We start from the raw sequence: 137931 nt of genomic DNA, 5'->3' as shown, positions 1-137931 counted from the left end.
GGGGCGGGGTGGGGGCGCCCTGCCTCCTGGGGGACTGAGAGCTGCCTGCACCATCCACATTCCCCACCCTCCACTAGGGGGCTCCAGGTGCACATCCTAGATGGGCCGGGACAGGGCCAGCTGGCCTGTGTGTCTGTCACAGCAGGGACCGAGGCCAGGCCGCGCTCCCACCCCTCCACCCTCCTTGTGCAGGGACAGACCTGCCCAGCCCTGAGCCCCTTGAGGCCTGCACTGGCAGGGCTCCAGGTCTGGCCCGGCCTGCGGCTGGCTCAGGGCCTGGGGGACGTGGGCATGCAGCTCCCACGTGAGGGCTTAACGTCGCTTGCTCAATAATTCACAGCAGACAGCCCATGTCTCCCATCCACGAGCGTTGCTTTCTCGGACTTTGGTTTGGAAGAATCAAAGTCAAAGGTAGAGCTTTTGGCCTTTATCCCCCTCAATCAGCAGCATCCAGGGGCTTGAAGGGAACTGCTTGGGGTCTGTCACTTGCAGAAACAGTGAACAGCAAAGCAAGCTGAACCTCCTGGGATGCCAGCAGCCCAGTGTACCGGCGGCTCCACTTCCCTTCCAGCTCCCTGCCTGTGGCCTGTGAAAGCAGCAGAGGACGGCCAAAGCCTTGGGACCCTGCACCTGCGTGGGTGACCTGGAGGCTTTGCCCTGGTGCCCACTGGGGACTGCAGCAGCAGAGGCAGCATCTCCCCCTTTGTGTAACCTGCCTACAATGAAACCTTTGTGCTAACATGGGTCTGAGTCAGACCTAGCACACAGCACCTACAGTGAAGCCCCCTTGTGACGAGCCCCTGCGGCAGCAGCGCCTCCGCCCCGAGGCTTCCCCCTGTTCGCCGGTCCGCTGCTTCCTACCAGCGTCCACTGCGGTGGTGAGGAGAGTCCACTCGGCTTCCCAGGCGCAGCTCTGCTCCCAGAGGCCATCTGGGCTGGGACAGGCTGGTTCCAGGTCATCACAATGTTAGGCTTAGTCCTTGAGCTGTCGCCCACCCTCCAGCTCCTGCTTTGGGGCTAGATCCCTCCTCTGCCCAGCACCATGTGGCCCTTACGTCCTTCACAGTGACGCACAAGGACCTTCAACAGCGCTGCTGCAGACGCACTGGATCTGCAACCCCCCCTGCAGCTGCAGCTGTGGAATTGGTGGGCTTCCCATGCCTGTGGGCTGACGTGGCCCACCCCACCGAGCACAGTTCCTCTGCTATCCACCATCACACGGTCCAAAGCTTTTTCACTGGCCGTGGCAACACAGGCACCACCATGATCTCATGTGGGACAGAGCCTGAGCTGGTCGTGGTCAGCCTGTCCTGCCTGGCCCACTGCCACTGACCCTGGCCTGGACGGGGCTCTGGGCAAAGTTTGTAACTGATCCTGTGGTCTCTACGTGCTGTGGTCACTATGTGCTGTGGTCACTACGTGCTGTGGTCACTGCCGTGTCCCCGCCAGGCTCCTTAGAGATCTCGGCCTTAGGGCTCTGGCTGTTGCAGTCCACCAGCTCTGAGGGAACCTGTGCAGTGGACATTCTCACCCCCACTTCCTGCTTCCCTGTGCCTGTGGGGTGCCACCTCCCCACCCCAGCTCCCCAAGGTGTTTCTGAGAGGAGCTTTGGGTGGGGCAGTCCCTCTTTCCTGTCCGCTGCCACACCGCCCACGCAGGATTCCGGGTTCACCTGCAGGTTTCCAGACAAGCATGTCTGTAGGAAGCCCAGCTCTCCTCCTCTCCTCCTTCCCCTCTTGCCCACGAGCTGGCAGGTGTTAGGTCAGCTGCGGGTCCCTGAGAAGCAGCAGCCGAGGCCGTGGGAACCATCCTTGTCAGGGCCTGACCTCACTCCGCCATGGGCCGCCGGGACGGCTTCCCGGAGCCAGCGCACACGGGGCTGGTCACGAGCCGGGCCATGAAGATTTAATGAGTTTCCATCTATTATTTAAACCGAGAGGATGGCTTGTCAGGCAGATATTTATAGGCCCGGTTTGGATATTTGATCTCTACCTCTTTTGGCTTGAAGCTAAACAGGTGTACCTGGTGCTGTCATGAGAGCAGCAAGGCGGCTGCCAGCCACCCTGCAGCGTGTGGCCTTCGTGTTGACTGGAACTCTCCAGCTAACCCTAACCTGGGTCTATTTCCTGTGTGCTCATGGGAGCTGCTCAACCCTACCTTATACCATGCTGTATTTATCACAGAAGTGAGCTTCCTGAGAGCTTGAATGGAACCTTCAATGTTCAGATACTCGCCTATGGGACCTGCTGTTTTTATTACACCTGCCTGGATTCGAGGCCTGTCTCATTGATGAGATGCGGGAGGCGGAAGGTGCATGGTCCTCGCCACAGGTGGTCGCCACCCTCTGTCCCTGCCACTTGTCTCCTCACCTATGACCATGGCTCCCCCAACCTGTGGCCGTGGCTCTCCCACCTGTGGCTGTGGCTCACCCACCCGTGGCCGTGGCCTCCCTCATCTGTGACTCTGCCCCCCACCTGTGGCCGTGGCTCTCCCACCTGTGGCTGCGGCTCACCCACCCGTGGCCGTGGCCTCCCTCATCTGTGACTCTGCCCCCCCCACCTGTGGCCGTGGCTCTCCCACCTGTGGCCACATGCCCCATTTTGTGCTCTGTGGGTTGGTGGGTGGGCGTGGCACTTAGAGCTCAGCTGCAGCTGGGGAGGAAGAGAGGACAGAACAGTGCTGCGGCCTCAGGGCAGAGGAAGATGAATGGCACACGTGCCAGGGGCAGCCCAGCACCCAGGGCTTCTCCCTTGTCCCTGCAAGAGCCCTAAAGCCCCAGCGAGCACAGCTGGTGTCTCCTCAGCCACCACAGCCATCTCACACATACACTGGGAACCCTGATGACCACACAGGAGCCCCCGTGAGCACACAGGGAGCCCCGATGACCACACAGGAGCCGCCGTGAACACACAGGAGCCCCCGTGAACACACAGGAGCCCCCGTGAGCACACAGGAGCCCCCGTGAGCACACAGGGAGCCCCGATGACCACACAGGAGCCGCCGTGAACACACAGGAGCCCCCGTGAACACACAGGAGCCCCCGTGAGCACACAGGGAGCCCCCATGAGCACACAGGGAGCCCTGATGACCACACAGAAGCCCCATGAGCACGTGGGGAGCCCTCATGGGCACACAGGGAGCCCCGATGACCACACAGGAGCCCCGATGAGCACATATAGAGGAAGCCGTGGGTGATTCCTGACAGCTGCCAGGCTGCAGCATCAGCACACAGGAGCCCCCAGCCCAGCCCCAGTTAGGAGCACAAGGAAGGGGTCTTTCTGTCTCCAGCCCTGAGGGAAGCCTCAGGTTGGGCTGGACAGCCCCAAACTACACACGCCCTGTAGCGGGCTGAGGGCTGGGCATCTGCTGAGGCCAAGACCCCACATGAGCAGTGGGATTCAGTGACCTGTGTCTAAGCCGCACTGTGCGCAAAGGCCTCAGAGTTCAGGACAAAAACAATAAATACGATCTTAAAGAAACTTGAACTAAATTGCATTTAGAGACTGGCAGAACTGGATGACTCTTCTTCCTTTGGACCTCCTGTGAGTCCATCATGCCCCTTATGTACAAGGCTTCACTCTGTATGACATCACACTCAGGAGGCCATTGTCCTTAGTCCCCAAGCAGGGGGCTGAGAAGTTGACTGAGTTAAATAAGGATTCCCCCTTAAAGGCGACACCTCCAGGGTCAATGAGGATAGCGTCTGACTCCAGTTCCTGCGAACTCCAGAACGGGAGCTTGGGGTGGATGAAGAAACATCGGCCTGTCACCTGCAGGCCACACTGGACCAGACCTCTGCCTGTAATTCTCACCATTCCAACTGCAGTAAAAGTTTCAGAAAAACGTTACCGGATCCATCACATAGACTCAATGCTGGAAAAATGGCCTGTAAAGGCCACGGAGGACCTACTGAAGAGAAGGCTTTCCTGGGAGACCTTGTAACCCTTGTGATTCTGTTAACCCTAACTGCTGGGTAAACAGGGTGGGCTCTGCCTGCACCAGGCACTCAGTCACCCTGGGAGACTAAGACTTTCTGCCTTGGGTGGAACCCCTAGATGAAATTTACTCAGTACATCTGGGGGCTCAAAATTCCTCCTCAGAGCCCAACACAGTATGATTAAGGGAAAACAACAAAAACAAAATTGGTATTAAAGTCTATTCTGGTGCCTTGGCCGGCCCTCTCATCCTAGCACTTGTAGAATGACTTCTAGGTCCGTGCGTTAGAAACTGTTTAGCAAATATATAACTGCCGTGTCCAGGCAGTAAAGCTCCAGGTGCCAGGACCCACAATCAGTATCAGTAATTGGAACAGAGTCCCTGACCTGACTCTACACCCCTCCCCTCAAAAAGGAAAGCCAGGGGCAATGTGAAAGGGTGAGAACTCCTACAGTGAGTGTACCCACGGTCAGCAGTCGGGGTAGACCAACCCTCCTCCCCAGGAAGGAACCAGGTGCTAAGAACAGAGTCCCGCGAAAAGTGGGGGACCGGGTCCTGAACCCCATGAAAAATGGAGCCGAAGTTTCCAAACATCAAGTTAGTAATTAGATCTGGACCTCTCCAATTTGGAAATTTCAGTGTGCCGGGGGCCGTGTGATGGATGTAGGGAAACAGGAAGGTGTGAGAAACATTGCTTCCATTGCAGGCAAGGCCGCGAAGGAACTCCCCGTCGAGCAGGGCTCCGGCGGGACGTTGTTTTGATCACCTGAATGCAGCCCGCTTTCCATTGCGGACACCGGACTTCCCCACTGAGTTTTCAGTGATCTGCCTAGGCACTGTCTGCCCCTGCGGAGTTAACACTTGACGTATGGTATCTGTGCGAGCTTGGAAGTTGATGTTACTGAAATTCGCCTTTAGCATAAAGGTTTTTATCTACTGCTGCTACAGCTGCCACCATTGCTATGTTAATCAAAGGTGTTCTGTCCTCAGGTGGTGGGGACTTGTTCACAGCCTTTCCTCTCCCATTGACGATATGTTAATCAAGGGTGCTAACTTCCCAGGTATAGGGGAAACCCATTCTTTCTCTCTCTCTTTGATCTTTTGGGTCCTGCCTCCGGACACATTCCTCCCTTAGCTGATTCAAGAGGTATGTGTTACTGGTTGAGCTTTCCTTAGGTGAGACAAACGGCAGAATTATCTTTAGCAACACCCATTTGATCATGACGTAAAAAGTCTGAGCCAGAGTTTGACTGACTGTATAAATAAAGCGGACGGCTTTATTGCATAGTCCACCATCATCATGGAATCCTAGTGGTCCGTCTCTTTCTTTCTGCGCCTTGTCCACGCACCCTTCCCGAGTTCCGAAACCCAGGCTGGAGCAGGGCTCCGGCATCAGTGTCCAACTTGGAGTCCTCCCTAAGCTCCTTGGCCAAGGTGGTCCTCCACACAACGGTGGCTAGACCTATTGTTTTCAAAACAAGGAGGCCTTATATGGGAGAAGCCTGCTGCTTCTACACAAATCATGGAATGATTAAAAATAGTCACCGGGCTCACCTCTGGGATTACAGCCACCTCTGACCTCCTTCTGCTTTGGCACTTACGACTGTTAACGGGTCCTTGTTTCACTGATTGCTTGATTAACTACGTAAAACAAAAAATGAATACTGTTAGACTATGGTCCTCAGGTCTCACCTAACCCCACATCCACCAAGGGCTTGACTTTAGTTACCAGAAAAGAGGGGCATGTGAAACAAAATGGAGTCACTCTGGTTCAAGCCTGCATACTCTTTATCCTGTGCAAAATGCTTTGCCAGTTTCCTGCTTTTGGCGCCAGCTCACTAGGCTAACATGCCCTGCCAGCAACCCTCCGTTCCAGGAATCAATGTTGTAAGGTTTACTCACCCATTGTCCCCAAGACAGCCTCCTGTGGCTGCCCAACTCACCTGGTTTCCACAGCTGTATAACTCACCCATTCTATAAAAACCCTTGTAACTACGCTCATCCTGAGGCCACTGTGAAGGACAGGAGAGCTGACCTCCGCCGGTTGGGCTGCTTACCTGCCTCCTCAACAAACGTCGCTGCTTTGCAGAGTTGTCTGGGCTGTACTTGTTGGACAGAGGCTTGGGTGAGATACAACATGTCGCTGCCGCCAGCTGGGCACTGTGCTCAGTCACTGAAGGTCCTGGCTGTCCCTGCTGGCAGCCGACCCCAGGCTCTCCTGTCCCCAGGGGCATGTCTCCCCCGTCTTCCTCCAGGCCCACCCTTGACCAACAGCTACTGAGGGCCTTGGGTCCCAGCTGTCCTGCACAGCCCCTCACCTTGGCAAGGAAGGGACATAGAGTCACAGGAGGGCTTCTCCCACTGCTACTGTCACAGGCTCCAGCCTCGCTCAGGGCGGAGGGTCTCGTGGGCATGCCAGGCCCTGGGTTCTACCTGGCACCCAGGGTTGAAGGGAAGGACAGCAATTTCAGGCTGGCCAGGCCAGGGACGAAGCAGCAGAAGGCAGGCTGTGTTTCCTGCTAGCAGTCACCTCTAACTGGGGTCGGAGGATCGGGACTTTCAGAGTAAAATCCACAAAGACAGAAATTTTCCGTGACTGCAAACAACGGGGTTTAAAAATAGGTTTCAAAGTGGGTATTAAAAATACCCGTCCACTTAGCGCCAGGAAGCAAAGCCACAGTGCAGGGCACATTGATTCTGTTGGGGGCCGACCTCCGGACCGAAGCCCGGGGGCCCCTCCTCCCGACCAGCTTCCAGCAGTGGCCCAGGACTGCTGAGTCCTCTTCCTGTGGCCTTGGCAGCATGCATCTCCCCTGTCCCCAGCATCCTGTCCTGAAACAGCAAAGCACTGTGAGGGAGCTGTCCTGGGCCAGCGTGGGTCAGTGCAGCCTCCAGACCTAAGCCAGGAATGGACCCTGCTAGTGGAAGCCCAGGCTCCCCACGCAGCCTGGCAGAGTGGACATTCGGGCTCCAACCTATGGGCCCGACTGCGACCACCATGACCCCAAGGCAACCCAGGGGCCCAGGAGAAGGAGACGATGCCTGTGACCCTGCCAGCTATCTGTAATAAGCTCTTTAAACTGCTGGCATCCCTAAATGAGAAGCAGTTTAAGAAGTTCCACAACGTGGTTGCTTTTATTTTTTTAATCAGTCATGACATCTACCCTGGTTGTCACCATCTTCAGTTTGGAACTTGGCAGGGACACCTGTGCTTTGGACTTGGGAGGACCCTGACATCTGATTTGATCATAAATGGGCACATGGGTTTGTGTTTTGCTTTCTGGTTTCTGTTTCAATATTGGAATCTAAAGAGATGAACAACTTGCCACCCCAAACATGGCAGTCCTGCCTGTCCCAAGCCAGGTGGAGGCCTACCCACCAAGGTCACCCAGACACCTTCACCTTACTCTCCCAGAGACTTCAGGGAAAATGGAGGAGACACTCAGGAGTATGTTGGAGGTTATCATCCCATATGCAGAAGGTGAAGAAGGAGGAGGAGGAGGAGGAGCAGGAGGAGGAGCAGCAGGAGGAGCAGGAGGAGGAGGAGGAGGAGCAGGAGGAGGAGCAGGAGGAGCAGGAGGAGGAGGAGGAGGAGGAGGAGCAGGAGGAGGAGCAGCAGGAGGAGCAGGAGGAGGAGGAGGAGGAGCAGCAGGAGGAGCAGGAGGAGGAGCAGGAGGAGGAGGAGCAGGAGGAGCAGGAGGAGGAGCAGGAGGAGGAGCAGGAGGAGGAGCAGGAGGAGGAGCAGGAGGAGGAGGAGCAGGAGGAGCAGGAGGAGGAGGAGCAGGAGGAGCAGGAGGAGGAGCAGGAGGAGGAGGAGGAGGAGCAGGAGGAGGAGGAGCAGGAGGAGGAGCAGGGGGAGGAGGAGGATGAGGAGGAGGAGGAGGATGAGGAGGAGGAGCAGGACGAGGAGGAGCAGGAGGAGCAGCAGGAGCAGCAGCCTTGGTGCAGGTACACAGCAGGTGTGGGGGCACTGCAGCAGCCGGGTCGCAGGGAGGAAGGGTGTGGAGGTGAAGGCTGTTGCTCTTCCTCTGTCAGGAGACTGTAGAGCAGTGGGTGCTGATCCTGACCACAGTTTGATCTTCACAGGGAAACAGAAAATCATCGGGGTGTGGGGTGGGACTGGGGTAGGTGGCAGTGAGGGTGTCAGTGTGGTGACACTCAGAGAGGACTGGCGACAGGCCAGCTCAGGGTGCCTTCCTGCTCAAGTCAACCACAGATGCTTGTACAATGTTGGGTGGTGTGCATGTGGTCAGATACTTTGCTCTGAACCTCCCTGGCCGTGACGGGTCTCCATTTTAAAAAGACCAGCCGTACCACAAGCACATTTCTTAGACATGGGGAGGGGGTGTTATGGGAGGGAGTGGGCTCACACGGGCTGTGGTGCAGTAGGTCACACTGCCGCCTGTGAGACTACATTCCATATGGGCACTGGTTCCAGTCCCAGCCGCTCCACCTGCCATCCAGCTTCCTACTTGTGGTCTGTGAGAGCAGCAGAGGACCTGCTTGGGAGGAGACCTGGAGAAGCTCCTGGCCCAGCCCTGGCCAGTGAGGCCATTTGGGACTGCCCTACCCCCTAGGTAAATGAGTAAACCTATAAAATCCCTCATGCATTAGAAGGAACAGGGCTCCCTCAGGGCTGGAGCCAGGCGGGGCAGGGTGGGGCAGGGTCAGTGGCCACTGTTAGAGCTGCGAAGCTCTGTTTCCTTTTAAAGTGACTTCTTTAAATTGGGTTCTTGGCTGAGGCCGAACATTTTCCTGGGTAAGCACGGCCCTGTGCCCTGAGCAGTTAGGGGTGGGCAGGGCTGTGCCTGGTAGGGAGGAGGCCCAAAGGTCTGAGTGAGATTGCCACCTCAGGAGTCAGAGCCCAGCCACCCTGCACGGAGGGACTCTGCCTGGCTGTGCCACTGCCCAAAGGGTCACCGGAGGGCTGGTGAGGGGAGCCCTCATCCCACAGGGAGGGCAGTGTACAGTGGCCACCGTAGAGCCTCCTGGGGGCCGGGCCAGGCAGCAAACAGGTGCTCAGCATCCGAGGAGGGTTCTGGGGAGGGAAGCAGACCCTTGCTGAGCCCCATCATGTGCCTGGTGCCCACTGGGCCATGCAGCCACGTGGGACCACTGGCCTCTGGCCTCTGTGTTACCAGACACTGAATTGCTGGGCTGGAGGCTGGATGCCCTGCAGGGCCGTTCCCTGCCAGTCACTGTCACAACCTTTCACTTTTCAAAGTCCTGGTATCGAAAGCACACACTGAGCCCTGGCTTCCTCCCTCCTCCTCGTGTGAACCCAGAGAGTGGGCAGCTGGGGTCCTACAGCAAACCCCCCTCCCCCGCCCCTCACCACCTCCTCTCACCACCACCAGAGGGGCAGTGCTAGGCTGGGGCTGCCTGTGGTCAGCAGGGGCAGGAGGCCCTAGCCTGCCGTGGCCTTGGCTGCACACATCCAACGTCCACTCCTGCTGGCGGGGGCTTTTGCGTGGTTCCCAGGAAGGACACTGGGCAGAGAAGGGGTGCATGCTGGTCCCCCAGTTGAAGTGGGTGACATCTTTGGGGAGCAAACACTCACATTGCTTTCTGGGGTTCTGAAGCACCGCGCACTCGTGGGTAGCTGTAGGCCCTTACAGACATGGAGAACGGCAACTGGGGTGGGGGACCAGCATGGGAACTCCCGGGGGCACCCGTCCACATGCTTGCACACAGAGAATGGGGCACCGAGGAGCAGCTGGTTCTGCTGCACCCCAACACACCGCACACGGTCAGATGCAAGACATAGGCCTGTTACCTGACCTGTCACTCAGTCACTAGGCCTGTCACCTGGCCTGGCCTGCACCTGCTGGCAGGTCTGAGAGGAGACTCGGTGTCCTAGGTCACACACATGGAGCAGCACCCAGGGCAAGGCTGGCCTGGCACTCCAGGATTGGCAGAGCTGTGGTCACAGTGGCTGTAGGGCTTACACTGACCCAGGGCACAAACTCAGCCACAGAGCCATGGCTTGCTCCAACTCGGGGCCTGCCTGCATCAGCTGTCTGCATGGCTGGGTGGTGGCTGGGCAGGGTGGCAACCCCTTTCCGTCTACACTGCTATGCCTGGCAGGCTTCAGGCTTCTAGCCCCACCCCTGCTGCCTCTGTGGGTCTGTTGGACAAGTCTGCCATGCATGCCACAGGGGCCGGCTCTGTTGCCAGGGAGGGAACAAGGTGGGTGAGGGGGACAAATGAGGACATGGGGTGTCGCAGGGTCTGGGAGGGGAGGAAATGCAGATTCCAGGGCCAGTGTGAGGCAGGGGCCCCCTAAACAGGGTGTACGCAGAATGTTCCGGAAGCTTGGACTGGCTGTTGTCTCCTCTGGCAGATGAGACAAGCTCCCCGTCAGGGCTGACTGTGGGAGCCCTGTTTCAGCAGCCAGGGGGTACCCATCTTTGGGCCTCCCTCATCTCCCAGTTTCCAGTTCATGGGGCCTGGCTGCCATCCCCAGTTCTACCTGAGCCCCCACTGGCAGGTGCATGCCCACACTGCAGGGGCTGGCCCTCCTGTTCCTCTACAGGACACAGTCCCAGCTCAGCTGGGCCAACAAAGGCGTCCATTGTCGCCCCTGAGTCCAGGCAGCACGCGGCTGGCTCCTGGGGCCACTGCAGCCACGGCAGCTGGAGCGGAGCCTGGCCTCTGGGCTCCTTTCCTGAGGGCCGCTGGCCCCTGCAGGCTGCCTGTCCCTGGGAGGAGACAGTATGACTGCGGGCAGCAGCCAGCAGTGGACGCCATGGGGCAGGAGGGCTCTAGCCAGGAGGTGAGGGCATGTGGCTGCAGTGCGGCATCTACTACAGCAGGGGAAGAGTCACAACACTCGTGGGGTTGAGCCTGACACCCGCCACCCCCACCCAGGTCCTCACGTGGGCAGCTGAGGTCTCTCTTACAGGGCCGGGGCTGTGGCACACACGGTGGAAGCACACGACACTCGTGGGGTCGAGCCTGACACCCGCCACTCCCACCCAGGTCCTCACGGGGGCAGCTGAGGTCTCTCTTACAGGGCCGGGGCTGTGGCACACACGGTGGAAGCACAAGCTGCAACACCAGCATTCCGTATGGACACTGGTTCAAGTCCCAGCTGGTGCACTTCCCACCCAGTTCCCTGCTTGTGGCCTGGGAAACCAGCCAGGGATGGCCCAAAGCCTTGGGACCCTGCACCTGCGTGGGAGACCAGAAGAGACTCCAGGCTCCTGATGGACTCAGCTCTGGCAGTTGAGACCATTTGGAGAGTGAACCAGCAGATCAAAGATCTTTCTCTGTTTCTCCTTTGCTTGCTCTCTGTAACTGTGACTCTGAAACAATCTTTCGTTGTTCAACCAGTGTTGTGACCTAGCGACCAGCAACCCTTGCTGGCCTCAGGAGGACGGGGAAGGCTCTGTCTGCTGGGAGTCCAGCACAACTGTGGCCTGGGGCAGGAGCCTGGCAGCCACGGAGCAGGGTGCCCAGTCCCAGCCAAGGGCAGGGCGGCAGACGGCGCAAAAAGCAGAGGCTGCACCAGGGCGGCGCCCCTGCCCTCTCTGCCCCTGTCCACAGCGTCCAATCCCGAAAGTGGCTTATTGCATTCCCCTGGGGGGACCAGAGGCCCCCAGCACAGGAAAGAGTCTAGGCCCTGGGGTGGGAGGTCTGGGGGGTGCGGCCCGGCCGCACCTGGCAAGGCGGCGAGCGGCCTCAGGTGTGTCCCACCTGCGCGGGGCGGATCCCCGGACCCCGCCCCTGGGCAGTGCCGGCCTTTGGGGAACGGCTGGGGCCCCGGGGTGCCCTCCCCGTGCCGCGCCGGCAGCCGAAGCAACAGGGAGTCGCGCCGGGCCCGCGCGCCGCGCTCCAGGTCGGGCCAGCCGGCCAGGGCGCGCGGACGGCCAGCGCGGCCGCGGGGGCGCCGGGCGGGGGCGGCGGGGCGCATGCTCACGGCGGCCGTGACGCGCGGCCGGCGCAGGAGGGGCCGGGCTCCGGAGGGGCGGCGGGCGCGGAGGAGGAGACAGGCGCGGCGCGGAGCGCAGGCCGACGGGGCGCGGGCGCCGGAGCGCGGGGCCGGCCGGGCATGAGCGCCGAGGGGCCGCGGCCACCGCCAGCAGCGCCCGGCGCGCCCGGGCCGTGAGCGGAGCCATGGACTGCAGCCTGCTGCGGACGCTCGTGCGGAGATACGTGAGTGCCGCGGCCCGGGACCCTGTTGCCGGCCGCGCTCGGAGTGGGGGGCCCAGTGACGCTGCCCGCTGCCCGGGAGGCGGCGGCCGGCCTGCCGGGGGGCGGCTCGGAGCTCGCACCCGGGGGCTTGCTACGGGGTCCCGGGTGCCCAGCTCGCCGCGTCCCCGCGCAGGGTCGGGGCAGCGGCCGGGGGCAGGGGCTGGGCGGCTGGCTGCGCTCCCAGGAAGCCGGCGCTTCTGTTTGCGTCTCAAACTCCGTCGTGGGATTCGGAGTGAAGTTGTGAGTCAGCTCCCGGCTCCCTTCGGAGCCCGCCGCCCGCCCGGGGTGAGCGAGGGACGCGGACTCCAGGGGAACCTGTCGGGGCGCGCCCTGGCCAAGGAGAGGGAAGCCCTGGGTGCTTGCTGAGAGGTGTAGGTGCGCCCAGCGCTGGGAGTGTCCTCGCGGCCGGCGCTCAGTGGGCAGGTGCAGGTGCGCTCCCAGGAGGGCGCCTTTAGGGGACCTTGGGTCTTCCCGGACAGTGCAGGTGGCCGAGGCTGCCTTTGTGTTTCTGTTCTGTTTTCGTTGTCGAGATTCCTGGGAGCACCTGGGGGTGGTCAGTCGGGCTGTGAGAGTACAGGTGAGGTCCGCCTAGTTCTGCACTGACCAGCTGACCCCTGGTGTGGCCGAGAGGGCCGGGCCTGCGGGAGAGACGGGGACGCCTCTGTCCCAGTCCGTCAGAGTGGCTTGTCGGGCCAGAGACCCCGCTGTTCTGCCCCCACGCGGACCGGTCAGCAGGCTGGGGTCCTGCACACCACGAAGGGCAGGTGCGGTGAGCAGAGGGGTGAACGGGCAGGAAGCAGTGTCAGTGGTGGACAGGTCACTGCCTTCCCCACCTGCCCAGCCTGCTCCTGGTCCTTCCTGCCGCCCCCACCAGGCAGGCACTCGGCCCCTGGGTGCCATCTTGGGCGACCTGCTGGGCCCTGGCTGTGGTATGTCCATTTACTGCCCTAACACTTAGGCAGCCCGTGGGTTTAGTGTTCCTGTGGGAACTTTTCCAGTATGTGTGGTTGGGTGGGACCCAGGGTGGCATTATTTCCTCCGTTTTCCTCCCGTGTTTGTGCAGGGTACTTGCTGGGTTGATTGGCCAATTCACGTCTGCCAGCCCTTCCACCCTGCCGTTTCAGACCGTGTCTGTGGGTTTCCACTTGCTCAAGTGGTCCCAGCTGTAGTTGGGGCCTGTTTCCTGTGATGGGGTTATCGCCTGATGCCTGGGCTGGGGCCGCTTTCCCTGTTGCCAGCCCCTGGGTGCTCATGTTTCCTTTGTCAAATGAATAAGCGTATTCCTATTCTGCTCCGTTCTGGCGTCTGCCCAGAGAGCCCAGCTTGAGCAGAGGGGGCTGTCAAGTCGTGTCTGGTCCTGTCTGGCCTGGGCAGGTTATAGGTCCTGGTAGGGTGTGTCCAGGGGTCTCAGTAGGGTTTGTCCGTGGGGTCGAGGGAAGGCATGGCTGTGAGTCTGGGAAGGCATTTCCAGGGGTTCTGGGAGGGTATGGCTGTGGGTCCCAGGAGGGTGTGGCCATGGGTCCAGAAAGGGTGTGTCTGGGGTGGGTCCCAGGAGGGTATGGCTGTGGGTCCTGGGAGGACGTGGCTGTGGGTCCCGGGTGGACGTGGCTGTGGGTATGCAGCCCTTGGCTGATTCCCAGGATCTGGGGATGGGGAGCCCTGTGGTAGTTGGGCCAGGCACTCGGGTGCCTTGGGGAGATTTCCTTTGCTACCGTTGAGGGGCGGCGACTCCCTGGTGGCACACGCGAGGTCCCCCTCTATGCTTTACGGAAGGCCAGGAGCGGGGGGAACTCGACGGAGGAGCCAGGCTGTCCCCCAGGCCGGCCCAGCTCTGCCTGAGCCAGGGGCAGTGTCCTCACTCCGCCTGTCCCACCTCAGCATGGAGCGGCTGTGAGGATTCAGAGTGCACATGGGCCGTGGGGGGAGGGTGCATCTGAGGGGGGTGTGGATGTGTGGGGCGTGGATATGAGGTGTGTGTGTGTGAGGTGTATATATTTAAATGGGGAATGTGTTGTGTGTGTGTCTGAGGAGTGTGTGTGTGAGGTGTGTGTGTATGAGGTATTTGTGTGTGAGGTGTACATGTGTATGCTGTGTGGCGTGTGTGTGAGATATGTGTGGTGTGTGAGTGTGTGTGGTGTGAGGTGTGGCGCATGTGTATCCTGTGCGACGTGTGTGGTTGTGTGTGTGAGGTGTGGTACATGCTGTGTGTGCTGTGTGTATGCTGTGTGGTGCGTGTGTGAGGTGTGTGTATGTGAGGTATGGTACATGTGTATGCTGTGTGAGGTGTGTATGTGTGATGTATGAGTGTGGTGTGTGTGAGGTATGTGGTGTGTGTGTGTGAGGTGTGGCGCATGTGTATGCTGTGTGACACTTGTGTGAGGTGTGTGTGTGCTGTGTGCTTGCATGTGCGGCTGCCAGGCCCGGCTGAGCCTCCCTCTGCCTGGCTTCCCCTTCAGGGCCCTGGTTTCTCTCCGATTCTGCAGGCAGGGTCGCACGTTGTCCGGGCCGCTGTCACGGTCGCTGCTTGTTCCCATCTCATCCAGCTGTTGTGGATGTCCTGGCCCGGCCAGCGGAGGTGGCGGCCATGGGAGGGGCCTCGCCAGCTGTGGAGTTGGCAAACACTTGCCGTGCTCAGGGTGTCTGAGGAAAGGGGGGTGTCTGGCCCCTGAGTGTCACGCTCTGCTGTGCCTGAGTGCGGTCAGCTGCGGGGCTGAGCTCCCACCCACCACGTGTCTGCTCCCGTGTGCTCCTCATGACCATGGTGTGTCCCGTGTGTCTCCTGTGTACTCATCATGGCTGGTGTGTCCCATGAAGTTGGGGCCCAGCTATGAGGCTGCCTCCCCCAGCTGCTCTGTCCACTCCCCGGCAACACCACCCCTTGTTTCACAGACAGCTGTGCTGCTTGGTAATCTGTCTCTCATATGCTGCACTGAACAGTTTGGTGGGGCTGTTCTGCTGCTACAGCCAAGTCCACGCTCGTCTGACCACTCTGGGTCCTGAGGCAAGACTGAGGCAGGGGGACCCGTGTGTGGCCTTGCGAAGCCTTTGCAGCAGACCCAGGTTAGGTCCAGGCTCCTGCGCGGCCCTGGGGTTCTGTGCACTGTCACCCTGTGTCCCAGTGTTTATGGAGGTGACTACTTTCGTTTGATCTCAAATGCTTTTATTCCGTGCCAGAGGGGACATTTTGTAACCCAGGGCAGGAAGTTCTCAGTGGGACAGGACCTGTGCGTTGGCCCACGATCAGCTGGAAGAGGAGGGCCCCGGCCCCGAGTGGCCCCCACATGGCCAGTTCTGGTGCCCTCAGACCTGTTCTCTCTGCTCAGTCAGGAGTGGGCACAGTCACTGTGTGTCTGCCACACAAATCCCTGAAGATTACCGGTTACCCACACACTGAGCAAGGGGCATGTTCGTTCCCACAATGTGGCAGATCATACTTGTGCGAGCCCAGTGCTGCTTCTGGCCCTGGGTGCACCAGCCCCAACTCCCAGCCTCCTGGGCCTCTCTGCCTCCTAGGCCTCCCTGGACCTGGGCCTCTGGATGAGGCACGTGGCCGTGGGCGCACCAGCCCCGACTCCCTGCCTCCTGGGCCTCCCTGGGCCTGGGCCTCCCTGGGCCTGGCCCTCCTGGGGTCCCTGCTCGTGGCATGCTGTCTGCCTGTGATCCCAAGCTGAGGGATGGATGTCACAGGTGCACTTGGCCTTGTGGCCAAGCCTTACCCTGCTCCAGGGGTCGCTTCTCACCCTCAGCACCCCCAGGCTCCCACACCCCTTCCTCTTCCCAGCAGCCTGTGGGTTCTTGCTCTGTGTCTGCTGTGCTTTGGGGCTGTCCAACGCCTGTGTTGCTTCTACTGGGGACGGCAGCATCTGTGACCACACAGGGAGGCTTCCCCGTCGGCACCTGAGTGACCTGCACTGTGAGAAGCCCAAGGAGGGTGTGACCCCACGTGGGTGCTGCGGCCGGGTCTTCCGCAGCTGTTCTTGGTTGCCCCCTAGGGGCTCCAGTGCCCACTCCCTGCCTGGGCACAGCCATCTCACTGCCTCCTACAGCACCGTGCTCTCAGGGACTGCCCCTGACATATCCCAAGACAGACTGGGCTGGTTAGCGCCTACTGCATTTATTCACTTGATGGTAGTTATTATTAAGTTGTTAACACTTCAGGTCCCTGTCCGGCTCCCAGTTGGCAAAGTCCATTCCTGTTCCTGGCTGTAGGAGGGAGCAGGTGTGGCTATATCCCCGTGTGCTCTGCCGAGGACTGGATCTCCCCTGCCACTCAGGCCCCTCTGGTGGGCTGCAGCCGGGGTGTGCCTGTGGGGCACCTGGCCATTGCCCACTCAGCCCCTGCCCCTCTGGGTGGCTGTGGGGCGAGCCTGGGCTGTTGCCATCCGTGTGCCCCGGTGAGAGGGCCTGGCCGCAGCGGCTTGTGAAGACATCTCCAGGGAGGTGGGCGTAAGCTCGTGTTTCTCCTCTGACGCAGGCCTTTGTTTCGGCTCAGACAAGGGAAAGAAAACATGATCCCTGTTTCCTGGTGGGAAGGTGAGACGGGTTGGGAGCAGGGGCCTGGCTGCATGTGAGAAAGGCCCATCTGGTTGTGGGCCAGGAGGGCACATGTGTAACCGAGACGGGAGGGGGTGTGGCACTGGGCGCCGGCTGGGCCTGGCTGTGCCACCCAGGAGAGGAGCTGGTGCCCTGGTCCCTCACAGACCGGCCGGGCCCTCACATCTGTTTTCATTGTGGTCTTGTCCCCTGATGCTTTCCAGTGGCCACGTGGAGGCTATGTGCCCTGCCCCCATACGCAGTGCAGTCCCTGGCGCCCTGGCTCTGGGATTGTGGCGGGCATCCCCTCTCTCTCACAGAAGCACCCCAGATCCATGGTCAGTCATGTGGCCACTCTGCCCACAGCCTTGAAGCTATCCTGCTTGTGCCCACCTTGCTGTGCAGCGCCCGGAGGGCACTGAGGAGCATGCACTGGGAAGGGGCTAGGGTGGTCCTCCTTAATAGCCTTGGCTTGTCTGAGTGCCACCTCCCTCTTAAGGGGGGGTCCCTCTCCCCCTGAAGCTCGAGTCCATGTGAGGGAGAGGAGTTCCTGCTGAGGGGTTGCCTGGACTGTTCCTAGAAGGGGGGAGCTGAGCGGATCCCAGGAGCTTCATCTAGGTCTCCCACATGGGTGCAGGCCCACAGACACTTGGCCCGTCTTCCATTGCTCTCCCAGGAGCCTTAGCAGGGAGCTGGCTCGGAAGTGGAGCTGCTGAGGCTCCAAGCAGCGGGCAGCTGGTGGTGGCTTTACCTGCTGTGCCTCTGCGGCGCCCTGTGCTGGAGGGAGCTGGCTCCCGGGCAGCGCCAGCCGGATAGCTGGGGTTTTGTGATCCAATCGGGCTTATCCGAGGGACAGATGCTGTGGCTTTGGCACCTAACTGGATTGGGCAGGCCACGTGTGATACAGCAGCCTTGCAGGGGCTCCTCAGCCACCTACGGCAATGGGCAGGGATCCTGGGAGGTCACCTGGAGCCTGCTGGACACCGTGGCTGGGTTTGAGTCACTTTGGGGCTGAAGGGTCCAAGGGGCACAGGGAGCACCAGGGGCACGGGGGACCCCACCCTCCTCCAGCACTGTGCAAACCAAGGACACCGGTGACATATGCCAGGTCTGGACACGGGAGCCGCAGGTCCCAGAAGCGGCTGATGTGTGTGTCGTGTGCGGTGTCTATGTGGGCATGTGTACACGTCTATGTGTGTCTGTTGGCAGGTGTATGCACATGAGCGGTTGTGTGTCTCAGTGGGCTGTGCACACACATGTCTCAGTAGGTGTGTGCACACATGTGTGTCTGCGTGTCTCAGTAGGCATGCGCACACACGTCTCAGTAGGTGTGTGCACACACGTGTGTCTGCGTGTCTCGGTGGGCATGCGCACACACGTGTCTCAGTAGGTGTGCACACACGTGTGTCTGCGTGTCTCAGTAGGCATGCGCACACACGTGTCTCAGTAGGTGTGTGCACACACGTGTGTCTGCGTGTCTCAGTAGGCATTGCACACATGTGCCCGCCCAGCTCAGGAGCAGCCCCGCACATCCTGTGACTCTCTGGATGCTCCGTCCTCACGCCCGCCTGGGAAGGAGGCAGCCTCTTCTCCTGTAGTTAAATAATCTCCCGGCCTCTGGGAAAGAGGATTTCCTGCGACCTAGTTTCCGGAGAGGATTAGGGATGGTGAGTCTCCATGGGGAGGACTCGCCTGGACCCTGGAGTGGCCTCCTGGGTCTCAGATTGCCCCGACCACATGTGAACCGAGCAGGCACACACTGGGCCACTGGTGTGGGAGGCGGGGGAGGCCACGGTCAGGTGAAGGCAGCAGGTGAAGGTCTGTGTGTTCCTGTAGGCGAACATGGACAAACATGAGGGCATCCTGGGCCAGTGCCGTGGTGCACTGCTTAGGCCACCGCCTGGAATGCTGGCAACATTTGTGGGCACACCACGTCACCAGGTGTCCCTGCCCAGCCTAGCTCCGTGCCTCCTGCCTCAGGGATCGGGGTGTGGTGAAGGCTGAGGGTGCGTCTGGTTCTTGGCCAGGCAGCGGGTCCCACCTTTAGGTCCTCGCTGTGGGCAAGGGCCACAGATGGCAGCCATGTCTGCGCAGCCAGTGGTATGGGGTGTCAGACCACGCGAGCTGGGACCTACATAGGCGCCACACAGCAGGCAGCTCCCGCAAATGCCGGCTGTCCCTCCACAAACAGGGTGTGTAAAACCCCCAAAGGACAGCGCTCAGCTTTTCCCCACGTGGGATCAGCAAGAATCCGGGGCAGAGCCGACTTCAGGGAGGGGCTGGGAGGGCAGGGGATGGCCCAAGGGCCTGTCACTGGCAGAGTCTGCCCGTGGTGGCCACAAGGCTGGTTGGGCACTGCTGCCTCCCTCAATCCCAGGGAGGATCGTCCAGGGGCTGTCTGGGGCCGGCATCAGGGCAGCAGCTGGGGGTTTCCTGTGCTCCTCAGTGAAACAAAAGTCAAGGGGCAGCAGGTGGATTCACTCTCAATTCAACAGGAAACAGGAGGGAAGGAAGCAGAGGAGGCTGCGGCTCTGGCCGATAGAAGGGGGGGCTCCGGACGGGGAGGTGCGCCGTTCATCCTCCCCAGGGCCTCCCGGGTTCCAAAGGACTCCCACTGTTATGTGCAACTAGGTGAGCAGAGCTGGTGGCCACACACGTGACTGCTGCCCAGAGGCGGGTCCTCAAGCGAGTGTCGTGGGCTAAGCCACCACCTGCAGTGTCGGCATCCAGTGGGCGCCGGTTTGAGCACCGGATGCTCCACTGCCGACTCAGCTCTCAGCTTAGCGCCTGGGAAAGCAGCGGGGGTGGCCTACATACTTGGTCCCTGCACCCACGTGGGAGGTTGGTCTGCGCTATGATGGGATGTCCAGCGGGAGCTGTGGGGACATTCTTGGGAGGACGCCATTGGCGTGCAGGTCCCTGTCCCTCCGTCACGCCGGGTTCCCCGCAGCCCATGGCGTGCAGGTCCCGTCCCTCCGTCACGCGAGGTTCCCCGCAGCCCTTGGCGTGCAGGTCCCCGTCCCTCCATCACACCGGGTTCCCCGCAGCCCTTGGCGTGCAGGTCCCCGTCCCTCCATCACACCGGGTTCCCCGCAGCCCTTGGCGTGCAGGTCCCCGTCCCTCCGTCACACCGGGTTCCCCGCAGCCCTTGGCGTGCAGGTCCCCGTCCCTCTGTCACGCTGGGTTCCCTGCAGCCCTTGGCGTGCAGGTCCCCGTCCCTAGGTGTGTCATCCATCCAGTGGGCGTCTGCGTGGTCAGACATGCCTGCTGACACCCACACATCCCTTGACTGACTCAGCAAGTGTGAGTCCGTGTACACGTGCATGGCGCCCCCACGGCCCCTTCTCGGTGCTGGTGCTGGGAGGGCAGGGACAGAGCGGCCATGAGACGCGGCTCCAAGAGCATGGAGGATTTTGTTCAGGCTGCAACAGTTTCATCTTTTTGTGTTTTAGAAAAGATTTCTTTACTTATTTGGAAAAGTTACAGAGAGAGGCAACACACAGAAAAAGATCTTCCATCTTCTGGTTCACTCTCCAGAAAGCTGGAAGCAGCCAGGAGCTTCTCCAAGGTCTCCTGTGCAGGTGTAGGGACCACACACTTGGGCCGTCCTCTGATGCTTTCCCAAGCAGGGAGCTGGAAGGGAAGCGGAGCAGCCGGGACCTGAACCGGTGCCCAAGTGGGATGCTGGCACTGGGAGTGGAGGCTCCTTCGATCCTGATCCGGGAGCACTCACCCAGCAGTTGGACAGAGCTGTGGCTTGTGAGAGCATGGCTGTGGGAGCTGGAGCCCAGGCATGCAGGCGCTGGCTGAACCTCTTCCCTGTGTGTGACGACTGCCCGCCCCCAGTCCTGGGGAGAGGGTTTGTCATGGGGCACATGGCCAAGACCCCCGCTGTGTTTCATGGGTTCTCAGGGCACAAGCCCAGAGAGAGGTGACCAATGGTCACCTGTGGGCTGAGGTGAGCAGCTGCTGTTCCTTGGTTTGAGGTCTGTCAGTTTTATCCGGTCTCCTGCTGCTGTTGCTGGGTTCAGGGCAGGGAATGGGGCCTGGGCTGCTGGGAAGCCAGACGCTGCACCTGGCTCCCGCTCGGCAGGAAGCAGGTCCAGGCCCCACGGACACCTCGGGACATGTCCAGCAGCTGCACAGCACTGGGCAGCTGTCTGCCCACATGGTCACCTGTACACAGGTCTGGGCTGTCAGGGTTGAAGGGGCAGCCCCTGGAGTACCCGTGACAGCTGTGCACCCATGGAGGCATGGAGTGACGCAGGGAGGACAGTCTGTCTCTCTCCGCAGGGGAGCAGGCTCGGTACCCACCTTTCTTTCTTGGTTTAACCAGTACTTTCCTACTTTCCTACTTATTGGAGACAGATCTCACCCACCGGCTCACTCGCTCAGATGCCCACAGTGGCCAGGGCTGGGCCTGTGGAACCTAGGACCCGGGGACCCAGTGAGGGGCAGGTGCCCAAGCATGGGGACCATCATGTGCTGCCCCCAGGTTCCCAGCAGCAGGCAGCTGTAGTGGGCAGCCAGAGCAGGTCGAGGGGTTGGGCTGACACAGGCACTGCGGTGAAAGTGAGGGTGGGCTTTTGCTCTGTGTCCACGTGGGGAGAGGGTGATTCTCCTGACATCACACAGATGGTTCTGGTGTGACCCATGCCTTGTCCCAGACTGTCTGCAGTGTAGCTAGGAGGGTCTGCTGGCGACAGCAGCCAAGACCAGGGCCAGCGATAGTGCTGGGAATGAGGGATGGGAAGCCAAGCGACCCCTCCGGAAGCCCCTGCCCGGGCTGCAGACCCGGGGAGTCCATTCCCCACTGGATGTACCAAGTGAGCCGCCCACTTTGCATGGCCACTGCTGCTGGGAGCAGTCCATGCCCGGCGAGACCTGGGAGCCACAACTGCCGAGAGAGGAGGGGACATCTACCAGGGACAAGGTGCTGTCACTAGGAAATGAGAGAGGCAGGGCTGAGTGTGCAAGGGTGTGGCTGTGTGCAGGGGCAGGGCTGTGTGTGCAGGGGCGGGGTTCTCTGCTGGAGGCAGGGCTGTGTGAGCCGGGGCGGGGCTGTGTGAGCAGGGGCAGGGCTGTGTGAGCAGGGGCAGGGCTGTGTGAGCAGGGGCAGGGTTCTCTGCTGGAGGCGGGGCTGTGTGAGCAGGGGCGGGGCTGTGTGAGCAGGGGCGGGGCTGTGTGTGCAGGGGCGGGGCTGTGGGGGGGTTAGCGGGGTACTGGTTACTGCTCTCCCTCTCCCTCTCCCTCTGGTTGTTTCTGTGACCCGACTGTCCCCAAGCCACGGTGGCTGTTGGTGGTGCCATGGCAGGAGACCAAGAGGATCGGTTTTGGCAAATTTAAGGACTTGGGGCAGCAGGTGTTTAGCATCTGGTACCAGCTCAGAGCTCCAAGTGTACGCGGCAGAGCAGGACTTGCCAGACGAGGTGGCTCAGTGCATCCACCATGACCAGCGTGTTCCCCTCAGGCCACGACTGGCAAGGAGGTGTGTTGTTTGGCATCCAGCTTTGCTTGTCCTGCACACCTGCTGTGGGGGTGAGAGGTGTCATTGCAAAGCCTCGAGTGGGGAGCTGTGTGAGGGTAGCCACGTGTCTCCCCTCCTCTTCATCACTGCTCGAGTGAGGAGCTGAGAGCTACCTGAGGTCCCAGCAAGGGACTGTCTGTGTTAAAAAGGGGAAGGCGCCCTGATGTGAACAGAGGTGTGTAGGCCCGCGGTCTGTGGCCTCTGCAGTGCAGTGAGCAGGACACTGCTTTTGTGTGGTTGGCCTTTTTTCTCTTGTTTTTCAAGATTTTACTGACTTATGTTTTGGAAGAGAGATGTGGACCTAAAGATACACCCCGTCTACTGGTTCACTCCTCAAATGGCCATGACAGCCAGGGCTGGGCCAGGCCGAGGCCAGGAGCCAGGAGCTTCCTCCTTGTCTCCCATGTGGATAATAGAGCCATCCACCGCTGCTCTCCCAGGCACATTAGCAGGCAGCCAGATGGGAAGTGGAGCCGTGAGGGACTCAATCTGTGACTGTTACTGCAGGTGGTGGCTTAAACCAGCCTGAGGCAGACACTCGGTCCCAGTCATCGACACCACGCGTGTCCAGCCCCGTGCCTTCCCCTGCTCCCTGTGCTGTGGCCTCCTGTCAGAGCATCGTGACGTTGCTGTCTGCCACCTACCGCTCCTTTGCGCCTTTCTCTGGGGTGACTCAGGGCGAGGTGTGAGAACCGTCTGGACAGTGAGGCCCTAGCCTGTCCTCCCTCCCTGAGCCATGCCGCACGTGCGCAATGATACATGTGCAGGGAGCTGGGCCGAAGCAGGCACTGGGAGGTGGGGTGTGGTGAGCCAGGGTGGCTTAACCAGGCAGCTCAGGTGGCTCAGACGCCAGGCAGCTGGAACCCTCTGAGAGGCTGCTGCCGTGTGTCCCTTGTGGCAGCAGAGCTGGGAGGGCACTGGGGTCTCTGCTCATGGTTTCTGTGGTTTGGGGCTAGAACACTGCAGGCCGGTCAGTCATGACCCGGCACCCTCTGGTTTTGTCCCTTGTGCCAGAGATGACGGCAGACGTGTCACAGAGGAGGCAGACAGACAGGTCCCCTGCCTTGGGAGCAGGTCCCTACTTCTCAGGGAGCTCACGTTTCAGCGATGTTTTCATACCTGCCTCCTGGCCCGACCCACTGCAGTACTTCCTGGTCCGAGCTACCCCAGAGGCCAGAGCCCCAAGCAGTTGGGATGTTCCCACGGAGCTCTGGTTCTCAGGTGGCGACGTGGTGGGCCAAGGTCCGTGCCCCAGGTGTTGTGGGCTGCAGAGCCAGGTCAGAGGGCCCACCTGGCCCGCAGGTATATAGGAGGCGGGTTTGGGCAGGAGCAGCAGCCCTGAGCTGCCCCATGTGCGGTGCTCTTGGAAGGCAGGAAGCTGGCTCCCAGTGGGCATCACCTCCGTCCAGCTGGGCTCCCACAGCCCTGGCAGCCATCCTGTGTCCCACAGCCCAAGCTTGGGGGTGGTAGAGTCCCCACCTGGTGTGAGCAGCCTGCAGTGGCCCCAGGCGCCTGAGCTCCCTGGCTGTGGGACACAGAGCCGGGCCACCTTGATGGGGGTGGCTGTGCTTGCTCTGCCCTCGCGCTGCCCTGGCTGCCCCCGGCCTACAGGAGGGCGTGTCTACAGGCCTCACTCTCCGTGGCAGCTCTTGGTGCAGGTGGCCCAAGGTTGCACAACTGAGTGGGGGCGGTCATTCGTTGGGTTCGGCACATGGGTGAGCTGTGAGCATGCATATCTTGGTTTTGACTTTTGTTCGGACATGGTGCTGACCACGTGGAGACTGGGTGGGCTTGGAGAGCTCCTATGGGGAACAGCGGGCCATGGCCCAGAGGGCTGCTGTCTGGGAGTGACCTCCCACCCTCACTCGGACCTGGACGCTGCTGGGCTTGGGTGACCTGGTATGTGCCAGGGTCATGTCCACACTGTTAGGATGGTCCTGGACTCTGCTGCCCCTATATTAGTAGGGGGAGCAGCGAGGAGGCTGTGCAGACGTGTGCTGACCGTGCCTGCCCCCCGGGCTCTGTCTATCTGCTTCTTCTCCAGACCGTTAGGCACGGGGCTGCTTGCAGGGCCTTGACGGAGCAACCAGCAGGGGCTGCGAGAAGAGTGTGCGTGGGGGGCGATGCTGGCAGAGCATGGGAAGGACACTGGGGCTGGCAGCATGCTCTGATGCCATCACCCTCCTCTAACATACAGGGTCATGTGTGCCGAGGCAGGCAGCATCCCTGGCAGCGGTTTATCCAGTGGTCCCGGGGCGTCAGTGTAGGTCTCCCCATGGGCGTCAGTGCAGGTCTCCCCGTGGGCGTCAGTGCAGGTCTCCCCGTGGGCGTCGGTGCAGGTCTCCCCGTGGGCGTCGGTGCAGGTCTCCCCGTGGGCGTCGGTGCAGGTCTCCACGTGGGCGTCGGTGCAGGTCTCCACGTGGGCGTCGGTGCAGGTCTCCACGTGGGCGTCGGTGCAGGTCTCCCCGTGGGCGTCGGTGCAGGTCTCCCCGTGGGCGTCAGTGGGTGCAGGTCTCCCTGTGGGCGTCAGTGGGTGCAGGTCTCCACGTGGGCATCAGTGGGCGTCAGTGCAGGTCTCCACGTGGGCGTCGCTGCAGGTCTCCACGTGGGCGTCAGTGGGTGCAGGTCTGCACGTGGGTGATAGGGCCAATTGTCATATCACTTCTGGATCTGCAATCGAAGGATGCTGAGCTTTGAGTCTTGCCCTGTCCAGGAACTGTGTCCTGAGTTGACATTCAGAGTAAACCCAGCCTCAGTCAAAGGCATGAGAAGTTTCTGGAAATAGTTGTTGCCGGAGTCCAGCTCCAGCCGAGTTCGGAGATCAGGAAGGGTGTGTGGAGTCGGCGATAAAGAAAGACACAGACACTGACACTTGGTGCGTTCTCACCATAGCCCAAGAAAAAGCTGTCCTTTTTATTTACTCAAACATCTCACAAGCTTCTGCACAAGCAACTAATTATTCTGTTTTTACTTCAAGACTAAGGGGGCATGTACAGACATTTGGTCACTCCGTCTGCACTTCAAGGCTAAGCAGGTGTCCCAAAAGATAATTCTGCAAAATACTGTACTCGTATTCTTCAAAGCAAGCCATTATTAATTCTTCAACAGTAGCCATGGAGCAGCGAGGACTCCAAGGCCAAGGCACATGAGTTTACCTGCTAATTAGTAGTACATTCCTACCACATTTCTACTTCTACAATTTACCCATCATTTAATGGGAAAATAGGTTACAAGGGAAAAAACCTAAAATCCAAAACAGAAATTTCAAATATAGAATCCCTCTACAACTACAGACTCTACAACCCCATAAACAATGAAACAATAATCAAAAGCATTTTTCTTAATAAAGCATCCTTAATTCCTCTAGCTAAAAGTTATAAAAGTGGCTAAAACAGTTACATTTTCTGTGCTCAAAAAAATTGCAAAGACAGGCTAGCCTTTGAGATAACAATAACTGTATTTATTGCCGTAGCAGTTTCAGCTCTCCCATCACTTCCACTACTTTGTAAAATTCTTATTAAGCCATTTCCCAGAAGGCACACTATATGTCTAGGCCCGATTTCAGGGCAATAGGTAGGTACACAATAAGGTATCCAGAAATGGCATGGATTTAATTGTACTCCTGTGCACAGTTAAAGGCCCACTCACCAAGACATTATCAATCACATGAACTCTAAAGCTCACATTGGTGGCAAAAGCCATCTCACAGGGGCAAACAATGCCTCAATAGATCACAGAATTCTTAGTAGGGTGCTTGAGTTTCCATGCAAAAAGGTGGTAAGACTGTGTCAAGGTGGTCAGAGAGACATCCGCCGGGCCTTGCCAAACAGCTGGAAGCTCCCCCGGGCCCTGCCAAGCAGGGGAGCTGTTGTCTTCACACCCTCGTGTCATCCACACTCACTGCTCGGACCCCAGCAAGTTGTAACTTGTTAAGTGTTGAAGACCGGGAGATGCCAACAGGCAGGTGCATTGGAGGGTTGCGCACACCATGCCAACTGAAGACACTGAGCCCAGGTCTCTGCACAGGTCTTAGCCCGTGGGGGAGGGGTCCTCTCTTCCCCACACTCCCGTGCCCTCCCTGCCCCCCGTCTTCAGTGTGGAGGGCTAAATGACGCACAAGCCAGAGACCCTTCCTTCAAGGTGCTCGGCTCATAGAAGGAGGCCCAGGGAACCCCAGTGCCTGTGTGTTCAGCATCTCAGTTATTGTCTGTCTTGTTTGTAAAATGAAAAGGTACAGAGAGAGAGTGCACCCAGATGGGCATTCCCCACACACCTGCTGTGACTGGGCTTGGCAGGCAGTGCCGGGAGGCCACAGTGCACCATCCAGGATGGGTTGGCAGGCAGAGCCGGGAGGCCACAGTGCACCGTCCAGGATGGAGCTCCTAACCACGAGGCCCAGTGCTCACGGCTAGTACTGCGTCTTTACTGCCTTGAAGTGTTCTTACTGAAGCCAGAAACAGAGCAGAGGTGAGGTTTAACCTCCCAAGCTGATTCTGTGTGGACAGGGTGGAGGCATCAGGAGAGGTGGGGGTGCCCACAGCACTGACTAGTTTCTTGAGTGTCTTGTGGGCTACACGGGACGAGACGGGTCCACTCCTTCAGGCAGGGTGTTCAAAGGGCTCCAGCCCAGGAGGGCTGTTGGGGCATCATGGCTGCCACTCCCCGCCCCCTCCTCCTCCCCAGTACTCAGCGTTGTCACCTCCTAGCCCCCTCCCCACAGCCCCCACAAGTGGGGCAGGTCCTCATCTCCACCTAACAGGAAAAGATTGCTACAGAGAAGTGGGTGTCAGGTTACAATGTATCCATTGCATTGTGGGCTCTGACAGTTTCCTGGCTTAGATGATTAGAGACCCGTGAGCAGGCTTAATGACTGATCACACTTCAGAACTCTGATTTCACAACTCAGCAAGCACCTGCCCCTGGAGGAGCACACGCCCGTGGGTGGTTGGGCGGATATGAGGAACCACCGCAGCACTCTTGGTGTCGCAAGCTCGCAGGGTTCCTGGAGATGAGCTGCCTCTGGCTGCCGGGGTGTGGGGGAAGGGACCCTGCCAGGACAAAGCCCCTGTGTTGGGTCTGTGCACCGACTGCAGACACAGGCAGCTTTCATTTTGTAAACAGAAAACTCGCTTACTGGATCCCCACGGGTTTTGCTGGCAGGGCCCATCTCTCCTGCCTGTGTCGGGGAGTGTGATGTGCCGACTCCGGCCTCACTGCCGTGTGGGCATGGGCAGGTGCGGCTCCTGTGCTCTTACGCATTTTATCCAGAGCTGGGTCACAGCCCCTGCAGGGGAGGATGGGTCTGAGCCTAGGGCAGTGGCGAGGTGGCCATGGAGTTGGGCCGAGGCCCTGGCACCAGCCCCTTTTAAATGCCCTGCAGTGTTGGAGCCATGATTAAGTACAAAATTACGTAAACAAATTAAGTTATGTTGGAAGTGAAGAAACATGTGCCACCCCTGTGGTTTCACTGCCTCCCTGCGATCTGAGCTCTGAGTCTGTCCATTGCCCTTGTATGTAGAGCAGGGACTCGGAGCAGACTGGGTCCCTGCCACCTACTCCACGGGTGACCATGGTGCCTGGCCTGGGTCTCCCACATGTGTGCTGGGTCCCAAGGCTTTGGGCCGTCCTGTACTGCTTTCCCAGGCCACAAGCAGGGAGCTGGATGGGAAGTAAAGCAGCCAGGACACAAGCTGGTGCCCACAGGGGAGGCTGGCCCTGCAGGCAGAGGCTTTACTGCCATACCACAGTGCCAATTCCTGTTTTTCATTGAGAAACAAAAAGTGTGTGCAGTGGAAAGCAAGCAGTGAGTGACCCATCTGCTATGCTGCGTGCACTAGCTCCCCAGGATCCCAGTGCCTAAGGTGGCCGCAGGCTCAGCACAGGCCTCACTGGGAGGGAGGAGCTGCCGGTGCCCGGCAGGGCTAAGGGCGGGAGGAACCAGCGTGGGTGTGCCCAGCCGACAAGCCCTCCTAATCTTGTGAGCTGTGGCGATAAATGCCGCAGAAGTGCCGACAAGCCTGGATAGCGGGCTGCACTGGCAAGGCCCAGGCATCTGGGACACTCATTCAGGGACCCCAGCCCATCTGTCGCCAGTCATGTGAGTTGTGTTTACTTGAAGGCATGACTTCAGAACCAGCTCATGCCCTCCTGTTCTGCGAGTCTCACTCTGACTGCCCGGGTGGCTTTGGGGGGAGCAGCCTCCTCACTGTCTCCCTGCTCTGCTCTCCTTTGTAAAGAGCCCTCTGGAGCCTGGGCCAAAGCCGGCCAGGTGTTGGCTGCGGGCCAGACCCCACTGCACTGTCGGCTGCAGGAGTGCGCTCCAAGGGTCTGTGTGGGGCTGAGGGAGGCCTGAGGCTGCTCAGGGACCATGGACCACCGAGACGACGAGCACCTGTGTCAGCAAGCCCTGACTTGGAGCCATCTCTGCGCTGGCAGCGGTCGGGACAGCACCCAGCAGCCTCACTGCCTGGGTCACTCGGGTGCCCCAGGAGCCAGACCCGGCAGCTGTGGTCATTGTCACGTCGCCCAATCCTGCATATCCTCACTGGTGAAGTTCCATTGCTGTGAAACAGTCATGCTCAGATGACACATTCCATGGAAGTTTGTTTTCAAAATGTATTTATTTAATTGAAAGTGACGGCTACAGAGACACAGTGACGATGATGTCTTGTGTTTGCTGGTTCACTCCCCAGATGGCCACAGTGGCTGGGCCAGGCTAGCCAAAGCCAGGAGCCCAGAGCCTCTTCTGGGTCTCCCACGCAGGTGCAGGGTCCCAAGATCCTGGGCCGTCCTCTGCTGCTTTCCCAGGCCACAGGCGGGGAGCCTGATGGGAAGTAGAGCAGCTGGGACTTGAACCAGTGCCCACATGGGATGCTGGAGGAGGAAGATACACCTGCCCCATGGAATGATTTTGATCAAGTTTCAGAGCGTGAGGGCAGAAGTTGAGATGTGGGTGGTGTGGCATGCCTGGGTCTTTCCTGCCGTGCCTCCTGGCTGCCCCAGGAGCTGGAGGGGTCAGAGGCTGAGCACGGAGTGGACCCTGTGCGTGCCTGTGTCCCTCCTGCCACTTCCTGCCTGTTTTCCACCACGCAGCCCTGGTCCAGACCTCATTCCAGAGCACCCTCTCGGGCACAGGAGGCCACCCCGTCCAGTAGACCAGGCTGGTTGCACAACCGCCCTTGGCCCAGGGTGCGGCTCAGGCACGCAAGCAGGCGCTGCGCTCTTGGGCGCTTCCTGCAGGGGGAAGAGAGCTCTGGAGTGCTCCAGTCCACAGCATGTGACTCAGCAGGAGAACACTGCAGGCCACACCTACCGTGGCCAAGGGCAAGGACCTGGGGGCTGCACCGCTCCCTGTCCCTATTCCTAGGCTCCTGTGGCCTCCTGTTTGAAATACAGCCAGCCCCAGTTCAGGATAGATGGGTGTACACATGGCAGGGCCAGGGCGGAGCGTGTCCAGCCTGCGTGACAACCATGGAAGACCCTTCCACGTATGGTTCTCATGCTGAGAGCATTTGCTGTGTCATCAACACACTTCGTAATCATGTCTCAGTGTCGTGTGCAGACAGGAAGTCACAGGAAGATGGGCAACCACACGATGCCGGGAAGGGGGTGCCTGCAGGACGCTGGTGCAGGTTAGGCCTGTGTCCGAGGCCTCCATGGACTCTGCTGACCTCCGCAGAGGAGTGCTTGGTCTCAGGATCTGTTAGTATCATTTTTGAAGCTTTTTTACTGCCCTTACTTGAAAAACAGGATGAAGGAAGCTTTTGGCTCCTGGCCCTCGGCTCCCTGCTCAAACAGCCATAACAGCCGGGCTGGGGCTTAACTCCGGCACCACCACCACCTGCCGCTGCACGTGGCTTGGTGTGAGCAGTGCCGAGTTTCCCATGCCAGCCAGGGCTCTCGTGTGGGATGTAAGGACCCCCTGCAAACTGGAACCCTGAGTTCCTGGGCTCTCCGCACCCGTAGGCCAGAGCCAGTCAGCAGCTCATTGCACAGACTCTGCCTGGTGCTCCTGGCAGGCTGGGCCACTGGGCACTTTCAGAGATAGGCAAGGGGGATGCCTGGGCAGCAGGTGGCTGGTGCCTGCATCCCATGTCAGAGGACCTGGGTTGCATTAGTTTCCTGGGCGACGGCGCATGCGGGACCCTCTTTGAGCACCAGCCTCCTGGATCGGCCTGCCTGGCCTTGGCTGCAGCTGGCATTTGAGGGGGTAGGAGACCCCTGTCTTCTCTCTCTCTCTCTGTCTAGGAGACCTGGGGAAACCAACCACCCCCAGTAGAAACATGCCAGGACAGAGCAGCACTTGGTCACGGAACCCCTGCCAGGGGCACGCTCAGCCCAGGCCCAAGGCCTGCAACGCCCACTGGGCTCCCTGGCTTGGCACATGTGGGTGCTGTCTGTGCCACGGCTCTCCCTCAGCCGCTTCTATTGGTTTCAGCTGAAATTCTAAACTCCCATTAGCGACTGACGCCAGCTGCAATTGATTTCCAGGCTCCTGGTTAAGCATCTCCACCCTAGTGCGCTTCCTCCTGCCCTTTACCGTAACCCAGCCTGCACACGCAGTGGCCGAGGTGGGCACCGGGCGAGGGTTGCCGCGCGTCCCAGCCGGAGCCGTCGTCCCTTGCTGGAGTGCTGGCCGAGTCTCCACTGCACTTGCCATGCCCATTGCTTTTGGCTTTACTGGTCAGTGGCACGGGCAGGTGTGTCCACCATGGCCAGGACACAGGGTGCAGAGCCCGGACACACCCTGTCCTCTGAGTTGCCCCTGCCGGGCGCCGGCCTTTGGAGCACTCTGCCCTCAAGTACCCGTTGTGAGATGCTGCATACTGGAAATAGCTGCAGGTGTTTCCTTCACCGGTCACTTCCTGCACCTGCTCCTCAGCCTCTCCCACTCCCGTTCCTGTCCTGTGGTTGTACCTGCGTGGACATTGCCTGCACATGGAAGCCTGCTGTCTGGAGCTCTGTGCTGGCGTCTCTTCCTCAGCCAGGCGCTCTTGAGCCCCACCCCTGCAGAGCGGCACCTCTGAGCCCCTCTGCAGGTCTGTGTGGGTCTGTCAGTCCCGTGAGGCTCCCTGGAGGCCAGGTGCACACAGCCTGTTGATCTGTTTTGGTCCATGTGGATCTGTGTGGAGCTTTGTCGATCTGTGTTGGTCCGTGTGGATCCGGGCGGGTCTGTGTGGATCCGTGTTGGTCCCTGCCGGTCCGTGACGGCATCATCAGGGCTCTTGTGGGCCCCACCTCATCCCATGTGATGTGCAGATGTCTGTAGGGCTTGCGTATGCCTCACAAGGCTCAGTCTCTGTGGCAGACCCTGGGGCTGCCCTGGAGGGGGCACGGTGTGTGTGGACGTCCATGGGATCCAGTCCTTCCCCCAGCTGTAGACACGCCTGTCAGTATCTGGTTCCACTCAGCCGTTATAGGAGCAGGGCATTCCTGACCCTGCTGCAGCCACCAGCGTGCAACCTGGGGACAGGTGACTCTGTGTGTGTGTAGGCCCTGCCCGCACAGCAGCCCATCACAGGCTCCTGGGGAGGTGCTGGCCCATGAGAGGGCGGGCGTTGTTAAGGACAGTGTTCAGGTTCCCATCTTTTATCCCCAAGCCTGCAGACAAGGACAAGTGAAATGAAACAACATCCTCTTTTCTGCCCCTGAGACAAGAGGATGACCGTGGACTGCGGCCCTCCTCAGTGGCCACGGCAGGTCCTGGCTGTCACACCTGTGTGGTTGGCATGGCCGTGTCACGCCTTTGTGGCCACAGCAGGTCTCCTGGCTGTCATGCCTGTGTGGTTGGCATGGCCGTGTCACACCTGTGTGGTTGGCATGTCCGTGTCACACCTGTGTGGCCACAGCAGGTCCTGGCTGTCACGCCTGTGTCATGGGCAGGACAAAGGGACCTGCTAAGTTCTGCCTGACTTAGGACTCTACTGTTGGAAGTGGTGGGAGGCCTCTATTTCTGCTGGGTTGGAAATGAGCTGTCCCCAGTCTCCAGGTGAGTGGACATGCCGCGTGCCGCTCTCCCAGGACAGTGCCCTGCAGACACGGAGAATACGGAGCGTGAAGTCGCAGAACCGCCTTCCCTCGGTGTAGCCTTCATGCACGGAGAGTGTCAGATCTGGGGAGGCAGCGTCTGGAGGTCGCACTTTCTCCACCCCAACCCGGGCCAGGAGAGGGCCAACCCTGTCCCAGCCCTGTGCCCCAGGGGTGGGACATTCAGCTCCCTGCTGGTGGCCTGGGAGAGCAACAGAGGATGGCCCACGTCTTGGGTCCCTGTGCCCATTGGGAGTCCCAGGGAGGCTCCTGGCTCCTGGCAGCCGAGGAAGATCTCTGTCTCTCCATCCCTCTGTAAATCTAATAAGTAAATAAGTCTTACAAATGATGGCAGAACGGCAGCCCAGGGACGCGGGTGCCTGGGAGGGCTGTGACCCCGGTTTTGCCAGAGCTAGGACAGCAAATAGTGCTCAAGTCTGCTTGTGGGGTTGCCCTGACCTGCCAACACCTGCTTGGCTTCGCAGGTTGTCAAGCCAGCTATGATCTTCCCGTCGGAGCCTCCACTGCCTCAGAGTTGGGGAGATGCAGAGGAGCCCCCCACAGCCTGGGCTCTGGGATGGCCGCCTACCATGGGGGACCCGGCCACCCGTGCTACTTGGTGGGGGCTCCTACTCTGAGGGAACTGGGGGATGTTCACCTGTCCCATGGCCATGAGTCTCACGGCTGACCTTGGTGACTGACAGCTGTCAGTCACATGCCTGGATTCCCATTTTCCTAGGAAACTTGACCTGTGGGTTAAAGGGCAAAGTGGGCTTGGTGGGTGTCCTGGGAAAGTGCAGGGTCGCTGCTTCACCCCAGAGGAGGGTCGTATGTGTGTCTCCTGCCCCTGTCGCTCATGGCTGAGGACGTGCCGGACTATGGACCCATCCACAGACCCCAGTCCAGCCGCTGTTGTTCTTGGGAGGCTGAAGCTGAGGCCCCGTAAATCGCACACATCCGGACCCCAGCCCCTAGCTCCAAGTGCAGTGGGCCGTGACAGCCAGCAGGAGGAAGAGGTGGGCAGGGCTGGGGATACAGACCGGGGGTGCAGCCCAACCTTGGAGACCGCAGGTGGCTCTGAGGTACAAGGGTCCGAGTTGGTACAGCCTTGTCACGGCAGGGTGGGAACCGAGCCCGGTGCACTGGGGGAGGGGGAGGGTGCATACAGCACCCCTGTGTCCGGGCCACTGCATCCAGCGTCCTCGACCAAGGCCTGCAGCGTTTGCCTGGCAGGCTGCTTTCTGCCCCTCTGCTCCGACCTCTGTCCTCCTTTCCTTGGGCCTGGGACTAAACAGGACAGCTCAGGCTGTCTTATACTGGAAGGGTTTCCTGTCCCCGTGGTTATGTGGGGACCATGGGTCCTGATTTAAAATGCGCATTGTACCTCAGGGCGCAGTCACATACTGCAGGCCTTCAGCCCCCGGGTGAGGCTGCATGAATGGCCTTTTATTCTCACTGCCCTGTCCGGTCTAACTGGCCAGACTGCCCTCGGGCTGCCCCAGGCCACTGAGAAGCTTGGCAGGTGAGATAGTCCCTGCCCATCTCCCTCCACTTCCTGAGCCGTGTGCTGGTGGGAGGCCTGGGGGTGCCGAGGGTCTCGTCACTCAGGGGCCAAGGAGCGTAGTAGGGGGCCGCAGGGGACCTTCCAGGGTGTCTGCTGGAGAAGTGAAGGGGGGGGCGGGGGCAGATGGTGCCCTGCGGCCCCCAGGCACTGCCTGTGGCTCAGAGCCCTGGGTGCTGACCCCATGCTGCCCACTGCACTGGAATTCCTGGAGCTGTGGGGCGCCCCCTGGTGTCGGGTCCGCTGGAGGCCGTGGTCCCCAGCTCTCATACTGGAGGTGACCCCCCAACCCCTTTACTCATCCATAGCCCAGACTGTAAGAAGGAAATGCTTTCATGTGATTTGTGTAGAGATCTCTGTTTATTTCTGGGAAAAACTCACCCAGGACAAAGAGGAGAGGGGTCGATGTTGGTGTCAGAGTGGAAGGTCGGTGCTGGGCTACCCACAGGAGTGGACTGTGACCCCACGGTGCTTGTTGCTGGGCCTCAGAGGGACTGTGACCGCACCTTGCTCGTTGCTGGGCCTCAGAGGGACTGTGACCGCACCTTGCTCCTTGCTGGGCCTCAGAGGTGGTGCAGGTACTCACTGTCCCGAACGGAGTGGTGGAGGCAGCTGTGTGGCTGCTGCTACTACTACAGGGGCAGGTTGAACATGGGGACAGACCCTGTCCCCAAAGCAGGGCCATTAGCAAAGGAGGTGGCTGCATTAACATGGGTCAGGGCCAGCTGAAGCCCTTAGAGCTGGGAAGATGGCTCCTGGTAGTGGGGCTGGGCCATGGAGAGGTTCCTGACAGAGAACGGGAGAACAAGCAGCAGTGTGGGGACCGCGGCCTCTGTCGCCTGCTCCCGTGGGCCCGGTTTCCTGGCTGCTTCACTAAGGGTGCACCCCACCCCCGCATCGTTCCTGGGGAGGTTGCCAGGTGCACTCTGCTGTTCTGTCAAGTGACACTCCCAGTGCGTTTGCCCCGACACTCAGCAGCACGAGCTGCGGACCTGCAGCCTGAGGTCTGGTGGGCCTGGTCTCCCCGTTCCCAGCATGTGTTCAGCCTTGCCACGTGCAGTTACGCAGGCCCGCCGATGACCCTGTGTTTGCCCTCACAGTGTGCCGGAGAGGAGAGCTGGGTGGACAGCCGGACCATCTATGTGGGGCACAGGGAGCCCCCTCCCGGTGCCGAGGCTTACATCCCACAGAGATACCCAGACAACAGGATCGTCTCCTCCAAGGTGAGTCAGACACTCACCAGGAAGGATGTGGCTCCTTCGCAAGGCATTAGCCATCCTGTCCTGGACACAGCCCTGCCTCTCAAGTCAGGCCTGGGGTGTAGGTCTCTAAAGGGAGACTCCACACCATACACATGTACACCGGCATGCGGGTAGACCTACTGATGTCACCGTATGTGCTAGTGTAGACTGGATGGTGTCACTGTGTGGTGGTGTAGACTGTGTGGTGGATGGATGGTGCACTCACGGCCCTCCCGCTGGCGCCCCCTGCAGGCACGGAGCTTCCCCGTGGACAGAGTTGTGCTCAGGGAAGCATGGGGAAGGCCCAGTCCCTGTATGGCAGCAGTGTGGCCTGTCCTGGCACATTGAGTCCATCGTGGGGCTCTTGGCTCCTTCACAAAGCCCCATGTGGGGTTGTGGGGAGTAACCAAACACCGTGGCTGCTGCATCTGGCTGCTGAGCCCTGGTTTCCAGGCTCTGCCTCAGTAGGGGTGTGGGCACTGAGGGCCCAGCTCTCCCCTCTCCCCTGTGGGGGGGCCCATACCAGCAGTCAAGAGGCTGGGCTCCTAGCCGTGTGCACTTGCACATGGAACATGGGGTTCCCAGGTTCATTGCAGAGGCCAATTCCCAGAAGTGGAAGCAGCTCTGACTGGCTGTGGGTACCCCAGGCAGTGTGTTAACCACGTGCCACCTCCTCCATCATGGTGCCACCACACTCAGCTCCAGGTGCACATGAGGAGGGAGCTGGTAGAGGGCTGGCGGCCCCCTGACAGGCCCTGGCGGGATCTCCCTCTGGGACCTGGCCCCTGACGGGGACGGTGGGCCCCCGGTCTGCACCACGAGCCTGCCCTCTGTGGGACCTGGCCCCTGACGGGGAGGGTGGGCCCCCTGACAGACCCTGGCGGGATCTCCCTCTGGGACCTGGCCCCTGACGGGGAGGGTGGGCCCCCGGTCTGCACCACGGGCCTCCCCTCTGTGGGACCTGGCCGCTGAGTGACACCTTCAGGAATTTGGGGATTTTTGATGGATTCATGTGGTAACTGAGTGTGCCTTAGTGCCAGGCGGGACCACAGCCACAGAGCCGCTGGGAGTTGGTGTTGTCTAGGAGATGGGTGAGGAATGGAAGCGGGTTCGATGCCAGCCTCTGACAGAGCCGGTGTGTGCCTCATTCTGTAATGCCTCTGGCAGGGTAATGGACCTTTTCACTTGGACCCATTTGAGAGGCACGAGCTTGTTTCTCAGGTTTGCAGGAAAGCCAGAATTAGAGTGTGTTGGGCAGTTAGGGCTGTGCCAGCGGGTGCCAGACCTCAGCTGTCAGCCACCCTGGCATTCTGTGTGAGGGCTTGGCTGGCACTGGCCCGAGGCCAGCCTGGGGTGCCGCAGGTGCACAAGGAGGCCCAGGATAGCTTGCCCTGCAGAAGGCCCCGCCAGCATCCTCAGGCAAAGGCTGCCTTCAGACCCAGTGGCCGCGGCAGGTGAAGTGCGTCTGCCAGGCACGGGCAGCACTGTCCTCCCCTAAGTACAGCTGGTCTCCAAGAGGGGAGGACTCTGCTGCTCTCTGCATCGGAGGGCCTGGCTCAGGAAGGCCACCTTGGGAGTACCAACTTGTGGCCTGCTTGGCGTGTGGGAGAGCAGTGCCAGGCGCAGGGCACCCGTTCTGAGCTGGCAGCGAGCACGCTGTGCTGGCGCTCCCGCACTCCCTGTGGCACCTCAGGAAGGCGCGTCTGACCGAAGCTATATGCCTTTGTCCTCCTTTGCTGCAGTACACGTTCTGGAACTTCATACCCAAGAACTTGTTCGAGCAGTTCAGAAGAATTGCCAACTTCTACTTTCTGATCATATTTCTGGTGCAGGTAAGACTGGCCAGTCTGTCTCGGCTGATGGAGGTCCATGGAGTGACGCGTCTGTCTCAATGACATGTGGCTTGTGCGGGTCCTTTATGTCGGGGGCAGACATGCCGCCCTGTCTGAGGCCTGTCTAAGCTGAGACGTCAGGGAGGGCTCGGTGTGTGGGTCTGTGGGGCCCTGGCCGGCCTTGCCTCTGCCCTGCCCGAGGGAGTGACCAGAGGAGCGGTGTGTCAGACGTGCAGAAGGACTTTTTAAATTTCCCCAACGTTGAATCACGCCAGGAACGCAGTGTGTGACAGCAGAGTCAGCGGCTCGCTGGAGTTTCCCTGTAACAGAGCCGGGCTCTTGGCATGGGCGCGGGCACAGCAGCGTGGTGTCCTCCTGCCCTGCTCACTGCCCGGGCAGGGGAGCATGAGGCACCAGCCCCGTGGGCACAGCAGCGTGGTGTCCTCCTGCCCTGCTCACTGCCCGGGCAGTGGAGCGTGAGGCACCAGCCCCGTGGGCACAGCAGCGTGGTGTCCTCCTGCCCTGCTCACTGCCCGGGCAGGGGAGCGTGAGGCACCAGCCCCGTGGGCACAGCAGCTTGGTGTCCTCCTGCCCTGCTCACTGCCCGGGCAGGGGAGCATGAGGCACCAGCCCCATGGGCACAGCAACGTGGTGTCCTCCTGCCCTGCTCACTGCCCGGGCAGGGGAGCGTGAGGCACCAGCTCTGCGGGCACAGCAGCGTGGTGTTCTCTCTTCACAGCTAATTATCGACACGCCCACCAGTCCCGTGACCAGCGGGCTTCCCCTGTTTTTCGTCATCACTGTCACCGCCATCAAGCAGGTAAGGGCTTTGCGGAGTGGGGAGGAGCGTTGTCTGTTGCCGTGGTACTGTCCTGTCCTTCAGGGGCAGCAGGCTGGGGCTGGCTGTGGGACGCTCCCCCAGGGCTTGTTCAGAGCAGCTTGAACAGCACTTAACCCAGCCTCGCAGTGGGCTCTGCGTTCCTGGTGCGTCCACACGGCAGCAGTGCCCACTCTGTCCATCTTGCACATGGACACTGCTGCATCGGCTGGACCTTTGAGATGCGTCCATGTGATGGTTCTTGTGAGCAACGCTGCTTATGCGTATAGTTGTGTCAGGGCCTTGTGAGACGTGGCGACACTCACACACACCACAGAGCAGAGAGCGTCACACACAGTCACACACACACACACAAAGCAGACAGTTTCATTATTTTGTGTCCACGCCTGGGAGTCAGCTTGCTCTAGCGTCCACGAGGGACTTGCAGAGTGTCGTCGGGGGCGGAGCGTAGGTTTGGCAGATCCCCCAGGTCCCGCCCCACCCCGTGTTCTCCATGTCTCTGGGAGCGTGTGTTTGCAGTTCCCTCCGCTTCCTCCACAGCAGGTCGTCTTCACATCCTGTTCGTTTCCCACGTGCTTTCTTGGCCTTTATTCCCAGTTGTGTCTGAGCCATAGTCCCCCATCGGCTGCAGGCGTCTCAGTGCGCGATCTGGACTGTTGTTGGGGCGGAGTTGCAAGTTGAGAACCTCTGATGTCACTGCTGGGCCGAGTCCTGCTGATCAGGCGACTGTGGGTGCCTGACTGTGGCCACAGGGCTGTACGCCTGCCCAGGGTTGCAAGGGCCGCTTCTGCACGGCCAGCGGGTTCTCAGCATGAGTGCGTCTGGATGCAAAACTGGGGAACAGTGAAGTTATTTGATATGGATTTTATCTTTTCACTTCTAATCTGGAAAGGCAGAAGTGAGTAACAGTGTTATAGGCGATCCCACAATGAGGACGGCAGTGTCCCCTGACCCACAGTAAGGATGGCGGTGTCCCCTGACCCACAGTGAGGATGGCGGTGTCCCCTGACCCACACGCGAGGACGGTGGTGTCCCTGACCACAGTGAGGACAGCAGTATCCCCTGACTCACACACAAGGATGGCAGTGTCCCTGACCCACCTTAAGGACAGTGGTATCCACTGACCTACCATGAAGACAGCAGTGTCCCTGATCTGGCACAGCTGCTGAAAGGGTGGGTGGCAGGCAGGCTGCACGCACGGCTATGAGGGTGCTGAGCCAGGTGTGCCCTTAAGGAATTAATCTCAGGGGCCTGGCGCAGTAGCCTAGTGGCTAAATCCTCACTTTGCACCGTGATCCCATATGGGTGCTGGTTCTTGTCCTGGCTGCTCCTTCCCACCCAGCTCCCTGCTTGTGGCCTGGGAAAGCAGTTGAGGACGGCCCAAAGCCTTGGGACCCTGCACCTACATGGGAGACCCAGAAATAAGTTCTGGCTCCTGGTTCTTGGCTTCAGATCAGCTTAATTGGCCATTAAGGTCACCTGGGGAGTGAACCAGTGGATGGAAGATCTTTCTGTCTCTCTTCCCTCTGTAAATCTGCCTTTCCAATAAAAGGTCAATCAATTGTTTGAAAAAAATTTAAAAAGGAATTAATCTGAGTGTCCTGGACATGCCCAGAAGTGCCCAACAGGGCCGTTGCCAGTTGCCATGAGGGAGTCCTGGAGTGAAGCAGGGTGTCCTGCAAACCGCCCAGGCTGCAAGGGCTGCCCGGGAGAAGGGTGTGAGAAAACGCAGTTGACAGGCATGCGCAGATGTAGTCAGACGTAGCCTGGCCCCCAACCTTCACCTCCCGCTGCCCTCCCCCGCCCCCTTCAGGGTTATGAAGACTGGCTGCGCCACAAAGCGGACAACGCCATGAACCAGTGCCCGGTCCACTTCATCCAGCACGGCAAGCTGGTGCGCAAGCAGAGCCGGAAGCTGCGGGTGAGGCGCTCTGAGAGTCGTGCTCCCGTGGCAGCTCTGCGGGCCGTGTGACGCCTGCAGTCCTAGCTCAGGCCCCATCCACAGCCGTGGTGTCTCCCTTTGAAACACACAGAGCTGCGTTCCCAGGTGCAGCTGGCCCCCCTGGGAACATGGGAGGGGCCAGGGGGCACGGTGCAGAGCGTGTCACCCACCCCGGCTGGCATCCCCCGCGGGTTCTGGGCTGCAGACCCACGGAGCCCTTGGCCTGTGCTCCTGGAGGCCGGCTGGGTTCTCTGCAGGGAGCTGGGGGATTCCCCGAGTCTCGTGTATTTCACCCTGTCAGCCTCTCGGGGTGAACAGGGCCCCTCTGGTCAGAGGTCTGCCCTCCGGGGACCCCTGCACCCGCATCCTCTGCCGAGTTCCCTTCTCTATGCCCTCGCGTCAGGGCAGCGAGTCCACAAGGATCCATCCTGGGTCCCGGCTGCCCACCCAGTCCCCTGCTGGCCTCACCCCACAGTGCCACTGCCCAGCAGCCGCCAGGGGTAGACAGCAGCCCTCCTGTCCATGTGGCTTCCGAAGGGCCATGCAATTGCACGTTCCATAGGTCCACATGATGTGGACTCAGTGTGGACAAATCTGAAGCTCCAAGCCAGGGCAGTGACAAGAATAGGATGGGGTAGGGTGAACAGGGACCCGTCTGCAGTTGAAACATGAGTGTAGGATGGTATGTGGTGTAGACCCAAGTGTAGGATGAGACAGGGTGAAGAGGGACCCATGTGCTGTATAGATGTGGGTGTGCCTTTGTGTAGAGCCCCAGCTGCTCGGCCAGTGTGACCATGGCCATGGCTCAGCTCTGTCCTGGTCTGAGTGGAGATGACCCGGTTAGCACGCTCCGCTGTGGCTTCCCTGCAAACAGCAGTGCCCCCATGTCAGCAGTGCCTGCTGCCGGCATCTCAGCAGCCTCCTGGGGCTCCCGAAGCCCATGGGCCCCTACGTCCAGTGAGACTGGACGCTGCGGCCCCGAGGGCTCACTGCTGCTGCTGGGCTCTGTCTGGTAGGTGGGGGACATCGTCATGGTCAAGGAGGACGAGACCTTTCCCTGTGACCTCATCTTCCTGTCCAGCAACCGAGCTGATGGGACTTGCCATGTCACCACGGCCAGCTTGGATGGGGAGTCAAGCCATAAGGTACCACACCTTGCCTGTGCAGTTCCTATGCTGCATTTTGTGTGAGAGCCCTACTGTGGGCCTTGTGTGTGTGTGTGTGTGTGAGCGGTCCTACTGTGGGCCTCTCGTGTGTGTGTGTGTGAGCGGTCCTACTGTGGGCCTCTCGTGTGTGTGTGTGTGTGAGCGGTCCTACTGTGGGCCTTGTGTGTGTGTGTGTGAGCGGTCCTACTGTGGGCCTCTCGTGTGTGTGTGTGTGTGTGTGTGTGTGTGTGTGAGCGGTCCTACTGTGGGCCTCTCGTGTGTGTGTGTGTGTGCCTGCCTCCCTCCTGTGCATCTCACCCCCAAGTGAGCCTGAGCCCCATGCTGCCACACTGTGCAGATACCAGCTGCAGGCAGCACTGTCTGTCCATGTCGTTGCAGACTCACTACGCCGTCCAGGACACCAAGGGGTTCCACACAGAGGAGGAGATTGGGGGGCTGCAGGCCACCATCGAGTGTGAACAGCCGCAGCCTGACCTCTACAAGTAAGGGGGACCCGGGAGCTCAGGCCATTGCCATGTGATCCTCACTCTTCTGGGAACATGGATGTGCGGTTGGGCACCCCAGCCTGCTGCCCCAGGAAGCCAAGTCGGGGGACTTACAGCTGGGCCCCCAGCCTGCTGCCCCAGGAGGCCAAGTCGGGGACTTGCAGCTGGGCCCCCAGCCTGCTGCCCAGGAGGCCAAGTCGGGGACTTGCAGCTGGGCCCCCAGCCTGCTGCCCAGGAGGCCAAGTCGGGGACTTGCAGCTGGGCCCCCAGCCTGCTGCCCCAGGAGGCCAAGTCGGGGGCTTATGGCAGGGCCCCCCAGCCTGCTGCCCCAGGAGGCCGAGTCAGGGACTTACAGCTGGGCCCCCAGCCTGCTGCCCCAGGAGGCCAGGTCAGGGGGCATATGGCAGGGCCCCCAGCCTGCTGCCCCAGGAGGCCAAGTCGGGGGCTTACAGCTGGGCCCCCAGCCTGCTGCCCCAGGAGGCCGGATCAGGGGCCTATGGCAGGGCCCCCCAGCCTGCTGCCCCAGGAGGCCAAGTCGGGGACTTACAGCTGGGCCCCCAGCCTGCTGCCCCAGGAGGCTGAGTCAGGGAACTGCAGCAGGGCCCCCCAACCGGTGCATCGGGCCTGTTGTGTACTGTTTGTGCACTTGGTGGGTTGCAGGTGGAGAGCATTGGTCCGGAAGCTGGTTAAGCTTTGATGTGCTGCCCTCAGTTCAAAGCCGCCATCAGAGCCGGCTGCTTGGGATGGGGGTCCCCGAGGGGCCAAGTGGGACGTGCTGGAGTGTGGGCGTTGGGGTTGGGTATGGGCGCCGCCAGGTGACGTGCCTCTCTGCCAGGTTTGTGGGCCGCATCAACATCTACAGTGACCTCAATGACCCCGTGGTGAGGTGAGTGCTCACACCCTCAGCCGCCTGCCTGGGGCCCAGGGTCCCGTCCACTATGACAGGCATGGGTTCAGGGTGAGTACAGGTGTGCACACATGAGCCAGTCCTGATGATTGTACAAAACGTGTCCTCAAGGGGCAATGTGTGGGTGTGACACAGGGGCTGCAGCGGAATTCCCAGGCCCAGGACACCTGCTTGTCCTCACATGGACAAGCACCACAGGCCCTCCTGGGAGGCCCTGCCTCAGCCAGGCCCAACTGGGCAGTGGCCCATGCATAGGCATGGGCACACCTGCCTGTGAGCACCTGTTCCCCTACCACTTGTGGGATTCTCATTGGCTCACTCGGACCTGGGCAGTAGGTCTGTCCCATCTGTCTGGGTCTGCCCGCCACCCCTCTTCCTGCTGCTCCTGATCCCCCACCCCTCGTCCTCACAGGCCACTGGGATCAGAGAACCTACTTCTCAGAGGAGCCACGCTAAAGAACACTGAGAAAATCTTTGGTAGGAATCTGGTCGGGGGTTGGATCTGGGTCCTGCAGCTGCCTGAAGCCAGGTTCAGCTGTGGGGTGGTGGCCTGTCCCCAGCTCAGCTGCACAGCTGCGGCCTGTCCCGGGCTCGGCTGCACAGCTGCGGCCTGCCTCTGGCTCAGCTGCATGGCCGTGGCCTGTCCCCAGCTCGGCTGCACAGCTGTGGCCTGTCCCCGGCTCAGCTGCATGGTGGTGACCTGTCCCCGGCTCGGCTGCACAGCTGCGGCCTGCCCCAGGCTCGGCTGCATGGTGGCGACCTGCCCCAGGCTCGGCTGCATGGTGGCGACCTGTCCCCGGCTCGGCTGCACGGCCGTGGCCTGTCCCAGGCTCGGCTGCACAGCTGCGGCCTGCCCCAGGCTCGGCTGCATGGTGGCGACCTGCCCCAGGCTCGGCTGCATGGTGGCGACCTGTCCCCGGCTCGGCTGCACGGCCGTGGCCTGCCCCAGGCTCGGCTGCATGGTGGTGACCTGCCCCAGGCTCGGCTGCACAATGCAGGCCTCTCCCAGGCTCTGCTCGCAGGTCTTGGGCCACCTAGGGCAGGGGGCAACAGCAGCTCAGAACAGCCACGAGTCGGGTGCTAGGGTGCAGCAAGAGCATCAGACCCTGTGCCCAGGGAAGGTCCTTTCTTTGCTGGTCCCTGCCCTTTGAGGTGGGTCACAGATGACAGACATGCAGGTGCCCCACTGAGAGCCCTGCCAGTGAAACAGCCACTTGATGAGCAGGCTCCGATCAGGGTTCTGGAGGCCAGCTGAAGTCCACTCTGATTCCCCACCATGAGTAACCCCCCCAGGTTGGGCACAGCGCCTGCCCTGTCCTCATGACACGCCTTCTGCCCCGCAGGTGTTGCCATTTACACTGGCATGGAGACCAAGATGGCTCTGAACTACCAGTCCAAGTCCCAGAAGAGGTCTGCAGTGGAGAAGTAAGGCCCAGGCCCAGGCTGTTTCCAGGCCCTTGGCTGACGTGACACCTCCTTCCAGTGGACAAACCAGTGACTTCCAGAGAATTTAGCAAGGAGCAAGGCCCATGGCTTTATGGGAGTGGATTCCTGGCCACGCTGAGCAAGCATGGTCATGGGACCTTGGGTCAGCTGGGGCAGGGGCAGCTGTAACAGGATTTGATCCAGGGTGTCTATGGCTGCCAGGTTACAGGAACAGACCGTGAGACCTCCGCAAGTGTGGGAGCCTCAAACTCCTGCCCAGGCCTGTGTCCCTGACCTCAAGTCCAGGCCAGAGTCTGGGAGCCCTGAGCCCAGGCTGGTATCTGGGACCCCCAGCCCAGGCCAGCCTCTCTCTGCTGAGGGCACCTCCTTTGCAGAGCAGCTGTGCCACCCTGTAGTTGGTGTGACTCTGGTTGTTCAGAGATGGTCAGGGAACCTGATATCTCCTTGCCAGCCCTCACATGGTGACCACCCTCTCGGCCTTGTTCCCTGCAGCCTGTGCAGTGCCATGCCAGTGGGTGTGTGTGCACACAGATATATGTGAGTGTGTGTCTGCCTTCCTACCACAGCAGCTCATGGACGTGTTGTAGGCATACCCCTCCTGCAACAGGGAAGAAGGGACTGTAGGCTCCTGGTGACCAGGCAGTGGCACAGTCCTCCCACAGCCCCTCGTTGCAGGTCCATGAACATGTTCCTTGTTGTGTACCTGTGCATCCTCATCAGTAAGGCGCTCATCAACACGGTGCTCAAGTATGTGTGGCAGAGTGCACCCTTCCGCGACGAGCCCTGGTACAACCAGAAGACCGAGGCCGAGCGCCAGAGGAATCTGGTAGGAAGAGCCGCCTGCTGGGTACCATTTGCAGTGGGGTGGAGGGTGGAGCAACGGAGCCATGATTTACTAACACTTTGTGAGCACCTGCTGGAGTGCTCAGCATGCCTGGGCAGCTCTCCAAGGCACCTTCCCAGCACAGGCTTTCGTGAGATGGCACCTTACACACCTGCTCACAGGGGTCCTAAGTGACAGTTGTTGACTGTGAAGTAATGGGTTTGTGTTGTATTTGTAATAATTCAAGGGAAAAAGCCACAGTGGGGGCCTCAAAGACACCTCTGCCTGCAGAGGGCGCTGTGCCCAGGTCCTGACCTCACACCCTCATGTGGCTGTAGAGGACACTGTGCCCAGGCCCTGACCTCATGTAGCCTGCAAAGGGCACTGTGCCCAGACACTGACCTCACACCCTCATGTAGCTGTAGAAGACACTGTGCCCAGGCCCTGACCTCACACCCTCCTGTAGCCTGCAGAGGGCGCTGTGCCCAGACACTGACCTCACACCCTCATGTGGCTGCAGAGGACACTGTGCCCAGGCCCTGACCTCATGTAGCCTGCAGAGGGCACTGTGCCCAGGCCCTGACCTCACACCCTCCTGTAGCCTGCAGAGGGCGCTGTGCCCAGGCCCTGACCTCACACCCTCCTGTAGCCTGTAGAGGGCACTGTGCCCAGGCCCTGACCTCACACCCTCCTGTAGCCTGCAGAGGGCACTGTGCCCAGGCCCTGACCTCACACCCTCATGTGGCTGCAGAGGGCACTGTGCCCAGGCCCTGACCTCACACCCTCATGTGGCTGTAGAAGACACTGTGCCCAGGTCCTGACCTCACACCCTCATGTGGCTGTAGAAGACACTGTGCCCAGGCCCTGACCTCACACCCTCCTGTAGCCTGCAGAGGGCGCTGTGCCCAGACCCTGACCTCACACCCTCATGTGGCTGCAGAGGACACTGTGCCCAGGCCCTGACCTCATGTAGCCTGCAGAGGGCACTGTGCCCAGGCCCTGACCTCACACCCTCCTGTAGCCTGCAGAGGGCACTGTGCCCAGGCCCTGACCTCACACCCTCATGTGGCTGTAGAAGACACTGTGCCCAGGCCCTCACCTCACACCCTCCTGTAGCCTGCAGAGGGCACTGTGCCCAGGCCCTGACCTCACACCCTCCTGTAGCCTGTAGAGGGCACTGTGCCCAGGCCCTGACCTCACACCCTCCTGTAGCCTGTAGAGGGCACTGTGCCCAGGCCCTGACCTCACACCCTCCTGTAGCCTGCAGAGGGCACTGTGCCCAGGCCCTGACCTCACACCCTCCTGTAGCCTGCAGAGGGCGCTGTGCCCAGGCCCTGACCTCACACCCTCCTGTAGCCTGCAGAGGGCGCTGTGCCCAGGCCCTCACCTCACACACACCTTTGTTGCAGGCGCTGACCTCCTTCTTTTCCAGTTCCTCAGGGCCTTCACTGACTTCCTGGCCTTCATGGTCCTCTTCAACTACATCATCCCAGTGTCCATGTACGTCACAGTGGAGATGCAGAAGTTTCTCGGGTCCTACTTCATCACCTGGGATGAGGACATGTTTGACGAGGAGACGGGCGAAGGGCCTCTGGTGAACACGTCTGATCTCAATGAAGAACTTGGGCAGGTGTGTGCCCGAGGCCTCTCGTGGTTTACTGACACCTGCACCACCACCGTCTGGGCGTCAGGGTTCCACGAAATGAGTGCCGTGTAACTGGGTCCCCCGGGGATCAGTTCAGTCACTTGAGGAGCCACCTGGAGGTTTTCCCAACGTGACTGTTAGGTAATAGGCAGGAGCAAACATTGGCGCTGCTATGTGGTCTCTTCTTGGCTAGTTTATGGGAACTGGTCCACAGGTGTTCTCAGTGGAGGAGGGACTAATATGGAAATGCCAATCACCGTGTTAAGTGCCAGCTGCACAGGCTCTGTGCTCTGTCCCGGGCCATGACAGGGTGTCCCCACAGCGGATGGGCCGGCCTGGCAGTGACGGGGTGTCCCCGCAGCGGACGGGCTGGCCTGGCTTTGAGGAGGGGCAGGCCTGGACTTGGTAAGAGTTCTGATGATATGGTGTGCGGGGAGTTCAGAATGCCACAGGCAGACCCCGCCCTGCAGTGACTGGTGTGAGTTCCGGCAGGCCACCTCATTGCCACAGCACATCCTCAGCTGTGAAATGGGGTGATAGGGGACAGCCATCACAGCATCTGAGAGCGACTGCCTCATCCGTGTGCAGCCCATCCTGGCTCAGGAAAGGCAGGTCCACTTGGCATCTCTCAGCCTAAGGGGCCTTCCTGCCGTTCCCAGCCCATGTCTACAGCTAGAGCCGTTCACAGTGGTCAGGAAGAGGCAGGGCTGTGACTTCTGCTGCGGTGGCAAACAGGGTTGAGCTCAGCAGGGCAGGGGTGAGGAGTGGAGGGTGTCACACAGATGGGATAGTGGGAACATCCCTTGGTGTTCTGACAAAAATCCTGAGGACAGGCCACGGTGGAGCTTAGGAGCAGGTGGAGGACCCAGAGTGAGGGGTGCTGTCCACACCGGCCCTGAGCCACCGGAGGCCTCCTCCCTCCCCAGGCCTGTTTGCTTGTGTGAGCAGCTGGTGTGAGCGGTAGCAGGGTGACAGCTGGGGGTGTGGGTCTTCCCAGTGCAGTGTGCATCATCCAGGCCCTCGCTGCTTAGCTGTAGCTGGGCAGGGTGACCACTCAGCTGCTCAGCACCTGCTGTTTTCTGTCGGATCCGGAGGTCCATGGGAAGCAGGGCCACCTGGCAGGTGCCAATCATTGCCCACCATCACGGATGCAGGTGCAGCCCTCCCCAGGGCCACCCTGGGCGGCTGTTGAGCAGACGCCCGGATGGCAGGGATTGGGACTGACTGATCAAGTCGTGTACCTATAGTTCATTTGTTGGAACCAAGCCTTCCACGGAGTGGCAAGTCCTACCACAGGTTTCCCAGAACACGTTCCTGCAAGGCACAGAAAGGGGGGGTGCGGGCTGGGCTCCCCTCTGCTGCCTGACCCTGTGTGCCCTGACTTCACCTCCCACTCACCTGCCTCTCCTAAGACTGGGTGTTGGGGGCAGACTGCCCCCCCATGTCCCATGGCATTGAGGTCCAGGACATCACCAGGAGTCTGTCCTCTCTTGGCCTGGCCTTTGGTCATAGGCCCTTGTGCCGTCCATCTGAATGGAGGAAGCCCCAGCTCCACCAAGAGGTGCCCGGGGGAGCTGGGCTGCATTTTGCTCGGCTCCTGTGAGCTGGGCCCCTCCTGCCTTGCGTCACCTGCCAGATGCGGGGCCAGGGCACAGTGGCTGCTGCCTTCCCACTCATCTCCAAGGTGTGTGCCTCCCGCAGGTGGAGTACGTGTTCACAGACAAGACAGGCACACTCACGGAGAACAATATGGAATTCAAGGAGTGCTGCGTCGAGGGCCATGTCTATGTCCCCCACGTCATCTGCAACGGACAGGTGCTACCCGACTCCTCGGGCATCGACATGATTGATTCCTCCCCCAGTGTCAGCGGCCGGGTGAGTACCTGGCACCCCTCCGGGTGGCGCTGGCTGCAGCTGCAATGCCCACATATGCGACTGTGCGAGCTTCATTCACAAGTAGAGGGATTCCCTGTGGGCTTTGCTGAGAGGCTGTCAGCTGCCTGAGCATGTGCTGTCCTTCAGAGGGAAGCCTGAGAGATCTAGACCGAAAGCTTAGTGAGCACACAGCATGTGTGCAAACCCAGTCAACTCCCACACATAGCACATGCAAACATGCACGCTTACACTCCCACACACCCAGGAGTACATCACACACTTACACTCCCACACGCCCAGGGGAACACCCACACGCTCACACTCCCACACACCCAGGAGTGCATCACACGCTTACACTGCCACACGCCCAGGGGCACACCCACACGTTTACACTCCCACACACCCAGGGGCACACCCACACGTTTACACTCCCACACACCCAGGAGTACATCACACACTTACACTCCCACACGCCCAGGGGAACACCCACACGCTCACACTCCCACACACCCAGGAGTGCATCACACGCTTACACTGCCACACGCCCAGGGGCACACCCACACATTTACACTCCCACACACCCAGGGGCACACCCACACGTTTACACTCCCACACACCCAGGGGCACACCCACACGCTTACACTCCCACACACCCAGGGGCACACCCACACGCTTACACTCCCACACCCAGGGGAATACTCACGCTTACACTGCCACACACCCAGGGGAACACCCACACACTTACACTTCCACACGCCCAGGGGCACACCCACACGTTTACACTCCCACACACCCAGGGGGCACACCCACACGTTTACACTCCCACACACCCAGGGGCACACCCACACGTTTACACTCCCACACACCCAGGGGCACACCCACATGCTTACACTCCCACACACCCAGGGGCACACCCACATGCTTACACTCCCACACCCAGGGGAATACTCACGCTTACACTGCCACACACCCAGGGGAACACCCACACACTTACACTTCCACACACCCAGGGGCACACCTACACACTTACACTCCCACACACCCAGGGGTACACTCATACGCTTACACTCCCACATGCCCAGGGGCACACCCACACACTTACACTTCCACACACCCAGGAGTGCATCACACGCTTACACTTCCACATGCCTGGGGCACACATAGGACACACAGGCGCACAAAACACGCTTCCTCTCCCTTGCACACACTTACACACGGGCCATCGTGGGGTGAGTGTGGCCATCTGCAGGGCCAGGGCACAGGCCACCCGAGCCAGGGAGGCTCAGGAGTATTTGTGCTGACCTGTCTGGCTGCTTGGCATGACACTGTCCCTCTTGGCATCTGCCTCAGCCACCCACAGTTCCTGCCAGGGAGTGCCATCCTCATTTGCTGCGTGAGCTGCCGGGCTGTCCCTGCTCTCCATGGTCACTGCAGGCAGAGGCATGGACATCTGTCCTGGGCTATGCCGTTTCAGGAGCGAGAGGAGTTGTTCTTCCGGGCTCTCTGCCTGTGCCACACTGTCCAGGTGAAGGACGACGACGCTGTGGATGGGCCCAGGAAGTCACCAGACTCGGGGAGGTCCTGCGTGTACATCTCATCCTCACCTGACGAGGTGGCACTGGTGGAGGGTGTGCAGAGGTGTGTGTCACTGTCGGGGCAGGCCTAGTCCAGCAGCCTTGGGGCGTCCATTCCCAACCCCGTGGTAGCTGCGTCTTAGAAGCCACATCCGTGCCCACCTTGGTGCTCATGCCACTGTGCCGCTGGCAATGAGATACGGCGTTCCATTGGTGCCAGGTCTCACTCCGTTCTCCCCTGCCTGGCCCCGTAGTGAGCTAGAGCAAGGCTGGATAGAGGAGAGCAGGGTGTGGCCACTGTCTACACAGTTGTCTTCCTCATGTGTAAGGAAATGCATGCCCTTGGGAGCCATGTGGTCAGGGCGACGCGAGCGCCTCCCGTGGCCTCCTGGCGCTGTGTCGAGTGAGAGCACAGCTCAGCAGGCACCTGAAGGTCTTTGTGTTGGGTGTCCTGCCCGTGTTGGCAGGTGCACTAAGAGCTGGGAGCACTTGCACTGTCAAGCTGGAGCAGAGCTGTGCATCCCATGTGACCCCCAGGGAACCGTGTGTCCTAGGGAACCCCACCTCTCTCTCTCTCAGGGAGCCATGTGCCCCAGGGGACCCCACCTCTCTGGCTGAGGGAGCTGTGTGTCCCAGGGGACCCCCCACGTGGCTGGAGGTGCCTGAGGGCCTTGTCATACCAATGTTGCATCCTGCACAGCACACTGTGACAGACAGACAGTATCCCTGTGGTCAGCTAACATGTTCTAGAAGCTGGTTCTGTAGTTACAGAAGCTGCTGTCTGTGACCACGGCTGAGGCCTACAGCCCCAGTGGGCCCTGGGCTCAAAGCCTGTTCTAAGAGGAGGGACAACCCCACCCCCACCTTGACAGCTTCCCGGCTTCATCATGTGATTCACAACAATGTTTGTCTCGCTGGCTGCATCTCACCATGTGAGAGAGACGCCCTGTCCCTGGGCCGCAAAGCTGGGTGCTGACCTGGCCCCGCTCCTCTGCAGGCTTGGCTTCACGTACCTGAGGCTGAAGGACAACTACATGGAGCTGCTCAACAGGGAGAGTGACATCGAGAGGTGAGCGCTGGCACATGACTGGGACCCACCTTCTTCCCCAGTACAGCCCCTGACAGGCCGTGGAATGTTCTGGAAATGTTTGGCTCTTTCCAGTAACAGCCCAGGAGTGCATGGAATGTTCTGGAAGTCTTTAGCTCTTGCCAGTTACAGCCTCAGGTGTGCTGTGGGATGTTCTGGAAATGTTAGATTGAAATGGAAGCAGGGGGAGCGGGACTCCCACAAGGATGGGACCATTTCCGTTAGCAACACACACTAATGTACGAGAACAAGATCATCTGATAATTTCATCTGTTTCCTCCAAAACTGAGCTCTTGTCTAGGTTTCAGTGCAGGTGCTTTCCAGGTTTCTAGTATGTTGCAGCCTCTGTGAGAGGGCAGTGAGCAGACTTCATGGCCTAGATGCCCGAGTAGGGCCTGCCGCTCAGGCAGCACCCGGCACTGCAGGGCCAGGCTGGCCTTGGCTGCCCCGTCCTGCTCTTGGCAGCCGCACGTCTGGCTCACAGCCCCTCCCAGAGCAGGGAAGTAAGGCCAGGTCAGGGCGGGTGAGGAGTGCAGTGCTGGGCCTCACAGGCACTCACTGGGCTTCATAAGAAACTAAATTAGCTCAGGGATGCCATGGGACTGCTGAGCTATTCTCTCCATTGCCAGTACCACGCAGCCTGGCAAGCGTGTGGGAGGGATCGGAGCCCGGGGCACTGGTCCCAGGATGGGTAGTGTGATGGCGCCAGGGCAGGTGTGCTGTGCCGTGCTCACATTGAGCAGTCCCCGCAGGGCGCCCAACCACAGCCTGTGTCGCAGCATGGGGATGCAGGTGAGAGAGGACTGTCATTTTTCTTTTTCAGGTTCGAGTTGCTGGAAGTTTTGAGTTTCGACTCCGTGAGGAGGCGGATGAGTGTGATTGTGAAATCTGCCCCAGGTAGTTGTCTTCTTGGTACCCTGCGCCATGCCCGGTCATGGCGGTTGCCTTGTCTGGTGGTGAGGTCCAGGCTCCAGGCCCTGAGAGCGTGCGTGCTTCCCGGCTGCCGCCTGGCTGGCAGCCCAGATGCTTTCTCCAAGTTTGTCATGGCACACTGGCTGGGGACTGTGCCTCTTGTCGTGTGTCCCCACCATGTGATGTGGCTCCCATGGGCCCCTGCTCCATGCCGTGGCTTCAGAAAAGGCAACCAGGGTTTGTCAAGTGCCCCTGGTCAGATGGAGGACACGAAGTTGTTGGTCATCAGGTAGCCATGACAGCTTGTCCCCGCTAAGAATAACAAACCTGGAGCTTTGCACTCAAAGCCGTGCACCCAGGACGTCATAACAGGGCACATTGGGTGAGTGCTCTGCCCACGGCCTGGCCCTGCCCTGCCCTGCAGACACCACAAGGGCCGCCTTGACCCTTCTACTGGCTGCAGACACCTCTCCAGATGGCACCTGCTCACTTGCACCCAACACCTGGTTCTTTGCGCAAACACCCAATCATGCAGCCAAGCAGCAGCTCTGTCCAGCGCGCCTTCCTGAGGCCCCAGCTGCCCTCAGTTGTCATCGTCAAGGCTGCCTAGGCCGCCTGAGGAGACTGTGTAGTGTACCCTGGCATTCCCAGCTGCACATGGAAGGCCCCGCCACCCTTTGCAGGTTGAGGGAGAGGTTACAGTCACTACCTTGACCAGGACTCTCCATCCCTGTCCTGGGCACTGCAGGAGTGCTGAGCCTGCTTCTCCCAGCCCCAGTGCAGCTGTCAGCTCCCAGCTTAGAAAAGGAGCAACTTGTACTTCAGCTTGCTGGTCCACCTTGGAGCTCCTGCAAAGCCCCACCTCTGTGGTGGAAGCCCCACCTCTGTGGTGGAAGCCCCGCCTCCTGAGGTAGAAGCCCCACCTCCTGAGGTAGAAGCCCCGCCTCCTGACACAGCCTGCTAGGGCAGCTCATGCCAGGCATGGTTTGTCCCCATGGGTAGTTGCAGGGCCAAAGCACAGTGATGTCTCCACAGCAACCCTTGTCTCTATCTCCTCTCACCCAGGAGGGGGACTGTCACTCTTGGGGACTGAGAGCATGAGGGAACTGCACATGTGTGCATGGGCACCAGCTCAGGGACCGCGTTCAGATCAGTTCCTGACGCCATGATGGCGCACAGGGCGGCCTGGGGCTGTGTGGGAGGGATCTACCTTGACCCTGTGCCTCAGCGCTGTGCCCACAGGAGTTGGCCATGCGCCAGGGCTCCGTCACCCTTCTCACTCGGGACAGGAGGAAGTCGAGTGCGGGGGTTATGGCAGGCGCCGGGGCCGGCTGACTCGTCTCAGCTGGTGCATTCAAGTGCTGCCATGGGCCAGCATCTGATTGCTGGCTTGTTTGTTTTAACGATAGCATAATGTGGAAAATCGACATCCCTGGAGGTGAGTAAATCACACGTAATTGTTGTACAGGAGAAATTTACCTATTCTGCAAAGGAGCAGACTCTTCCATATTTCCGAGAGTTATTGAAGGCAAAGTGGAGCAAATCCGGGCCAGGGTGGAGCGGAATGCAGTGGTGAGTCACGGGGGTGCAGGGTGGGTCCGTGGGAGTGCCCATGGGTGGCCCCATCCTCCGTGTGAGGAAGGAGCCCTGTGGGAGTGTCCGTGGGTGTCCCCGTCCTCCGCGTGAGGAAGGAGCCCTGTGGGAGTGTCCGTGGGTGTCCCCGTCCTCCGCGTGAGGAAGGAGCCCTGTGGGAGTGTCCGTGGGTGTCCCCGTCCTCCGCGTGAGGAAGGAGCCCTGTGGGAGTGTCCGTGGGTGTCCCCGTCCTCCGCGTGAGGAAGCAGCCCTGTGGGAGTGTCCCCGTCCTCCGCGTGAGGAAGGAGCCCTGTGGGAGTGTCCGTGGGTGTCCCCGTCCTCCGCGTGAGGAAGGAGCCCTGTGGGAGTGTCCGTGGGTGTCCCCGTCCTCCGCGTGAGGAAGGAGCCCTGTGGGAGTGTCCGTGGGTGTCCCCGTCCTCCGCGTGAGGAAGCAGCCCTGTGGGAGTGTCCGTGGGTGTCCCCGTCCTCCGCGTGAGGAAGGAGCCCTGTGGGAGTGTCCGTGGATGTCCCCATCCTCTGCGTGAGGAAGGAGCCCTGTGGGAGTGTCCGTGGGTGTCCCCGTCCTCCGTGTGAGGAAGGAGCCCGCACGCTGTGACATTCTGGCCACAGTGGCTGCCTCAATCCCTCAGGATGTCTGTAGCATTCTGAGAGGTTGTGGGAACACACTGGAAGGCTCTGGATTCGCGGCTCTGGGACGCTCCAGCGGGACATCTGAGCAGGGACCCTTCTGCACGTTCTGCTGCAGGAGGGACTGCGGACGCTGTGTGTTGCCTACAAGAGGCTCACCCCGGAAGAGTATGAGGGCGTGTGCAGGCTGCTCCAGGCCGCCAAGGTGGCACTGCAGGACCGGGAGAGGAAGCTGGCGGAAGCCTACGAGCAGATAGAAAGAGACCTGGTTCTGCTTGGGGCCACAGCGGTGGAGGACCGGTAAGATTCCCGGTGACAGGGACAACGCCGAGTGTCGTGGAGATGATGCTGCGTGCTTTGCTGCTTGGTCCCCTGGTTTCTCCCTGATGGGCTAAAACATTTCACCCGCAACAGAGTAGCAGGTCAGGGCCAAACCCCAACTGCCCGGGAAGTAGCCAGCCCCATGGGAGCCCAGGTCCAGCCCTGGCCTTGGTGGGCCCCGAAAGTGGGCCACAGGATCGGGCTCCATGACGATGCTCGTGCCAGCCTGTGCCCTCCGCCGACATCTGCCCGAGGCATTTGGCTTGCACCTTCACAGGCTGCAGGAGAAAGCGGCTGACACCATCGAGGCGCTGCAGAAAGCAGGGATCAAGGTGTGGGTCCTCACGGGGGACAAGATGGAGACGGCGGCCGCCACCTGTTATGCCTGCAAGCTGTTCCGGAGGAACACGCAGCTGCTGGAGCTGACCACCAAGAAGATGGAGGAGCAGAGCCTACATGATGTGCTGTTCGAGCTGAGCAAAACGGTGCTGCGCCACAGCGGCAGCCTCACCAGGGACCCTCTGTCCAGGTGGGCACCCGCCATGGGGCTGAGCACCCTGGCTCCACCTTCTCACCCCACAGCGCGGGACTGATGGGCGGATCAGAGCTGCGGGAGGAGCCAGGAGGCTTTGCTCTTGCAGGGCTGTGTGTGCAGGCAGAGCAAGCCCCATACTAACAAATGCCCCACGTCCTTGGTCCCTGGACACCCGTGTGTGTGTCCTGCTGTGAGAGTGCTTGGGACAGAGGTGTACCCCTGTGTCCCAGACCCCTGCAGGGACCCAGAGCTGCGCAAGGTGTAGTGACTGAGGGCCGTGTGCCCCTCCCGTGTCACCCTACAGCCTCTCCGCGGATGGGCAGGACTACGGGCTGATCATTGACGGGGCAGCGCTGTCCCTGGTGATGAAGCCGCGGGAGGAAGGCAGCAGTGGCAACTACCGCGAGCTCTTCCTGGAGATTTGCCGCAACTGCAGCGCCGTGCTGTGCTGCCGCATGGCGCCCCTGCAGAAGGCTCAGGTCGGCCCCGGCTCTGCCCCACACACCCCTGCCCCGGTCTGTAAAAGTCCGGCGAGTGACCCCTGGAAGGTAGACGCCAAGGCAGGCAAGCTGTCCACCCTGAGCAGAGGCCCTGTCAGCAAGTGCCCATGGCTCAGGAGCCCAGCACCCTCTGTGAGGTGGTGCTCCAGGTGGGAAGTGAAGGCTGGCAGAAGGGCCGCCCACGGGCTCCAGGGCTTTCCGCCTGAGCGCAGTTGCCAGGTGGGCACGCCCTCCTTTCATGCCCAGAGGGATGTCCCTACGACACGCCATCAGAGTCACGCCCCACCAAGCCAGCGTGTGTCCACAGGGACACACCTGAGAGCCCAGGGTCTTGGAGCAGCCTTGTGGAATGTGTGAGGGGTCCTTCCGATGTCCACAAGCCTAGCACAGCCCTCGCTGGCCAGACGGCGGCTCCCAGGGTCCCTGTGTCCAGATTCCCGCTGACTTGGGGGAGCCGCAAGTCACTGCATTGCCCTCACCCTGACAGGGAGCCGCCGACTCCCTCCTGGGGGTCGCTCCTCACCCTGGAGCTACCAGACTTTGTCTGATGTGCATGACAGATGGAAAATTAAAGCACTGTTACACCTCAGCAATATAAACCAGGTTTTTAAGGGGCATTTGCAACAGCTGAGAAGCAGCAGGCTGAACCCCTGCCCGGTGTGTGGGAGCGCTGGTGCTGAGCTCGGCTGGCTTTCTGCTGGATGGGGCCCGCGCAGAGCAGGGAGTGAGGAGCGAGCCGCGCTTGAAGCCGCCGAGCCCCTTGGCCTGCCCGGTGCAGGAGCCTGGAGCGAAGGTGGGGGAGGCAGACTGCCTTTGCTTCCTTTTCAGATTGTGAAGTTAATCAAATTTTCAAAAGAGCACCCCATCACCTTAGCCATCGGTGACGGCGCGAATGATGTCAGCATGATCCTGGAGGCCCACGTGGGTATAGGTGAGCCATTCGCCCACCCAGCCACCTCCATGCAGCACAGCCTGGTGGTCACTGGTCCCCTCGAACCCACAGCCCGTTGGGACCCCCATTCCAGGTGTGATTGGGAAGGAAGGCCGCCAGGCCGCCAGGAACAGTGACTACGCGATCCCCAAGTTCAAGCACCTCAAGAAGATGCTGCTGGTCCACGGACACTTCTACTACATCCGCATCTCGGAGCTTGTACAGTACTTCTTCTACAAGGTACGGATACGGGGGCCGGCCCCCCAGGGGAGGGACCCGCTGGGCTCGCGTCCCGGAACCCCAGGGGAGAGTACGCCCCCCACAGCACCACCCTGCACAGGCCGTGCTTGAGACCTGGCGTGCCTGTGCAATTCTGCGCTCGCTCTGGGCCACATCTCCCTGAGAGCAGCTGCCCCATCTCGACCCTGGCGCAGCCCCCACGGCTCAGTCAGTCCAGCTGAGGCCACTCCCCAGGGCTGGGGCGCCACCCGGGGTGGAGCCTCGTGAGCTCACATTGGCCCTTGTTTTTCAGAACGTCTGTTTCATCTTCCCTCAGTTTCTGTATCAGTTCTTCTGTGGCTTTTCGCAGCAGGTGAGTCTGGGGCTGGCTCCACATACAGACCTGTAAATGAACCCTGGGGGCAGCCAGCAGGGTGCGGCTGAGGGTGCAGCCCCAAGATGTCTGTCAGACATGGGCTGAAGGATGGCAAAACCAGGAGCCCACCTCCCCAGGGCCGGCAGCACCCTGTAGGGTTCCTGCCCCTAGAGCTCCTGGAACACCGTGGGTCTCACAGAGCAGGCACGGCAGAGATAGGGGTGCCCTCGCAGGCAGTGCTGACCTGACCAGCCTCAGCCAGCCGGGCCAGGATGCACAGGTTGCCAGGTCGCTCAGTAGATGTGAAATCAGGGCTGTATTCTGCACCTGTCCGTGGCACTGTGGGAACTAAACCACTCCTTAATGGCAGCCTCAAAACTGCATGTGGGGCGAGGGTGCTGTCTCCCTCCCCGTGTGATCCTGTGCTCTCCCTGCACCCTGTAGGTGCTGTCTCCTCTGACCCCGTGTGATCCTGTGCTCTCCCTGCACCCTGTAGGTGCTGTCTCCTCTGACCCCGTGTGATCCTGTGCTCTCCCTGCACCCTGTAGGTGCTGTCTCCCTCCCCGTGTGATCCTGTGCTCTCCCTGCACCCTGTAGGTGCTGTCTCCCTCCCCGTGTGATCCTGTGCTCTCCCTGCACCCTGTAGGTGCTGTCTCCCTCCCCGTGTGATCCTGTGCTCTCCCTGCACCCTGTAGGTGCTGTCTCCTCTGACCCCGTGTGATCCTGTGCTCTCCCTGCACCCTGTAGGTGCTGTCTCCTCTGACCCCGTGTGATCCTGTGCTCTCCCTGCACCCTGTAGGTGCTGTCTCCTCTGACCCCGTGTGATCCTGTGCTCTCCCTGCAGACCCTGTACGACACTGCATATCTGACCCTGTACAACATCACCTTCACGTCGCTCCCCATCCTCCTCTACAGCCTCATGGAGCAACATGTCAGCGCTGATGCCCTCAAGAGGGACCCGACGCTCTACAGGTGAGTGTGTGTGCACGCATTGCACAGGCTTTCCCTAGCTGTGGTTGTCGCTCTCACTGTCCTCACGGCTGGTCTCCATAGCTGGCCTCTGTGTCTGCCTTCACGGCTCTCCTTCGTGGCTGGCCTCATGGCTGACCTCACAGCTGGCCTCCATGGCTGCTTTCACGGCTTTCCTTCTTGGCTGTCCTTCGTGACTAGCCTCCGTGGCTGACCTCAGGGCTGTCCCCCGTGGCTGTCCCCCGTGACTGGCCTCCATGGCTGTCCTCAGGGCTGTCCCCCGTGGCTGACCTCAGGGCTGTCCCCCGTGGCTGACCTCAGGGCTGTCCCCCGTGGCTGCCTTCACGGCTGCCCTCAGGACTGGCCTCCGTGGCTGTCCCCCGTGGCTGTCCTCAGGGCTGTCCCCCGTGGCTGTCCTCAGGGCTGTCCCCCGTGGCTGACCTCAGGGCTGTCCCCCGTGACTGTCCTCAGGGCTGTCCCCCATGGCTGGCCTCAGGGCTGTCCCCCGTGGCTGTGGGGTTTGAGCCCAGAGTTGTTCTCTGAGAGGTGCTGGAGGACAGTGGCAGGACAGGCAGTGCAGGGTGTGGTCAGGAGCGCAGAGCACACGGCTCGTCAGTGCACATGCTGTCTGACACATGTATACAGGAGTCCCGCTGAGCGTCCCCTGGGGAGCTGACGGGTGTCCGCAGCCCTGGCAGCATCATGGCAACTTGAAGCCTCCAGTGGCCCGTGGACCCTCGTCTCGCCCCTAGCTAACTGACATAACCACTGGGCAGATATCCATGTATGGCAGAGTGAGGTCACAGTTGGCCATGGGCAAGGAGAGGCCACGAGTCTGTGGAGAGCATTATTGGGTGGCGTGTGCCACACCTGAGGCCCCAGGAAGGTGCCACACCTGAGGTCCTAAGAGGGCACCCTGCCCCAAGCACCTGTGGGTGGGTGTGCCTCACCTGCAGCCCCAGGAGGGGCGCTGTTCCCAGAGTGCCCATGGGTGAATGTGCCTGTGGCCCCAGGAGGGCACCCTGCCCGGAGTGCCCGTGGGTGTGCCGTGCCCGTGGCCCCAGGAGGGCGCCATGCCCGGAGCACCCGTGGGTGGGTGTGCCATGTCCATGGCCCCAGGAGGGCGCCATGCCCGGAGCACCCGTGGGTGGGTGTGCCTGTGGCCCCAGGAGGGCACCCTGCCCGGAGCACCCGTGGGTGGGTGTGCCATGTCCATGGCCCCAGGAGGGCGCCATGCCCGGAGTACCCGTGGGTGGGTGTGCCTATGGCCCCAGGAGGGCACCCTGCCCGGAGCACCCGTGGGTTGGTGTGCCATGCCCATGGCCCCAGGAGGGCACCCTGCCTGGAGCACCCGTGGGTGGGTGTGCCATGCCCATGGCCCCAGGAGGGCACCCTGCCCAGAGCACCCGTGGGTGGGTGTGCCCGTGCCCGTGGTCCCGGGAGGATGCCCTGCCCGGAGCACCATGGCAGCTGCGCCAGCACCCGACACACCCTTGCCTGGCAGGGACATTGCCAAGAACGCACTGCTGCGCTGGAGAGTGTTCATCTACTGGACCTTCCTGGGAGTCTTCGATGCACTGGTGTTTTTCTTCGGTGCTTACTTCATGTTTGAGAACACAACAGTGACCAGCAATGGGCAGGTCAGTACGCAGATGGTCTTGACCACGCAGCTCCTTTCAGATGCGTCCCACACTGTCTGAGTGGTTATGCCACAGCCATGGGCCCTGCAGCCCACAGCGCCCCAGCGTTAGGGTGCGTGCTGGCTCTACGTCCCTGTCAGTGCGCCCACAGCCAGGCCTCTGTAGCTTCCGCCCATGGCTCAGGTGTACACCAAGGCTTTCCCGACGTGCAGGTGAGCCTCCTGTCTAGCGCAGTGTCTTCTCTTGAGTCCCGAACCCTTTGCTGTGAGCAGGTGTGTGGGGTTATGGGGCGTCAGCCCTCTGCTCGCTGGTGTGATTTCCGGGGGTGTGTTTTATTTGTTTCTCGCTTTTTTCTTTTTGCCGTTTGCCTCCTCCCACCCTCAGATCCTGACGAGCGGCACACACCTGGTAAGATGGCCGCAGCCTTGTCTGTGTGTCTTTGGAGTGCCTTAGAAGTGAAATATTTCTCAAAAATATTTTTGAACGTGACTGCTCCTGTGTGCTTTGTCGGTAGAGACACCATTAGCCACCCTGCTTTCCCTCGGCACCCCACGTGCCCTGACCTGGCCCCTGGTGTCTGTCCTCTGGGTCTGTGTTGGGCACGGTCATGTACGGAATGTGTTGCTGTGGACCTGGCAGCATGGGATGCCCCAGGGAACTGGGCCAAGGGGCTTGGGGATGTGCTCAGGGGACATGGCTGTTCCTCACTGAAGTGTCACAGCGTCCACTACCAACCTCAGATGACGCCAGCTTGGCAGCTGGTGGGGCAGCCTAGATGCAGAAATACTGGGGGTCTCATGGCCCCATAGGTGCCCACCCACACCCCATCACATGCGGGGACACTGCCGGAAGACACAGTCACTCTCTTAGCCAGTTAGGCTGGCCTGGAGAATCTTCCAGATGTGACCATGGTTTTCTAGAACTTTCCCTCTGTCATCTGTTTTAACTGGGTGAAGGGGAACAGGGCTGCCATTGGCTGAGGTTCTGGATGGGCAGTGTGCGAGCGCCTGCCTCCATGTGCTGGGGAGGGTGACAGTGGTCACCACATGCCCCCTCACTTCCACACCATGTCCAACCCATGATAGCAGCCTCTCTGACTGCATTGTTTCCACTGAAATCTGGGAGCAAGTGCAGATTCAATGGGGGCACGGGGCAGGGAGTGCAGGGGCAGGAGGTGTGAGGACACCAGGTGCCTGCAGGTGCTGCACCCTCCAGGGTGTGCTGTGCTGAGTCCTCCTGCCCTGCCCGCAGCCTCCAGGGTGTGCTGTGCTGAGTCTTCCTGCCCTGCCCGCAGCCTCCAGGGTGTGCTGTGCTGAGTCCTCCTGCCCTGCCCGCAGCCTCCAGGACTCAGGACACAGCTCACGGAGCTGTCTTGGTTGAAGTCGTCCTTGGAGGCAGCTGTGCCTGAGCAGGCGGCAGGTTCAGGGGAACAGGATTACATTTGAACATTGGTGTGCTGAGGACTTGAACTTGAGGCTGTGCAGGTCCTAGGTGCCACATAGACGTTCACAGGTTCTTCTCAGCAGGAAACTCCCTATGAGAATGAGGGAGAGGAGGCATACGCTAAGACTCAGCTATCAGTGCTGGGATTGCCCCTGCTTGGGGGTCCCTGGGATGCTGTGTCCCCCACCCAGCTGTGGTCTGAAGCAGGAGGTGACAAATGTCACAAAGTTGTCTCTGCCGTCTGGGACGCCTCGCACGTGCAGCATGCAGTCCCAGGCTGAGCTTGAGTAGGTCTAGGATCACCAGGAAGCAGGGTCCCGGGGGCTGTGCTACCAGCCCCAGAGGCCACGGCCCAGGCTCCAAATGAGCTTCTCCAAGACGACGGACCCCTGGGCAGTCTCCCGAGCAGCCGCTGTCCTGCCATGTCTTCCTGTCCATCTGTGTCAGTCGCTGGCTTGGGGCTCCAAAGGGCGACTCCTCAACCGCTCCATGTGGTTGGGATGAGTCCAGGAGGTCACCAGGCCGCCTCGCAGGTGGGGTTTGCTGCTCTGGATCTGTTCCGTCACTGTTATCACTCAAGGCGTCTCCTGAGTCCCCAGAGGAATGCCCTAGCAAAGCTGGAGATGGCTGTCACCCATGGCCATTCCTGTGTGAGGATTGATGTTGGGGCATCAGACAGCGGCACTGCCAAGTCTGTGTCCCAAAGCCCCAGCCAGCCAACCACACTGGGCAGGTGTCCCAAGTGTGTCACATGGTGGGCGGGGTCCTGTGTGTCACATGGTGGGCAGGGTGCTGTGTGTGTCACGTTGTAGGTGGGGTCCTGTGTGTGTCACATGGTGGATGGAGTCCCGAGTGTCACACGGTGGGTGGGGTCCTGTGTGTGTCACGTTGTAGGCAGGGTCCTGTGTGTGTCACACAGTGGATGAGGTCCTGTGTATGTCACATGGTGGATGGGGTCCTTTGTGTGTCACATGGTGGAGTGGACGAGGTCCTGTGTGTGTCACGTTGTAGGTGGGGTCCTGTGTATGTCACATGGTGGATGGGGTCCCAAGTGTCACATGATGGGCAGGGTCCTGTGTGTGTCACAGTGGACGAGGCCCTGGGTATGTCATATGGTGGGTGGGGTCCTGTGTGTGTCACATGGTGGGTGGGGTTCTGTGTGTGTCACACAGTGGACGAGGTCCTGTGTGTGTCGCGTTGTAGGCGGGGTCCTGAGTGTATCACATGGTGGGCAGGGTCCCGAGTGTCACTTGATGGGCAGGGTTCAGTGTGTGTCACGTGGTGGGTGGTGTCCTGTGTGTGTCACGTTGTAGGCGGGGTCCTGTGTGTGTCACACAGTGGATGAGGTCCTGTGTGTGTCACGTTGTAGGCAGGGTCCTGAGTGTGTCACATGGTGGATGGAGTCCCGAGCGTCACACGGTGGGTGGGGTCCTGTGTGTCATGGGTAGGCAAGGTCCTGTGAAGCAAGGAAACATTGTAAAATGTCCAGTGGTGACATCCGGGGCAGCGAGCGGCTGCACTGTGCTCTGGGGGCTGAGGGCTGCCTGTTTGCTCAGGGACCAGCAAGGCCTTCTTACTGTTGGGGTCAGGAGGCACGAGGTGTGAGTGGACAGCGGCAGTGACCATTGTGCCCTGGCCACTTCCCTTCAGATCTTTGGGAATTGGAGCTTCGGGACACTGGTATTCACGGTGATGGTGTTCACAGTGACGCTTAAGGTGAGTGTGGCCCACCCACCCCTGACGCCCTGTGGCCGTGGCGCCCCACGCACCCCTGAGCCCTGCGGCCATGGGTCCCGTTCCACACCCCTGATGCCCTGCGGCCGTGTGCCCACCACGCACCCCTGAGCCCTGCGGCCGTGTGCCCTGTCCCACTCACCCCTGAGCCCTGCGGCTGTGTGCCCCATCCCATCCTTCTGAGCCCCTGCAACCGTGGGCCCCGTCCCACACCCCTGCACCTCTGCGGCCCTGTGCCCTGTCCCACACCCCTGATCCACTATGGCCATGCACCCTACCCCATGAGCCCCTTCCCTCACAGCTGGCACTGGACACACACTACTGGACCTGGGCCAACCACTTCGTCATCTGGGGCTCGCTGCTCTTCTACGTGGTCTTCTCCCTACTCTGGGGTGGGATTCTCTGGTAGGCATGGGTTCTGCAGCCTTGGGAGATGTGGGAGGGCACTCTGGGCACCTGTTGCATGCCGTGTGGGTGCCAGACTGTGACTGTCTGTCTTGCTGCCCCTGAGGGCACGTTGGGCAGAAAAGGCCTCCATCAACCTTGGGCTGACCCTGTGGCTCATGGGAGCTGCAGAGGAAGGAGCCGCTGGGGAGCTGGGTAAGGAGGCCTGACCTCCAGCCGTCACTCCCCCCAAGGTGACACAGACACCTCAATTGTCCCCAGGCGTGGTCCCTGCCCTGGCATCTTCCGGGTCATACTGATGCCCTCCTGTGGACAGGGCTGCCTGAGCTAGGCCAGACTAGCACAGGCCCATCCCTGCAAGCTGGCCTGCCTGGTCCAGGCCATCTAGACCTGACAGTTTGCTCAGCTACTGCCCCCTGGTAGCCACAGGCCACGCGGCAGGGTCTGGAGCCCCAGTGGTGCAGAGGAAGCCCAGTGGCTGTCAGCTATTCAGGGCCCAACTCTGCTGGTCCCTGCTATGGTGCCATCTGAAATACTGATTTGCAACAGGATGTCAGCTGGTGCTGTGTGACTGGCAGTACTGGACAGGCCCTGTGTGTCCCCTGCCGGCAGCCACTGGCCAGGCTATGACCCCTTTGGTGCTCCAGCCTCTGGTCCCGCTGGGCCACCTTTCTCTGCCTGCGTATTGTCCTGCTGTCCAGCCAGTGACCTCTGAGTGGACATGCCCCGGGACACGCAGACACGCTGGGAACGGCTGCTAAGAGGCTGCTGCTGCCCTACTGCCCACAGGCCATTCCTCAGCTACCAGAGGATGTACTACGTGTTTCTGTACATGCTGTCCAGCGGGCCTGCCTGGCTGGCCATCCTGCTGCTCATCACGGTGAGCCTGCTGCCTGACGTCCTGAAGAAGGTGCTGTGCCGGCAGCTGTGGCCCACAGCGACGGAGCGGGTCCAGGTACAGCGCCACCCAGGGCTGAGTGGGGAGGGCTGGCTGGCCACGTCTCGGGGTGGAGGATGGATACACAACCCAGTCTTCACAAAGGACACCGCTTCCTTTCCACACTCCCACGGGTGGTGGGCAACTAGGGCCTGCGTCTTCCAGCACAGGAGTGGCCGTGGTTCTGGCCTCCGCTCAGCAGGCCCCGGTGGAGACAGCTGACCCCACCAGCTCTCCCACCCCAGGAACATGACTATTCGTTCAGCTTCTCCTGTAGAAGGGATGAGGCAAGCCCAGGCCCAAACTGACCTCTTGGCCCAGTCCCCAAGCAGTGTGGCCAGGTTTGGAGCAGAGAAGAGAAACTACTGCGTTGGGGTCCGTGTGGCCACACCTAGTAAGTCTGGCAGTCGAAGCTGCGCCTGGTCCTATAGCTCAGATCACGCTCGTGCCGAGGGCACGTGGCCGGCCTAAGGCCACCTGCTCTCGGACCGCTCCTGTGCCTCCTGCGTGGTGGTGACATCCCAGGACTGAGACAGCCCTGCTGCTCACAAGCACACTGCTCACAAGCATGGTGTGCCAGAGCCAGAGCTCCCCGGGCGGGGGAGTCAGGTGCTATGGCTCCTGCGGGGCAGCGGCCCTCGGGAGACACTGCCCATGGCTCTGCAGGGCAGCTTCGGGAAGCCTGCGTGCTTCCGAGCACGTCTAGTGTGGGCAACACAGTCGACCTGCGTGCTGTGGCAGCGTCGTGCGCAGGGCAAGCTGAGCAGAGTGGGGGCATGCCGCCGGGTCCAAAGTCTGCTGGAAGGCAGACGCACTTGAGTAGGTGGAGCTCAGGTCTGCGGGCCACGAGGACCTCACCACGAGGACTCTGGGCAGGGTTTATGGAGCGCTGGACTCCTTCCTGCGGGAGGCGGTGTCATGTTCTGGTGGGTGGGCCCACCTGCAGGAACGTTCTGGAAACACCAATGCAAGAGGCTAGGGGGACCTCCTTTCTCTGCCTCCAGTGTCGAGGGCCCTGCTGCTCTCAGTCTCCGTGAGCCCGAGCAGGCTCTGTTGAACCCAAGCCGAGGGCGGCTACGCGGCAGGCAGCAGGGCGGACAGGGCCATCCCCAGAAAGCCGGGCCCCGGTCTCTGACCGCAGTCACGTGCCTGGAGCATGCTGACCTCTAACCGACTTACCACCTTCTCTCGTTTCTCTCCCTGCCTCCCCCTTGCCTTCCGACCTGCTCTGCCTAAATACCCTGCCCTGTGCACACGTCGGTGCGCGGCCGCGGCCGGGGACTGGCAGACTAAGCACCAGTGCCTTCCTGCCGAGCGGCCCACCGTCTTTATGCTCTCTCAGACCTCCAGCAGTCTGAGTTTCTGATGGAACAAGGTGATGTCCCTCTGCCCCTCTCCTCTGGGACGGTGGTGGCTGTGCCCCTTCTGTGCTGTGTGCTCACAGCCTCCGTCCCCAGAGACCGTGGCGGGCACTGTCCCCTACGTTCCTCTCTCGGGGTGCACCAGAGGGTCAGCCCTGGCGCCTGGGCGGGCCTCGCCACATGCACACCACATATGTCCTCGGCTCTGCTCGTACCATGCACGTGACGGCCTGGGTACCTGCGGCACGCGGGCTGTGGGGCCCAAGCAGAGTTGATCTGGCGCTGCCTTCTCCCAGCCCCCACGCACCCGTGAGCCACCGCAGCTGGCAGAGCCAGGGGCCTGGGACCTCAGCACACGGCTGGGCAGACATTTGGCTGAGACCTGGGTGTTTCAGGCATTGACAGTGGCATAGAGCTGAAGCGGGGCTGAGCCTGCCCATGGTGCCCGCTGGGTGCCCCATGCGGAAGCATGCCATGCTGAGCAGCGGCCGGCACCTTGAGCACGTGCCTGCCTTTGGGGCCCACTGAGCTGCCTGCCTAACTAGCAGTGCCCCAGGAAGGCATGTGGCCTTTTAAAGGAATCAAGGCTGCCACTTCCTGTTAGGCCTGAGCCTGCTGGAGAAAGTTACTTAGTTTCACCCACACTGCTCATACACCCGCAGCAGGAGGTACCTTCCCGGCTGTGGCCCCCGCCTGGGTTGTGCTGGGAGAAGGTGGCCCAGTAGGGCAGGGCTCCTGGCCAAGATGTCACAAGCACCCACGCACGCCCACACAGGTGGCACCCCGCACCCTCGGTGAGCATAGGGCCACTGGTACACGGCAAGGCTTTGGAGGAACGACACAGCTTCCCTCGCGGGGCGGGTCTGAGTTCCCTTGTTCCCATAAAGACGCTGTGCGTGTTGCATGGGCCTTGTGTGTGACACTAACGTGCCCTGCCACTGTCTGTACGCCTGTCTGTCTGGCGTCGCCCCATCACTCGCCTGTGATGGGGCAGCTCCCGCTCCCCCCACCCTCCTCCTCCTCCACGCTGGACCTCGTCCTGTCCAAACCTGTCCTTCTCCAGCTGCCCTCTCCCGTCCCCAGGGCACTGGTCAGACTGGGCCCAGGACACATGCCCCTCCTGGGGTGCGCAGCTCCCTGCCGCCATGTCCGGAGCATGGCCCTCGGGGGCAGCAGCGGCCAGGCCTGGGGCAGCTGTGGGGCAGCAGCCCCCGCCCCTGCCAAGGGCACCGTCTCAGTGTTCTTCCTCGCCCCTGCAGAAGCGTGCGGAGCGCAAGGTGCCGGGCGGCGACAGGCCCCTGCTGAAGGACCTCCTCCCGCGGCCGAAGCGCCGTTAGCCCGATGCTAGGTAACGCTGTGGCCGCGCCCACTGGGCACTAGGCCAGTGTGCTGTGGCTTTCACACCGCACCTTCTTCCTCCAAAGTTTTGCTGTGTCTGTGCCGTCTTGGGAGCCGAGGCTCACGTGGAGAGAAGCACCCCTTGCCCACACGCACGCACTTGCTGTGCCAGGTAAGTGCCTGGCTGAGGGAGCTCCCTGCATGCCCTACCTGAAGGCTGGCCAGCCCCAGAGGACGCAGCCCACGGCCCTCAGGTACTCAGGGCACGGCAGCAGTTGTCCTCATCACTGCCCTGGGCCCCGGGGCTGGACAAGCCGGCTGGCACTCAGTGGAGCCCTGGGCCGTGTCCTGCCTGGCTAAGCCGGATGGTGTCGTGTGTGCGGGCCTCTGCCCCAGCCTCACTGGCTGGTCAGTGTGGACTAACAGGTCCCATGCCAGCTGTGATCAGTGGGATGTGGCCTGTGCCCCACAGGGGGTGGCTCACGTGGGGGAAGCAGGAAGGGGCTCCCACGGAGGTGCCCAGGACTGAGGCATGACCTGGTTCTCTCGGCAGAGCGTGCCGTGTGGGCTTGGTGTCCCTGGATTCGTCCCCTGGCCTCTGCGCAGCCCTGGTACCCTGGCCGCCCGCACGATGCAGGAGCCGTGAGGAATGGACACTCCAGCGCACCTGGGCTCAGACCTGTGGCGCCAGGCGTCTGGGCGGAAGTTGCCGTGTGATGACTGTCACTCCTGAGCATCCATGTGGGCCCCAGTGCCCAGGAGCCGAGGGAGGGGTCATGGGGTGTGCTTGGACACACTGCAGACTGGACAGCACTGCTGGCGTCTCCTACACTGGAGCAGAGAATGGACAGCCTGTGCGCACTGTAGCCGTGACGCGGGCTGTGCCAGGAATTCTGTGAGGAGCAGAGCGCTTGGGGAAGGTGGCTGCGCAGCCAGCTGCTGGCTGGGCGCCTCCCTTGCCGCATCTCCCTCATCCCAGCATCCCTGGGGACCACAGGGGCCTGGGCTCTGCACTAGCTCTCACAGACGTGGCCACATCAGGCTGAGTGACCTGTGTCCACTCCCCCAGACCCACGGCTGGCCTAAGCGTCCCCACCCCGCCCCCTAGGGAAAGGGTCCCTCACAGGGCAGGCCCAGCTGTTTGCCACACACACTGGCCGTGCGCTTGGGGTTCTCACCTCCCTGTCCCTGTGGACTGGGGCTGAGCCCCTGCCAGGGCGCGGGGTACCCTCAGTCACCATCAGGGAAGTGTTTGTCGCATGGGCTGTGAGGGGGGCGGCTGGGGTTCCTTGTCCTGGCCAGGGGACAAGGCCATTCTCTGTGCCACACAGGCAGGCCCTGTGCTGGCTCTGCCCCCACCCCATCTCAGGTGACCTGCCTGACGTGGTCAGCTGGTCCTGAGGGAGTGATGTGGTCCCAGGGTCCCCAGCACCTTGGCCCTTGGCTGGCTGCCTGGGTGTCATAGCTGTGTGAGAGGGGACCCCGGAGAGCAAGGCCAGGACTGAGCAGCAAACCAAAGACAGGGTACCCAGCGGCCCGCAGCCCGCCCACAGGCAGCGCCAGGCACATTTTACACCCCCACCCCCAGCCACGCGGATGCAGCCATGGTTCCGCCAGGAGGTCCTATTCAGTTCACAGATTCTTTATACCGTATTTTTTTAGAGATTCTGAAATGCCTTCGCTGTGGAGTATTTTCATAAGTGTTTCTATCTTGTTCCTTTGAGGGTTTGCTGTTCTGGGTTCGAATCTGTCCTGCAGCTCTTGTCCTTGTGGTGATGCAATCCTGGCCGCCCTGTGCCCGCACCTGGCTCTGCAGGCCGGCTTCTGGCAGGCGTGGCCAGTGGCAGGGAGGCGGCACCGGCTGCTTTTTGTGTTTGAGTTTCCTTCCTTCAGCCTTAAGCCACAGGGTCCCCGCCCACCTGTCTCGCACAGATCCACCCTGATGTGAGGAGCTGGGGGCTTGATTCAGCAAGGGTGCCTGAAGGCTTGCCACAGGCCAGGGCCTGAGGCCAGATGTGGAGGAAGAGGAGGGAGGCCCGGGGGCAGCCTTGGCTGTGGTGAGGATGGAGAACGCACAGCCCTGGCCTCGCCCTGAGTGCCGTCCGCCGCTGCACCGGACCAGGGTCCATCGGATCCGTGCTCCGGCCATGCGTGTGCAGGCTCACCGCCGGCACCCTGCCCTGCTGCCTCATTGCTTGCACTCTGCCCCCTCCAGGCCAGGCAGGGACAAACACCCTGGCTGGCTGCCGTGGAGAGGCCGTGGACCCAGGCGGCTCGAGCGGGACCCGCACCCAGCCACGGGCCCTGCTGCCTTGAGGCCAGGAGTGAAAATGGGGCACTATCCTGTGGCTTCCTCACCTGGGACGACCTTCAGAGGGGCTGGAGGGCGCCCCTCTCAGACCACCTCATTGTGCCCGTGTGCCTCAGCTTTGTCCCCCGTGTGTCCTCCGGGGGGCGTTAAGTGTGGTCCTGGCCATGTCTGAGCAGAGCTTTAGCGGCCTGAGTCACTTTTGCAGGAACTAAAGATACTTCATACAGCTTTATTTCTACCTTCTAAGTAAGAGTTTATTCACATACATGACACGAGGTGTGTCTGCTTCCCCCCTGAAAATGTCCCCTGCCACGTCACGTGACCCCGAGACGACTCTGGGCATTTACTGTGAACGGCACACTGCAGCCGCCATCTGTACCCACGTTTGTTTCCCAGTTCCTGGGCCGTGCCGCGAGGCATGTCTGACCCAGGCACCATTCCCTGCAGCGACATGAACTCGCCGTCGGACCGCCAGACAGGTCCCAGGACTCCGGCTTGCAAGTGTGACTTGGTGTTGGTTCTGTGGCACTATCCTGCAGCTGACCTGCGCAGGAGGCCTGAGTGTTTGCAATAAAGGGAAAACCTGTTTCTGTTTATAAACAAAAGCACTTGAGTGGTACCTGGGTCTTCTAAGACGACAGGACAGAGCCACGCGTTGGGTGCTTCTGTGGGGGGAGGAGGGTTTAGGCGTATCAGGCCCCTCAGCCACGCTGGACACAGGCATCTGCCATCACCTGTGCTCAGCCCAGCTCTCCCACCCTCCACACAGATGGCCGCGTGGACGCAGGACGGGCATGGGTGGACACAGCATAGATGCAGGATGGACACGTCATGGAGAGCACGGGGCATTACAACTGCTAACCCTGTCCCAGCCTCTGCCCCACCCACACACCTCCACCTGGTTTCCAGGTGTTTCCAGATCTTGTGGGCCCCCTCCCCAGTCCCGTACATCACCGGAAGCCTCTGTGCCTGAGCCCCTTCCCTGGGGAAGCCCCGAGCCTGGCCTGGTGCTCTCTTGCAGGCACACAGGTGCCCTCAAGCTGCCAGGGATGGTGACCGGTGCCTGGCCACGTTCCCACTGCATCCGCTTCCTCCTGGTTTGCTCAAAGGACTTGCCACTGCCACACTCCTGGCTCACTGGGGGGGGAGGATACCCACACCAGGCCATGTTGGAGGTACTGTCAGTAAGCCTGAGGGTGCTGCTGGGGGGACGGAGCCAGATGGGTATAATGTGCAGGAAGGTAGTGAAGGCTGGCTTCCTGTTGGCCAGAGGTGCCCGTGGCCTTCCTGCCATGGCAGTGCTACCTTCTTCCCCATCTGGGATCTCCTGCTCTGCCTCCTCCAGGCATCACTGGTCTTGGGGCGGAGGACATTGTGGGCCTATGTGCCTCCTAGAGCCAGCTGGGCTAGGCCCACAGCTCTGGCCTGTGCCCAGGGTGGTAGCTCCACACTCCTACCCAGCATCTCACCTCACAGGTTTCTCCCCAGGAAGGTTCCAGGGTGGGGCCAAGGGATCTGCCAGCATTCCACTAGGTCCTATGTCCTGGGTCATCCCTTCCCCTGGCCGAACCTGGCCCCTGCTGTCTGCTCCTCCTGGAGTCCCCTTTGCCAGCACCCCAGCCTCCCCTTACCAAAGCAGTCCAGCCCTGGGGGGTGCCCAGCACGCTGGGTTCTGCAGCTGCTGGCCCTAGGGAGTGAGGGTCTGAGTGCCTGCTCCTCAAAAGAGAACCCTATGCCCCACTCTGACCCTCAGCCCCTCTCTGCCGGGTAGTGGTAACTGTGACCCCAAGCTCTCTGCGACACCCTCGTCCCCATTCCCACCAGCCAGTCCCGGAGGACTCTTGGACCCACTGCCCAAATGTGAGTGCTGAGTCCAGCAGGGTCCCTGCTGCTGGGCCAGCCCTGATTCCCCTGCCACATACAGGGTTGGGACAGGACAGCTAGGGGACCTCTCTAGCCCCACGGATCTCAGCCAGAACACAGCCCCTCTGCCCAGCCGAGCATGCTGACCCGGGAGGGGCGGGGCTCCCGCTGGTCCCCGCCCTGGCCCCTGGCCCCTTCATCCCAGCCTTCCCCTTTGCTGCGCACCCTGCTTGGCATCCACAGGCTGGAGAAGCAGCGCCTTTGGCGCGGCCACTGGTGGTGCTGGGAGCAGGAAGCGCCGAGGGAAAAGTCCACTGCCGACAGGTGCGCTGGAGGGTGGTGGGGAGATGATGGAGGAAGTGGGAGGGGGCGCGCATGCAGAGTCCGCCCACCAAGGATGTCCCAGGACCCTGCGGGTGCCCTGGGGCAGCAAGCTCGGGGTAGTTGTAGACTGCCCTGCAGCCCAAAGTCCACAACAGGGACGCCTGGAACACTCCATGGTCAGCATGGGCTTCCCTGCAGTCCCGTGGGCAGCTGCTTCTGCTGGATTCCCTGGGGACCGGACAGGATGCCCAGGTCTGGCCAGCATGCAGTGGAGTCCACACCTGCTTGACCCCCTGTCCCGCCCCCACCCCCTGGCCAATACCCCCAACCAGACCATGAAGGCCATCCCAGGAGTTACTTTGTAATCAGGCTGCCCTGCGGGCCGAGCTGGAGATGGTCACGAATGTCCCCAGCCAGCCAGCCTGCGGGGATGGGACAGCAGGTGCACTGCCCCTGTCTGCAGCAGAGGGAACGCCCCAACAGGATGTGCAGGGGTGGCATGTGGGAGGTCCCAGGATGTGTGGCCACAGGGAGGGGCAGGGCTGGACACAAAAATAGAGGAGCTGGGCTGCTGCCCAGAGCAGAGGGGACGTGCCTGACCAGCTGGTAGTGGACCGGGGCCGTAGCTCACAGCACAGGGTCCAGGTGGGCATTGCCCACTGTGATCCACTGCAGCAGGAGGGAGCCCTCCGCCCGAACCCACCAGGACCAGGGTGCTAGATTGTCCTAGGGCTCCCGAGCTCCCACATCCAGGGAAGGGACCACCCTGTGTGTGGCAACTCGTGCTTCTAGGAGGCTGCTGGAGCCAGGGGGTCGGAGTGTGACGGCCAGGGTGCTCCTCACTGCTTCTGCTTCCCTGGGCTTGAGTCCCCCCGCGGTCACAACCCTGGAGATTGGCTGTGACAGTGCAGGTTCTCCAGCCCACACACAATCTCCCACGCCCCCATCAGGAGTGCTCTGTGGTGCTGGTGGGAGGGCAGAGGGTCTCCACTGGGGACCCTAAGACACCAGTGTTCCATGTGGGCATCAGTTTAAGTCCTGGCTGCTCCACTTCCCATCCAGCTCCTGCCTGCTAATGGTGTGGGAGGGCAGCAGAGGATGGTCCAGTTTCCTGGCCCTACACCAGCTTGAGACCCAGACCAGCTCTGGCCATTGAGGCTGTCTGGGCAGTGAACCGGTGGGCAGAGGGTCTCTCCCTTTCTCTCTCTGATTTTCAAGCAAATCATTCTTTTTTTTTTATGTTTTGAAAGATTAATCTGTGGAAAGGCATATTTACAGAGGGAAGGAGAAACAGAGAAAGATCTGTGCTGGTTCACTCCTCAAGTGGCTGCAATGGCCAGAACTGAGCTGATCTGAAGCCAGGAGCCGGGAGCTTCTGGTCTCCCACATGGGTCCAGGGTCCCAAACCTTTGGGCCATTGTCAACTGCCTTCCCAGGCCACAGGCAGGGAGCTGGATGGGAAGTGGGACCGCTGGGGTGTGCCCTGGTGCCCACGTGGGATCCCAGTGCTTACAGTGTGAGGATCAGCCACCGAGCCATTGCCTGAGACCCTCAGGTAAATCGTTCTCACGAAGTAGAAAGTACAAGTGGTGCCTGGGAGTCCTGGCGGCCGTGAGTAGGGCAAAGACAAGCAGCTGAGCAGCCCGAGGACGGCCAGCGCCGCCCATCAGGCAGCCCCAACCATCTGGCCTGAAGCTCCCAGCTTCTCCAAGTGTGTTTGTTCCGCCCCTCGGGAGATGTCAGGACCTCAGGCACTTCCACAAAGCCCAGTCGGGAGGAGCTGGCCCTGCCTCGGCAGCCTCAGGTCTGTGCCAAGGGCCTCCTTGCTCGGCAGAGCGGCTCGACTCCCCCTCTCGTCGGTTCTCCCCACTACAGCCTCGTGTTCGATTGGTGCAGATCCATCCTGGCCAGGAAAGCCGGAAGCCACCAGCATCCCGACCCAGAGCACCAGGTAGGTATCTCAGATGTCCTCGGCCCCGTGGGCCCTGCTGCCCCCTCAGGTGAGTGCCTGCATCCCTTTCTGTGCTGAGCCTGCGGCTGTGAGCTCAGGGCCCTCACTGGTGACCCCGTGGACGTGGCTTGCAGCTGCCCACTGCCACCGATGAGGTGCCCAAGGTTACCTGAGCTAGGGTTTGAGGTTGAGGTTGGCTCCAGGCAGTGGCTGTGGAAAATAGCTCCAGGTTTTCAGTGTGGCATGCCTGCAAGGACTTAGGGAGAACAGAGTGGATGATTGGGGTCCCTGCGCTGTGTGTCACAGGCTTGGGACCAGCTGAGCGGTGGGACTGAACCACAGGAGATGTGTAGGCAGGCAGGCTGGCCTTCCGTCTGTGGTGTGGACCCAGATTGGGGCCTTGTTGGGTGAACCTTTGGTTCTGAGGCCTCCCCAGTAGGCATCTACTTGTCCTTACCCCAAACCAGGGGCTGTGCCAGAACTTGTGTCCCTCACATATACCTGCTGCCTGCAGCCTCGGCACACACCACAGAGTTCGGGGTGTCCACGCCTGCGCACAAATGCTGGTCCCAGCCTGGGCATGGCACAGCTGGCTTGAGTAGGCCACCATGTTGGTGGGCGTTGGCCTCTGCCAGCATCAGCAAATGGTTGTACAGGGCACGGGGGCCTGGCGTCCTCCATGTTCCAGGTCGTGTGCACTGGGGAGCCCCATTGGACGGGGCCGCAGGGGACCCAGCCCTGTACACAGTTGGAGGCCTGCTTGTACACCCGCCCGCTGCCCATGTGCCTGTACACCTTTACAGCCAGGCTCACAGCCTGGCTACAGTGGAACCACCCAGCTGCGGGACGCTGGCTGGCTTTCCCGAGCGTCCTGTGGCCCCCAGGTCCTCCCACAACTGCCACCCTGGCCACCCAAAATCCTTTTGGTCTGACCTGCGTCTCAAGGGCTGCGAAGTGCCTCAGGCTAGTTCCTCATTGCTTCCTCCATTACCGCAAAGTTTGGGGTGGTAAGCCCAGATGTGACCACAAACCCCACTGTGCGTGACTCCTGGAGGGGCTTAGGCAGAGCTGGGGCAGGCCCCCAACACGGCCCCTGCCTCATCACATGGCTCTGCTCGGGTCCCCCAGCTTCAGACAGGCAGGGTGCGTGGCCTTTTCAGCTCTATGGGTGTAGAAAGGCCTGCCTCTTCCTGTCTTGGTTTCCTGTCTCCCCTCAGACACTGCTCCCTCAAGGGACACCCAGCAGGACCCGCCCCATCCAGACCCACGTGGTCGTCGCCAACCTTCTGACACAGCCTGCCTGTGCCCTCCCTGTGCCAGCCCCGCCTGTGCCCTCCCATAGGGTCTGTGCTCCCCATGTCCTAATGGACCCGTCCACCCGGAGCTGCTTCCCATTGGCTGGGGAGGGGACAGGGCCTTCTTGGGGGCCGCTGGGACCCTCAACCTTCGGTGAAGGGATCCCCAGAGACCCGGGCTCTCATTGGTCTCTGTCCCTGGCTCCTTGTGGTCCCAGCTAAGGTGCCCCTGCGTCTCCCTGGCACGGACACCCCAGTGGACACCAGTGCTGCTGGGAACTTTCGGGAGACACTCTGCCTCTTGGGGCTCCTACTGCCTGCCCACCTGGAGTGCCTTCGCTGCCTGCCTGGCTCAAGCCTGTCCTGATTTCCAGAATCTTCTCTCTGCTTCCTGCCCACCCTCACTGTGCTGGCAGGTCCCCTAAAGCCTGCCAATGCCTCCTCTCCTGGGTGCCCACCGCATGCAGCGGCCTTGGCGCCCTCAGGGCTGCAGCTGGGTGGGAGCAGTTGGCCTGTGCAGTTTTAATCCATGCATGCCCACATACATGTACAGGTACACACACGCACAGGGTGTTAGTGACATGAATTTCCCATATGTCTGCCGTCTGGCTCCCCCAGTCACACTGTGTCTTCCTGTGAGACCTAGAGCATGGCCCCCAGGGGCTCCTGAGAGGCTATGCTTATGAGAGGCGAGGCTGGGGTGTCCGAGCTGTCCCTGGCGGTGCTGTCGTCCATAGAGCTCTGGATGGTAAAGGGTGCTGAGGACAGAGAGCAACGGGGCTGTGGGTCACACACAGTTCAGCACGGTCCTGGCTTCCATGCTGCCATGGTGCAGGGTCACAGGGTCGCTGTTGGTCGGCCAAAATTGCACGGTCTGCAAGCCCCGGATGTTGCCTTCCTACTCTCCCAAAGCCAGGCTTCTGGGCAGGGGCGGCACCCTCAGAGGGGTCTGCTGTGGAGGCTGGTGTGTGCTGAGTTCTAGTGCAGGCTGACTCGAGTTGGGATCTCCCCAGTGTCAGGGCAGAGCCCCCAGGGCGAGAGGAGTCCCCGGCCTTCTGTGGTGCCCACTGGGCTCTGTGTTAGTCCCCAGGCTGGTGTGATGCCACAAGGAGCCTCCCCTGAGTGCAGGCTATGTGGGGAGAGGTGGCAGGGTGTGAGCCTGCAGACACAGGACTTGCTGTCTCATTGCTCCCTGGCATGGAGCAGGACGGCACCTTGCTCCAGTGTGGGGCACTCTCAGGTCCGGGTGATTGGCCAGGGCCTTCTGGTGGCCCTGGGCTGCGGATGGTACTGCCGGGCCTGGCTCCCAGGACTGGAGTGAGACATGGGCCCCTGCTCAGTCAGGAGTTGGAACTGTGTGCTCTGCGCCATGACCCAGGGACCCTCCAGGAGGCAAACTGGCGCGGGAGGGTCAGCCTTGAGAGTGGGCAGCGGCTTCTGCACTGCAGCTGGGGGCCACCCCTGGGTCTCACCCCAAGTGGGCACTGACCAGGTCCGGGTGGACTCCCTCCACAGTGTCCTGCCCAGCCCCTGTCCAGGCCCTACAGGGTCCTTGCTTCTCAGAGGTGCTGGTGCTTGCAACCCAGGCTGTCCTGGGCACTGCCCAGCCATCAGCCATGACCGCTGCGGCCAAATCCTGAGCAGCAGCAAGGCGGTTTCAGCCATCTGCTTACAGGAGGGCGCAGGTCCCGGGCTGCCCCCAGTCAGCGGCTGGGCTGGGAAGTGGCCCTGCCACCTGTTCTGTGCCCATGTCCACGTCCCACATCCTGCGCCATCTCCTGTCTTGGGGGCCTGCCCTCCCACTGGCACCATCCTGGCTAGGAGAACATCGCAGCCAAGGAGACAGCTGAGCCCCAGGAAAGCATTCCCTGCTACACTTGGGGCTTCGAAGTGTGGGACGCAGAAGCCACAGGCAAGCTGGTTTTGACGCAAAGCATTTTTGAAATTGAAAACGTTCATGGCAAATGCATATCTTGAACAAGCCAGGCAGGGGGTCTAAATTTTTCTTATAAAGATTATTTGCTTGTTTGAAAGAGAGAACCCTCCATCCACGATTCATTCTACAGGTGGCTACAGTGGCCAGGGCCAAGCCAGGAACTGCTCCATGTCCCTCTGGCTTTCCCAGAATGTTAGCGGGGAGCTGGGTTGCAGGTGGAGCAACCGGGACTGGAACCAGTGCAACACGGAATGCTGGCGCCCTCTGTCACACAGTTTTTCTCCTGTTCACGTGTTTAAACGCGTTTTAGAAATAGAGATTTGTTCTGATGGTTGCCTTTATACCTGTCTTCACAGAATGCCCTGGGGGGAGCGGGGAGCTGCCTTCTGCTGGTCCTGTGCCGTAAGCAGGCCTGGCATCTGCCAGCAACAGCCACTTCCCCTGGCACTGGCTGGGGGGGGGCTGGTTGCACGGTGCTGCACTCCCACCTGCACGATTGCGGCTGCCGCACTCCACCAGCAGCCTCAGCCTACACGCAGCTCTTCTCTTCTGTCCCCAGAGCCGCACCTGTCCAGCTAGGTCCTTCCTGAGGCCCCTGCCCCACCCCACGCTACATAGGGGACGCCCGGGTCCCTCAGCGGAGACAGCTGTGAAGGACACTGGCTCCCTCAGAGGCCAGGGGCGTGTGGAGGATGCCTGGTCCCTCAGTGGGGAGGCTTGAGGGGTTCCCAGGTCCCTCAGAGCGGATGGCCTGTGGCAGTCTCTGTGGGTTCACCCACCCCCTCACTGGGGCTGCCTCCTGTGGTGGCCAGTGGAAAGGTCTGCAGGTGCTGCCCAGGGACCTGTCAGGTGGCTGGCCCCACGTGCCATGCTGAGCCCCCTGAACACAAGTCCCCCAGCCGGGCGTCCCTCACTCCTGGGCTTCCCAACAGCGTCAACCCTGAAGCTGTTGGGTTTTATGCAGTCGCTTGTGCCTGGCTGCTGTTGACCCCCAGGAAAGCCCTGAGTGGTTCATCTCAGCTGTCTGTCTGCTGACGGTGGCTGTGTCCCTGCACGGGAGCTGACCCGGACACAGGCCAGATGGCCTTCTGGTAGCCATGGACCAGAGCCCTGTAGCTCTGGCAGGTGTCGGCTGCCCTGCCGTCTGCTGCCTGCTGGCTATGTGGGTCAGCTCTCAGTGGGCCTCTGGCTTGTATCAGCACAGGCAGGCAGCATGTTGGCCTTGGGCCCTCACAGGCCGCATTTGACCAACCCTGGGTCTCCTTCCGACAGTCACGGTGTGGTCGAGCCTTGTCATGTGCACTGGGGGCCATGGAAAAGCTATGTCTACCTGAGTTCTGCCCACGTGAGCGCTTTGACCTGCCTGGTCCTTGGGCCCATGTACTGGTTAGGACAGGAATGGCAGTTCTGGCCCAACATGAGGCGAGACAGAAGCCGTGGGCGTCAGGACTGCACACGGCACCCTCGCTGTCAGAAGGGGCTGTGGAGGATCAGGATGGCACCCTCGCTGTCAGAAGGGGCTGTGGAGGATCAGGATTGCGGCCCCTCTGCCTGCAGGCAGAGCTTGGAGGTTCTGGTCCTTGGGGTTGATGTGATAACACAGTCTGGCCTGGCTGGCTCCCCAGGCAGAGTGCCCTGAGGGGTCTCTCCTGTGGCGGACAGCTCTGGGCACACCCTCCTTCCACATAAATGTGGGGAGTGGCAGCAGCTGTCTTGTGGCATGAGGACCAAACTGGCCACCCTAGAAGCAGGGAGGAGCCCTTGTCAGTCACACAAGAGCTACTGAATTCCTCCCTCACCTGGCAGGACCTTAGCAGGTGGGACCCCATGGTCCTGTCTTCTCTGGGAGGGGCTTTGCTAAGGCACCAACTGCTGGGGTCCGTGTGATGGGTGTGGAAGACAGGAAGGTGTGAAGAGTATTGTTCCATTGCAGGCAGGGTGGCAAGGAATTTCCCGCTGTGTGGCAGGGCCCTCTACGACCACCTGAATGCAGCTCCGCCTCCCTTTGCATGGACACCGGACAACCCCACTGAGATTTCTGTAATCTATTTAGGCATTGTCTGCCTCTGCGGAGTTAATGTATTGGAAGCTGATGTTGCTGATACCGCTTTTAGCCAAAAGGTCTTTCATTATTGCTGCCATGGCTGTCCCTATTGACAATATGCTGATCAGGGGTGTTAACTCCCCTTTGATCCTGTGCTAATCAAGGGTATAGCAGAAACCTATGCTTAGGATCCTCTTCCCCCATTGACCATATGCTAATCAAGGGTGTTCTGCCCCCAGTTGGTGGGAACCTATGCTTAGGGTTTTTCTCCCCCATTGATCCTATGCTAATCAAGGGTGCTAGTCTCCAGGTGGAGGGGAAACCTATTCGTTCCCTCTTTCTTTGATCTTTAGGTCCTGCCTCCTGTGATACATTTCCTCCCTTAGCTGATTCAAGACTAGCCATAGAATGAGGATTGTAGTAGGAATGTGTTACTGATTGATGGGCGCCAGGATGGATAACATCCTGCCTTAGGTGAAACAAACTGCAGAATTATCCTTAGAAACACCCACTTGACCATGACGCAAAAAGTCTGAGCCAGAGTTTGACTGGTTTTGTATAAATAAAGTGGACAACTTTCTCGCATTGTCCACGATGATCATGGAATCCTAGTGGTCCGTCTCTTTTTGTTTTTTTTTTGCGCCTCATCCACGTACCCTTCTCGAGTTCCGAACTCAGCTGGAGCTGGACTCAGGCAACCAACCCTGGGCCACGCCCGGCCCAGAGGGTGGAGGAGAGGCTGGGGACACGCATGTCACAAATGGGTGTGGCTGTGGTCTGGGTGTTGGTGACCAGTTCTCAAATGGTCTTGATGATGGTCAGGGGGGTTCTGAAAATCCCGGAACCTCTCAGCAAAGACCCTGCAGCCAAAGTGCGCCTCAGCTTGACTTGCATAATTTATTCTGAGAAACTTTGCGCCGTGTGGAAGGGCTGAGCCCCAGGGTCAGCGACCCAGCTGGGATCTCCAGTAGGGCAAACAGGGACAGTCCCTGGGGAGGAGCTGGAATCCTTCCCTTCTAGGACTGCCCCCACGGGGTGGCATGCGTGGCCTGAGCCTATCCCCATGTGTCTCCTGATTTGCCAGCAGGTGGCACCTGCGAGCAGGAGATGCCTAGGATTGAATTGGGCCCAACAATAGGATGTAGGAGGTTTTGGGGACAGTCTGCAGCTTTCAGGGCTGGGATTTGAACTCAGGCCACAGGTCAGCATACCCCCACTGGCCACTGATGCCTGCGGGCTCGGTGTCCTTACCACGCACCTCAGGGCTCCGGAAGCTGAGCACGTGTGTCTTGCGTGGGCCCCAAGTCAGGCCACATGAGGCTAGAGGAGCCGTGAGGGTGCCTGCCATGGTGCCTGTGTTGGCAAGTGCACATGTGTGGAGCTACCTGTGTGCGGCATGTGGTCCACATGATGTGGTGTGTGGCCCATGGTGGCACACCTGTCAGGGCCAACCATGCGAGGAACACGCTACCACAGCATCCGTGAACAGGTGTCTGTGTGGATGTGTTTTCTCCTGAGTGTGTCCTGCACAGTGGGGTCACTTGGGTCATGCATGACCTTCCAAGGCAGCCAGGTTGTCTTCCACACCAGGAGCGCCGGGCGGTGGGGCTGGGATCTGCCATGCTCCTCTCTGTGAGTGGCCGCTGTCTGTCTTGTTGAAAAGCTGGCATTAGGGGTCACAGCTGGCCTGAGCCCAGGCAGTGTGATGCAGCTGCCCTGCCCCTGGCGTGAGGCCGACACCCGGTCCACTCAAGCCCGTAGCCTTGCCCCAGTGTTCACCTGTGGTCACCGATGCTGAGGCAGGGCAGGGAGGCCCACAGAGGAGCACAGCAGAGTCAGAGGGCGGCGTCTGCTCAGGGCTAGAGGGATCCGCCCTTAGATAAAGGAGCCTGCTCCCCAGCACGCACCAGGCGTGCAACCAGGGCACGGGAAGGCGCAGCCTTCCCGCACGCTGGGGAGTGGAAGTTGTTCTAAGCCACACCCCTCATGAACCCCAGCACGGGCCCCTGCTCTTTGGGACCTGCCACACACACACACACGGCCACAGAGAACCTGTGCTGAGAAAGGAAGGTAGCCCGGGACCCACAGTGGAACAGCACACTAATCCTCTACTTGTGGTGCCAGCATCCCATGTGGGCTGGCTGCTCCACTCTCCACCCAGCTCCCTGCTTGTGGCCCCTGCACCCACCTGGGAGACCTGGGAGAGGCTTTGCACTAGTCCGGCTCTGGCTCCTGTGGCCATGTGGGGAGCAAATCAACTGGTAGATTTTTCTGTCTCTGCTTCTCGCTCTGTAACTGACTTTTAAGTAAAAATAAATAAAGGTTAAAGATAAAAGAAAGGGAGATGACCCCACAGCCTCTTCAGCCCTACCACCAAATCCATAAGGCCATTCACGTCCCTGGGACTCAGTCAGCAGGGGAGAGCCTAGGGGTGGGTGGGGCCAGGAGGAGGGAGGGGCCTAGGATGGGGCAGAGCCTAGGGGTGGGTGGGGCCAGGGGAGGGAGGGACCTAGGATGGGGAGGAGCCTGGGGTGGGTGGGGCCAGGGAGGAGCCTATAATGGGGCAGAGCCTAAGGGTAGGTGGGGCCAGGGAGGGAAGGGCCTAGGATGGGGAGGAGCCTGGGGTGGGTGGGGCCAGGGAGGAGCCTATAATGGGGTGGAGCCTAGGGGTGTGGGAGGGTCCAGGAAGAGGGAGGGGCCCACAGTGGGGAGGGGCCAGGAGGGAGGAGCCTAGAGGTGGGGAGGGGCCTGGGGAGGGGAGGAGCCTAGGGATGGGGAGGGGCATGGGGTGTGGGAGGATTCTGGAAGAGGGAGGAGTCTAGGATGGGGCGGGTCAGGAGGGAGGAACTTAGGATGGGGCGGGGCTATGGGTGGGGAGGAGCATGTGGAGGGGAAAGGGTCTGGGGGTGTGGAAGGAGCCTAGGGTGGGAGGGGGAGGGGCCTAAGGGTGGGGAGGGGCGTGGGGAGGAGCAGTGGGGGTAGTGGACCCTGGAGGCGGGAAGCAGGTGTCCCTCTGAGACAGCAGTGGCTTCTGGTGGGTGTCAGTGTTTGGTCTCCACTGCAGGTCCCCGTGTAAATGTCTACACCCATGAGGGGTTGATCAGTTCCTGTGATGTGTGGTGCCTGTGAGAGAGAGCAGGTGAGGAAGTGCAGACCCCCGTGTCCGCTCCCTCCTGCTTCCGAGGGTGTCTGTGTTCTGGGGGTTCTAGGACTGCAGAGGAGGGGGCGCCTGCCCTCCCTGGGCTCTGAGCCTGCCCTCAGCTTCCGGCCAAGGCGGTGGGGCAGCAGGACTGACCCCGGGGACCTGGCGTGGCCTTAGCGCCGCGGCTGTAAACAGGCCCCTGCGCTGCATTGTTCTCGGCTTCCTTTTGGCTGGGACAGCTGAGGAGGAGGAGTGTCCACTCCCCCGGGGGACTTGGCCCTTACTCAGCCGCCCGAGGAGCTGCCCTCGGGGACTCTGTTGCTGGCTGCCAGCCGCCCCATCTGGGTGCCAGGTGAGGGAAAGGCAGAGACGCGCCCACCTGGCTGCAGCCCTCCTCCCGGGACCGCCACCGCCTCCAGCTTCCCTCTCCACCCCCCTAGGTTGCCTCTCTCACTTCTCTGGCACCAGCAGGTGCACTTCCAGGGCTGCCCTGTAATAAGAGTAAGGGGGAGAGACATGTGACAGCTCACTGTGGGGGTCTGTTTGAGGACAGTGGGTGGGTCACCTGGCTGCCCCTCACTCAGGGAACTTGAGGCAGGGGAGGGCAGCAAGCAGGGTCCCCAGGACAGGCTCCCAGGCCTGGGCGGCAGGTTCAGGTGAGACTGCACAGAGTCAGGCTGGACTGAGGCAGCAGTTTGAAGCCCAGGGAAGTCTGCACTCTGCGATTGAAAACCTGAGAGTAAAACATTCCCTACAAACAATAAACATTGTTGCAAAGTTTGGGAACAGGTGCTCGCGACCCAGGGACAAAGACTGCTTCTATTTGCCCCAACAGTGGGACAGTGCAGTCCCCGTCATGGCTGCTATCGGGTTTCTTTGCCAGGAGAACATCTGAGACTGCCCTGTGTCTCGGCTTACAGCCCCTGCAAAGGCATCCCTGACCCCTCCCCTTCCTTCCCCAGCCACGCCCACCCCTGAGCTGGGTCTGTGTGTGAGGGGCGCTTCGCTGGGTGTGTAGGCAGCAGCTTCCCCCAGGGTGACCTGCAGCCAGTCCTGGTTGCCCAGAACCTGTGGGTGCATTTCCTGTTTTTCCTGCCCTGCTGGGGCTCCCGTGATACCCTTGCTGTGGTGCCTATGTGATACCCCTGGGTGCACTGAGCCCCTGAAGAGTGTGTTAGGTTCCTGGGGGGGTCTGCAGCTGGGGGCACCGGTGGAGCCGTCTTGGGCCCACGTCCTGCTGGCTCCCATTCCTCACCTCCTTCCTGGTCAGGCTCCCAGAGCGGTTGCTAAGGGTGATGGACTGTATCCAGGTGCGCCTGCACACCTGCTGGCAGGTGGGGGAGGTGCAACACACCTGCTTCCTCCTCCTCCATGCCAGGGAGGCCCTGGGGCTCTGGTTCTTTGGGGAGCCATTGGGCATGTCTGGGTGATGAGGATTTCAGGGGGCTGCTTCCTGTGGGGCACAATAATTTCCCAGAGCAAACACCTAGGTGCCCCTGTGGGCCTGCATCCTGTGCCAGCTGCTCACTGCTGCATGACTTTGGGCTTGAGCTAGGACTGGACAAAGCTACGATGTGCTGAGTCAGGACAGACCCAGTGAGCTCACACCACTCCTCCCCAGTGAGTTCACACCGCTCCTAGTGCTGAGTCAGGACAGACCCAGTGAGTTCACACCACTCCTAGTGCTGAGTCAGGGCAGACCCAGTGAGCTCACACCACTCCTAGTGCTGAATCAGTGCAGACCCAGTGAGCTCAGACCACTCCTACCCAGTGAGCTCACACCGCTCCTAGTGCTGAGTCAGGGCAGACCAGTGAGTTCACACCGCTCCTAGTGCTGAGTCAGGACAGACCCAGTGACTTCACACCACTCCTACCCAGTGAGTTCTCACCACTCCTAGTGCTGAGTCAGGGCAGACCCAGTGAGTTCACACCACTCCTAGTGCTGAATCGGTACAGACCCAGTGACTTCACACCACTCCTACCCAGTGAGTTCTCACCACTCCTAGTGCTGAGTCAGGGCAGACCCAGTGAGTTCACACTACTCCTAGTGCTGAATCAGTACAGACCCAGTGAGTTCACACCACTCCTACCCAGTGAGTTCTCACCACTTCTAGTGCTGAGTCAGGGCAGACCAGTGAGTTCACACTGCTCCTAGTGCTGAGTCAGGACAGACCCAGTGACTTCACACCACTCCTACCCAGTGAGTTCTCACCACTCCTAGTGCTGAGTCAGGGCAGACCAGTGAGTTCACACTGCTCCTAGTGCTGAATCAGTACAGACCCAGTGACTTCACACCACTCCTACCCAGTGAGCTAACAGCACTCCTAGTGCTGAGTCAGGGCAGACCCAGTGAGTTCACACCACTCCTAGTGCTGAGTCAGGGCAGACCCAGTGAGTTCACACCACTCCTAGTGCTGAATCAGTACAGACCCAGTGAGTTCACACCACTCCTACCCAGTGAGTTCTCACCACTTCTAGTGCTGAGTCAGGGCAGACCAGTGAGTTCACACTACAGAGTGCCTTGGAAAGGGTCTGGGCCCAGGGGCCGTTTCTGATAGTCTTCAGGCAGATATAGACTTCAGTAGACAGCACCATCTCTGCCTCTGTTCTATTTAATTTCCTTCTCCTCATCCTGTGTTAGCCCTCACGTCACAAGCAGCTGAGCTTTATCAAAGGCAAGGGGGTGCACAGGAATGGCCTCCTGGGGCGGTAGACAGTTGGATCTGGACATGCAGGTGGGCTGCAGCTGGCCTGGGAGGGACTGGGAGGAGTGGGAGGTGTCTGAGCTGTGGCAGACACAAATCTACCGTGTCCTCCCCAGCCATCCTGACTGGCGGGGCCCCGCCCATGCCGAGGCAGCCTGCTGCCCCCAGGGGAGCCCCTGCACCCACTGCACTGGGGTCCCAGCCCTGCCCAGGAGCCCAGAGGGTGGAGGGTGGGACCTGGAGGCCTGTACTAGGGAGCCCACTGGGGATGGGGAAGGCTTTGTCTCTTACCTCTGGTTTCCATTTTGGCCAGGGTCATCAGTTCATTCTCAGGCTCTAGGGGTGCTTAGGGGGTGAGGTGGGCAAGGAGACGGTAAGAGTGGAGGGAACAGCTGTGCCAAGGATGCCTGGACACCAGGACGCTCTCCTGGAGTGCAGGGCTGGAGGGGGGAGGCCACGGGGTCACACAGCCCACAGTCACTCAGAGGCAGGCAATGTCCTGCCCTGCAGGCAGTTTCACAAGGTCATCACAGCCAACAGGTCCCTGTCACCTAGTGACATCACAGCTGCCTGACCCTAACAGGTGCCTGTGTCACGTCACAAGATGTTTCTCATGCATATTCTGCCAGCTGTGTAGATGGGTAAGCCTCTAGCTAGCAGTGGCACATGGTAGGCTCTGAGAGGCAGACAGTCCTGTCCTGTGGAGAGTGGAGGCCTGTGGGGCACTGCATATCCAAAGTCACCACAGTGTGGCGCACATGCATGTTTGTGGTCACTGCAGTGTGCACACATGTGTTTGTGGTCACTGCAGTGTGATGCACATGTGTGTTCATGGTCACTGCCATGTGGCACACATGCGTGTTCGTGGTCACTGCAGTGTGGCGCACACACGTTCATGGTCACTGCAGTGTGGTGCATGCACATGTGTGTTCATGGTCACTGCAGTGTGGTGCACTTGAGTGTTCATGGTCACTGCAGTGTGGTGCACACGTGTGTTCGTGGTCACTGCAGTGTGGTGCACACGCGTGTGTTCATGGCCACTGCAGTGTGGTGCACACACGTGTTTGTGGTCACTGCAGTGTGGCGCACACACGTGTGTTCATGGTCACTGCCGTGTGGTGCACACACGTGTGTTCATGGTCACTGCAGTGTGGCGCACACGTTCTCATGGTCACTGCAGTGTGGCGCACACCTTCTTGTGGCCACTGCAGTGTGGTGCACATGTGTGTTTATAGTCACTGCAGTGTGGCACACACGCATGTTTGTGGTCACTGCAGTGTGGTGCACACGTGTGTTTATAGTCACAGCAGTGTGGTGCACACGCGTGTGTTCGTGGTCACTGCAGTGTGGCGCACACGCGTGTGTTCGTGGTCACTGCAGTGTGGCACACGTTCTCGTGGTCACTGCAGTGTGGCGCACACCTTCTTGTGGCCACTGCAGTGTGGCACACATGTGTGTTTGTGGTCACTGCAGTGTGGCACACAGGTGCAGCCAGGAGCTGCTGCTTGAACTTACCCGCTCCTCCTTGATTCCCAAACCTTTTAGAGGATGGCGCTTCTTCAGTGAGGAGAGAGCTCGGGTAGGTGGTAGCTGAGTGGGTGCATGTGGTGCACAGCTCTACAGACGGGGTCGCCACAAAGAAACACCCGCGGGGCCTGGACTCCATGGGCAGCAGCAGACACCCGCTGAGGGTATGGAGTAAGTGCACAGCTGGCGCCCCGCCAACAGCGGGGAGGTCGCTGTGCCCTGTGCTTGCGGCACTCCGTGTTCGCCTGGCTCACAGTCCCGCGTCCTTGTACAGGTGGTGGCACGGCCCCGAGCGGGAGCTGCTGGTCCACCCTCGGCTCGCCACGGACCCGCTGAGGAACCCTGCTCCCCGCGGACGCACTGTCCCTGCGCGATTTGGGCGGCATGAGGCCGCGGGGAGACGACGCGCTCCGCTGCTGCGGCCTCTGCACCTGCCCGGGGTGGGCCGGAGGTAAAGTGTAGAGCAGGCGCTGCAGCCGGTGGTTCCTCGCAGCCCACAGGGAGAGCAGACCCGGGAGCAGGTGGTGGTGCGCGTTGCCAGGTGACTTCACAAGGACAGCTTCCAGGCGACACGTGAGACGTCCAGGTGACCTCGGTGGCGGGCTCACCTGACTCCCAGGTGGCCGCGGTGGAGACCCGCGGGCCTGGCGCGCTGCTTCCGCTTCCGCCGCGCGCCCCCTGCTCCCCGCCGGCGCGCGCCCCCTCCCGAAGATGCGGGGCCAATCCCGGGAAGGGAGGCGTGGACGCGGGCAGCGGGAAGCGCCTGCCAGAGCGCCCCTCGCCGCCGCGCCCCCTCCCCACTCCCGGCCCCACCCAGAGAGCGCCGTGGGCGCACGGAGCGGCAGGTCCGCCCAGAGGATGAGGTTCTGGCTAAGCTGTGCAGACATGGCCCTGGAGGACCTGCGGCAGCGGCTGAGCGCCGTCTCCCGGCGCACGGGTAGGAGGGAGAGCTGCGGGCCTGGCAGGGTGCGGAGTGGCAGGGCGGCGGCACGGCCCCAGGGTGTGCGAGCCGAGGGCGGCCAGGGCGCGGGGCAGACGCAGGCTTGGTGCTGCCGGGAGCGGTTCCGAGGGTCTCAGGCTGGCACCGCGGGGCCGCAGCCCGCACCAGCCCGCATCCCAGAGACATCTGCTGCTGCTGCTGCTGCTGCTGCTGCTGCTGCAGCGAGGGCGGCGCGCGTGTGTAGGAGTCGGGCGGGGCGGTGCAGCCGTCACGCGCCGGCTCGGATATTTCTGTGTTCTCCACCAAATATAGCTGGAACCCGAGGCAAAAGCTGGGGAAGGGCGTGAGCACGGAGCGGGATGGGGCGTGCGACCTGAGCTCGGAGCGGCCGGCTGCTCCGGGCCTGGCTGTGGGCTCCCTATGACCCGCATCTCAGTGTCCCAGCTGTGCGTTCTGCCGGGGAGACTGGCGACCTTAGCTAGCGGACCCGGAGGAGGAGGAAACCCCCACAGACCTATGAAAGTGAGTGGCCCTGGGGCCGGGTTTTGTCGGGTGCCTCCGGGTGCTGTGGTGGGAGCGTGCGCCACACTCTCCTGGGAGACAGCCAGGCCTTCTGGGGTTTGGTTGGGAGGTGGCACCCTCCCGGCTCCCACGGATCTCCAGAGCGAGGTGGGCGCAGGGCGGGGTGGTCTCGTCCTGGCTCTGGAAGGCTTTTGGCTTGGAGTGACCGTGTCTTGTGGATTTGGGTCATGAGCAAACTGCCCATCTGTCCCTCCATCTCTGAAATGTGGGGTTGAGTTTCACTGGCCCAGGATGTGTGTGGGAGCCAGGAGCACTGCCGACCCCAGGTTCTGGGCGCTAATGGCAAGGAGGGAGCCAGCAGTGATGTCACCCCCAGGGCTCTTTGGGGAGCCTAGAATTCACCTGTGCTGGGCTCTATGTCCTGCTGGCTTTTCCCCACCTTCACTTGTGGCAGAGGCTCGGAGATGCAGGGAGAAGTTGGGGTGCAGCCTGGGTGCAGCTCTAGGCAGGGCCTGAAGGCTTGCCTCCTGGCCAAGCAGGCCTGGGGCTGTGCCTGCCCCAGGGGACAGGGGGGAAGAAAAGGGAAGGGCTCAACTCAGCCACAGGCTCAAGCAGGGAGGGAGAAGTGGCTGTCTGTCCCTGACCGAGCATGGACATCTAGATGCTCTCCCGTGGTGAGGCTGGGAGTACCTGTGATGGCAGAAGCGCTTCCGCCATCTTCATAAACAACAGGGACAGTGGGCAGTGTCCGTGGGACGGTGCTGGGCGCCTGGCTGGTATGTGCCTCGGTTGGGGTGGCACCGTCGTCCTGCGACCTCGAGGGCTTGGTGCTCCTTGGTGCCTTGCTGTCATGTCGCCAAGGCACCTGGGGACCCTGTGGGGCCAGCACGAGTCTTCTGGTCAGGCCTGGTGGGCGCATTCCTGTTGGGCTGCTGGACACTTAGGCTACACAAGCCCTGTGGGGTGCACCACAGCTCTACTGGCCCCTGCCTGGGGACCACAGCCCTGCACTGCCCACAGCCAGTGTGTGCCTGAGCAGTCTTCGGTTCATCTAGAGGGGTCCTAAGCTGCACATACATGACACCCTCATTGGGCCTCCAGTGTCTGGGCTGCCAGAAAGCCCGTGTGCATCTGTGTGCCCCAGGCACGCTGGGGTGGGGGGAGGGGAAGGGGCGGGGCGTTCCGTTTCAAATCAAGTGCAAATGCAAGTGTTGACGCTGGGCTAGCCGGAGCTCACTGTGCTGTCGTGCCCTCTTGTGGAGTTCTGCCACAACCAGACCCCCAGGTCTGCACCCCGAAACTCAGCCTCCTTCTCTGAGTTGGAGACAATTCCGCGGGGCCAGAATAGGGCCATGGGGAGCCTAGTACTCGGTGGTCTCCTGTCCTCCCTCCAGGAATGCAGGCCGGGCTTAGCTCACAGTGGCCTGGGTAAGGATCGAGTATGTGGGCGTCCAGGATGAGTGGGTCCCGGAGTTCACCTGAATGCAGTGCCCACGGAGCTGGGCGGGAGCTCTGGCGGTGGCCATGGATGCAGCCTCAGCGGCACCGGGCTCCTCTGGCAGCTCATTCCGTCTCCCAAGCGAGCCTGCTTCCCAGCCTGCACCCCACTGGGCCCCTCTTGGAGGAAGGGGTACTCGGCGCCTACCCAGGGATGGAGATGAGCTCACACACAACACTGACTTACCTGAGAGCCTTCAGTCCAGTGGCTGCGGCTTCCTGCCCTGTGCTGACCAGACTGCCAAATCCACCCTGTGTGCTGGTCATCTAGGCTTCCTGTCCACTATCCACTCAAGTGTCTGTCCATTCACCCACACCCCTTGTGTCCTTTCAACTATCCACCCAGCCAGTCAGCCACCCAGCCACCCACCCCTCTATCCAGCCAGCCAGCCACCCAGCCACCCAGCCAGCCACCCACCACTCTATCCACCCACCCAGCCAGCCACTCACCCACCCGCCCAGCTGTCATCCGTCTGAGGATGTGATCATGCACTGTTTCTGGGTGTTCAGCTGGGACAGTTCTCCAAGACCACGTGGAAGACACGTGTCTTGCAGCAGAAGGCATTTTCACGCCATGATTGCCATGCCGTCACTGAAAATGCACCGGACAGGGACAGTCGATCATGTGACTCAGGACAACTTGGGATTGCTGCGAGTCACGCGTGAGGCCTGTCACCATGACAATCCACGTGAGAAAACCTGACTAGAGAGGAAAGGGGGCTGAGGGCCCTTGGAAGATGTGCTGCTGTGAGGGGACTGGGTATGGCTATGGTAAGGTGTATGGTTCGAGCGCGGGGGAGAGGGGAAAGAATAGGGCAGGCCGCCGTGCACGCTGGGAGTCGGGCAGGCTGCCGTGCATGCTGGGAGTCGGCCAGGCTGCCGTGCATGCTGGGAGTCGAGCAGGCCCCTATATATTCTAGGAGGCTGGCAGGGTGTGGCAGTTGTGCACCCTGGGGATCAGGGTGCGTGAGGGCACAGTGCACCCTGGGAATCAGGCCATGTGAGACCACAATGCACCCTGAGAATCAGGCCATGTGAGACCACAATGCACCCTGGGAATCAGGCCAGGTGAGACCACAATGCACCCTGGGAATCAGGCCAGGTGAGACCACAATGCACCCTGAGAATCAGGCCAGGTGAGACCACAGTGCACCCTGGGAGTCGGGCCGGGTGAGGCCACAGTGCACCCTGGGAGTCGGACTAGGTGAAGCCGCTGTGCACCCTGGGAGTCGGGCCGGGTGAGGCCACAGTGCACCCTGGGAGTCAGACTAGGTGAAGCCGCTGTGCACCCTGGGAGTCGGGCTGGGTGAGGCCACAGTGCACCCTGGGAGTCGGGCCGGGTGAGGCCACAGTGCACCCTGGGAGTCGGACTAGGTGAAGCCGCTGTGCACCCTGGGAGTCGGGAAAGCCCATTCGAGCCTGGAGCATGCTAAAGGAAGCCTCACGACCTCACTGGGTCAGGCCGAGGGGAAACACTGGCACTGTGACCACCAACTCCAGGACCAGGCTGTGTGCACAGCCAGCCAAGAACCTGAGATGGGCAGCAGCAAGAGCAGATGGGGCTGAACGGTGAGCTGGAAGGCTGTGCGGGGAGCCATGGCCAGGCTGGCAGCATCCCCAGGGGCTGATGCCCTGTCCCCTGCCCAGAGATCCAGTGGGGGCAGGGGGGTTAGGAGTGGAGGTGTGATGGCAAAGCCTAACTGCACGGAGTGAGTGGGAGAGGTGCTGGGAAGGCTAGTCCACTGTGGGGTGTGGGGGAAGGCAGGCCCCTGCTTTGGGACACTGAGACCTGGCAGTTGCCCAGGCAACAGCGATTCAGCCTGCCTCCCTTGGGGCCTCTGTTCAGGCCCTGGGTGCCCACTACTTCCCAGTGCCCTGTTATGTCAGGCTTCCCAAGGTCGGGCTGGGTGGCATCTAGTTCTGCGCTCCCAGGTCTGACCTCCTGATGCACTATTCCTGGGCTTGCTGACCCAGCTGAGAGCTCACACACTGACCTTGGAGGCTTTTGAATGCCTGCGTTTCAACAAGAAAGTGTGTGCTGGTTGGAAGTAGGCATCTGTCGTGTGATGCCCTTCAGCAAGGATGCGGAGCGCAGGGTCCAGTGTGAGACCACAGATGATGGACTGCCAGCACAGGTGTTTTCCTGTATTCTCCCAGTTAGGCTTGTCGGCAGGAGGGGTGCTGGGCCCCCAGCAGCTGACCGCCCCCATTCACCACGTTCACCCATGTGCTCACGCCTGTGGTGTGATGTCGTGTGTGGACCAGCACGGCCAAGGCCAGGCTGGTTGGACGGGGCAGGGCCTTTGGGAGACATAAGCCACCGCCATGCACAAGACCATCGACCACACAGTTGGGCAGCGATGGCTCTGCACCTGCCAGGCACCTGTTCCTGGGCCAGTGAAGTCCAACTAGGCCTCCACCCTCACCCCTGTCCCACTGGCATCACCCCTGGGCTGAGGGGTGAGTGAGCTGCCAGGTGACCAGCTGGCACCGGGCATGGGAACTCTGCTTGCCTCTCTCCGTCCTTTGCTGAGCCCAGGTGGGGGCCAGGGCGCTGTGTGGCTGACCTGGGGCTCGCAGGTGGGAGGACTGCACGAGACGAGGTCACACCCACACAGGACTGGGGCCATGGGCATCACCCAGGGAGGGGCACAGCTGGAGGCCGGTGATGCCCGTAGGTGTTCTCCCACCCCTGCCTTCCTACTCTGAGCCTGCGCTACCCCTGGCTCCTCTGCCACCAGCAAAGGGGCCCAGTGTTGTTGCGGGGCTTTAGTGCTGTGTGCAAACACGGCAGCCCCCTTCCCAGGGTGCCCCTTGCCCTCCAGCTCCCCTAAGTGAAGGCGGTATGTTGGCAGGAGGTGGTGCTGAGCAAGGAGCCCAGTTTCTGTGGGAGCCGCCCAGGTGCTGAGGGAGGGAGACGCAGCAGGACCCCCGGCCCTGTGAGGATGGGATGAGGAGGGGGTACGAGCTGTGGCCCAGTGCGGCTCAAAAGCCCAGCTTGTGCTGGGTGCTCTGGGTGGGGGTCCTGCTGGTGGTGAAAGCAGGGGTCAGAAATGTCTGCTTGCTCATGTCCATGCTGGTAGGGGGCAAGGAGGGCAGCAGGTCCCTCAGCCACCCTCGTGACCCCAGGGCTTTGTGGCACATAATGGACCATGCGTGGGTAAGGTACTGCTGGCTGGCCAGGCCTGTTGGTGGCTGCTCCCACCCTGTGACAGTGCAGGCCAACGTGAAAGCCAGTGCCTTCCCGCTCTCTGAGATGGAGTTAGGTGACAACCCTGATGGGGCCCAAGAGGGCGTCAGTGGGCGCCTGGGCGCCGTCCCCTTGCCTCCCCTCCTGAGCACCTGGGAATCGCTGGGCTCGAGGTCGGCTGGGCGTGCGACTCCCTTGGAAGGTGCCAGAAGCTGCTTGCGCTGTTTCCTCTGTGCCAGAGCCGTGGGACTTCCCGCTTTGTTTCAGAAAATAAACCCCGGCCCCGCCCCTCCCTTCCTGCAGGCCGGTGCCGTTTGTTTGAACTTGAGATTTCCTGAGGCTTGGAAGGTGCGTCTGTCCACAGCTCGACTGCTGGAGCCCCGGCCGAGGAAGGGGACGCCCCGCGAGCCCTCGGGCCCCACCCTGCCTCTGCCTTCTCCTCTGCCCACTCTGCTGGGCTCTCACACAGGCTCTGGGCGTGAGGACCCCCGGGTCTGCACCCTGGGAAGCCGCCATCCTTCTTGATCTATCTGGTGACTCGGTCAACCCCACAGCCAGCAGGGCACACACATTAGTGCCCGGGGACCCCTGCGTGTGCAGGAAAGCGTGGAGAGCCTGCGGCTGTGGCACCGGGGACCCCCTCAGGACCTGAGCAGCCGGCGCTGCCCTCACTCCCAATGGCCAGGAAGGGAGCATCTCAGGGGCCCAGCCGTTGGCTCAGGTCACGGCCCAGGTCACGGTCCAGGCAGCATCGGGTGCCAGCCAGGAGCCCACAGCCAGGTGAGGAGTGGTGGCCTATCCTGGGGCTGTCCCTTCTGTGTGCATGCGAGACCCCCACTGGATCTGGCTGGCTCCTTCGGGGTGCGCTCTGTGCCCTGTGTTTCTGCTCCGGTGGAGGAGGGGCCAGCAGAACTCCCCAGGTGGTGGTGGGTATGTGCTGGAGGAGGAGGGGGTTTGGGCAGTGCACGGCAGTTGTGTCCATGGGATCCCTGTCCAGGCCCTGTCTGCAGCGCTGTGGGGTCCTGCAGGCGCCAGGCCACAGGCTGGCAGGTGTCCGTGAATAGCACGACGCAGGAGACCGGGGCCTTGCCCCTCAGCAGAGTGGGAGCAGGTGGGGTTCCAACAGGCTGTCCCTGTGCCAATGTGCCCTTTGTCAGATGACAAGCCCAGGGTGATGCTGGCTGCCCGCGTGGTTCTCCAGACCCTTGTGGTCAGGGAGCCGCTGGGGCAGAGGAATGATGCCAGTCCTGTGGTCTGGACCTTCCAGCAGGAGGCCAGCACCTGGCTTTAGCCTTGGCGGGAATGGAGGGTCCCGGACACCCCAGGCTGCCATGCAGGGTCTGTCGGATTACTGAGAGCTGCAGGCGGGCAGAGGGGCTACCGTGGACAAGCCCGGGAGAGCCAGGCGGGAGGGGCAGAACCCTGCAGAGCTAGGTATGGGAGCCCCCCGGGGGACAGGGAGGTCAGAGCAGCAGCTTTGAGGGAAGTGCCCTGGCAAGTCCTGCCTGAGCTGAGCGCGTCCTGCAGGTCCAGCAATGGGAGGGAGGCCATGGTCCCTGCGGGAGAGCAGAGCCTTTAGGCACCAAGGCACAAGCAGGGACTTGGCTGGAGGCTCACCTGTGAGGCGGAAACGGTCTCCTGGGGGGAATCCTGGGAGAAACCCACCCCGCGTTGTTCACACGCATGTCCACCACGCACCATTCTTCCCGCGCCATCCGCCCATGCCATCCACCCCACACCGTCCACCACACACCGTCCACCACACACCATCCACCACACACCATCCACCACACACCGTCCACCACACACCGTCCACCACACACCATCCACCACACTGTCCACCACACCGTCCACCACACACCGTCCACCACACACCGTCCACCACACATCATCCACCCCACACCATCCACCACACACCGTCCACCACACACCGTCCACCCCACACCGTCCACCCCACACCATCCACCACACTGTCCACCACACCGTCCACCACACACCGTCCACCACACACCGTCCACCACACACCATCCACCACACTGTCCACCACACCGTCCACCACACACCATCCACCACACATCGTCCACCCCACACCGTCCACCACACACCGTCCACCACACACCGTCCACCCCACACCGTCCACCACACATCGTCCACCCCACACCGTCCACCCCACACCGTCCACCACACACCGTCCACCCCACACCGTCCACCCCACACCGTCCACCACACACCGTCCACCACACACCGTCCACCCCACACCGTCCACCACACTGTCCACCACACCGTCCACTCCACACCATCCACCACACACCGTCCACCACACACCGTCCACCCCACACCGTCCACCCCACACCGTCCACCACACGCCGTCCACCACACACCGTCCACCACACATCGTCCACCCCACACCGTCCACCACACACCGTCCACCACACACCGTCCACCACACATCGTCCACCACACACCGTCCACCACACACCGTCCACCCCACACCGTCCACCCCACACCGTCCACCACACACCGTCCACCACACACCGTCCACCCCACACCGTCCACCACACCGTCCACCACACACCGTCCACCACACATCGTCCACCACACACCGTCCACCACACACCGTCCACCACACACCGTCCACCCCACATCGTCCACCCCACACCGTCCACCACACACCGTCCACCCCACACCGTCCACCACACACCGTCCACCACACACCGTCCACCACACACCGTCCACCCTGCACCATCCACCCCATGTCACCCACCCTGCCACAGCATCACTGTGGTGTCTCTCCTACACATGGAATTCCTGGTGGATGTCTGGACATGTCTCTGCAGTGCTGGGTCCCAGGCAGGCCCTGCCGAGGCTCCAACCATGGCTGGCCTGAGATTCCTTGTGCTGGAGGCTGGGTGAGGAGGGGGAGCCCAGGGCACACCCCAACCCCTGTCCTGGGCTGGACAGGGTTGAGAGATGATGTCACCAAGGGTGGGTGGCTGTGAGCAAGCGCCGGCAGGGTGTGGCTGGGAGTCTGCAGGTTTCCCAGTATCCACCGGAAGCAGGGAGAGCCTTCGTCTTTGCCATCCTCATCTTCAACAGCCCAGCAGGGCACATGGGGGCAGGTGGCGCCATGTGGGGACCCACCCTGTGGCCCTTGTTGCATCTTCCTGTGAGGTTTTGGAGTCTGTGGGACCCGGGATGCAGCAGTATTTCCAGCTTCCTCCACTGGGGTGGCAGCTCCATTCCCCCCCGCCTTGTGTGGTGTTGCTGGGGTGTTTGGGGCAGTAGGGACCTCAGGGTACACTGGCTGTAGCAGGACCCCTGCTGGGATGGGGCACCCTTAATGTCCACCATTTGCACCGGGCATCCGCCTAGAGTGCTGGGGCGGGGCCCAGGCCTGGGCAGGCAATGGGGCACTCCCTTCCGTCTCAGAGGGCCGCCTCAGCTCTGGGATGGGTGGACGCTAGGGGTGTCTGGGTCAACCAGAGAGCCCCCAACCCGCCAGCATGTCACAGCCAGGACCATCTGCCCATGCCCCTCTGAGCCCGAGGGCCCGCCCTCACCCTTGTGTCAACACACAGGGTGCGGCTAGATGTTAGCCTTTGGTGGTAATTGCCTCTTAATGCTCTGTCCATCCGGGTAGAGAACTACTCCCTTGGCTCGTGCAGACTCCCAGGGCAAAGTGCGGGCCGGGAGCCCCCGGTGAGCTGAGAGAGGATGGGGAGTGTGGGTCAGCATCTGCACCCACACCGTAGCGCCTGGCCCTCCGGCTTGGCAGCTGCTGGGTTGGCAGCCCCCGGAGTGGCAGCCCGTGGGCCCGGGTGGATTTCCGTGGCGGAAATGAAGAGCTTCCACCTGTTCTCATTGCGCCGCTCTTGGCTGCAGGCTGCAGCCGAAGGTGAGTCTGCCAGCCCCAGGCTGTCCCTGGGTCCCGGTGTGGGGCCAGGGTGTCGTCATAGCCTCTGGGAGCTGGCATGCCAGGCTGGCCCAGTGCACCGTCCCCCTCAGGGCACATGGCATTCCACACCCAGCACGACGGCCATGTCCTTAGATGCAAGCCACGGTGGGAGACACTGGTATCCCCCAACAGGGACACACGGCGAGGCCTCCTTGAGGAGCAGCCCCTCCTCCGCTCAGTGCTGAGGGCATGGAGCAGCTTGCTGGGGCCAACCCCACCACTCTGTCCAGCCCTTGCAGAGCCGCCGGACATGGCATTCCACACCCAGCACGACGGCCATGTCCTTAGATGCAAGCCACGGTGGGAGACACTGGTATCCCCCAACAGGGACACACGGCGAGGCCTCCTTGAGGAGCAGCCCCTCCTCCGCTCAGTGCTGAGGGCATGGAGCAGCTTGCTGGGGCCAACCCCACCACTCTGTCCAGCCCTTGCAGAGCCGCCGGGCACCCACCTGCTCTGAGACGCGGGACCTGGGCTGAGGCAGGGCTGGGGTCTTGCTGGCTGTGTCATCTCTCATTCGTCTGTCCGAGGTGGGGGAAACGTGTGGGGCCGCCAGGAGGGTCACCAGATGAGGAGGTCAAGTGACCTCAGCAATGTGGCTTGCTGAGGGTCGGGCTGTGGAGTGAGGCAGCACCCGGCATGAGCAGACCTGGCCACACCAACCCCTGCACGGGACAGGCGGACACAGGGGTCCAGGCGTGGCTGCACAGGGAGCAGGGGACGTTGCCTGTGTGTGGCTCCATGCCCCGTGCCCCAGGCAGGCTCTGCCCAGTCTCCCACGGTGAGTGGGCTTTGGTTCCCTCACCTGAGCAAGGCTAGTGAGGGGCTTCCATCCCCAGGCTGCCGAGCTGTGCTCAGCCTCGCCCCCTGCCCTCAGCTCCCCGAGGGACCCTCGCCTGGGAAGGGCAGTCGGGACACAGGCAGCCTCTCCTGCCTCCCTCCACACCTCCTTCAAGACTCCAGTCAGTGGGGTCCTTGCAGACAGCTGGGTGTGAGCTGGCGTGTGGGGGTAAGAACGCTGTCCAGCCTGGACCACAGTCCCGGCAGAGAGTGTGTGAGGACAGCGGGTCCTTGACAGAGACACGCAGGACCCCAGCGCCTCCTGCTGTGTACCCAGGGGCCACGCTCCCACAGGACCAGGGTGGGTAGGCCTGGAGGGCCCCACCTGGCTCTCTGTGAGAGGTTAGCTCGGTCTAGGGCCTCTCCTCCCTGATGCCCAGCGTGCAAACGCTGCTCCTAGTGCATGGGGCAATGCCCACGAGGCAACCCGGCTGCGGAGAGGTGAAAGCCTATGGCACTTGGCCAGTGAGGGATGGGATGGCAGCCCGTGGGCACACAGTGGGTTTTGTGCACATGGTGTACTCATGTGCATGTGTGTGTACTGCTGTGTCCTCATTGTGTACATGTGTGTACACGTATGTGTTCAGGGTGTGTGTCTGTGAGTGAGGTCTGGCAGGAGCCTGAGGGACTGCCACTCATTGTCGTCACCAGAGCCAACTCAGGCAGTAAACTGATGCTACCGGGCATGGAGGGGGTCTGTGGCCTGGCTCATCCCCAGGGAGGAGTGGGGTCGGGTGTCTCAGGGTGCATGGAACGAAGCATGTGTGTCTGGGGAGATACAGGGTGACCATGGCATGAAGGGCAGGGCACCCGCGTACAGAATGTAGCTGGTGGTATGGGCACCCCAAGGTCCTGTCCCTGTTTGCCCTGTGGGTGTGGCCACTCGGTGCGTTCATGTTTATTTTCCATGTTGGCAAGGCAGCCAGCAGAGACGTTGCCAAGTCCCCTTGGGTGCAGCCCGCCACTCTGAAAGTGTGAATCTGTGATAAGCGGACAGAGAGCAACCAGCGGGAGGTAGGCGTGCAGGCGCCTGCACCATGTGTGGTTCAGGTCCAGGGACACGGAGGGGGAGGACATGGCCTGCCCTTGAGGTGTTCTGGCCCCCCGGGCTCAGGGTGCGCAGTGCGCAGTGCTCAGAGCTGATTCCAGGCCCTGCAGAACGCTGGGGAGCGAGGGTTGGGGGTGGGCAGCTGGAGTAAGAACCCTGACCCCGTAGGGCGGCTGGAGGCTCAAACGTGTGGCTTGCATTGGGAAGCTGCGTCCTCAGGCCTGGGCCTTGCTCAGGGCCACCAGGACAGTTCTGAGCCTGTCCAGCACCATCTACTCCCTCCTGATGGTCACTGCTGAGGTCCGTGTGCCGCAGCCACAGGGTGCGGTGGTGAGGGCCATGCTGTATCCGTCACCCCAGGGAGTAAATGAAGCCAGGTGCCATGTCTCCGGCTTGGGGCTGCCCCATGAGAGTTGTAGGGCTGGTGCTTGGCCAGGGCTGTCCACTGGACAGAAGGAGCAGTGAATGGAGCCCAGCCCATGGGAGGGAGTTTGCAGCATAGAAGGGGCAGTGGATGAGTCCTGCCACAGCAGCAGGAGCCAGCAGGCCAGCTTGCCGGCACATTCTGTCAACACAGCCAGGACACCACCAGGCCCAGTACCCGTCTCCCAGACAGCTCAGCCCACCAGTACCATGCCCACGTGCCCAGTTCTGAGCCTACATAAGCTGGCCGAGCTCTCCCATCATCTCTGAGCAATATGGGGCCAGCTCACGGCCAAACACGGGGGTGGCATCTGGCAGCACTGTAGCGCTGGCGCCCGATTCCTGGCTCCTCTCCGAGACCAGCTTCCTGCCAACGCCCGCCTCCCCAGCAGACTGCTGTGGCGGCTCAGACACTAGTCCCATCACCACAAAGGGCACACTGGCTGAATCACTGATCCGAGCCCAGCTGCTACAAGATTCGGGGTTCGTACACCCCTGGGGCTCACTCGCTGTGTCTCTCCATGCCAACACCGTCCAGTTCCCTGCGAAGTAATCAGAATCCTGACACAAGAAAGCCAGGGTGGCCATGAGGGCTTGGGGGCGCCTTGACATGCTCATGCCTGCGGGCACCGCTGAGCAGGACTGGACCAGATGCGGCTGCGTCAGGGGTTCCGTGCGACACATCTAGGCACTTTCCGTGACGTAACTCTATCTGGGGGAATGGCCTTCCTGTGCGGTCCCTTCCTCAGGGCACATCTGCGGGTCTCAGGAGCAAGACAGAGCCACGGGTCTCCAGCAGTGACGGGGTGCCGCCCATGACACCCTGGGCGCAGTTGTGTGCTGCCTGTCCCAGCCAGGCCCAGCCCCACCTGGAAAGCTGCCTGCTCCCGCGTTCCACACCTTATGAAACTGCTGCCCAAACAGACACACCTGGTGGCCGCCCCCACGCACCCAAAGCCCGCCTCTGGCCTCTAGGTGCACAGCCTGCCCGGGCCGCGCAGCCATGCTGTCAGGCGCCTCCGAGGCAGCAGCGAGCCCTTGGCGGACCCCAAGACGTCTTCCTGCACGCGTGTGAGGAAAGCAGGCTCCTGAGGACAGGCAGCGGCTGGCAGGGAGCTCAAGGCTCCCCCCTCGCCCTCCCAAACCCTGGCCCAGCAGGTTTGTGACGGGGAGGAGGAGGAACTTAGGATGCCTGACAGCCCACCCCTGGGGCAGTTCCTGCCAGGCCAGCTCTCCCCGAGCTCCCGATGCCCCCTGACCCCTCAGGCCGGCATCTGTGAACCATGGTGGCCTTGCCAGATGAACGACCACGCCCTCCTAATCCCTTTACCAGGCTGCACCCGTGTGTGCTGTTGGCCACATGCACCTGCCCAGAGCCAGGCGGTCCTGTGTTTGAGCTGAGAGTGCTGGGTGGGTGGAGGTGTGGCGCGGAGTGGCTGGGGCTGGGGGGACGCTCACTGTGCTGGCCGCCAGGCCCTGACCATGCAAAATAAAGCTGAAGGTGAGGCCTGCCACTGGCCTGGCCTCCAAACAGCAAAGCCGGAGAGCTGGCATCCAGGGCCTTGGGAGCAGCTGGAGCTGGGCAGGCGGGGAGCCGTGGGCAGGCAGCTGGGGCACCTGACTGCTGGGGTGGGGTCTGAGCATTCTGGGGCAGACGGGTGACTTTACTTGCCTGGCTGCTGAAGAGAAGCTGGTAGGAAGTGGGAAGGTTTATTTCTCGCTCGTGAGAGACAGAGAGAGAAGGAGAGCATGCACTGGTTCACTCCCCAGATGGCCGCAACAGCCAGTGCCGGGCCAGGCTGAAGCCAGGAGCTTCATTCAGATTGCCCGTGGGGGTGCAGGGACCATTGCCTGCTAGCCGTGGGCTCGGACGTGAGGCCTGTCAGTCACCGATTATCAACCAATAATCTCGGATCAGGAGCTGGCAGGGGTGGGAGCAGCCTGAGACCCTCTCAAGGGAAGTAGTTAAGAGCCCTGTTGGGTTCCAGGCCTGTGGCCCTGCCCACTCAGGCCCAGGGTTCCCCCAAGCTCATCTGTGACCTCACTGTCCTTGTTGAGTTGCTGTGGGTCCCATGGATGTGGCCGAGTAAGATGGCGCCTGCTCATGGGTTAGAACGTTTGACTTGACAGTCACCTGAGCCAGCACACGGACGTAGCAGATAACTTCCTTGGCCAGCCGCCCACGTGCACCCTGCGAGGGCTCCATGATGGACACATGGGGCTGCCCTCACTCTCTGGCCAGCCCTTGTGGCACATCTGAAGAGAATTACCAGAGACCACAGGGGCGGGGCCACAGCCCACCAGTAGCCAAGGAGTCAGTTGTGTGCCCTCTGGGCCTGGGGCCACCTGCCCCCAGCTCAGTATCCCCCTCAGTGGAGCTGGAAACCTGCCTGCCCTCGGGCCACTTACCCGTGGGCAGCTGGTTCCTTCAGGGCTCCTGCACCCAGCAAGGCTGACTTGGTGCTCCGTCATTGGAGGGGGATGCTAGGGAGGCTGAGTACCCCATGGTGCAGTGCCAGGCAGGGCCAGCACCCAAACCTGGGTCAGGGGTCTCCAAGGCCCCTGCTTGTGTCACGTGGGGGTGGATGCACCTACTGAGGTGCGCCCCGACACTTCCTGCAGCCCCACCTGCAGTCACCCTCAGTCCCTGTCACCCCCCCAGAAGCACCCCCCATGTGCCTGCTGAGGAGGCAGCCCAGAAAATAGAGAGTGGCTGCCTGCCCAGGCGGCTGCGCAGTTAGCAGCACACAGGTCCGCACTGCCGAGGAGAAGGGAGAGTGTCAACCTGGCTGGGTCAGAGGTGAGGTCTTTGACCTTGGTGAGTTGGCAGTTGAAGGTGGAGAGCTTGGAGTCTCTGCCAGTAGGTGGAAGAGATGAGTAGTTGTAGCCACGGCGGTATGCCTGGCAGTGGGCGGATGGTGTGCCCAGTGCTATGTGGGCAGTAGGTGGGGCAGCCCCAGAACCTATCCCTAGGTGAGCTCGGGCGTGAGTGACCAAAACCACCCATCTCCGCCACTCCCTGGGGCTTGCATCCCAGTGGACAGTGTGTGAGGAGGGGTCACCTCTCTTACAGACCTTGAGTCTGCCAGGTGCACTGAGCATGCGAAGTCTATCATGGGATAATTGCAGGGTGACAAGGAGGGGGCTTGGGGTGCTGATGGGTACCCCCAAGCATGGCACCATCTGTATTCTAAGAACCATCTGCCCAGGGCCCTCAGTGGGCAGACACCTTCTGGGGCCACTCATTCTCTCCAGGGCTTCCTGCTGTCATGTGGGTGCTGGGTACTTCCATGGCCCCTGAGGCCCCCATGGCAGGCCAGGCTGCCACCCGCCCTGAGCATGCTTCAGGAGAGGGGTGTTTGGTGTTTGGAGTGGGACATGCACTCAGTGTTAGAGTGGACTGCCCCAGGCCATGTCGAATGGAGAGGAGGACCCAGGCATGGAGTTGGCCGCCAAGCATGGGGAGTCGGAAGCTGAGAGCTGTGCCCCACTTGGGGGCCTTGGCGAGAGGCCAGGTGGAGGGTCAGTGACCCCAGGTGCCTCAAGTCCACAGAAAGAGGGAGGTAAAAATGCCCAGGCGCCTATGGGTGCATCACCATGGCAGCTGGAGTTGCCAGGCCCTGCATGGGCCCCTCCCCTGCCTTGCCATCTGGCTGTCTTGTAGACAGGAGCCGGGGCACCTACTGTGTGAAGCTGTGTGCTGCGGAGCCTGGACAGCCACCTCAGGCCCTTCCCACCTCCTGCCATGACCCTGTTCGGGAGCCCAAGGAAGGAGACAGAGGCCTCCCCATGCAAGCCGGAGGACATGGATGGACAAGCTGGTGTCTGACCACAGGAGCCAAGTCCACATGGGTCCAGACCCAGCAGCAGGACAGGTGCAGTGTGGAAAATAGTGTGTGTGTGTGTGTGTGTGTGTGTGTGTGAGCGTTGGTGGAGAGGAACTGGGCCAGGGGAGAGCTGTTTCCTCAGAAAGGCCGGAGACATAGGGGGGCAAGGGTCAGGTGACAGGAAGTGGGAGGCAAAGGGCACTTGGTCCGGGGTCAGGGGCTCAGGAGTTCAAGGGCAGGAAACAGGGGGACAGGGATGGGAGCTCAGCTAGGGGCCAGGGGAATGAGGGGTAGACAGGCTGGGGGGTGGGGGAAGGCCGAGTCAGAGACCAGACCGCCCCACAAGAGCCTGGAGCTTCGCAGGCCTCTGGGGGCAAGAGAGCCTGACACAGGACAGACCCTCACAGAGGCCTTCAAGGGTAGGCATCCTCAGCCCCTTTGGCTTCACTGCTCCTTCTGGCTGCTGAGGGACTGTGAGGGACCGAACTGTGGCAGGGAACCCAAGCTGCCGCTTCCTGCTCCTGCACGGGACCCTGGGAAGCCCCACCCTGGACAGACAGGTTCCTCTCCTGGCCCCCAGCCGATGCTGCCCTGGTCTGTTGGCTGTGTCCCCAGTGCCACCAGGGTGTTCTGTAGGTGGCCCCTGAGGTCACTGGGAGGCAGGCAGGTGGACAAAGCAGGTGCAGCTACCACCCGCTACCGCTGCGGCTCTTCCCTGTCCCCCATTGCCCCTGCCGTGGGTGTGTGGCTGGGCGGAGGTCCTGACCCCACACTGGGCCCATTCTCCTGGTGTCTCCTAGGGCTGGACTGGGCGAGTGGATGGGACCTAGGGCTGCACCTAGGGCTGCGACTCCGGTCTTACATCCCCAGGGCCAGCTCCTGATGGCTGAGCACGCGCGGGGCCCCTGCAGGGAGAGATCCGAAGGGCGACACGGGGAGTTGGAGCTGGCAGCTGGCAGGGGCTAAGCCGCCACCGGGATCGCAACAGTTAAACCGCCGGCAGCAGGATAAGCAAGGTCCTTAATCGGGGACATCTAATTGAGGCCGAGGGCAGGGTGGTGGCAGCTGCCCCTCGAGGCCAGCACACAGACAGCACGCGCGGCAGCCCGGGAAGGTGTGGGGTCCCCACACACAGCCCAAGATGGAGCTGTGCCTTCTTCCTTTGTGTGCGTGTGGCCAGCGTTCTGGGAAGCAGGTCGCTGGCCCCTGACCGACTCTGGCCAAGGCAGCATGACCTTAAGCCTGATGTCTCTGCTGTCCCAGGACATCACGGCCCTCTGGCTGCTCCTCAAGACCAGCACAGGTGCGTCCAGCACGTGGGGCCAGACAGGCGGACGGCTGCAACATCATGGGGGGTGAGCAGGGCCAGGTGGGGCGCCCAGGGGAGCCGGGCACTGGAACTGCACGGGGTGTGAGTCATGCTGGCTGGCCTGTGCCCCCCTGCTGTCCCGTTGGGCAGCACAGACGTGTGCACAGGTGATGGGGCAGCTGTCCCCGAGAGGCTGGGGTGAATTCCCTTCTCTAGTCCTTTGTTCAGGATCCCCACAGCCTCGCTCAGAAACGGTTGCTAAGGGGCTGCAGCGCCCTGCCCTGGGGACACCTGTCTGGCTCTGTCCCTGCGCTGGCCTGTGACCCTGCGGCAGGGTCAGGGAGGCGGAGGGCTGGCTGCGTCACAGGTGCTCTCGGCATGGACATTAGAGAGGAGGGCCTGGGCCTCCGGGGTCACAGCCAAAGAGTGCGAGTGTTGATTTTGAAGTCACTGGTCATAATTCTACTTTCCCCATGTGTGGTTGCTAAATATTGAGGAATGTGGCATAAAATAAGGATTATTGTGAATTTTAATTCATCGAACAGTAATTTTAACTGACAGCAGGTAAATATCCACAGTGCCGCCTATTCCTTAAGAGATTCATGTGTTTGAGAGACAGAGTAACGAAAGAGTAAGAAGCAGAACGAGAGAGAGAGGTCTGACGTCCGAGCAGCGTCGGGCCAGGCTGAAGCCAGGCCTTCCCAGGAGCCGCCCGCCTGAGAGCAGACCAACCGCTTCCAAAATCCACTTCCTTCCCGCTCAGAAAGCAGGGTGAGAGAGAACAACCAGGCCTCCGGTCAAACATCACATGTGATGCCAGCACTGCAGGCAGAGCTTAGCCCACCGAGCCACAGGCTCAGCCCTCAGTAGTGATGTGATGGAGATTGGTATGATGAGGACACTCAGTGTGTGAGAAGATGAGGTGAGGAGACTCAGGGTGTGAGGTGACGAGACTATGAGGAGGTGAGGAGGCTGTGTGAGGAGGTAAGGTGAGTACACGTGGTGTGTGAGGAGGTGAGGAGACTCGGTGTGTGAGGAGGTGAAGAGACTCAGTGTCTGAGGAGGTGAGGTGAGGAGACTCGGTGTGTGGTGGGCCCGTGTGTGACACCGGCTCATGTAGCAGGTTCCCCGGCAGTTCAGTTCTGTTGCCTTAGATGCGGATCCGGCCACGATGACGTCATGGGTCTCTGAGAACAGGAGCCCAGTGCCTGGGAGGGCAAGTGTTTTCTTTCGTATCTCAAGTCAGTGTTTGAGGCCCTGGTGTGGTCTCTCAGGGAAGCTGAGAGGGTGTGTGTGTGTGTGTGTGTGTGTGTGTGAGAACAACAGTTGCGTTCTTTGGTGGGAGGGCTTTGCCAAGACCGCCCCATGCGCTCCTGCAGGCCTGGAGCTTCAGATGCTCAGGCAGCCGAGGTGTGCCAGGGTTTGTGGCTGCTGGGCAGTTGCCACAATGTTGAAGTCAGCCACAGAGTCACCAGCAGCACACGCACGACAACATACTCTAATAATTTACAGCTTGGGAATTGTTTTTGGAATTTTCCTATGAAATCTCTTTGGGATGTACCTTCCACGGGCCCACGGAGCGTCAGGCCGCACGACTGCGGCTGCATGGCACGCGCTGCGCTCTCCGGCCTGGGACTTGGGGACACACGTGACCGCTGCGGTGCCTCCTGCCTGTCGCTGACCGCCTGCCTTTGATCGGGGGACGGAGCAGAGTCCTGGCGGCCCTCCAGAATCGCTGCCCGAGGACCGCTCCGAGCCGGTGGTGACCCTAACTCCTCTAGCTTGCCCTCTGCAAGCGCCCAGCTTTCCCCGCGCGTTTCCTGCGGGATTGCTGAGACACGCAGGCATTTGCTGCTGCCAGTGGAGAGTGCTTCTCCGCTCTGGCAGCCTCTGTGGCCTCCTGCCCCAAAGACGTGATCTATGAGTTAGGGAGACAAGCGAGCGGCGTAACACCCGGGCCTGAGCGCTCAGAAATACCCCTCCTCTAAATGACGGTGTGAGGGGGGTGTCTGTGAGTCTGTGTCACTGTACATGTGTGTGAGTGGCCATGAATGAACAGAGTGAGAGTGCAACATGCATGGGTGTGACGTATGTGTGAGAGTACATGTGACTACATATTCGTACATGTGACATAGATGCTCATGTGATGTCTGTGTGTGAAGTGGTGTGTGTATGCATGTCAGTCTGGATGTGTGTGTGCGCCTGTGACCCCTGCAGGCGTGTCAGGGTGTGTGTGACTTCAGGGACCAGGTTAGCAGTGGGAGCACGTGGGATGGGCCTGCTGTGGTTGTACCTGACCTGAGAAGGTCGGCTGAGAGACTGATGCTGCAGACCCCCCACTGCAGGACCCCTGGCTCAGGCGGGGCCTTTGGCAAGGTCACCTCATAACGCACTAGGAGGTTCCACGCACAAGCCGTTGTGAGTGGATCTGTGAGGATGGAGGCCCATCCCTGCTGGGCACCTACTTCCTGTACAGGCATAGCGCCTCCTGCACGCCTTGGGCTGGGGCTGCAGTCCCTGGGAGACCCCGTGCCCTGTGGGGAAAAACCAGGCACACTGTAGAGTGATGAGGGGCATGTGGGGAGATCTGCCCAGGGGCCTCACTTGGCAGAGGGTCTGACTTTGGAGACCTGGTCCTTCCCTGGTAACCCCTGACCTTGGGACCCACCTTGGCCTCCCTCCCAGGCCTGGCTTTGCTGCTGGGCTTTCTCCTGAAGGACAGGCTTGGCTCCAGGGGAGGCAGAAGGCTGGCTCCTGAGACCATGCTTGGGGGCCTCTGGGTGCGAATGCCTCATCTGTGCTTCCCCAACAGGAGTAGAAGTGTCTTCTGTTCAGTAATGGAAGGCACACACTGACCCTGCTGTCCCGAGTAGGAGGTGGGCTCCGTGGGCACAGCCCGCCTTGTCCTGTTGACAAGCAGCGCCCATGGCTCTGTGGGATGGGGAGGAGGCCCAGGGAGGGCAGGCCAGCTGCCCTGGTTACACAGCGGAGCAGGGCCGCCGTGGGCTGCAGGCCTGGCAGCCGGCTCACATGACAGTTCCGCGAGGTCCCTGCTCAGCAAGGTGAGGCCAGGTGGCCTGGTCGACTGTGGGAGTGCTCAGTGGCGTGGAGAGGGCGGGTCGCAGCCCTCAATTACAGGGCTTTGGTCCGTTGTCTCCGGGAGGCCGCCCACCTGACCGACACCCTCGCCCAACACCGGTGTGTGCAGTAGGGCTCCTTGAAAGTGTCTGCTGTGTCCTGCCCCATCCAAGTGTCCCGCACAAGCCACCCCTGCCCCCTGTAGCACATGACCCCCTGGGTCTTGGAGTGTCAACGGCTGAAGGCAAACCCTGGCATGCCAGGGGAGAAGCGATTACCTGCAGGCATGGCAAAGCTGGCCACTGCTCCCCCAGGCCATGTGTAATGCCCGCCAGGCCCACTGGCCCCAGACTGCCCCAGCAGCTGTGCACCACGCCAGCACCCAGTGCCCAGGAAGTCAATCCCATTGCCCTGGGTCCGCCAGTGCCCCGGGGCAGGCAGGAATGCTGGGGCCTCCAAGAGGGGCAGCTGGAGTCTCCCACACATAGAAGGACCTGAGTTCAGCTCCCAGCTTTGGCAGCAGTGCCCCAGTCAGCGGTGTGTCCAGCGTGAGGGTGAGGGACAGAAAATATCAGGTGCACTGGAAGACTTGCCGACTGTCCAGCATGGGGTGCCAGGTGTCTAGGGACGCTCCCTAGACTGCACTGGGCGCTGTGGGTCTCCTGGGACTGTCCCCATATCCACCGACCTGCCCTGGTCCCCCAATTCCCACAGTCTAGGCAGCTCAGAAGTGACTACTCCTTGGCTGGATCTGCCTCTTTCTGCTGGCTGGCTTGGGGGCGTCAGCCCACGTGGGGCCTTTGTCGCAGCCTGATCCCTCCGCAAGCAGCACTAAAAATACCTGAGATTGCATGGAAGGAGGGGGAGGGGCCAGCAGAGGATGAGCCGGGCACCCTGCCCCATGCCTCCCACCCCCGCCCGAGGCCTAGAGCTGCCCAAGCCTCCGCTCCCAACCCGGTGGCCTCCCTCTTCCCACTTCCCTCTCCATGGCGCCTGCGACAGCGCCCCATCCACCCAGCCGGACCTGGAGAAATGTTTTTTTTGTCGCTTGGCTCCTTAACAGGTGGAGATAATGGAGTCATTAGACAGCCCGCCGTGGGCCTTGGTGGAGGGTCTTGGTGGAGCCCTGTCTTCTGCTGTCCTTTGGGGGTGGGGCCGTCGGGGTCACCAGCAGCGCCTGCTTTCCAGCAAGTTCCAGGTTCCCTCTCATCTGCCAGAAACAGGTGTGGGTGTCCCACCCTGCTTCTGGCACCTTCTCTCAGTTGCTGGGAGTCAGGTGGGAGTCAGCCAGCTCCACTGGTGGCCAGGAGCATATGAGGTGCTGCCCCGGACATCCCTACTGACTTCTGGGATGAAACTGTCCTAAATTAAAGCAAGGCTCCCAGCCAGTTAGCAGAGGAAGGGACATTAGTCTGAACGGAAAGACCACAGGGACCGCACCCGCCTGCCCTGAGGCATGGCCAGGGTTCTGGAATAAAGCAGCGCCAAGGTGGGGGGTGCTGTGGCCTTAGGATCAAGCCTGCCCCTCCTTCCCCACCCCGACCCCTTCCACACAAAAGCCTCCTTCTCTTTGCCTTGTGCACATCTGGCCCTGCTGGGGGATCTGCGGGCACCAGGCTGCACTTGGGTGACTTTGGAGACCTAAGGTCACCCGACTTCCTGTCCCAGGCGACTGACAGGTCACTTTTGGAGACCTCTGCATCTCAGTAGGGCCACTGCTCTGAGCTTTTCTCAGTCTCCAGTCCAACAATTTTGCCTATTTGGGGGAGGGACAGATTGAGGAAACTGAGGAGGAAGTGGTGGGAACCCCAGGCCCCAGGCATCTGTGAAGGGCTATGTGGATTCCGGGTCAACTGGCTAGAAGAGCCCCCAGCCACCCTTGGTCATAAGCATAGCCCATGATGACCCAGGCCATCCGTGATGTGGTGTGAACCCATCTGAATAGGTCACTTGGAGGCCCAGCGTTTAGAATCAGTGCTGGCTCAGGGTCCCTGCAAGCGTGGGGGTGGGCAGTGGGCCTGGGCTATGGTTCCTGCAGTCTTGCGCCAGGGACACCCACAGCAGGGCTGGGCACTGGGCAGTGCTTTGGCTGCATGCCGCCTGTAGGTTGTAGAGGAACCTAGCCTCGTGTTGGGGTGAGGGAAACCTGGACATCCCTCCCTGGTCTACGTCATGGTCCCTGAAGCCATGAGCCAGGGACAGCCACATCAGGGGTGGGGAGGTGTGCGGGTAACCGAGGAGCTGAGGAGCAGGCACCAGAGTCAGAGGAGAGACCGTGCGCAAAGCCAGCCTGCCCCTGTCCCAAGCAAGGGCCTCTGGCCCCAGGCAGCCAGCCTCCGGCTGTCCAGGGCTATGGACACTTTCCTGAGTAAAACCACTGTTCACCATGTGTGATTGTCCATGTCGGCCACTCACACACACGTGGTCTTCCAGCGTGGGCACTGCCATCCACAAGAGTCCTGGGAGGAGCAGGGCTAGCACCTCAGGACAGCTGTTCCTGGGACCTAGACAAGGTGGCCGTAGCCTCTCCCAGGGGTGTGAGCTTCACACCTGCTCATGGGGATGATTTCCATGGGAACCGTTGCCATGATGTCAGGTTGTGGCTGTGAGCTGCACCTCAGTGAGCGTCCATGTTTGCCTCTGTCCCGGTCCTTCAAGTGCCATTGCCTGTGGCTGTGGTGGCTCCCTGTCCCAAAGGTGCTGGCAGCCGTGGGCTAACAGGTGTGTTTGAAGAGCTGCCATGTTTACCAGCGCTGCCGTGCAGGACCGGACAAGCAGGATGTGAGCCGGGAGCCGGGGGTGTGACGGCGGTGCTGGACCTAGCGGGAGTCTTGTGTCAGACCCAGGTGTCTGCGGTCTGGGTCTCCGAGCTGTGAGGAGGCAGTATTGAGGGGCTTGGTGCCAGGAGCGCAGGGATGGCGCTTTGGGGAAAGCATGATGTTTGGAGCTGCAGCTGCTGCTGACGGGAGCCCTGGCACCGGCCTGAACTACTCAGAAATGCCCAGCACTGACCCACCCCCTGCCACGCAGACCAGAGCAGGTGGGGCCCCAAGGCCCAGCACCATCCTGCAGTGAACTTCAAGCCTGTGGCCACTCGCTCCTGCCAAGCCCCCTCCCCCCCGCCCTGCTCTCACTGCAACGGGAGACGCTCTCCGTGTCACCCAGACCCCTGGTCTAGCCCTGGGGCCCATCTGAGTCACTGAGGCCTGGGTTCCACCTGTGGCTGCCGACTTGACCATGCTGAGCAGGTGTGTGTGAGCCAGAGTTGGGCACAGACCAGGGCTCTCTGCTGTGGGTTTCGGGCCCGGCACAGGGTGGGTTCCCTGTTGGCCATCAGGTCCTTCTGCGGGCAGCAGGTGGGGGCTCCGGTGGTGCCTGGACCACCTCCAAGGTGTGGGTGCGGACAGAGACCAAGGCGTCTGTTTAATTTGTGAGTCAGATCCAAGCCCGCCCCGGGGCACCCCCAGGCCTACACATCTGTCCCTAGTTCTCTGTGCTCTATAAACCTTATATCCAAATCACTCGACACGCAGCCTTGTGTACCTCCAAGTGTTGGCAGTGGCCAGTCCATGGGGTTGTGGGAAGGCGGGGCACAGGCAGGGCAGGGGCGGAGCCACCTCTGAGTGACAGTGCCATCTGCTCTTCCTCAGATGAAATCATGCACCAGGACGTGGTGCCCCTGTGTGCCGCCGACATCCACGAGCAGCTGAAGAAGCGCTTTGCTTACCTGTCAGGTGAGTGCCACCAGCCGGGCTGCGCCTGGGCACTGTGAGCTGCCCCCAGCTGGCTTTGGTGGTCGCTGTGATGAGGTGGCTGTGAGGCCCCTGTGAATCACGCAGCTTGGTGCTGGCGGGCGGCCATCAGAAACAGGTGGGCAGTGGCAGGTTGCCAGGAACCTGTGGGGGACCCTGGGTGTGGGGGGGTCACAGGTGGGGGCAATAAAGGCCACCCTGGGCAGCTCCAGCTACAGATGGGCTGGGCTGCCTGGCCAGTACTATGACTCACTCGTGGTCAGCGCTGGCTTTCTGTGCTCTGCCGGCTGCTCCACGCCCCCCATCCTCTTCCCAGACCTGACCTTGGCCCAGCCCCCACTGCAAGTCCCCAGCCTGCCCAGCGTGCACCCTTCCTCAGTTGCTCACCCAGCCAGCACCTGTCCAGGTGAAAGCGCCGAGTGAGCCAAGTGTCGGTGGCGGGCCTGCGCTGCCCAGTGGGACTCCCCGGGAGGTTCAGTGAGCGACCCACAGCCTCCCTGACCATGGACAGGCCTCCTGTTGTGCTGTGCTCCTGCTGGCTGCTGAGAGCCCTGTGGCAGCTCACTTGCAGCCAGCCAGGACAAGGCCAGGAGCCGGACTCCGCACCTAGGGCAGCCAGGCCCAGGAGGCTGTGAGCTGATAACCGGGGGCAGATGACTTCACAGTGAACGCAATGGAGAACTTGCGTGCCTGAACCCATGCTGCTCTCTGCCCACTGGGTCTCCATCCGCGTTCTCGGGAGCACCTTATGTCCGGGCTGTTCAAGAAAAATCCTGCGGGGTCCCCCCCACTCGCATATCCCCCTCAGGACAGGCAGGGGCTGCCCCGCTGGGGATGGCCCTACACTGGCACCTTTGGCTCAGCCCCCTTGTGATGTGACCGAATCCCAACCACCCCACTGGGCTTCAGGTCACCTCACGAAACACCTTTAGGTGAGTCAGAAATTTGCTCCCTGCCTTCGTAGGCAACATGGTGCCTGGCAGGCTGCACACACAGTCCCGGGACGCCGCCTTCCCTGCACCCTGTAGCTCCTGCTCGGGCCATGAGGGGAGCGGCTCTCCTTCCTGGTGTTTTACCGGCAGCCCCATTTCATCAGCAAATGTAACTGAACAGCTTCTCAAATCAGGCACCGTGTTAGCAGATGAGCAAAGCATTTTAAGGTTAATCCAAGAAGCTTCCGGAAGACTGGAGCTGTGGCTTCCAAGAGCTCTCTGTTCCCAGCAGCTGGTCACAGAGGACTCCGATTCACCCCAGTCCTGAGGTGGCTTCTCAACCCTACTTTCTGAGGCTTTTGAGAGAAGCTTCAGTGGCCCTCCCCTCCCAACATGGAGATGTGTGTGGACTGTTTTAGGCGGTGAGGGAGGGCCCTGCACGTGAGAGCCTGGGCTGGGAGGAATGGCAAGGCCCACCCTGTAGTCTGCCTGCTGCAGGCCTTCCGAGTGGCAGACGTGCCTGCTGCTGAGCCAGTGCCTGGCACGTACCTTACAACAGGAACCTTCCAGGTGGCCAAATTCACTTCACACCAGTTACATGTGGGGTCACCCTCACTGTGGGGCTGAGTGACCCAAATCCTGCCCATGTGGGGGCTTCCCTGAAGTGGCTGTGTCCTTCTTCCAAGGCAGCCAGGTCCAACTCTGAGGTGTCTGAGGGCTCACTTGCTCACTCAAGGTACCCAAGGTGATCACTCCCGTGTTGGGCATCACCACCGGCTCTGTAAGAGCAAGTTAACCCTGGGGCCTCAGTTCTCAGATCGCTCTGCCTTGAGTGTCACACTCAGAGCTACAACGGGAACAGGACAGTATGTGGCTGAGCAACTGGTGAACCTCAGAACAGCACGCTGCCACATGCCCCAGCAACCCTGCAGAGCCATGGCTGGCCCCAACTGGGAAGCAGCATCTTGGCCAGGCATTGTGGGAGGAGGCTGCTGCAGCCTGTGCTTCTGGAGACCTCAATGGAGGGAGAACCCCGTGATGCTTGCTGGGTGGGAGTCGTCCTGGGGAGCTGGCCTGGCAAATGACTGTGCTCTGAAGGGAGACCACCTAGCTCCTCCCTTCCCCCCAAGCATCAGTCTTGGTTTGCGGATATGGAGCCAAGCTCTGTTCTGACTCGGGGAATGCTAGGCAACTCATATGAGAGCAGTTTCCAGGGTGAGGGTGGAGCTCATGTCTCCCCCAGGCCTGCGACCCTGGGAACAAGAGGGACGGATGTTGTGGGGTGCTGTGCACGCACGTGGTCCTACTGCAGACACGCCGAGTCCCCTGTGTGCTCGGGACAGATCTGGCAGAGGGGACACAGTGTGTCTGTTCCATGTCGTGCGTGTGCGGGGGTGGATGAGGAGCACAGGGAAGGGCTGCTGCTGTGGACACACCAGCTCCGTCATCTCCCCTGCTCACTGTAGCCAAAGTTGCTACAACTGCTCAGACTCTGACCTCCCCAGAACACCTCTGGAGCTTCAACTCAAGTGTCAGGCATTTCACCAACACAGAGAGGCACAATTTCAAGGATAAAATCAAGCCCCCCCCCAAAAAAAAAAGTTCCAGAAGAGATAACAGGTGTGTGTAAAAACCAACATGGAAACACAGGCACCATGAATAAGGAAGGCAGTGTGACTCCCCAGGGCAGCGCAAGATACAGTAAGTATTGGTCGGTGAAGAGGAGGAGATTGACAAAATGCCTAAAAAAAAACCAACAGTTTTCACCGTGACATGTGGTGATCAAGCTTTCAGAGGGAACACCAGAGTGTGTGGGAGAGAAATGCCAGGATGCCCTTAAGGGATCCCCCAGAAGATGAAGAGACACCCGACAGGTCAGGATGTGTGAGAGCATCCAGGACCTCAAAGGAAAAGCTGGCCGTTCAGAACATGTCACCCAATGAAGCTCCCACACCTGAAGGGGAAATAAAAACCTTTCAAGATTAGCAAAAACGGAAAGCCAGCCTTGCAAATATCCCTTACAGATGTGCTACACACAGAAACAGAGACCTTCTGCTTCATGAAGAAATGTGACGGCCAAGCACCTCGCAGGGACAGAGCGGGCAAGATGCAGAATGGCCAGCAGGACCAGCGGTGGGCAAGGAGAGCCAGTCACCACTCCCCAGCAGGAATCCGGGAACCAGAAGATGGAGGCCTGCGGAATGCAAGAGCCAGTCTCTGCCCCATGCTGCCTGCGGAAATCCAGTGAGCACTAACCAAAACCCTGACTAGATATTCCGCGCCAATGGAAATCAGACACCTTAGCAGTAGCCATTCTTACATCAGAAAAATGGTCTTTGTGCCAAGGCAGTTACAAGAGGCAAAGAAGGTCGTTATGTAATGACTAAGGAGTCAGTTCAACAAGATGTGACGGTCAGAACAGTGTATGTGCCCGTGCTGGGACAACACGTTCTAAGAAGCAAGTTAGCCTGCCTAGAGGAGACCCCAAGAATACGTCGGTAACAGGAGTGTGGCTGCCTAGAGGAGACGGACAGTGTACTGTAACAGAGGCTGCAGCACTGTGTTTGACGGACAGGTCGGGAAGAGCGGAGCCGACTGCAGTGCGGCCACGTGGACCTGCGCCTCCCCTCTGGACGCCTCAGCGCACGTGGAGCTTCCTTTAGGATGTGTCTTCTGCGTATGTCATATGCATCTGCCAGGCATAAGACAAATGTCAGCAAGTCATTAAAAAACTTGATATTATGTATTATATAGCTTTTCTGACTACTGTGAAATGAAGCCGGAAATGATCACTAAATCACCCCTAGAAAATCTACAAGCACGTGGTCACGAATGAACAGGGTTACAGGAAGAATCAAATGCGGTGTTGGGACCCTGCACCCGCGTGGGAGACCTGGAAGAGGCTCCTGGCTTCCAGTCGGCCACTTGGGGAGTAGCCACCAAATGGAAGATCCTTGTGTCCCTTGCTGCCCGAGTCCACCAAGCCTTGAAGGAGACAGTAAACCAAGTTCTCCTGAACGGGGAATCCTTCCACACTCAGTCCACGGGGCCAGCCCTATCTTACATCCAAGGTAGAGCGTGATCCAGCCAAAGAAGAGTCCATGACATTGACCGTGGGGCGTCCAGGGGCAGAATCCTGCCCAGATAGCAGTGCATCGGAGCATCCGCCCTGACCCTGCGACGTTTGTCCCTGGCGTGCAGGGACGGTTCCACAGGCACCAGAGTGACGTATCGCATCAACTAAAGATCAGGCTCACCCCCACACATGCAGAGGAAGTGTCCAGTTAATGCAGTATCCCTTCATGATAAGAAAAGAAACCTTGAGGGCCCGGCACAATAGCATAGCGGCTGATGTCCTCACCTTGAACACACCAGGATTCCATATGGGCACCGATTCTAATCTGTGCAGCCCTGCTTCCCATTCAGCTCCCTGCTGGTGGCCTGGGAAAGCAGTCAAGGACGGCCCAAAGCCTTGGGACCCTGCACCCGCGTGGGAGACCTGGAAGAGGCTCCTGGCTCCTGGCTTCGGATTGGCTCAGCTCCAGCCATTGCAGCCACTTGGGGAGTGAACCATCACATGGAAGATCTTCCTCTTTGTTTCTCCTCCTCTCTGGTAAAAAAAAAAAAGAAGAAGAAGAAGAAGGAAAAGGAAAGAAAAGAAACCTTGAAACATGAGTACTGAAACAACACGTCTTAGCAGAATCCAGGTAGTTTGACAAACCCACGGTCGGCACCATCGCCAAGGGGGAAAGCTAGCAGCATGTCCACCGAGCCAGCAGCAGGCAAAGGGGCCCACTCGCAGCATGTCCACCGAGCCAGCGGCAGGCAAAGGGGCCCACTCGCAGCATGTCCACCGAGCCAGCGGCAGGCAAAGGGGCCCACTCGCAGCATGTCCACCGAGCCAGCGGCAGGCGAAGGGGCCCACTTGCCACTACTGCTCAGGACAGTTATGGAAGTCCTGGCCAGAGCCAAGAGGCCAGAAAAAGAAGCCAAAGGGGACGGAAGTCCGACTATCCACGCGGAGACGCCTGGGCTCATGGAGAACTCAGTGAAGAGAAGACACGTAATCCAAGCACGGTTTCAACCTTGGGATAAATTTAACTGAAGTTGTAAGAGATTTCTGTGGTTAGAATTACAGAACATTAGAGAGAAATACAAGATCCAAGTAAGGGAACATGACCTCCGTGTTTGTGGGTTAGAATAACGAATATCATTCTGTTACCTTAAACAATTAACAAATTTAATGTGTCCTTGACCAAAATACAAAGGACATTCTGCACAGATCTTGGGGAGAAAACCCTAAAATTAATTTCTCAGGTTTATGTAATTATCGAAAAAACCGAGTTGCACAGAGTGAAAGACCAAGATTAAAAGGGTTCCTCCAGCTGCTGGCTCATGTCCACATGGCTACGATGGCTGGGCTGGGCCAGGCTGCAGCAGGGCCCTGGAGCGCCCTCCGGGTCTCCCAGGTGCGCGCAGGGAGTTGGGTCAATGATGGCACAGCTGGCTCTCTCACTGTTGCCTGTATGAGATGCCGGCGTTGCGGGCAGCAGCTTAACCGGCTATTGCCACAAAGCCGGCCCCAATGCCTGAATTGTTACAGAAACACAAAGACTGCAAATAGCCAAAAGCAATCTTAAACAATAAAAATAAAGCTAGAAGCATCACAGTACCAAGCATCAAGCCGTTCTACAGCTGTTATAATCAAAACCGCCTGTACTGGTGCAAAAATAGATGTGTTGACTGAGGGAAAAAATAGAAACCCCAGAAATTACCCCACACATCTGCAAGCAGCTTGTCTGATAAGTGGACAAGTGAGCAGCGTGCTCCCCGACCAGTGAGGGCAATGCGGGTTTTCTCCAGTTTGAAACAGGACCCTCACAGCCCCTGCAAACATCAGCTCCCAGGGGCTCAGGTCCTGCCCCATGCCTGAAAATCCAATCAGTAGAAGAAAGAGGGGGGCATGTAGGGTGTTGGTGGCCACTCCCATCAGGCCCTCTCAAGCCGGAGGCGGTGCCCTCCCACCCAGGGAGGCGCCCCCACAGCCTGAGGTGGCCTCCCAGCCAGGGTTGCTCCCACAGTCAGGACCCAAGGCTGGGAGGTGCCCTCCTGCTCTTGGCTGCTGGAGGAGCACCTTCAGCGTGGCTCCCATGACTGTGGCCGCCGGGCATACCATGCAGATTCACTTATGCCTCACTCCTCTGCCCACGGGCAGCCTGCCCCTCCCCACTTCCCCTGGTGCCTGGCTGCTCCTCTCTCTCCCACCCTGGTGAACACAAGGTTGCCGGGCAGGGGAGATCTGAGGAGCTACTGGGCATCCCTGTAGCCGTGTGCTGTAGTCCTACACACAGCCTGGACGGCACTGAGGGGACGGGCCTTGTGGTACCCCAGGGTGGGGGGTGAGGCAGGGAACCGACCCACGAGATGGCACCATGTGTGTTCTGACGGAGTGTAGGGGACAGACCTGTTCCCAGAGTGGGGTGTGGGAGACACCTCAGAAGGCTGTGCCACACCATGCTGGGTCGTGTTTGAGACATGGGTCGCACAGCCTGTCTGCCTGCACGCCATTTCTTCCTGTGGGTTGATTCCCAGCGTCCTGGTGAGGCTCTGCTGGGCTGCCATGGTGGCCCTCACACTCACAGCCGCCCGGCTCTCTACAGGCGGGCGGGGCCAGGACGGGAGCCCAGTCATCACCTTCCCTGACTACCCAGCCTTCAGCGAAATTCCGGACCAGGAGTTCCACAATGTCATGACCTATCTCACTGGCATCCCCAGGTAGGTGGGTGTGGTTGAAGGGCCCTGTAGCCTTGACTGTGGCTGAGGTGCTGAGGTGGGTGTCCACTGGGATCCCAGGCAGGGCATCGAGGGTGGTCAGGGTTCAGGTGGGCCAACACCATCGTCAGGTTTCCTGTTGAACCTGCTTGGACATTGAGGCTCCAAGGGGCCTGGGGGCCTCCTGGGTTCAACCTGCCCCGCTGTCCTGCCTTCCCGACTCCTGCCACATTCTCCTGTCTGCCTGGGCTGGCCTCCCAGCAGGCAGGTCTGTGTGAGCCCAGGAGGCAATCTGTCCCTCCTGTGGCTCGCAGCCTTCTGACTGCTCCTTGCAGGGAGTGGCGAGCTGCCTCTGGCGCAGGTGGAAGCCACAGGCCCTGGGCTGACTCCGTCAGTGAGGCAGCACCATTCGTCCTGAGGCAGCCTCGCCACCCCAGTGGACGGCTGGTCCCAGATTGGACATGGGACCGGCGGAGCCAAGTTCCCGTGGGCTGTGGTTTCCTCCTTGGCTGCAAGCCGAGCCCGAGTCCCAGTAGGAAACTGGTGGAGCCATCCACCCGTCCAGGAGCAGAGGGACCAGGCCTTAGCACGACTGCTCTTCAAAGCCAATTCATCTGCTCTTCAAAGCCAATGTCTGCACAGTCAGCCCCCGCCCCAACAGGGAGCCACGAGCCATACGTAGGCAGACCCCATGTGTGTAGACGGGGTTCCCCTCCATGCACACCGTGCATAAAGGCAAGAATGTGCATGTGTGTTGGGTGTAGAGGTGTTCCCATGTGTGTTGTGTGCATGTGTGTGTTTGTTGTGCAAGCTTGCCTGTGGGGGTGTCTGAGTGTGTTGTGCTGTGTGTTGTGTAGGGGAGCATGTTGGGTGTGTCTGTGTCAGAGCTCTGGGTGTCTTGTGCGTTGATTGTTCAGGGTGTGTGCTGTGTGTCCCATGTGCACACATGCGTGTTACATGTCCCATGTGTGCATGTATGTGCTTGTTTCCTATATGTGCATGTGTGTGCTGTGTGTCCCATGTGTACATGTGTGTGTTGTGTAGGGGAGCATATTGGGTGTGTCTGTGTCAGAGCTCTGGGTGTCTTGTGCGTTGATTGTTCTGGGTGTGTGTTTGTGTGTGTCCCATGTGTATGTGTGTGCTGTGTGTCCCATGTATATATGTGTGCTGTGTGCCCCGTGTGTACATGTATGTGCTGTGTGTCTCATGTGTGCATCTGTGTGCTGTGTGTCCCATCTATATATGTGTGCTGTGTGTTGTGTAGGGGAACATGTTGGGTGTGTCTGTGTCAGAGCTCTGGGTGTCTTGTGCGTTGATTGTTCTGGGTGTGTGTTTGTGTGTGTCCCATGTGTATGTGTGTGTTATGTGTCCCATGTGTACATGTATGTGCTGTGTGTCTCATGTGTACATCTGTGTGCTGTGTGTCCCATGTGTGCATGTGTGTGCTGTGTGTCTCATGTGTACATCTGTGTGCTGTGTGTCTCATGTGTACATGTGTGTGCTGTGTGTCCCATGTATATATGTGTGCTGTGTGCCCCATGTGTACATGTGTGTGCTGTGTGTCTCATGTGTGCATCTGTGTGCTGTGTGTCTCATGTGTACATGTGTGTGCTGTGTGTCCCATGTATACCTGTGTGTGCTGTGTGTTGTGTAGGGGAGCATGTTGGGTGTGTCTGTGTTAGAACTCTGTGTGTCTTGTGCATTGATTGTTCTGGGTGTGTGCTGTGTGTGTCCCATGTGTAAGTGTGTGCTGAGTGTTCATGCTAAGTGTGTATGAGTTAGAGCTAAACGCCTATGTGTGCCTGTTGGCTTTGTGTGTATGTATGTTGTGTTGGGTGTGTGTGGTTGTATAATGTGTTTATTTGTGTAGTGTGTATTGCGTGTGATTGTGTGTTGTGTTGGGTGTGTGGTTATATGTGTATGTTGGGGAACATGCAGTTTCCTCTAGTGAGGTCCCTCCCTGCCAGACCCAGGGTCCCCTTTTCATATGTGACCACTCCTGAGTGGTGAGCCCGGTCCTTCCCTGCACACTGGTTAGTGGAAAGGACAGTGGAGGACAGGGGCTCACCCAGGTGCCGCCCGCAGAGCAGGCACCTCCCAGCCTGCAGCTTCCCAGGTGTTGGCCCGCGGGGTGGGGGCCATGCTGGGAGAGGTACGTCCTCACTGAAGCTGTAGAGACAACACAAGTGCAATTTCCGTCAGGGCACACCGAACCACTGTTTCTGGAAAATTCATGGCGAGTCCACAAGTGTGTGGGACAGTTACTGTGTGGGAGGCGAGGCACAGGTGGAGTACGGGAACCACTCAGGACGGGGGACTGAACCATGACAACTAGTCAGTTCCGCTCAGCCCCAGTGCGTGTGCATTTGTGCATGCTGTGTTGTGTATGTGTGTGTGGGATGGGCAGGAAGTGCCTGCTTAAGGCAGAGTGCCCCCTCTGGTGGACACACTGAGCCCTGCACCAGTCCTCTCCTTGGGGGCTGGGAGGCAGCCCCTCACACTGGCGTTCTGGAATGGCGAGGCTCTCTCAGCTGCAGCTTCAGGCAGGAAGCCAGAGGTGTTGGTGCCGACAGCCTGGCCTTCGGCTTCCCGAGGCCATCCAAGGGAGGGCAGCAGTTTCCCTCTGTCCAGCAGTATGTATCTGAAAGCCTGGATCCTGACGTTAGCTCGCTCTGGGCTACGGTGAAGAACAGGAGGCCCAGGAAGCCACACTGCCCTACAGCTGCTTGCCACATCTACATCCTGAATGGACACAGACAGGTGTCTCCAACCCTTGGGAGCAGCCCACCGCACACAGAATAGATGCTAGGCCCTGGGAATCAGATACTTTAGACTTATACCTGTTAGCTCCAAGATTCAACCCTGCCTGGAGGGTGCTCCGTGGCCATTAGAGCCTGCAATGGGCTGAGGGTACCTGTGTGTGCCTGTGATGGCCTGAGGGCACCTGTGTGTGTGTGTGTGTGTGTGTGTGTGTGTGTGTGTGTGTGATGGCCTGAGGACACCTGTGTGTGTGTCCGTGATGGCCTGAGGGCACCTGTGTGTGTCTGTGATGGCCTGAGGACACCTGTGTGTGTGTGTGATGGCCTGAGGACACCTGTGTGTCTGTGTGATGGCCTGAGGGCACCTGTGTGTATGTGTGATGGCCTGAGGGCACCTGTGTGTGTGTGATGGCCTGAGGACACCTGTGTGTGTGTGTGATGGCCTGAGGACACCTGTGTGTGTGTGTGATGGCCTGAGGACACCTGTGTGTGTGTGATGGCCTGAGGACACCTGTGTGTGACCGTGATGGCCTGAGGACACCTGTGTGTGTGTGATGGCCTGAGGACACCTGTGTGTCTGTGTGATGGCCTGAGGACACCTGTGTGTGTGTGTGATGGCCTGAGGGCACCTGTGTGTGTGTGTGATGGCCTGAGGACACCTGTGTGTGACCGTGATGGCCTGAGGACACCTGTGTGTCTGTGATGGCCTGAGGACACCTGTGTGTGACCGTGATGGCCTGAGGACACCTGTGTGTGTGTGATGGCCTGAGGGCACCTGTGTGTCTGTGATGGCCTGAGGACACCTGTGTGTGTGTGTGTGATGGCCTGAGGACACCTGTGTGTGTGTGTGATGGCCTGAGGGCACCTGTGTATGTGTGATGGCCTGAGGACACCTGTGTGTCTGTGATGGCCTGAGGACACCTGTGTGTGTGTGTGATGGCCTGAGGACACCTGTGTGTGTGTGTGATGGCCTGAGGACACCTGTGTGTGTGTGTGATGGCCTGAGGACACCTGTGTGTGTGTCCGTGATGGCCTGAGGTGACATGTGGCACCAGTCCTGGGTTCCCAAGACCGAGCACCAAGGGTAAAAACACATCTCCCTGGGCCTCCCACTCTTGTGGCTCCAGGGAGAGCCATCTGGGCTCAGCTCAGGGAAGGCTCCTCTGCCTGTAGCATGGTGGAGGTAGAGAACCTGTAGGTGAGCTGGGGTGGCCCTGCCGGGGGGTAACCTGTCCCTTCAGGGGTAGTGCACAGCCATGCACCTGCTGGTGGCCCCACCCTGGGTGAGGTGGCCAAGGCCGAACTGGACATCAGCCTCTTCACCATGCCGGTGTTTGCTGGTGGCAGTGGGTGCTGGCAGAGCCTGTGGCTGGGGGAGCCCCACACTGCCTGCCAGTCCTGTGCCAGGCCACAATAGGACTTGCTGCACAGTTGGGCGGGTGGCTGGCAGAGGACCCCCTGTAGCACACAGGAGGTCGCTTGCCCCACTGTGCCCCCACACAGCTGACAACTGTCTCCTGCTTCCAGCCTGCAGGATGCCGGCATCGGGTTTATCCTGGTCATAGACCGGCGGCAGGACAAATGGACCTCGGTGAAGGCGTCCATCCTGCGCATAGCGGTGAGTCAGGCTGGGGCTGCTGGCCGTGTGTGCTCGTGACGTGAGCTGGCTGCCCTGGCCAGGGTGCATGTGGCAGCCTCCCTATGCCAGGCTGGTCCTCATGGCCTCCCACGCTGGCTGGCTGGACTCCCACAGCATCCTGACCCAGCACCTTGCAGAGTCTTCCAGGCCCGAACCCCCACCCCGGCCTCAGCCCATATCTGAAGGGAACCGCCACCTCAGATGGGCAGCTGTGAGAGCCCAAGTCCAACCTGGTGCTCTACCCATGGCTCCAGGCCCCAGAGGCCTCTCTCTGCCAGCCTTGCTTCACCTTTGCACAACCACATTGCAACAGCTGCCACTTACCGCCCCGCACAGAGGGTACTCCTGGAGAAGCCATGAGGACTCATGGGGCTGGTCATACCAGCCCCTGCAGCCTGTCCCAAGCACCGGGGGTGACAATCGGGCCCTGGAACAGCAGGTGGCATGTGGAAGGGCAACCAGTCTAGCCCCCCGGGCCAGGCCTCATTGTTGTTCTGGGATCCCTGTGTGTGAGGGCTCCAGGCCCACCAGTGGGTTTGGTGTGGGCAAGAGAACGACCCACCAGGAGCTGGGGGCAGAAGACGGGACCCTCACTGTGGTTCACAGGTCGCTGGGAAGAGCCAGTGGGAGGCCGAGGGAGTAGAGGCCACAGACCCACGGAGGCCAGGCTCAGCCGCCCTCCACTGGCACCTGGAGACACCAGGTACGGCAGCCATGGCTATGGGTGGAGAGTGGGCCTCGCCGTGGGCACTCCAGGCCACACCGGAGTCTTGCTTCAACAGGGAATGTGGGCTGGGCACCTGGGCTGCACCTGGATTGCAGGCTGCATAGGCCAGCTTGTCCTCCATACTGGGAGCTTCTGGAAAACTCAGAATATTGGGTGCAGTCAGCCAGGGCTCTGGGGACGGTTCTCTGGGCTGCCGGTGTCATGGCAGCCAGTCCCCAGGGAGAATGGCTCTTCTGGAAGGCCCTGGTGTTCTGGGGTGTTCTTAGCCTCCACCTATGCTGAGCATCCCCCATGTTGGAGACTAGCTCCTGCCTGGAATGAAGACAGGAGCTGGGTGAGCCCAGTGCCAGCTGCTCCAAGTCAGCTCCCATGCGCCACCCGAGGCAACATGGGTTCTGGTGTATCAGATGGGAGGGGCTCTACCTGCTACAGCATCAGGCTCCTGGGCAGTGAGGAAAGAGGGGCCAGGAGCCGGGGCCAGGACTGGCTGGCTCACCACCCTGCTCATGCTCAGCTAGGAGTCTGCACTCTCCCGAGTCAATGTTCTCCAGGAACCCACCTCAGACGCAGCCTGCCCTTCTGTACCCGGCAGTGGGGGTGTCTGTGCGAATGAGTGTACATGTGTGTTTGTGTGTGTGCGTGAGTTAGGTATGTCTTTGGGGTTCTGTGCTGCCCAGCTGAGCATCCTAGAAGATGCAGTTCCAATTCTCCCATGAGATCTGCTGTGTGTGGGGCCTGCTTGTGCTGTGAGGCCACAGCTGTGTGTAGGAGAGGCACACACAATACATGTGAGGGGCCTGGGGGCTTCTTGGCAGAGGTGTCCTGTAGAATACTGGGGAGGATGATTCGTGCTGTCCAGGCGGGGGCGGAGGGGGCCCAGAGAAGCCAAGGTCGCGGTCACAAACACAGCAGGACCCTCAGGAGGGACATAGAGCCCACGGCTTTGCTGGTCCCAGGAGGAGGGGGTGAGAGGTCGCCTTGCCTCTTCCCAGCAGTTAGACTCCCCTGTGCACCTTCTGCCAGCTCGGAGACCACAGCCCTTGGGCTCTTGTCCCCACTTGGTCACTGAGAAGCAAAAACAGAGAGGCAGAAAAGTCTTCCATCTTCTGGTTCACTCCGCACGTTCCTAAGGCAGCCAGGGCTGGGCGGAACTGAAGCTAGAACCCAGTCAGGGCCTCCCATGTGGGCAGCTGGGGCTGGGTCAGGCTCACCTCAGCAGGCACAGGGCGCTGGGGTCAGCCCCACCTGAGGGGCACAGGGCGCTGGGGTCAGGCTCACCTCAGCAGGGACAGGGTGTTGGGGTCAGGCAGGAGTGGCTGGCCTCCCCTGGTGATGCGGTTGCCCGCCTGAGGACCCTTCCAGCCCCTCACACTATCCCCTACCCCCACAGGCATCCTTCCCAGCAAACCTGCAGCTAGTGCTGGTTCTGCGGCCCACGGGCTTCCTCCAGCGGACACTCTCTGACATAGCCTTCAAGTTCAACCGAGATGACTTTAAGATGAAGGTGCCGGTGAGTCGCCGATCCCCTGAGGGCAGCCCTGGGGGCTCCTGCAAAGCTAGCCCCCCTGTTGTTGGAACTGGTAGCATCCCCTGCCCTCTGCGTTTCAAAGATCAGCCTGGCATGTCACCACCTCGTCCTGAAGGATTTCCCAGAGTCACAAAGAGATTCCCCCAGTGCAGTGTGGGAGTTGTGGGCTGTGTCCTTTGCCTGGGACCCCGGGCATTGAGCGAGATGGAGACCCCACGGCCCCGGGCACCCGGCCAGGCCTGGTTCACCCTGCCAGCATCAGCGCTCTGGGCAGGTGTGACTGGCTCCGTGGGAGGCCCGAGGGGGCCGAGTCATCTACAGCCCATGCAGTTTTTGGTTGGAATCAGAATCTCATGATTGTCTAATCAGGATTTGTTTGTCTGAAAGGAGAGAGAGGTCTTCCACCTGCTGCTTTATTCCCCACCTGCCCCCACAGCTAGAGCTGGGCCAAAGCCAGGGGTCTACTCTGGGTCTCCCATTGGGTGCAGGGTCCCAAGGCTTGGGCTGTCCTCCTCTGCTTTCCCAGGCCACAGCAGGGAGCTGGATGGGCAGTGGAGCTGCCGGGATTAGAACCGGCGCCCGTATGGGATGCCAGTGCTGCAGGTGGTGGCTCCACCCTAGAATCTCATATTTTAAGCATGCACCATGTCCCAGGGCCACTCAGCATCCACCTGGAGGGACAGCGTGTACTGTGTCCCTTGGTTTCAGGTTGTCCACAGCTTGCCGTCATTTTAACAGGAGCCCAGAACTGTCCATATCCCTGGGGCCAGGATCTCACTCTGTGAGCCCTGCTGTAGGAGATAGGACGTCGAATCCTGTGGGTGTGGTCCTTGGGGCTCTGTCCTCGCTTGCCTCAAAGCCCCCACGGTGAATGCAGCTGGGGTGACCCCAAGAGGAGCCCACCAACCCAGCAAGCTGGGCACGCAGTAGGGAGGCAGCCCCCTCAACTGCTACAGCAATGGCACCCCCTGCAGGAGAACCTTCAGGGAGTGGTCCATCACAGCTTCCTACACAATAGCCTGGCGTCCCCGTGCCATGATGATTCTAACAGCCTTGTCTGGCCTCATCCCTCTGAGGAGCTGCTGTCTGTCCCCCAACCCCGCAGGTCATAATGCTGAGCTCGGTGCCAGAACTGCAGGGCTACATTGACAAGTCACAGCTGACCGAGGACCTCGGGGGTACCCTGGACTACTGCCACTCCCGGTGGCTGTGCCACCGCACGGTGAGCCTGTGCTGCCCGACTGTGTTGAAATGGCCTTTGCTGGAGTCCCTGCCCAGGCTGCCCCCCAAGTGCTGTGTCTGCTTCCAGAAGCCAGAAGTCCTTGCGTGCACACAGGTGTGACACACGTGCCCTCCCACCCAGGCGATCGAGAGCTTCGCCCTCATGGTGAAGGAAACAGCTCAGATGCTGCAAGCCTTTGGCACGGAGCTGGCCGAGACGGAGCTGCCCAACGACGTCCAGTCAACGGGCTCGGTGCTGCGCGCGCACACAGAGAAGAAAGACAAAGTGAAGGTGTGGACAGCAGTGCCGGGACCGCGACAGGGCTAGGGGTCCTTCTGTCCTCTGTGCGCCAGGGAGGAGAGAGGCGGCCAGGCTGGGAGCCCAGGTGGAATCCTTGGTCAGCCCAGAGAAGGAGTGGTCAGCACTGTCTCTGCCCAGCTCCAGGCAGTGGGGTGCTGGCTGCGCCCAGCGTGCAGCTGCACCTGTGATTCCCAAGGAACAAGTGTGGCCCAGCCTGCCTTGGCGAGGGTGGTGGCTGCGGTGGCTCAGGCTGAGCCCAGGGGGCCAGCCGCTCCTAGAGGGGCCTCTCCACGCTCAGGGCAGAGGCATGGAGAAGGCCTGGTCTCCAGTTACTTCTCCCCGGTCTCCCGGCGCCGCTGAGGGTCCTGTAACCCTAGCCCTGCCCCAGTGCGTCTGCCTGGCTTCCGATTCCCAGGGCAGGCTGGCAGTGGCACCTCCCACAGGGCCGCCTCCCCAGGCACTGCCTGCTCCGGTAGTCGAGTCCCGGCCACTGTGTCTGCAGGGAGACCTGCAGCTGGCAGTGGCACCTGCCACAGGGCCGCTTCCCCAGGCACTGCCTGCTCCGGTAGTCGCCCGGCCCTCTCCGAGTCCCGGCCACTGTGTCTGCAGGGAGACCTGCAGCTGGCGCTGAAGGAAGGACGTGGCATCCTGGAAAGCCTCCGGGAGCCGCCGGCCGAGGCCACGGCGCGCAGCGTGAACCAGGACCAGCTGGACAACCAGGCCACCGTGCAGAGGTGAGCCAGGCCTGCCCTGGGCTGTCGCCACTGCCTCCCCAGGGTGTACGTCAGGAGGGAGCTGGAGTCAGGCTCTGATCTGGGGCTTCCCACACCCACACCCACCCCTGTGCGGTGATCTGCCTTTGCCTGCTGCAGCCCTGCTCCCTCCACACTGAGAGGAAGAGTAGGTGCTGTCCCCAGTGCTGCGCCTCATCACAGGGCATCTGCCTGGTGGGATGACACAGCAGGCCGCACACGTCTCCCTCCACAACCCTGTGCACCATGCACAGACTGGCACTCATGAGGACACGTGGATGGAGGCCAGGCCTCGTGGGCTATCCACGTGAGCCAGGCCGGGGGCACCCATGGTCAGGGCCGCCTGGGGACAAGGTGCCGGGACCTTGAGGGGGGAAGTGGGTGACCTCCAGGTGGGGCCCCCGAGAAGAGCGAAGCCATGGGGTTGAGTGAGGCACAGGACACAGTGTCCAGCACAGCCTTCCAGGCTGTCACCCAGCACCCTGGACACTGGGTGTAGGCACACGGCCCCGCACACGTGCCCTGTGCTGGCACCCTTCCTCCTAGGCTCCTGGCACAGCTGAACGAGACGGAGGCTGCCTTTGATGAGTTCTGGGCGAGGCACCAACAGAAGCTTCAGCAGTGTCTGCAGCTCCGGCACTTCGAGCAGGGCTTCCGCGAGGTGAGTCAGGGCACAGGGGCCAGGTGCTGACACGGGCCCTCAGGGGCAGCCAGGGCTGCGTGCCACATCCACGCACAGCACATCCCCGGAGCCACCGCTGCTGTCCTGCTGGACGCTGCCTCTCAGCCTGCCCTGTCCCGTCCCCTGTCCCTTCCCCGCTCCTCTCAGCCCTGCCCGTTCACCTTCCTGTGCCCGGTGAAGGTTCGTGGGGCAGCACGGGGCAGGGTTGCTTCTCTGTCTGCACTGCCATGCTCTGCTGTTTGAGTGACATGTTAAACCGCTCACATTTCAGTCGTGTTTGGCAGGTTGCAGTTCAGTGCTGCCTGTCATTTCCTCTGTGTGTGTGTGTGTTTATTCTTCTGTTTTATTCCCTCTGGCTCGCTTTGGCTGTGTGCACCATTTAGGATTCCATGTGTGCGTGTGTGCGTGAGACGTCTGGACCCACCACACTGCATAGCCTTGTTAGCAGTCAGGGGTTCGAGGCAGCCAGCAGTCCTGCCCCCTCGGCTGCCTGAGCTGTGACCCTGCCCCCCCCACCAGGTCACAGCTAGCTTGGACACCATGACCCAGAAGATCGCATCTTTCACGGACGTGGGCAACAGTGTGGCGCACGTGGAGCACCTGCTGAAGGACCTGGCCAGCTTTGAGGACAAGTCTCGGGTATGGCCAGGCCTGGAGGGCGGGCGGGGGGGTGCCACACCAGGGCACGGACCCAGGTAGCCCCTCCCAGCTGGAGGACCACCCCGACTGGCTAGAGGCACCTCCATGTCCACAGTGCTGGTGTGAGCCACAGCTGCTGTGCAGCACAGAGAGCCTTCCAGCCTCCCCCAACCATGAGGGGACATGGAAGGACACTGCCCAGCACCCCTGTGACCACCATGTCCCCTAGGCGGCCGTAGACCGTGCCCAAGCCCTGGCACTGGAGGGCGAGCGGCTCATGGAAAACAAGCACTACGCGGTGGACTCCATCCTCCCCAAGTGCCAGGAGCTACATCACCTGTGCGACCACTTCGCCTCCGAGGTCTCCCGGAGGAGGGGGCAGTTGAGCAAGTCCCTAGAGCTGCACGGCCTCCTGGAAGAGGTGTGGCACCCCGCCCACAGTAACCCCGCCCCCGCCCGTGATGGTTCCACCTCCGGTCCCTGGCACACATTAGCTTTGCCTTCAGCCACAGTGGCCCTGCCCCTACCTGCAGAGGCTCCATCCACCCATGGTACTCTGCTGGCACAGGGCCTGACCCTACCCTTGGGGGCTCCCCAGAACTCACCGACCCGCCCGCCCATGTCCAGGGACTGGAATGACAGCACTGAGACCGTTAAGCTCTCGAGGGGCCCCCTGAAAGCTAGAAGGGGACCCCCAAGACAGAGCTGTCCAGAGAACATGGCCGATGCCTAAAGCACCCTTCCCCCCACCTCCTGCCTGCAGACCATGAAGTGGTGTGATGAGGGCATCTACCTGCTGGCCTCGCAGCCCGTGGACAAGTGCCAGTCGCAGGATGGGGCCCAGGCGGCCCTGCAGGAGATCGAGAAGTTCCTGGAGACAGGGGCTGGGCGCAAGCTCGGGGAGCCTGGCTTCCTGTACCAGGAATACGCAAGCATCCTCACCCAGGACCTGCGGGTACCAACGGGGCACGGGCTGGGGTTGGAGGCCGGGACTTCATGGGGGGAGGGACAGAGGACATGGGGTGACAATGGAGGGATGTGAAGGTGACAGTGGGGCAGTGTGGGAGGCCTGAGGGTGAGGAGGTGAGGGGTCATGGAGACATGTGAGTGATGGAGGTTTGGGGTAACCAGGGAGACATGGGAATGAGGGTGACAGTGCGGTAACTATGTGGGGGAGACAGAAGGACGTGGGGGAGGGGAGCCAGGCCCAGGGGTAGCAGTGACATCCTCTATCATACCCCCCAAAAGGATCACGTGCAGAGGGTCTTCCAGAAACAAGAGAGCACCCAGGAAATGTTCCAGCGGCGGGAGGCCAGCCTCCGGAAGCTGGCAGCCAAGCAGACACGGCCTGTACAGCCGGTGGCCCCCCGACCCGAAGCACTGACAAAGGCCCCTGACACAGCCCCAGGTGTGTCCTCCCCAGGTGTGTCCTCCCTCCTCAGGTGTGTCCTCCCTCCCCAGGTGTGTCCTCCCTCCCCAGGTATGTCCTCTCCAGGTGTGTCCTCCCTCCCCAGGTGTGTCCTCCCTCCCCAGGTGTGTCCTCCCTCCTCAGGTGTGTCCTCCCTCCCCAGGTGTGTCCTCCCTCCTCAGGTGTGTCCTCCCTCCCCAGGTGTGTCCTCCCTCCTCAGGTGTGTCCTCCCTCCCCAGGTGTGTCCTCCCTCCCCAGGTGTGTCCTCTCTCAGGTGTGTCCTCCCTTCTCCAGGTGTGTTCTCCCTCCCCAGGTGTGTCCTCCCTCCTCAGGTGTGTCCTCCCTCCCCAGGTGTGTCCTCTCTCAGGTGTGTCCTCCCTTCCCCAGGTGTGTCCTCCCTCCTCAGGTGTGTCCTCCCTCCCCAGGTGTGTCCTCCCTCCCCAGGTGTGTCCTCTCTCAGGTGTGTCCTCCCTTCCCCAGGTGTGTCCTCCCTCCCCAGGTGTGTCCACTACACCCCATCCTGGGCTCAGAGCCTCTGGGGAAGGCACACAGTGTCTCTGGTGCAGGCCCTCCACCAGCCAGGACACTGACGGGCTCCTCTGCTCTGTCCCGCACCGCAGCAGCATCCTGCCCATATTCTCTGCCTCCACACCACTCTGGGGTCTACCCACCTCACCTCAGCCTGTCCTGAGGGCCAGTGGGTCCTGCCGCCTGTCACCTCCCTGCCTGGCTCTGGCTGCCTGCATCTCCCAGGACATGCAGGGCCGTGGGGGCCACAAGCTTTGTGTGGGGGCTTCCTGGGCTGGCATCTCCAGTGGTCTCCAACCCCAACCTGTGGGCGCAGCTCACACCTTCCTCTCGTCTTGCCCGCTCAGGCATCCGACGAGGTTCTGAGAACAGCAGCTCCGACGGCAGAATCCAGCGGCGGGGCCCCTACCGGAGGGCTAAGGTGAGTGTACTGCCCCTCCTGGGTTCCCTGCCTCCCTCTGGGACCCTGTCCCTGCCCTGCAGGAGTCAGTGCCTGCGGCACTGCCCTGGGCACCACTGACCCCACTTCCTCCTCCTCAGAGTGAAATGAACGAGAACCGCCAGGGCCGGGGCGACTCTGCCGGGGACGAGGAGGAGAGCCTGGCTGTGCTGCGTAGGTGAGTCCTGGACACAGCAGGCCACGCCACAGAGGGGACACAGCAGGCCACGCCACAGAGGGGACACAGCAGGCCAAGCCACAGAGGGGACACAGCAGGCACCTGGGCACACTTGGGAAGGCTGTGCGCCAGCCAGGTGGCATCCCTAAGTCTTCTCACAGTCCTCTGCTGCTGACTATGCGGGGTCTCTGGCCTCCACAGGACCTCCCGCAGTTCACTGCCCACTGCCTTTACACCCCTGATCTGCTCACAGGACACCCCGCCGAGAGCCCGCCTGCCCCCCTGGCCGTCCTGAAGTCCTCAGCAGGCAGCTGCTGGGACTCAGCTGGCCCAGGCGGGTGCAGGCAGCTGGGCGAGGCCTCCAGAGGCCCCAAGTGGGGGGTCTCTGTGTCCTGGGGAGCAGGGCGGAGGGGACACCTGCCCCCTTGTCCATGGTGAGAGCCGCCTGCTCTCGCACTTCCCAGGCACGTGATGAATGAGCTGCTGGACACGGAGCGCGCCTACGTGGACGAGCTGCTCTGTGTGCTGCAGGTGAGGCTGGATGCCAGCGGTCCCATGCTGGGCGGGGCCTCAGCCGGCCATCCCCCACCACCCCGAGTGCCCCTGGGGGGGCTCAGGACAAGGGCAAGAGCCCTGACCGAGGACTCAGAGCCCCACATGGGCATCACAGAGCAGGCAGCCTGGGGCAGGGCGAGTGGGGTTACAGAGCTCATGGGGCAGGGTATGAGGTGGGCGCCCTTCAAAAGCCTTGGCTGTCTGGTGTGTGCATGTGTTAGGGCTGTGCCACCAGACATGGGGCCTGCCTGCTGACCCCTGCCTCCCCCGCAGGGCTATGCCGCTGAGATGGACAATCCTCTGATGGCACACCTCCTGTCCCCTGGCCTTGCCAACAAGAAGGGCATCTTGTTTGGGAACATGGAGGAAATCTACCACTTCCACCACAGGTGGGACCTGGTTGGGTGCTGCTGGCCTCTGCAGTCCAGGGAGGGGCCTCCCGCACCGTGTGGGAGCAGGTCTGCCCCTGGGGAGGCGTGGGCCCAGGGCTGACACAAGCATGGCTGGCAAGGCCCAGGCCAGGAACTGGGTGCTGCCTGGATCCCAGGGACGGCCCAGCTTGACAGGGCCCCATACACCAGGATCTTCCTGCGGGAGCTAGAGAACTATGCCGACTGCCCGGAGCTGGTGGGCAGGTGCTTCCTGGAGAGGGTAAGTGTCCTGCCTGCCCATTGTGGCCACTGCCCCTTTGACCACCTGTCCCACCCCCACCCAGTGTGGCCAGACAGGACCAGAAGCACAGCCTTTCCTCAGGCCAACTGAGGGGAGAAAGCAGAGGGACAAGTCCTCAGCTCCTCGGGGTACAGGACCCTTCCAGCCCCCAGCTCCTCGGGGTACAGGACCCTTCCAGCCCCCAGCTCCTCGGGGTACAGGACCCTTCCAGCCCCCAGCTCCTCGGGGTACAGGACCCTTCATCCCCCAGCTCCTCGGGGTACAGGACCCTTCATCCCCTATTTCTGAGTGCCAGTGAAAGGACTTGCTTCACAGGTGTGTGCATGTGATGTGCGCGTACATGAGTGTATATGTGTGTTGTGTATACCTTATGCATATGTATGTCTGCGTGCCAGGTGTTGTGTGTGTGTCATGTGTTGTGTGTGTCCCTGGTTTGTCTCACCCCACTTTGACAGCCCTCCCTTGCTGGCTACACTGGCCTGCTTGAGTTTTCCTTCCCTCCCTAAGGGGGTGGAATGACAGCGACCACAGGAGGCCGGTGCCAGAGCTGTGGGGGCAGAAGGGGCAGGGCGTGGGGCCAGCCCTCCCTTGCCCTAGTTATAGCAGCTTAGCGAGGCAGGTAAGGTGCCTTCGGACAGCAGGAGTGGAGTTCAGCAGGTGCCGGACCGAGGCCTGGGCCCCAGAGACTATGGGGCAGGCACCGTCCATGAGGCCCCTCAGCCCAGGCAGGCCAGGCCCACCTGTAGGGCCTTCTGGGTGAGCCAGCAGGGGACAGGGGTTGTGGGCATCCCTGGCTGTAAGGGGCTACACCCCCTGCAGATGGAGGAGTTCCAGGTCTACGAGAAATACTGCCAGAACAAGCCACGCTCTGAGAGCCTGTGGCGCCAATGCTCTGACTGCCCCTTCTTCCAGGTGGGTCATGCCACATCCTGCCACGCCCATGAGCCTCTGCCATGTACAGGCCCAGCAGGCTGACCACCGCTGTCCCTGCAGGAGTGCCAGAAGAAGCTGGACCACAAGCTGAGCCTGGACTCCTACCTGCTGAAGCCCGTGCAGAGGGTCACCAAGTACCAGCTGCTGCTGAAGGTGGGTCGTCCGGCTGCCTGCCCACTGCCCTGGCCCCTTTCCCAGCCTCAGGGACCTCCTCAGAACCACAGACTCACACACAAAGGGAGGGGCAGGGTGTCCAGGGAACAGATGGACCCCTCCCTGGCCGGCCAGTGGAGCCCGTGCGCCCTTTGTGTCCTCCGGCCTTGGCTGCCGGCCTTGGCCAGGAGCAAAGCAGCAGGCGGAAGACAAAGGGGTAGTAAGAGGGGCTGGTGCCGGACAGCTGCTGGAGCATGCTCAGCCCCTGCCCCCGCCCCCCAGGAAATGCTGAAATATAGCAAGAACTGCGAGGGTGCCGAGGACCTGCAGGAGGCGCTCAGCTCCATACTTGGCATCCTCAAGGCCGTCAATGACTCCATGCACCTCATCGCCATCACCGGCTATGACGTAAGATCCTGGGTGGCAGGCAGGCTGGGGCGTGAGGCAGGGCCACACACCCTCCTGGTTCTGGTCAGCTCTGCCTGCCTGGTGGGCTTGGCAGCCTGTGCTGAGTTCAGGCTGACTGGGTTGGGGCTCTGCACTTGGGCCACCTGCCACTCCCGCCCTTGCCATGGGCCTGGGACTATCAGCGGGGAAGGGGAACGGTATGCAGGGGCAGCTCCTCCGCCTCCCCAAGGGCCTCCAGGCTGCCTGGCCTCCATTTGTTCCGTTTATCCTTCAACACTCCGCTTCAGTTCTCTTGTAATCAGTCAATTCCCGGGTTATCAATGGCCGAGATCACATGACCCCGTTACACCTGCCTCAGCACTTCTGCTCACGGCCAGGTGTTTGCTGAAACCACCGCTGCCCTGGTCGACTCAGCAGCGTGTGGCAGCCTGCGTCAGCCGGGATGCCCTGTGCTCACCTGCTACCCCTTGCACGTGCCCGGGAGGCCCCTGCTCAGTCACGTCCTGGGAGATCCCCACTCAGCTATGACCCAGGAGGGGCCCTGCCTGGCGACGTCCTGGGAGAGCCTGGAGCCACCCGACCTCAGCCACGGCCACGTTCATTCCAGGGAAATCTCAGCGATCTGGGACGGCTGCTGATGCAAGGCTCCTTCAGCGTGTGGACTGACCACAAGAAGGGCCACACCAAGGTCAAGGAGCTGGCCAGGTTCAAGCCCATGCAGCGCCACCTGTTCTTGCATGAGAAGGCGGTGCTGTTCTGTAAGAAGCGGGAGGAGAACGGCGAGGGCTACGAGAAGGCCCCCTCCTACAGCTACAAGCAGTCCCTTAATGTGAGCGCCAGCCAGGGCTCCATGCACCCACGCCCCCGGGGCGGGCCAGGGTGACCTGCCCAGCTGTGTGCCCATCATGGTAACCATGCCCCATCCGCCAGATGACCGCCGTGGGCATCACTGAGAATGTTAAGGGTGACAACAAGAAGTTCGAGATCTGGTACAACGCGCGGGAGGAGGTGTACATCGTGCAGGTAGGCTGGGGGCTGGGGTCTCCACGGAGTCGGCTCCCCTGGCCCCTGGACAGCACAGCCCAGGAGGGGTGCAGTCTGTCTGCACTGAGGCAGCGTCCTGTCCATGCGCCATGGCCAGTCCCTCAGGCCTCACCCAGCTGGGCCTAAATGCCGAACATCCGGCCCCTCCTTGGAGCTGCTGCCCGGCCGACTGTGACCTCCGCCTGGCCCGGGGGAGGCACTCCCTTGCCTGGGAGCTCAGTCACCCTTATGCTGGTCACTTGGAATGAGGTCCAATGGCCATGAGGCAGCTCGTGGCCAGAGCCTGCCTAGGGGCTCTGTGGAATGCTGGCGGCACTGCAGGGCACTTGGGTACCCACCACCAGCACACATGGCCCTTCCCATGTACCCTGAGCAGTCGCAGAGCCAGGGACCCCATCCCGTCCCCGCTGGTTCCACACTTAGAGGACGAGGGGTGCTGCCTGGGGTCAGGTGCTCCCCCCTGACATTGCCTTTGGGGCCAGGCACCGACCCCTGAGATCAAGGTGGCTTGGGTGAACGAAATTCGGAAGGTGCTGACGAGCCAGCTGCAGGCGTGCAGAGGTGGGTGGGCGCCGGCCCGGCCCTGCTTCCTTTCCGGATGACTCCCTCGAGCTTCCCAGCTGAGCTCTGCCCTCTGGGTCCCTCACAGAAGCCAGCCAGCACCGGGCCCTGGAGCAGTCCCACAGCCTGCCCCTGCCAGCGCCCGCCAGCACGAGGTGAGCTCAGCCCAGCCTGGGGTGACCCCCAGGGCCCTCCATGCCTCTCACGTCTGTGCGGCCCTCCTGGGCTCGCTGGGGTGACCCCTGGGCTGGCCCCCTCTCACGTCTGTGCGGCCCTCCTGGGCGCCTGGCCCTGATCCCTGCCTTGTTGCCTGTGGTCACCAGTCCCTCGCGGAGCAGCACAAGGGGCATCAGGAGGCCAGAGGAGCGGAAAGCTGACCCCCTGGGCCTGGAGGGCTACGTGGGCTCGTCGTTATTGCCCAAGCCCCCCGAGAGGGGCCCAGGTGAGTGTGGACGGCGCAGAAGCACGCGGCAGCTGTCCTCAGCCCGGGCACCACCGTCCACACCTCAGGACCGGCTCTCTCCCCTAGAGGACACGGTGCCCAGCTCCGCCTCCGAGAGCTCCATGCTGTCGGGAAAGCACTGCGCCCTGCCGGGCTGTGCCGGACTCCAGGGCCCGAGAGGTGAGGGTGTGCACTGTCTGTCGGTCCTCCCTAACCCCCGTTCCACCCATGGCCGGCCATCTGTCCCAGCCACCCCCACCGTCAGCCATGGCGGGCACCGGCCATGGACCCTAGCACCCCTCCCACGCTGACCATGGAGGGCATCAGCTGTGGGTCCCGGCCACCCCCACCGCTGCCATGCATGCTTCCGCCCCACACCCGTGGTGGACGCCGTCCGTACATCTTTCCCCTCTCCCGCTCAAAACCCAGCCACTGGCCAGGACCCCAGCTGGACACTCAAAGCCATCTCTTAGGGATCCCCTTGTCTCAAACACTTGCAGGCCAGCTTGTCTCTGACATGGACAAGGCCCTGTCCTCTCTCTGCTGGGCCTTTGGCATTGGGCAGGGTGGTGACACTTCCCAGAGTTCCTGGCAGGAAACAGGCTGAGAAAAACCCCGAGAAAAACCCAGAACCCTGAGGCTCAGCTGCCTCCCTCGGCTGGAGTGTCTGGGGCCCTGATCGAGGCTGCAGCTGGGGACACGAAGGACACGGCTGGAGACAGCCCCGGACAGAAGGACAGCCCGGACAGCTCCTGCCAGCCCTGCTCGTGACAGCCCCCTCAGCCACTGTCTGCTCACTCAAGCTGCTTCTCGAGGTGGAGGGCAGCCCGCCCACACTGGTCCTGTCACCTGCCACTCGCCCGCCACACCCAGTCCTGTCGCCTGCCACTCGCCCGCCATCTACTCTCATGCTGTCCTGCTCTCTCCTCTCTGTCTCTTCCTCCTGCAGCTTCTCCTTCCAGTCCTGACAAAAAAGCTAAGAGACACGAAGTCAGGAGCGACCCAACTCCCTTTGGTCTGCGAGGTAGAGTGACTAGACCACTGGCTGGCCCTGCCGCTGTCACCACCCCCCACGCCCCAGTGAGGAACCACTCCCCACCGGCATTGCCACTGCCTATCCCTGTCCCTGTGTGCCCCGAGGCCCCATCTCAATGGGCCTATGGCTCTGGGGACCGCTGGGCTCCCTGTCCACATCCCACTACACTCTGGCACACTGGGAGCCTGGGAATTGCAGGAAACATGCCACATCCCAGTCCCTGCTCACAGGCCAGCCGGTGTGACACGGGGCAGGACTGGCCGCTTGGCCTAGGTCAAGTACAGAGATGTCAGCACACAAGGAGAAGTGCCCTTGGCCAGCCTCAGGCCCCAGGAGCACCTGGAAATGCCTGGACATGGCCACCCCCCTGGTCTGGCAGCGGTGGGGGGCAGGGCACATCTGCACACCTCTCTTCTGTAACTGCCACCATCCACTATGCTGGAGGTGTCCCAGCTGGAAGGCGGGGAGCCACAGGCCGGATTCCCTGGTGTGCTGGTGTGTGCTGTGGGGGGTGTGTGTGGTGCATGCAGCCCCATGGGGATTGAGCTGTGTGTGGTGTGAGGTGCGTGTGGTGTGAGTTGTGTGGTGTGAGGTGTGTGTGTGTGCAGCCCCATGGGAATTGAGCTGTGTGTGGTGTGAGGTGTGCTTAGTGTGAGGTGTGTGTGGTGTGAGTTGTGTGGTGTGAGGTGTGTGTGTGTGCAGCCCCATGGGGATTGAGTCCCTGTCACAGACGTGGATGTGACCTGCTCAGCCCCAGGGTCCCGTGTCTTCCAAGGGTGCCGGGTCAGTGACACCAGGCAGCCCTGCCTGGATGCGGTGGCCCTGTCCTGAACACGGCAGCTCTGCCGGCGGCCCTGCCTGGATACAGTGGCCCTGCCTGGACGTGGTGGCTCTGCCGGTGGCCCGTCCTCACAGTGTACACTCCATCCAGGCTGGAGCACAGCGCCACGCTCACTGGAGGCCCCGGAGGACGACGGCAGCTGGTCCAGCGCGGAGGAACTCGGCAACTCGTCCGACGTGGAAGACGAAGGAGGCGCTGGGAAGCTGGTAACCTGGTCTCCCCAGGGCAGGGGCGGAGGGGGCACGGCTGGGGTGAGCTCCCTGGCCCAGGGCCACCCTCGGCCTCTATCAGGGGCCGTGCCTACTGGGGACAGCCCACGCCTCACTGACCTGATCCTCCCAGGTGTTTGGAGGGGGGAGGGGCCCAGGGCCAGGGGCCTCTCCAGGCAGCCATCCTGGAGGAGGGGAGCTGTGGGCAGGGACCAGGCCTGGGAAGTGTCTGGGTCCTGTGTGTGTGTGTGTGTGTGTGTGTGTGTGTGTGTGTGTGTGTAAGTACAGGCTTGGGAGGACCAGCCCTGGCTGCTGGGAGAACAGGTTTGGGGGGAACGCATGAGTGTGCGGCTCCAGGGAGGGAGGGCGAAGCCGCTGGGCACCCTCAGCCGTCAGTCCCAGGCACGGGGGGCACAAGGCAAGGAGGCCGGCATTGCCAGGGACCCCACCATGACACTGTCCGTGCCGAGCTGCTGGGCTGCCAACACCGAGGGGGCGTGCCCCCGCCCTGGCGCTTACCCGGAGCCCCGCAGGTCCCAGGGAAGTACACGGCCACTGCGGACCTCGAGAAGACCGGCCCCGCCGCGCTGGCCGTGAGGAGCGGGGACGTGCTGGAGGTGGTGGAGGAGGGGGCCGAGGGCCTCTGGTAAGACCCGCGCCCACCCGGCCACCCAGCCGTCCGGCCCGCCGCGCCGCTGGAGCCACTGCCCGCCTCTTGCAGGTACGTGCGGGACCTGAGCAGCGGCGCCGACGGCTGGGTCCCCGCGGGCAGCCTGCGCGCTCTGCTGGGCCGGCCGGCCTCGGCCCGCGCTCCGAGCAGCTCAGGTAGGCGCCGTGCCCCCACACCTGCACCCCAGCCGGTGCCCCGCACGCTGCCCCACGCACCCCACAACCTTCTGCATGCTGCCCCACGCACCCTGCACCCCGTTGCTGCCTGCACCCCACCCGGTGCCCCGCACACTGCCCCACGCACCCCGCTGCTTTCCCAGACCCGCCTGCTCTCCCCGCAGAGTCTAGCCCGGGCTCGGCCGCCTTGAGCAACTCGTCCAGCTGCAGCGAGGGCGGCCCCACAGCCTTCTCGGACCTGCAGGGCTAGCGGCGACGGCAATGCCCTGAGGACCCCACGCGCATGACCCGCGGCCTCGGGAGGTCCGCGCGGGAGACGCAGCACCCCACGGAGGCACGTCCCGGACAGCACGGGGACCGGGCTGGTCCCGCGGCTGTGAGCCGGCACACCCATCACTGTGTTTACACCACTCGCGTTTGATAGCTGATTTTTTGTTCCCGGTTTACACGGAAACACGGAGCGACAGGGCAGCGGCTGGCAGGGGATGGCTGCTGCCTGGGGAGAGCAGACATACCCCCAGACCCTGCCGCCGTGTGCGTGCCCCAGGTCTCTGCCTACAGCCTTCTTTTCTACAAAAAGGACCCACACCACTTGGGTGTTTGCTTTTTTTTTAAGTTTTGCTTAATTCGGACAGTTCTGTTGTTTTCCAAGACTGCGCCACGCTCCCCCTACCCCCCAGCCAAGGGTGCCCTGTCATCCTGAGAGCCTGCGCCAACCAGCGGTGGGTCACCCCAGCTCCCGCCACTCTGCAGGGCGGTGGGTGAA

At 61.1% G+C, this 137931-nt stretch overlaps 2 protein-coding genes across 13 annotated transcripts; both read left to right on the top strand.

The window, feature by feature from the left end:
• The first annotated feature begins 11856 nt into the window (after positions 1-11856).
• ATP11A (ATPase phospholipid transporting 11A) lies at positions 11857-67739 on the top strand. Of its 7 annotated transcripts, none has more exons than XM_058670834.1 (30): positions 11857-12093; positions 34880-35002; positions 36763-36852; positions 37592-37672; positions 39504-39611; positions 40649-40777; positions 41177-41280; positions 42119-42169; positions 42603-42667; positions 43534-43615; positions 44312-44462; positions 45892-46089; positions 47806-47979; positions 49454-49617; positions 50551-50622; positions 51464-51537; positions 53021-53124; positions 53891-54072; positions 54371-54622; positions 54933-55107; positions 55957-56059; positions 56154-56299; positions 56592-56651; positions 57499-57626; positions 59128-59263; positions 62357-62422; positions 62742-62845; positions 63635-63800; positions 65071-65157; positions 67035-67739. In XM_058670834.1, the coding sequence occupies exons 1-29, from the start codon at positions 12055-12057 to the stop codon at positions 65146-65148; spliced, it is 3405 nt and encodes a 1134-aa protein (XP_058526817.1). In that variant the 5' UTR covers positions 11857-12054; the 3' UTR covers positions 65149-65157; positions 67035-67739. The 7 variants fall into 7 exon arrangements, with proteins under 7 accessions (XP_058526817.1, XP_058526813.1, XP_058526818.1 ...); XM_058670830.1 differs by lacking the exon at positions 67035-67739 and adding an exon at positions 66403-66816 and having other exon boundaries at positions 11858-12093; XM_058670833.1 differs by lacking the exon at positions 65071-65157 and adding an exon at positions 66403-66491 and having other exon boundaries at positions 11860-12093.
• Positions 67740-86364: 18625 nt separating this feature from the next.
• MCF2L (MCF.2 cell line derived transforming sequence like) lies at positions 86365-137506 on the top strand. Of its 6 annotated transcripts, none has more exons than XM_058670572.1 (32): positions 86365-86516; positions 109859-109942; positions 116553-116667; positions 120951-121041; positions 123180-123299; positions 124423-124539; positions 124681-124830; positions 125449-125573; positions 126138-126252; positions 126793-126912; positions 127142-127333; positions 127676-127867; positions 128161-128320; positions 129196-129269; positions 129389-129465; positions 129930-129996; positions 130294-130409; positions 130602-130671; positions 131512-131604; positions 131686-131778; positions 132061-132186; positions 132794-133015; positions 133117-133209; positions 133713-133791; positions 133880-133946; positions 134115-134233; positions 134321-134413; positions 135183-135257; positions 136201-136316; positions 136853-136965; positions 137041-137144; positions 137330-137506. In XM_058670572.1, the coding sequence occupies exons 1-32, from the start codon at positions 86438-86440 to the stop codon at positions 137413-137415; spliced, it is 3543 nt and encodes a 1180-aa protein (XP_058526555.1). In that variant the 5' UTR covers positions 86365-86437; the 3' UTR covers positions 137416-137506. The 6 variants fall into 6 exon arrangements, with proteins under 6 accessions (XP_058526555.1, XP_058526559.1, XP_058526554.1 ...); XM_058670576.1 differs by lacking the exon at positions 86365-86516 and adding an exon at positions 86902-87041; XM_058670571.1 differs by lacking the exon at positions 86365-86516 and adding an exon at positions 92118-92508.
• The last annotated feature ends 425 nt before the right edge of the window (positions 137507-137931 follow it).

The sequence above is a fragment of the Ochotona princeps genome, chromosome 12 (genome assembly GCF_030435755.1).
Source record: "Ochotona princeps isolate mOchPri1 chromosome 12, mOchPri1.hap1, whole genome shotgun sequence".
Lineage (NCBI taxonomy): Eukaryota > Metazoa > Chordata > Mammalia > Lagomorpha > Ochotonidae > Ochotona > Ochotona princeps.
This window is presented reverse-complemented; position numbering and strand designations above follow the sequence as displayed.

Bases quoted from the DNA above. Each gene is read 5' to 3' on its own strand.
- ATP11A (XM_058670834.1), top strand. From the start codon at position 12,055: ATGGACTGCAGCCTGCTGCGGACGCTCGTGCGGAGATAC. The intron at 12,094-34,879 runs GTGAGTGCCGCG...TTGCCCTCACAG, and splicing joins GGACGCTCGTGCGGAGATAC to TGTGCCGGAGAGGAGAGCTG. The intron at 36,853-37,591 runs GTAAGACTGGCC...CTCTCTTCACAG, and splicing joins TGATCATATTTCTGGTGCAG to CTAATTATCGACACGCCCAC.
- MCF2L (XM_058670571.1), top strand. From the start codon at position 92,406: ATGGCCAGGAAGGGAGCATCTCAGGGGCCCAGCCGTTGGCTCAGGTCA. The intron at 127,868-128,160 runs GTACCAACGGGG...ACCCCCCAAAAG, and splicing joins TCCTCACCCAGGACCTGCGG to GATCACGTGCAGAGGGTCTT. The intron at 133,947-134,114 runs GTGAGCTCAGCC...TGTGGTCACCAG, and splicing joins CCAGCGCCCGCCAGCACGAG to TCCCTCGCGGAGCAGCACAA.